Source organism: Hirundo rustica, chromosome 22, assembly GCF_015227805.2.
Source record: "Hirundo rustica isolate bHirRus1 chromosome 22, bHirRus1.pri.v3, whole genome shotgun sequence".
NCBI lineage: Eukaryota > Metazoa > Chordata > Aves > Passeriformes > Hirundinidae > Hirundo > Hirundo rustica.
This window is the reverse complement of record NC_053471.1, coordinates 6,082,351-6,220,553: the sequence shown is the minus strand read 5'-3', so window position 1 is coordinate 6,220,553 and position 138,203 is coordinate 6,082,351. Positions and strand designations below refer to the sequence as shown.

General features: G+C 58.2%; 2 protein-coding genes across 2 annotated transcripts; one reads left to right on the top strand and one right to left on the bottom strand.

Moving 5' to 3' along the window:
- The first annotated feature begins 24,640 nt into the window (after positions 1-24,640).
- Positions 24,641-129,047, top strand: AGRN (agrin). Its single transcript, XM_040084464.2, has 41 exons — positions 24,641-24,910; positions 32,383-32,644; positions 54,615-54,635; positions 64,887-64,934; positions 73,618-73,833; positions 76,442-76,666; positions 78,121-78,345; positions 79,597-79,803; positions 85,330-85,551; positions 88,683-88,877; positions 90,897-91,097; positions 95,133-95,278; positions 95,368-95,473; positions 96,519-96,632; positions 99,548-99,712; positions 100,897-101,040; positions 102,155-102,279; positions 102,502-102,607; positions 103,320-103,688; positions 103,773-103,907; positions 104,889-105,016; positions 107,558-107,672; positions 108,261-108,380; positions 109,314-109,498; positions 109,586-109,790; positions 111,110-111,302; positions 112,183-112,398; positions 113,242-113,471; positions 114,642-114,776; positions 115,060-115,156; positions 115,862-116,026; positions 116,136-116,247; positions 117,441-117,452; positions 118,254-118,370; positions 119,575-119,764; positions 120,724-120,811; positions 121,882-121,905; positions 122,547-122,579; positions 123,814-124,038; positions 124,741-124,844; positions 126,441-129,047. The coding sequence occupies exons 1-41, from the start codon at positions 24,707-24,709 to the stop codon at positions 126,596-126,598; spliced, it is 6,288 nt and encodes a 2,095-aa protein (XP_039940398.1). The 5' UTR covers positions 24,641-24,706; the 3' UTR covers positions 126,599-129,047.
- Positions 129,048-130,765: 1,718 nt separating this feature from the next.
- RNF223 (ring finger protein 223) lies at positions 130,766-133,325 on the bottom strand. The gene is made up of 2 exons (XM_040084790.1): positions 133,274-133,325; positions 130,766-131,589 (listed from the first exon to the last, which is right to left on the bottom strand). The coding sequence occupies exons 1-2, from the start codon at positions 133,323-133,325 to the stop codon at positions 130,766-130,768; spliced, it is 876 nt and encodes a 291-aa protein (XP_039940724.1).
- Between the last annotated feature and the right edge of the window lie 4,878 nt (positions 133,326-138,203).

Below are 138,203 nucleotides of genomic sequence, written 5' to 3'. Positions count from 1 at the left end.
GGAATGCTCTGGGGATGCTCTGGGAATGCTCTGGGAATGCTCTGGGAATGCTCTGGGGATGCTCTGGGGATTCTCTGGGATTGCTCTGGGGATGCTCTGGGGATTCTCTGGGAATGCTCTGGGGATGTTCTGGGAATGCTCTGGGAATGCTCTGGGAATGCTCTCGGGATGCTCTGGGAATGTTCTGGGGATGTTCTCGGGATGTTCTGGGAATGCTCTGGGAATGCTCTGGGGATGCTCTGGGAATGCTCTGGGGATTCTCTGGGAATGCTCTGGGGATGCTCTGGGAATGCTCTGGGGATGCTCTGGGAATGCTCTCGGGATGCTCTGGGAATGTTCTGGGGATGTTCTCGGGATGTTCTGGGAATGCTCTGGGAATGCTCTGGGGATGCTCTGGGAATGCTCTGGGAATGCTCTGGGGATGCTCCTGCCGCTCCAGGACCTGGCAGGAGCTGGCAGCTGAATTAAGCGCCTCCTTAGCAATCCGTGGCTCTGCCCTTCCCCTCGGGGCCGGGCGGCAGCAGCTCCCGCCGGCCGACGGGCCCGGAGCCCCGGCGGGATCAGCCCAGGAGCTCTCGCTGCCCCGCTGCCATCTGCAGCCGCCCGCTCCGCACCGCGGGATGCGCTCGGAATATGGAAATGCCGGCGGCTCATGGCCCGGGGAGAGCCGGGGCTCGGCAGGGACACGCTGGGAGCCGGGCTTTTCCCGGGGCAAGGAACGGCTCGTTCCCGGGGGGACAGCCGGGGTGGGGCTGGACTGGGCTCTGCGGGGCTCCCTTCCCGGAGATATCCCGGAGTTATCCCGGAGATATCCCGGAGCTGTCCCGGGGTTACCCCGGGATTATCCCGGAGATATCCCGGAGCCGCTCCGGCGGCGCGACCGGGCTGAGAGTGCCCCCGCGCGGTGCCGGGCTCGGGATGGAGCCGGGAAAGGGGCGGGGAGGGATGGAGATGGGATCAGGGATGGAGCCGGGGATGGGGATGGAGCCGGGAAAGGGGTGGGGATGGATGGAGATGGGATTAGGGATGGAGCTGGGGATGGGGATGGATGGAGATGGGATCAGGGATGGAGCCAGGGATGGGGATGGATGGAGATGGGATCAGGGATGGAGCCAGGGATGGGGATGGATGGAGATGGGATCAGGGATGGAGCCAGGGATGGGGATGGATGGAGATGGGATTAGGGATGGAGCCGAGAAAGGGGTGGGGATGGATGGAGGTGGGATTAGGGATGGAGCTGGGGATGGGGATGGAGCCGGGAAAGGGGCGGGGCTGGATGGAGATGGGATATGGGATGGAGCCGGGGATGGGGATGGAGCCAGAGTTAGGGATGGATGGAGCTGGGATGGGGATGGAGATGGAGATGGATGGAACCAGGGATGGAGCCCAGGGTGGGCATTGGGATGGATGGAGCTAGGGTTCAGGCTGGAGCTGAGAGTGGAGCTGGGTAAGGATGGAGTCAGGAACTGGGGATGGATCCAGGAATGTGGATGCAGCCAGATTTGGTGCTGCAGTGATGGGAACAAGACCACGAGGAGAAACCCTCTGGGAGGTGACGTGGGGGCGGGAGAGCGAGGCCTCAGGGGAGGTTTCGTTTGGATATTAGAGGGGGAAAAAATCTCCTCCCTGCAGGGGTGTCCAGGCCTTGGAACTGCTCAGGGCAGTGGAATCAGCACCCCTGGAAGTGTTAAAAACCTTCTGAACGTGGCACCTGGGGTCGTGTTCCGTGGTGACCAGCACAGGGGAACGCCTGGATTCCATGATTTTGGAGGTGTTTCCCAACCTTTCCTCCCTCAGGTCATCTCCGGCCCCCGGAGTGAAAACCAAAACTTCCCGGTGGAGATCCCAGAAGCTCCCGTGGGAGAGGAGGAGCTGGGGGGAGCTGGGGGGAGCAGGAGGAGCTGGGGGGAGCAGGAGGAGCTGGGAGCTGCCAGAGCTGCTCCCTTCCCTGCCGAGCACAGCGCCGGCAGGGGCAGATCCGGGAGTTCCACCCGCAAACAGCAGGAAAAGGGGGAATTCCGCAGGCCTGGGGCTGGACCTGCGCTGCCTCCACCCTCCCGGCCTGGGAGTGGATCGAACCTCAGCCTCATTAGCCTGAAACCCATTTCAATTAAGCCAGGCTGGGCTCCTCCTTTGTCCTTTCCTTTAACTGGAGCGTTCCCACTGCTAAACGGCACCGCTGAGACCCTGAGAAAAATCTCCGGATGGGGTTGGGAAGTGCAGGAATAACAGAATAATCTCACTCTTCCTCTTTGTGGACACCCCCAACTCCCAGGGCTCACCCCCAGCCCCTTCCCAGAACAGGGACCCCTCCTCCCGGGGGTTCTCCAGGGTTTTCATGGGCCCTGTCCCCATTCCCTGTCCCCGTTCCCTGTCCCCATTCCCTGTCCCCACTCCCTGTTCCTTCTCCTTCCCCATTCCCTGTCCCCATTCCCTGTTCCCATTCCCTGTCCCCACTCCCTGTCCCCACTCCCTGTTCCCATTCTCTGCTCCTTCTCCTTCCCCATTCCCTGTCCCCACTCCCTGCTCCTTCCCCATTCCCTGTCCCCATTCCCTGTCCCCACTCCCTGTCCTCACTCCCTGTCCCCATTCCCTGTCCCCATTCCCTGTCCCCACTCCCTGTCCTCACTCCCTGTCCCCATTCCCTGTCCCCATTCCCTGTCCCCATTCCCTGTTCCCATTCCCTGCTCCTTCTCCTTCCCCATTCCCTGTCCCCATTCCCTGTCCCCATTCCCTATCCCCATTCCCTATCCCCATTCCCTGCCCTTTCTCCTTCCTCTCCTCGCACCCTTTGTGCCAAGCCCGGCCTGGAAATCCCTCCCTTAAAGGAGAAAACTGGGAATTCTTGGCTCTTCGCCTCCTCCTCTGCTCGCCTGAATTTCCCTCCTCCACCCCCTCGCCTTCTTTATTTTTCAATTTAGGATTCACCCACCCAATTTTCCTACTCATCTCCATTTTTCCCCTGTGCCTTTTTTTTCTTTTCCCCCCCCTCCCAAAAAATTCCTTTCCCGTCACCTCCCGTTCCCCTTCGGTGGCCGGGTCTTGGCTCGGCGAAACTTCTCAGTCCCAGGGCAGATGCACGAAGCAATTGTGCGCCCGTGCATCAATTAATTGGGCTCTCACCCACAAATTAATTGGCCGAGGCGAGTAAATCCAGATTCCGAATCGAATAAATTAATACCGCGCCCACGCGCCGATTCATCGGGCGCCCATGCACGAAATCGCCCCGCGCTCGGGCGTGAATTAATTGGGCGCGTGACGTCATCGCGTTAATTGGGCGATCGTGCATAAATTAATCGGGGCGGGGGGGGGGGGACGACAACACCCCGTGCATAAATTAATTGTGCTCCGGGGGGGCGGTGCCAAGGTGGCCGGGGGCAAGGAGCTGGCGGGTGAACTCATGGAGCAATCAATCAAACCGGAATTAATTGCACGGGGCTCGTCAGCTGCCGCGTTCGCTAATTGGGGCCTCGTGCATGGATTAGCGGGGCGGAGCTGTGCGGGCTCACCCAGGTACGGAGGGGTGGGACCGGGGGAAGGGGCTGGAGCTCGCTGGGAATGTTCCAGTGGGGAGGACTGGATGGATTCGGGATCCCCCCAGTTCGGGGCTCGGAGGGGTTTTGGCAGCTGGACTCAAGCCCAAGCAGGAATTCCCAAGCGTTCCCTTCTCCAGGGTGCATTCCCGAGCCGTGGGTGTGATGGAGGAAGCTTGGGAATCTCTGCTCCGTTGATGAATCCGTAATCCTCATTTCAGGTGGGAATTGGATCCATCCATAACCTCCGGAGACTCCGGTGTTTTCCGGAACGTGAACGAACCCCCTCGCCCAGGCCCTTCAAACCGACCCAGCGGCACTGGGGGGATCCAGAGGGGGAAAGGAGCTCGGTAAATTACACTTAATTAACATTTCATTAATGCGCTTGACGGCTTTCTCTGTTTCCCCGCAGTGCCCTGGGCCTGCCTGTACTTGTGGAGGTGGAAATCTGGGAAACTTCCCGTGTTTTCCAGAGGGGATGGAGCCCCTTTTTCCCCTTCCCCATGGGATGTGAAACGCCTGGGCCAGGGGGTGGGAACACGAGCAGCTTTAAGGTCCTTCCCAACCCAAATCCATGATTTTATAATCCTGGGACTCCTGGGATTTTCCTGCACATCCAGAGGCCTGGAGAGAGGGAATTTGCAGGAGAGGAGTGAGGTGGGAGAGCTTCAGGAAATCCCGGGACGCTCCTGGTGCTGGCTGTGACGATTCCGGCTGGAATTCTGGCCGTGCTTCCCAAGAAAATCATGGATCACAGCACGTGATCCGACCTGTGGGCATTTTAACGACTCTGGGAATATTCTTATGGAATTCATAGGAAAAAATTCCCAAAGCTCCGTTCCTCCCTGGAAGTGCATCCCCGTCCCTCCAGGCTCAACCTCCCTCTCTCTCTCCAAACATCTCACGAGCCCCGCTTTTATTTTTATTTTTATTTTATTTTTTTTTTCCCTGTTTCCATATGGCGCCCAGCCCACCTTGGGCCGGATTCCCGCCTGGCAGACAGCTGGGAACAGAGGGAAAACAGCAGCGGCCGCTGGCCGAGCTTCCAAAGGGCCACAGCAGGACGGGAGAGGGATGCAGCGCCGGGAGCCGTCTCCCTGGAAACCGCAGCGTGGGAGACAAAATGAGCAGCGTCCCTCCCTCCCTCCTTCCCTCCTTCCCTCCGCCTGCTCCGGAATTCCTTCCTCATCTCCCTCTGGATGAGCCCGAGGATCGCCCCCCGCGCCCCAAAGCCCGGCCTTTTGTGGGTTTATGGCCTTAGAAAAGCTCGGGTTTAACTCGGCCGCCGCCGTGACTTATGGCGAGGGGGAGGGAGAGGGAAGGAGGTCATGGAAAGGGTGCTGCGGATCCTCGGGAAAAGCAGAGCGGGAAAAACTCCTTGGATCCCGTTTCCTCCTCCTTTGGTTCTTCCCCACCCCCCCAAAAAAACCCCCAAACCCCGGTGTTTAAATGTTGTGTTTGAGATGGGGCCCTCCAGGAAAACGCCCAGGGGAATTCATTCCCTTCGTGCTGCCGGGAAAAACCTGGATGTTCCCGACCCTCCAAAGGGAGATTCCAACTGGGACAATCAGAGAAAACCGGGATGTTCCCGACCCTCCAAAGGGAGATTGCAGCCGGGACAATCAGGGAAAACCTGGATGTTCCCGACCCTCCAAAGGGAGATTCCAACTGGGACAATCAGGGAAAACCTGGATGTTCCCGACCCTCCAAAGGCAGATTCCAACTGGGACAATCAGGGAAAACCTGGATGTTCCCGACCCTCCAAAGGCAGATTCCAACTGGGACAATCAGGGAAAACCTGGATGTTCCCGACCCTCCAAAGGCAGATTCCAGCTGGGACAATCAGGGAAAACCTGGATGTTCCCGACCCTCCAAAGGCAGATTCCAGTCGGGACAATCAGGGAAAACCTGGATGTTCCCGACCCTCCAAAGGCAGATTCCAGTCGGGACAATCAGGGAAAACCTGGATGTTCCTGACCCTCCAAAGGCAGATTCCAGCCGGGACAATCAGGGAAAACCTGGATGTTCCTGACCCTCCAAAGGCAGATTCCAATCAGGACAATCAGGGAAAACCTGGATGTTCCCGACCCCCCAAAGGCAGATTCCAATCGGGACAATCAGGGAAAACCTGGATGTTCCCGACCCCCCAAAGGCAGATTCCAATCGGGACAATCAGGGAAAACCTGGATGTTCCTGACCCTCCAAAGGGAGATTCCAACTGGGACAATCGGGGAAAACCTGGCTGTTCCCGACCCTCCAAAGGCAGATTCCAACCGGGACAATCGGGGAAAACCTGGATGTTCCCGACCCCCCAAAGGGAGATTCCAGCCGGGACAATCAGGGAAAACCTGGATGTTCCTGACCCTCCAAAGGCAGATTCCAGCCGGGACAATCAGGGAAAACCTGGATGTTCCCGACCCTCCAAAGGCAGATTCCAGCCGGGACAATCAGGGAAAACCTGGATGTTCCCGACCCTCCAAAGGGAGATTCCAGCCGGGACAATCAGGGAGCGCAGGGACAGCACCCCAGGGTCCCCACGGAGAGGTGACACCGCGGAGGGCGAGCTCCTTGCTGCTCCTCAACGCCCCGGGAGAAGCCGGAACCAGGCGGGAATTCCCGGGGAGCTGAGGAATTCCAGCTCCATCCCCGGTGGATCCTCGGGAGCATTTTCCGAGGGCCGTGGTGCTCGCTGCTGGGACGCAGAGCGTGGGTGGGCGTCACCTCCCCTCCCCGGGACATCCCGAACCCCCGGCTCTGGGAGCTGCCTTTGGAATCCCATCCCAAATCCCTCCGGAGGGGAAGGAGAAGCTCCGGCTGCACCCTGGTGTCCCCAGCAGTGAGGACGGGCTCGGGGTGTCCCCAGTGCACCTTTGGGTGCCCCAAAAAGGGGAGGGGGCCGCTGGCATCTCCCACCCCTCAAAAAATAGGGAAGGAAAATATTCCCGGCCAAGGGGCTGGAGGGGGGGACGGGGTGGTGTGACCCCGACAGGGGCTCGGCAGAGTTTTGGGGTCTCGGGGGGATTTGGGATCTTCCCGCACAGCCCGTGGACCCCTGCAGAGCCCAGGGCCGGGGAATGATCCCCCCCTAATCCCAGCCGTGCTATTTTCCTGTCGGAGGAAGCCTGGGGAGCCCCCTCCAAGCGGGAATTGTGCCCAGGGAGGAGCACCCAGCCTTTCCCAGCGATGGAACCAGCCCTGGAGCTCAACCCAGCCCCATCCTTTGCCTGCTCCCTTTTTATCCTCCCCCATCTTCTTTTTTCCTTTTTTTTTTTTTTTTCTCTCGATTTTTTTTTTTTTAAAAAAATCCCTTCCCCCTTTGTTCTTTTTTTCCATTTTTCCCATTTTTTCCTTTATTTTTTCCTTTATTTTCTTCTCTTTTTTTTCTCCTTTTTTCTTATCTTTTTTCTTTTTTTCCCTTTTTTTCTTATATTTTTCTTCCTATTATTTTCTTCCTTTCCCCCCCCCCCTCCTTTCTGTTCTTTTTTCCTTCCCTCACCCCTTTTTAAAATCATCATTTGAGAAATTAATTTTAAAAAAAAAAACCCAAACCAAACGAACAAAACCCAAACCCTGGAACCACTTTGCTTTTTCCTTCTGCTGGGATTAAACCCTTCCACCATCCAAGCTCCCGGAGCGGGAAACAAGAAGAGGTTTATTTTATTTCATTTCTTTTTTTTTTTTTTTTTTTTTTTTTTTTCCGTTTCCCCCCTCCGATTTCAGCTCGGAAAAGCCCCCGGCTCTGAACGAGGAGCCTCTCAATTAAAAGTTTCCCATTGACGCCGCCTGAATGAGGAATTCTCCTCGCCTCAATGGCCCGGGCCCTCATCAGATACCGAGGGGCCGATGGATTTCCCACAATATTTGTGCACCCTCCTTTGTGGGGATTTTTCCCTCCGCTGAACCAGAAACCTTTAACGCCTCCGCTCCCGGCGCGCTGCTCGTTCCGGGCACGAACCGCCCGGATTCACCCGAGCCCGGCTGGAATTCCATGGAAAAACGCGAGGTGGGAGCCAGCAGAGCCAATCCCGGGCTCGGGGAAGGGTTCTGGTGGCATTCTGGTGGCATTCTGGTGGCATTCTGGTGACGTTTCGGTGGCATTTTGGTGGCCCCAGGGAAAGCAGAGCGTCCCCTTCCTTCCATTTGCCGCCCGCCACAAAAGGGGACCCGAGCTGGGGACAAAAAGCCCCGGGGACACTTTTGAGCAGCCCCGAGGGCCCCGGCTGACAGCTCTGATTGTCACCGCCTCATTAACGATGCTAATTAGCGCCCTTGCCGCGCGGTCAGGCGGCGGTGGGCGCGGGCTGCCAGGGGCTGGGTGGGCTCCGCGTAGTTTATTCGGGTTTGATCCCAGGAAAGGCGGATGGAAAAGGGAAAAAGGGAATGTGGGAATGAGGGGAGGAGCTGGAGCTGCTGCGGCCGCTCCCGCTTCCACGGGGCTCATCCCGGGGCACATCCCGGGACACATCCCGGGGCTCATCCCGGGGCTCATCCTGGGGCTCATCCCGGGGCACATCCCGGGGCTCATCCCGGGGCTCATCCCAGAGCACATCCCGGGGCTCATCCTGGGGCTCATCCCAGAGCACATCCCGGGGCTCATCCCGGGGCACATCCTGGGGCTCATCCCGGGGCTCATCCCGGGGTTATCCCAGAGCTCATCCCGGGGCACATCCCGGGGCTCATCCCGGGGCTCATCCCGGGGTTATCCCAGAGCTCATCCCGGGGCACATCCCGGGGCTCATCCCGGGGCTCATCCCGGGGCTCATCCTGGGGCTCATCCCAGAGCACATCCCGGGGCTCATCCCGGGGCTCATCCCGGGGCAGATCCCGGGGCTCGTCCCGGGGCACATCCCAGGGCTCCCGGTGGGATGGGAGGGATGGACCTGAGCCCGGGGTGTCCCCACATCCTTCACACCTTCTCCCCAAGCCCTTCTCCCTGCCCGCGTTGCTCCAGAGTGGGACTGGAGAGGCTCCACGGACTTTTCCTGGTGCCTGCGGAAAGTTTTCCTTGCCCTGCCTTGGTGGCCAGCTGGTTTGCAGCCTCGGAATGGGCTGGGTGGGAATAACTCCAGGATTTCCCTCTAGGATGGGAATAACCCCTGAATTTCTGCTCCAGGATGGGAATAACTGGGATTTCCACCCCCAGATAACCCCAGGATTTCTCCTCCAGGGTGGGAATAACCCCCGGATTTTCCCCCAGACTGTGGCCAGACAAGCCCCTGTCCCCCATGGGCTGAGTGAGGGGTGCAGGGGGCGCGAGCTGGATGAAATTCGGCCTTTAAACTGTTCCCAGACCTCAGGAATCCCAGGAAATCTGAGCACAAATCAGGGTGAGAGCGAAGCAGAGCGAGGAGTGCTGTTTATTTTTTGCTTTCATTTTTTTGTTTTATTTTCTCCTTTCTCCAGGAGCCTTCCCCTCCCTCCCACAGGGGCCTCATTCCACGAGCTCGGCACCGGCCTCGGCAGCCGGAGCGTGAAGCGGAAAGGAAAGAGCTTCTCCCGAGGGCTCTGTGGCGGCGTGAGGAAAAATTCCTGGAGAAGTCCCCAGAGAGGGACGTGATGGAGAGGGCCAGCAGCTGGTGCCCGACACCCCCGGGGTGTCACTGGGCTGCGCGGGAGCCCCTGAACTGGAGGATCTTTAAGACCTCTCCCAACCTGGATTTTTCCATGATTTTAGGGTTTTCTCTCTTTTATTTTTTTGGTTTGGTTGTTGTTGTTGTTGTTGTTTTGTTTTGGTGGGTTTTTTTGTGGTTGGTGTGGTGTTGAGGTTTTTTTGGTTTTTTTTTTTGTTTTGTTTTTTTGGGGTTTTTTTTTTGTGTGTGTGTGTGTGTGTGTGTGTGGTTTTTTTGTTTTTGTTTTTGCACCACTTTTCACCTGCCCTCCTCTAGGGCAGGGGAATGCAGGGACTGCTCCCACCTGGAATTTGTGCTCCCACCTGGAATTTGTGCTCCCACCCGGAATTTGTGCCCCCGCCGGGAGATGAGGGAGGTCGCCACCAGTGCTCCCTGAATCCCCCCGGGCCGTGCTGGGGGCTGGTTCAGCCGCACCCATTTTCCCATTCCCTGGGGGCAGGGAGAGCTCCATCCCTCTCTCCCTTGGAGCAGGAGGAATCTCCGTTCCTGCCGGGAAATCGGGAACACGCTCCTGCAGCAGCGCTGGGGTCACCAGGGTGGTTTTTTTGGGGAGGGAATCGGCCATCTCTTCCCAGCCCTGACCCCGCGCTGATCCTGCTGCCGGGTGTGGGAAAATCCCCTGGTTTGGAGTTTGGGAAGGGGATTCAGCTCGGATGAGGACAGCAGAGCCAGACCAGGTCAGCGGCTCTGTTCCCACCCAGAACCGGGCTGGGACAGCTGGCGGGGCTCATCCTGGAGAGGGAAGGCTCCAGGGAGACTTTGGAGCCTCTCCCGGTTGCTAAAGGGGGTTTAAACCCAGAGGGAACCCCTTTATTCCAGGGGCAGACGGAGACAGGAGGTGGGGAAGGGGTTTAAACTAAAAGAGGAGAGATTTCGATGGATTTCAGGAAGGAATTCTTCCCTGGGAGGGGTGGGGAGGCCCTGGCACTGGTTATTCCATGGCTGCCCCATCCCTGGAAGTGTCCCAGGCCAGGCTCGGAGCAGCCTGGGATGGAGGCAGCGTCTCCGGAATTCCCTGCTCCATGTGCCCCACAGATGTCCGGAGCACGCCGAGGGGATGATTCCAAAGCCAAGGGAGGCAAATCCATCAATTAATTCATTAAATTAATGCCGGCGTTGAAAGAGCTTTGATCAGCCCTCCCTCGCCCAGGCTTTGATGTTTTCCTTTTCCCTCTGGAGCTGTGAGGGGTCGGGCCTGGAGCATCTGGGGAAGGCCCAAGGTTTTGTGGATTCGGATATCCCGGCTCCCGCTGTGCGGGGAAGTCGGGAACGATGAGGAAATCCTGGCGTCGCCATCCCTCAGGTGATCCACAGGGATCAATCCCACCCTGATTCCTGCACAGACATCCCAAAATCCCACCCTGTGCCTTCCTGGGAGCGTTGTTCTCCTGGAGCTCTGGCAGCGTTGGGATTGTTCCCGTTCCTTGGGGAGCCTGCTCAGTGCCCCAGCACCCCCGGGAGCGGGGGGAAAAATTCCCTAAAATCCATCCCAACCTCCCTGGCACAGCTGCAGCCATTCCCTGGATCCTGTGGCTGTCCCGGGGGTCTGGGATCGGAGCCGCTCCAGGGGCGCACGAGCCAACATCTGCGAGCCAGGAGCTGCTCCAGCTCCCGGGAAAGCGCCCATGGCTCCGTGGATAGGGAACAGTCCCGGATTTTATGGGAACACACACGGCTGACAGCTGGGGGAACAGGAAACGGCCTTGTCCCAGCATTCCCAGAGCTTGGAATTCAAATCCCAAGGGCGCCTGATGGATGGGCCGGGCTCCGTGGGGAGGATATTCCAGAGGGATGGGGATATTCCAGGGGGATGGGGATATTCCAGAGGGGTGGGGATATTCCAGAGGGGTGGGGATATTCCAGAGGGGTGAGGATATTCCAGAGGATTGGGGATATTCCAGAGGGGTGAGGATATTCCAGAGGGGTGGGGATATTCCAGAGGGATGGGGATATTCCAGAGGGGTGGGGATATTCCAGAGGGGTGGGGATATTCCAGAGGGATGGGGATATTCCAGAGGGATGGGGATATTCCAGAGGGGTGAGGATATTCCAGAGGATTGGGGATATTCTAGAGGGGTGAGGATATTCCAGAGGGGTGGGGATATTCCAGAGGGATGGGGATATTCCAGAGGGGTGAGGATATTCCAGAGGATTGGGGATATTCCAGAGGGATGGGGATATTCCAGAGGGATGGGGATATTCCAGAGGGGTGGGGATATTCCAGAGGGATGGGGATATTCCAGAGGGATGGGGATATTCCAGAGGGGTGGGGATATTCCAAAGGTTTGTGGTCTGGTCTCACCCTCCTGATGTGGAATTCTGGAAAGCTTTGGAACTGACCTTGGGATCCATCCCTGCCGCCTCTTCCACACCTTCCACCACCCCAGGCTGCTCCAACCCGGCCTCGAACGCTCCCAAGGGATGGGGCAGCCACAGCTTCCCTAGGAAATCCATTCCAGGGGCTCCCCACCCTGGCGGGGAAGGATTTATTCCCAACAAATCTCCCACCCAAACCCCTCTCTCTCAGTCTGACCTGGCGGTGCCCTGGGAGCTGTAAGGGGCTGGAAACGGGGACCTGCCCTGAGCCCTGGAATTTGGGATTCCCGAGGGCTCTTTGGGAATGGGGATGGGGATGGGGATGGGGATGCTGCCAGTGGATCCCATCCCTCGCTGCTGGCCGCTCCAGCTCCTGGAATTCCTGCCCAGAGCTCTCCCCGCTGTCTGGGCCAGAACAATTCCCGAATTCCCGAACGCTCAGCCGTGTCCTGCTGGTGTCCCAGCTGTTCCCCCCGGGATCTCCGGGAATGCTCCGGGACACAGGGACGCTCCGTCCTGTCCCAACCACGCCGCTGCCAGGGATGAGCTAATCCTGCAACTCCAAGCGCTCCCAGGCACTAAAAATCCGCTTTGATCCCGGCCGAGGACCGGGAAGCATCCCGGGCACGTGGCGCGGATCCGCGGCTCCCGGAGGGGGACTGGGGACGATCCTGCGGTGCCACCGCGCGCCGCTCGTGCCCTCTGCCGGCCCCTTCCCGGGACGGAGCCGGGATCCTCACGGAGCGGCGGCTCCCGCCTTTATGGGATCCCGCCTCGGCTGCGGAGAGCACCGGGAGGCGAGGGATGGTCCGGAGCGGGATCGGGGCCGGATTGGGGCGCAGGTGCGGCCAAGCCGTGGGGAAGATGAGTGACAGAATCCTGGAAGGGTTTGGATGGAAGGGGTGAGGAAAAATCCCCAGGAAATCCCATTCCAGCCTTGCCATGGGCAGGGACACTTCCACCATCCCATCCCATCCCATGGATCCCATCCCATCCCATCCCATCCCATCCATCCCATCCCATCCCATCCCATCCCATCCCATCCCATCCCATCCCATGGATCCCATCCCATCCCATCCCATCCCATCCCATCCCATCCCATCCCATCCCATCCCATCCCATGGATCCCATCCCATCCCATCCCATCCCATCCCATGGATCCCATCCCATCCCATCCCATCCCATCCCATCCCATCCCATGGATCCCATCCCATCCCATCCCATCCCATCCCATGGATCCCATCCCATCCCATCCCATCCCATCCCATCCCATCCCATGGATCCCATCCCATCCCGTCCCATCCCATCCCATGGATCCCATCCCATCCCATGGATCCCATCCCATCCCATCCCATCCCATCCCATCCCATGGATCCCATCCCATCCCATGGATCCCATCCCATCCCATCCCATCCCATCCCATCCCATCCCATCCCATCCCATCCCATCCCATCCCATCCCTGTCCTTGGACACCTCCAGGGATTCCATTTCCGGGCGATCTCTCCCTGTGTCTCAGAGGGGAAAAGATTTCCTTCCTCTAGTTTATCCCAAACCTCCCGATCCTGGGATTATCCCGTGGATCTGCTGGAGCAGCGCTGCTCCCTCTCCACGCTCCCGCAGCTGCCGGGATGGGATCGGGAGGGAGATTCCCAAATTTCCCCGCTCCCATCCCTCCCCGTGTGCCGCTGTTCCCGGGGTCCCCGTGCCATCCCCACCCGCATTCCTGGCGCTCCCTCTGCTGCTCCACGCATTTTAAATTTGTTTTTTCCTCCCAATTTTCTTAGCCCGTGTTATTCCCAAAATTCCCGACTCACGCGGCTCCCGAGAGCAGCGCGTGCCTGGGTCACTTTGGAGCAGCAGAGGCGTCCCCTGGACGAGAATTATTCTCTCACAGCACTGAAAATCTTCTCAAAAATTTATTATATCACACACTGAAGACCAGAATAAATTGAAAAAAAAGAGTAAATTTTAGGTCCCCTCATTGCAGAACAGCAGCGGTGTCCCCCGAAGGAGAATTACTCTCTCACAGCACTGAAAATATTCTCAAAATTTTATTATATTACGCACTGAAAGCCACAAAACCATAATCTAACTTGGGAAAAAAAGTGATTTTCAGGTGCCCTCCAAAGTCTTTTGGACGGTAGGTGAAAGGAAGCGCATTTTAAGCAGTGGTTTATATAATTTCTGCTCTGGCGTTATCAATTTGGGTGGAAGGTTCGGGTTTGGGTTTTTTTGGGGTGGCTTTTTTTTGTTGGTTTTTTGTTGTTGTTTTTTGGGGGTTTTTTGTGGTTTTTTTTTTATTTTTGGGGGGTGTTTTGTGGGTTTTGGGGGGTTGTTTTTGTTTGGGTTTTTTTGGTTGGTTGGTTGGTTGGTTTTGGGGGGTTTTTTGCTTGTTTGTTTGCTCATTTTGGGTTTTTTGTTTTGTTTTGTGCTGGGTTTTTTTTTTTTTTTTGTTTGTTTGTTTTTGTTCTTCTAGCCAAATAATTATTCGAAGACCTTGGTTCTTCTTCAGAATATTTTTTTTTAAACCCTTCTGGCCCTTTATCCGGGTTTCCGACGGCTCGGGCGGAGCTGCAGCGCAGTTTCCATCCACGAGAGGACACTTTCCTCTCGCGTTTGCGGGCTCGTTGCGCTTCCCCAGCTCCTTTCCCGACTTTTCCTCGCCGCTTCCCGCCAGGAAGAGAGGACTCGGCGAGAAACTCCTCCGGAGTTTTTATTAGGATCCGATCTCCCGCCCGGCTTCCCGAAATAATTCCTTTGGCGCTGCGGGGAGCCGGGGGGGAGCGGAGAACCCTGGGGGTGACGGCAGATCCAGCGGCTCCGGCCGTGGGAAAACCCCAGCCGGGAATTCCGGGGTGGTTTGGGCTGGAAGGGAGCTTCGATCCCATTCCAACCCCCGCCGCAGTCCGCACTTCCAGAAGGATCCGGGCACCACGTCCTGCAGGATGGAGAGCTTGGGGCCGATCCCGGAGCCGCTGCGCTCCTTCCCGAGATTTCCCGTGCCGTGAATCCAGGGAATGGGGGGCAGGAACCCCTCCGAGTGCCCCGGGGAAAGGAGGGGACCAGGAACCCCGGGGGGAAAACTTCCAAGCCAGGAATTTCCCCCTGGAAAGGAGGCAGAACTTCCCTGGGCAGTGCCCGAGCCCTGAGCAGAGACCAGAGAGGGATGGGGATATTCCAGAGGGGTGAGGATATTCCAGAGGGGTGAGGAGATATTCCAGAGGGATGGGGATATTCCAGAGGGGTGAGGATATTCCAGAGGGGTGGGGATATTCCAGAGGGGTGAGGATATTCCAGAGGGATGGGGATATTCCAGAGGAGTGAGGAGATATTCCAGAGGGGTGAGTATATTCCAGAGGGGTGAGGAGATATTCCAGAGGGGTGAGGAGATATTCCAGAGGGATGGGGATATTCCAGAGGAGTGAGGAGATATTCCAGAGGGATGGGGATATTCCAGAGGGGTGAGGATATTCCAAAGGAGGGGAGAGGATATTCCAGAGGAAGGGTGAGGGTATTCCAGAGGAGTGAGGATATTCCAAAGGAGGGGTGGGGATATTCCAGAGGGATGTGGCTATTCCAAAGGATTATGTCCTGTTCTCACCCTCCCCATTCCCTCCCCTCTCCCGAGTGTCCCCGTGTGCCAGCGCCTCCATCACGTATCCCAAACGCCCGATTTCCCGCTGCCCTGCAGGATCCATGGATCTCCCAGTCCCCGGGAGCCATACCCGCCCCATGCCGGCTGCTCCCCGCGCTTATCCCCAGGATCCCGGGCTCCCATTCCCGCGCCGGGGGCTCGGGCCAGCCCTTCGCTTCACCTCCATTAACTCTCCCATCTTTAACGGAACGCTCCCGGCCCCGCTCCCTGGTGCTCATCCAGCCTCTGGGCCGCTTCCAGCGCTGCGGGGAAGGGAGAGGACGGCGGCGGCACCGCCGGAGGCAGGGACAGCGCCGGGGACCGCGGCCCGCCCTCGGCGCGGTGAGGAATTAGCTGGGAACGCTTCCCCGTGCCGCTGCCTGAGGCGGGGACGATGGATGGAGATGCTTTTCTCCTGGAAGTGGAAATCCGCTTAAATGAACGGGATTTCTGGCAGGGAAAATGGCTCGCTGGAGGAGGGGAAGGTGCTGGGGAAATGGGGTCAGGTGGCAGCTCCTGATGGCACTGAACAGGTTTCCCAAAATTGCTGCTCCGTCCCTGGGAGTGCGGCGGGCCGGGCTGGAGCGCCCCGGGGCAGTGGGAGGTGTCCCTGGAGGGCAGGGGTGGGTCGGGACCGTCCCGAAGGCCCAAACCATTCCCGATGCCGTGAAAACGAGCCAGGGGCTTTCGCTGCTCCCTCAGCTCCCTCCGGCACATCAGGCTTGATCCGATCCCAAATCCAGGCCCGGCTCCGGGATTGGGTCCATCCTGAAGCATCTCCTCGGCTTTGGCAGAATTCTGGGAGAAGGGGAAGGGGCAGAGATGCTGCTGTCACTCCCCCTCCCAGCTCCTGGCCTGGACCGGCCAAACTGGGAGAAAACCAGTACGGGAGGGATCAACCCAGCTCGGAACTGGTTCTGGGCCGGGGTGGAGCAGGACGGAGGAGGGAGCTGAGGGCTCCTGCGCAGGGCCGGCACCAGCCAGCCTGGTTTGGCCGCGTTTGCTGCAAAAAAAAAGCAGAAATATAATGAATATTTGTGCCCTGCCAGCCTTTCCCAGGCTGGGCTCAGCCCCGGGAGCAGCGTCCCCGCAGGAGCCGTCCCGCTCCCGGTTTCCAGCGGGGTTGGATCGCGTTGGCTCCGCTGGGAAGAGAGAGGAGCAGCTTGCAGCAGATCCTGCCTGACTGGACTGGGAGCGAGCCCTGGGCAAGGCTCTGGTCTCAGGCTGAGCTTTGATTTGGGCTCGGCCGGGGAAGATTTCCTTCCCTTGCCTCCTCCCCATCAGAGCCTCTGGATTCAAACTCCTGCCTCTTCCACTTTGGAATATTTTCCTTCGGTTTTTTTCCCCCCTCTGACCATGCCGTGGATGGGATGGGATCGCTCCCAGACCCCAGCCCCGCAGGACAGGATCCTGCTCCCGACCGCAGCGTGGTTTGGGGTGGAAGGGGCTTTGTGAACCGTCCCATTCCCAGGGGCAGCGACACCTCCCACCATCCCAGGGCGCTCCACCCCGGCCTTGGACACTCGCAGGGATGAGGCATCCACAACTCATCAAGGAAATCTCTTCCAGCGCCTCCCCACCCTCACCTAAAGCTCTTTTAACCCTGGAAAAGGGGAAAAACCGAGCCGGGATCGCTCCTTGGAGTGGGAGCAGAGCTGCAATCAGCTCCTCCGCGCCCAGCCCTGCCTCCAGAGCCTCCCTCCTGCCCAAATCCTCTCCTTTCCCCGGCTGCCCGCGGCGGCGGGGCTCGGGCAGGGCCGGGGGTGCCCCCGGCCGCGGGTGTCAATGGTGCCACTGTCGCTGCCCGGGCAGGGGACGCGGCCGAGGCCCAGGAGCTGCCCCGCTCCCAGCCCGGCTCTCCAGCCGGGATTATGTGTCTGGACAAGCCCTCGGCAGCTGTTTTCCAGCTCTTGCCTAACAAAGAGCACTTTCACGGCTCCAGGGAAAGAGCAGGACCGGGCTTTGCCGCGGGGCCGGGGGCGGAGGGGCTCGGGAAGCGCCCGCGCTGCCCCTCGGGGGGGCTGCGGGCGCTCGGGGTGGCACCCACGGGCAGGGACAGGCTCTGTCCCCCGGCATTCCCCTCCCTGCCTGCCCCAAGCTCTCCCGGACGCTGCACCGGCCCCGCTTTTGCTGCGAAAACCCAGCAAATTGGGAAATTCGGGTTTTCCCGGCGGGCTCCGCTGTTCCCCGCTCACCCTCTCCTCTCCCCTCTGGCTGTTCCCCCTTTTCCCAGCTGGAACACGCCGGGAGAAGAGGAGGAGAGCCGCTCTGGAGCGCCTGAGTCAGAGCAGCCCTAATGGATGCGGCTGCAGCTCGCTGAGAGCACTTTGGATAATTGAAAGGCTCTGCCAGGATGCGCTGTCCTGGCAGCTCCGGAGCGGCTGAGGAGGAATCCGGAGGCTCCTTGGCTCCTCTCCCGCTCCCTGCAGCAAACTCGGTGGCCTCGGTGGCTCTGGGGGTGCCTGGCCGGGTGGTTTTAGCTCAGCTGGGGACTCAGGGCAGCTTCGGGGTGAGGTGAGGGGGCTGCAGCAGCCAGAGGGAAATTCTCTTCCACGCCCCAACGAGGGAGATTTGGAGGGGAAAGGATCAGAGGATCGTGGAACGGTTTGGGTTGGAAGGGACCTTTGAAGGTCATCCAGTCCCACTGCCCTGCACTGGGATTTCCCCTGGATTTTTCCTTTCCTCTGCGGCTGCTTTTTGTCGGGTTTTTTAAAATTTGGATCCAAGAGGCAGATCCAGGGAAAGGAGCAGGCTGCTCATTTATCCCTGCATCCATCCCTGCATCCATCCCTGCATCCATCCATCCATCCCTGCATCCATCCATCCATCCATCATCCATCCATCCATCCCTCCATCCATCATCCATCCATCCATCCATCCCTCCATCCATCCCTGCATCCATCCATCCATCCATCCCTCCGTCCCTCCATCCTCTCCAAGCTCCAGCTGACAATCAATTCCTCGGCTTTCCCTGCGGCTGTTCCGTCCCTGGGATGGGAATTGCTCCCCAGATCCCGCTCACTCCCCGGCCAGCAGGTGCAGAACGCCCTCAGCTCCCGTTATCCCGGTTTTCCTGCTCCCTCTCTCCCCGCACGGCCCGAGCCGAGCCAGGAGCGAAGCTGGGGATGATTCCCGTGGTTTTTGGTGCTCCGGCCTCTCCGGGACAGCATCCTCGGGGTTATCCCCGCTTTAAAGAGGAAACGGATCAGAGCCACGGCCAGGGGCAGAGCCCCGGGAGGGGCGGGCAGGAGGAGGTTAAAGCCCGCTGCCCGCTCCCTGTGTGCGGAATGACGAGCGCAGAGCCGCGCTCGGGGCAGGTTCACATCCCGGCGCTGCCTGCTCCCGGCAGGATGAGATATTCCCTGGTCATTCCCTGTGTCTGACTCACAAACTGATTCCAGGCAGGAGAAATCTTTTCAAAGCCCTCACTTTCAATGTCTTTTTATTCTTTCCCTCCACTCCCTCCCCTTCTTTCTTTTTTTTTTTTTTTTTGCCCACGCAGCAGCTGCAGGAAGGGTTTGGGATAAAATTCCGCACAAAAGCCTTCATCTCCTGGAGAGCCCGGGCCAATAAATCCCGCTCGGAGGACGGAATGGGGTTGGGGGAAGTGTGAAACCACGATTTGGGAGGGCTGGGTCCCTCTGTGCCCACCCCTGGGCATTCCAGTCCTGCTGGCAGAGGCTCCAGCAGCTTCCCGAGGGTTGCCAAGGGCCCTCGGAGGGACTGGGAAAACCTTGGCTCCTTCAATCCTCCAAAAAAAAACCAAAAAAAAGAAAAAGGAGGGAGAAAAGGAAAAGCTGGATCCCCGCATGCTCTGAATTCTAATATTTTCTCTTTCAGGTCGTAGCTCTGCTTCGCGCTTTCCGTCAGGGAGCTCCTGGAAGGTTTTTGGGAGCTCCTGGAAGGTTTTTGGGAGCCTTTGTGGTGGCTGTGGCCACCCTTCCCACAGCCCTGGGCACCCAGGGACCCCCTGGGACCCCCCCAGAGCGCAGGGAACGTCGCTGCTGGGAGCTGGGAATGCCCTGGCCCTGGGATTTCCCAAATCCCTGGGATTTCAAAGAGTCCATGGCAGAAGGGAATGAACGGGGTTTGCCAGGAGGAGCTGTGGATTCATCCCTGGAGTTGTCCGAGGCTGGGATGGAGCAGAAGGTGTCCCTGGGATGCAGGGCGTGGGGTGGGATCAGCTTTCAGGTCCCTTCCCACCCAAACCGTTCCAGGATTCCTCATTTCCCTCAGGCAGGATTCTGTGGAAGAACAGGGCCGGGTTCTCAGCTCCTTGTGATAAATTTGAGCCGAATTTGACGTCCCAGAGATGGTGACATCCCCCAAATGTCCCGGGCAAGGCGTGGCCAGCCAGGAAATCCAAACCCAAACAGCTGGGAACAGGCTGGGACAAGCCAGGGAATTCTGGGATTTAAAGCAGGAAAGGTTTTTGGAGTGTTTGACTCCAAATATTCTTCACCTCTGCACCCACGGTTCCCACACTGAATCCAGGGAATTCTGTGGTGGGATGAGAGCAGGCACCGGGGATGTGCAGTTCCCCCTGGACAAAATCCCCAACACCTCTCACACACAAAACAGGCTCAGAAATTCTCTGGAATTTAAAGCAGGAAAGGTTTTTGGAGTGTTTGACTCCAAATATTCTTCACCTCTGCACCCATGGTTCCCACATCGAATCCAGGGAATTCTGTGGCGGGACGAGAGCAGGCACCGGGGATGTGCAGTTCCACCTGGACAAAACCCCCAGCACCCTTTACACGGAACACAGGAATTCCTCTGGAATTTAAACCAGGAAAGGCTCCACCTGTTTCCTCCCAAATATTCCTCAGCCCCACGGACGCACCCAGGGCTCGCGGCCCGAATCCCGCCCCACATCCCCGCCCCAGGGCTCTCCCTCACCCCCTGAGCCTGGGAGAGCCGAGCTCCCCCCTCGCTGGCAACGCAGAAACGCTGCGGCTGCACTTTCCCTGCCCAGCTAATCCCATTTGTCTCCCAGAACGCCTTTTAAGGATTCCCAGCAATGCAGCAGAGAAATCCATTTGCCGGCACGAGGAGGCAGCCAGGAGGGGAATTTTGATTTCCCAGTTATTAGCGGCTGACAAGGTGAGGGAGCCGCGGCGAGATTGATGGCCCAGAGAAGCGTTTTTACTTCCCCCAATTAATCCTGGCGCGGCCGCCGTCGATCCAGGAGCGGGAGGAATGAGGTGGGAACGCTTCCCTCCGCTGCTGCCGCCCGTCAGGGTCGGGGGGATGGATGGAGACATTTTCTCCTGGAAGTCCCACCGGGAAAATCCACTTAGGATGGGAATTCTGAGAGGAAAAACGGATCTCAGGGGCCAGGGCTCCCTGTTCCCTGCGGGGAGAGCAGATTGAGGCCATCAATCCGCGTTAGGGAGGCGCCTGTGGCCACAGAGAATTCCGGCAGGAGGAATTCCAGCGGCGTTTTTTGAGGGTGGGATTTGATCCTGGGGGGATCCTTTGCCCTCAAGTTCACGCTGGGTTTTCCTCCTGCTTCTTTTTCCCTTTTGGTTGTGGTCCAAAGGGTCCTTGTGGTTCTCTGGGCGCTTTGGGCCCTGAGCTGGGGTTGAGTTAAACCCCGCTGGAGGTTCAGGGCCGCTAAACCCGGCCCTAAAACACCTCTAGGGCTGTGGGAGGGACTCTGCTCCTCAGGATTTGGGGACAAAAATCCCAAAAGTCCCTGGGTGACCCCAGCCCTTCATCCCATTCCAGGCTGAATTCCTCCCACCCTGTCATCAGCACTCAGAACCCGCCGTGGTTTGGGGTTTTCTCCTGGAGCCCCGGGAATTTGGGCACATTCAGCACAATTCCCTGCTTTTCCTGCCGGTGGAGCAAAGCCTGGCTCCCGGCAGCTCCAGCTCTGCCATTCCAGGGGATCAGCTGGGAATTTTTAACCCTGTTTTAACCCAGATTTTAACCCAATTCAAGGCTGGCAGCCCGATTTGGGGAGGAAAACGCCGAATTCTCGATTTTTTTTTTTTTTTTTTTTCCTCCAGGATGTGACAGATCCCTCTGAGTTCCTTGATTTTTTCGGGGGGGGGGGGGGAAAGGCCCAAGCAGAGGGACAGAGGTGGAGCTGCTGCGGGGTGACACCCCTGAACGTGGGGCTGCTCCCGGCCCCCAGCCCCGCTCTAATTAACAGATTTCCTAATTCGGGACTCATTATCCCGGCAGACACGGAGCATCCCAGAGGCAGCTTGTTCCAGCTGCTCCGGAGTGACATCCAGAGGGTTTCCAGCAGCACAAAAATAAAAAAATAAAAATAAAATTAAAAAAAAAAGGGAATTTGGCAGTGGCAGGAAGCACCAGGAGGGATTAAACTTGAAAGAGAAATAGGGGAAGGGTGAGGGGAAAAAATCACATTAAAACAGTTTGGAGCTCATAGAGGCGGAGCAGGGAAGGAAGCAGGGATGTGGCCGCTGGAAATCAGGGACGGGACGCTGCTGTCACCCCCGGGGCTGGGTTTTTCTCACCTTTTATTTGCTTTCAAGGCAAATATTTGGCTGGGAGCCCCGGGGGTTTCCTGCCCTGACATGTGGGCAGTGCCAGGCCCTCCCTTCCCTTCTCCCTCTCCATCCAGCCCCCACTCCCTCCAAAGAAACCCTTGGAATTCCCACCCCAAATCACGCACAAGCGCCAGGAAGCGAACCCTGCCTGAATTCCTTGCGGTTTTCCCGAGGTATTTTCATTTTCCAGAGGCAAGGTGTGACTGAGCCACCTCCAAGACGCGCTCCCGGGAAGTTTTCCCGAGCTCCAGGCTCACGAGGAAGAGCCGGCACAAACCCCGGTGTTCTGTGTATTTTTGGGAGCTGCTGTTTATTTGTTTTGGGCGCTGATCCGCCAAGGAATTTGCCTCGTTTTTTGTTTTTTGTTTTTTTTTTTTTCCCACAGAAACATCCCAGATTTATTTTATTTTATTTTATTTTTGCCTGTTTCTCCTTTTATCAGCTCGAGGTTCAGCGATTCCCTGTGGGAACGTGCTGCTCCCTGCACGTTTGGCCCTAAAAAGGTGATTTTTCTTCTTCTCCTGCCTTTTGGATGATCCTCGCCCTTCTGAATCCCGTGAAAATTCCACAAGCGGAGCGAGCCCCTCACAGAAAACACCTCGAGGCCAAGTAATTCCGCTCAAACCACACCAGATTGGGGTAAAAAACATCAAAAAAAACCCAAAAAAGAAGCTGTGAAATCCATTTTTCCCCTCACATCCCAGCTCTGAGAGCAGATGGAGGGGTGGGGCTAAAAGGAGACAACTCAAACCCAGAAAATTGTCGAAATCCAGCAGAAATAATTCCTCCCCTGCGAGGCTCTGGAGCAGGGATTCCCGGCTGCTTCCTTCCACCTCAAGCTGAGCTCCTTCCTGGGATTTCCACTCCAGCAGCGCTCGAGGAATACAATAAAAATTAATTATTAAAACAGCAGGATTAAAAAAAAAAAAAAAAAAAAATCGGGGCACTGAAATATTTTTAGCCGATGGCTGGAGTTTCTAACAACAGAAACGGAGAGATGGAGCTCCCGTGCGAGGATTTGTGAGGCCTGGGCTTGGATTTAAGGGATGGAGGCTTCCAAGTGCCCCTCACCCAAAAATCTGGGCTTTTTGGGGAAGTTTATTTCAATAAAAAAATTAGGTTATGTGGATTTTCTTCAGGTCACTTCATCCCGACAAAACTTCTTGGGGGTTTTGCAGCGTAGGGAAATCTGGTTTGGAAATTGCTCGCCACCGGGTTTCCTGCAGATCTGAGCGGGCTCTGGGACACTTTTTTAAAATGAAAATCATCTCCCCGAAGCCCTTCTTGGTAAGGATTTTATCCCTGAGGGGATAACACCCTGCTTGCTCTGGATCAGGCGGCCTTCCCTCGGTGCTGAGCCGGGAAATTCAGATTTCCAAGGGGGAAATGGAAGTTTTGAGTGGAAAGAGAGCAGTGCCCGGGTTAAGACAGAAAATGCCCAGGGTGCAAACCCCACAGGATCCGGGAAATTTCCAGGCAGATTTATGGGATCTCTGGCGCTCCACCCTCTTCAGGGACGAACTTTGCAACACCCAGCTAGATTCATTTATTTCTAGATATTAAATAAACCGGAGGAGGAGAGGAAAAGGGGTGAGACGCCCACAGGGGGCAAAGAGCACGGAGCGCCCGGGATTCAGGGAACGGATGGATTGGGAATTTAGGGAAGGGCAGGAGGACACGGGGACACCTCCTGTGTCACATCCTCTGCTGGCAGGCGGTTAAACTTCACCCCGGGATCAGCACCTCGGCCTGGCTCACGCACGGGGATTCTTTGAGGGCCCTTTTAGGCGAAACGGCCTCGTAAAGGGGCCGGCTGATTTACGGAGGGCAGGAAGGACATCCCTCCCCCGGCGCCACTTAACTTTTCATTTTATATCTGCACTAATTGCTGCGGACACCTGGGGGAATCACCCTGCAGCCCCCGAGGGGAGCCACGGGGTCACGGCGCCGCGGGGACAGACCCGGATTTCCCGGGAGTGTCCCGGGGAGCTCCTGGGCTGGGGAAAAAGAGCTTTTTAAACTCCTTCTCCAACCCGAACCATGCCGTGATGTCCCCGGAAGGGTCTGGGATGGACCCGTGGGGTCCCTGCGGAGCAGGGCCGGCCCTGCCTCAGCTTCCCTGAAGGGAAAATCTGGGATCATCCTCGGTGCCACCAGCCCCGGGGGGGGACAGGGGGTGACAGGGTGGGAAACACCGGGGTGCCACCAGCCCCGGGGGGTGGGACAGGGGGTGACAGGGAGGGAAATGCCGGGGTGCCACCAGCCCCGGGGGTGGGACAGGGGGTGACAGGGAGGGAAATGCCGGGGTGTCACCAGCCCCGGGGGTGGGACAGGGGGTGACAGGGAGGGAAATGCCGGGGTGTCACCCCTCTCTGGGTGCGGGATGCGGCGGGGACAGCCCAGAACAGGGGCTGGGGACAGCCGCCGCTCGGAGTAGGGGGTGACAGCGAGGGGCAGACGCCGCCTTAGCGCATCTCGGGGTGCGGTTTGGAGCGGCGCACGCCCCGGGACGGGGCTGGGGACAGCCGCCACTCCCGGCTCGGCGGCGGCGGGGCCGGCTGCGGTCCCTACACCTTTAAAAGTCTCCTCACGTTGCGGCGCCGATTATCCATTAACCGAGGCGAGCTCCCTTTTCCTGGGGGCGGCGTTCGCACCGAGCGCTGCCAGCAGGGCGGGCGGGCGGCCGCGCTGCCTTCCTCCCTTCCTTTTTCTCCCTCCCTCCCTCCTCTCCCCCCTAACCCCCGCTCCCTCCTTATCAGCAATTCAGATTGCATGCAAATCTGCGCGCTTTTCTTCCAGGGCCGCGGCAGCCAGCGCCGAGCGCTCCTCGGCGGCTTCGCAGGGCCAGATCTCCTCCTCCTCCTCCTCCTCCTCCTCCTGGGATTTTCCTCCTTCTCCCCTCCCCTGCTCTCCCCTCCCCTCGCTGCCTCCCTCCCTCCCTCCCTCCTCTCTTTCTTTCCTCCTTTTCACCTCCTGGAACAAAAGTGGCCCTTTCGGCTGCGCCGGCGCTGCCTTGCGAGCGGGGCCGCTTTGTCTGCGCTCGGCTGCGGGACCCCGGCGCCGCCACCATGGGGACACGGCGGGCCGCCGGCGGCCGGGAGGTGCTGGCGCTGCTGCTGGCGCTGGCGCTGGGATCGGGATCGGGATCGGGATCGGCGAGCTGCCCCGAGCGGGAGCTGGAGCGCAGGGAGGAGGAGGCCAACGTGGTGCTCACGGGCACGGTGGAGGAGATCATGAACGTGGACCCGGTGCACCACACCTACTCGTGCAAGGTGAAACCGCGGCGGGGTGTGCGCGGGGAGCGGCTGAGGGGGAACTTTTCGCCCCGTGCGCTTTTTTTTGGGGGGTGGGATCGGGGGGGGTTTTAGGCTGCGGGGAGGCTCCCGCAGCTGTGGCCGAGGAGAGGAAGGCGGGGGGGGGGATCTCCAGAGGTTGCTTTTTATGGGCATTTCCCTCTTCGGCTTTGGCGTGATGCGGAGCTGCCGTCCCAACTTTCCGTGCCTGGCTGCCGGGAAGGTGCTGGGAGCCTCTCTCCTGCCTCCAGCCGCCGCTCGCTGTTTACTTTCGCAGCATCTCCAGCTCCCGCAGCCAACCCGAGCTATTGTTTAACCACCGACCTGGCCTCGGGCTGTGGGTTTTTGTTGCCTTTTTTTTTTTTTATCTCCCCCCCCGAAGCGGAGAGACGCTGAAGTCCCGAGCAACCTGAAATCCCATCCGCCCGCTTTGACAGAAAACGTGCCGGCTGCCTTAACCCTTGCCGGGGCAGGAGTCTCTCTTGCAAGGACACGCTCTTCCCTTGCCTCTTCCTCTTCTCCCCGTTCCCCTTTTCCTGCCCCCTGAAAAAAAAATCCGGCTTTTCCTGCCTGCGGCTGGTGCCGAGCAGGGCCCGGGGGGGCGATGCTTTGGTGGCGGAGGGCAAGGTGAACTTTTCCCCGCGGTGTTCCGGGGCATCCCCCGAGCATCCCCCGAGCATCCCCCGGGCCCTGCCCGCCCAGCCGCTGCCCGCTGCCCGCTCCCAGCGCCCCCCGACCCATCTGCGCCCCGCCCGGGAGCTCGCAGCCCCTCCGGGCGAGGGCAGGCGCCGTCTGTTCGCGGAGCGTCTGGCACATCCTGGGTGCTCCGCGCAGAATTAATGAGCCGCCGCCGGCCCGCGGGGCGCAGATGGACGCGGCCACCTGAGGCCCGAGCGAGGTTGCCCCGCAAGGAGGTGGCCCAGCCGCGCTGGAGGCCGGGCAGGAACGAGTCGAGGAATCGAATCCTTCTCGGGCTCGCAGCGAGGCGTCTGCCCGGCAGAAAATCGCCTTGCAGCAGCAGGGCAGGACCCCGCGATGGGGAGAGCGGGGATGCGGAAATCCGCCAGCTCAGCAGCTCTCTGCCTTCCCAAGGTGCGATCCGGGCCCGGCTGGAGCGGCCGGGATCGCCGTGGGGCTGCCCGTGGCGGCACAATCGGAATTCCTCCAGCTGGGAAGGGAATCTCTTCCCTGCCTTTCCCTGAGCAGCGCCCGGGAGGGGTTTGTGCTGCTGGCTCCGGAGTTTGGGGTTTTGCTCCTGCTCGTCCCCGGTCTCGAAAGAGCACGGAAGGGGCGGGATGTGCTCCTGGGAGATCATTCCAGCCTTGGAATGTCGTGTAAAAGTGAAAGTCGTGTAAAAGTGAAAGCAGGAAAGCTTTCATCCCATCCCATCCCATCCCAGTGCTGTGACATTCAGGAATTCTCACAGGGCAGCGGTTCCCTGTCCCTTTCCCTGTCCCTTTTCCCTGTCCCTTTCCCTGTCCCTTTCCCTGTCCCTTTCCCTGTCCCTTTCCCTGTCCCTTTCCCTGTCCCTTTCCCTGTCCCTTTCCCTGTCCCTTTTCCCTGTCCCTTTCCCTGTCCCTTTCCCTGTCCCTTTCCCTGCCCATCAACCCATCCTGTGTCATCTTCAGTGGCATTTCCTGGTGTCCTTGCAGGGGGAAAAAAAAAAAAGCTTTGGGATGGGATTTGGGGTGTCCCAAGGACCTGGGAGCCGATAAACCTCCTGTCACTGCAGTGACTCGGGGATGTGCAGCTCTGCAGCAGCTCTTGGCTTCCTGCCCTCCTCAGATCTCCCAAAGTCTTGGAATTGTGTGGATTTTGCTGGGTGGGCCATCCCTGCAGTTTATTTTGTGGGATTTTTTTTTTTTTTTACAACCAAGCGCCTCAACTCCAGCAGCAGTTCGGGATTAAACCTGACCCCTGGCTCCTGCCGTGCTTGCGCTGCCCCTGGGGGAGCCGGGCTAAATCCAGGATCTCGTGCTGAGGAAATTCCTGCCCCAATTCCTGCCCCAATTCCTGCCGGACCCCGCGGTTATCTCCTGCCAGGCTCCTCCTTATCTGCGGCGGGCCCAGCGGGGAGTTCCCTGGAGCCCACACCCAAAAAATCCCGAGTACTCCCGGCGCTGGGTGGTCCGGGAGGCGCGGGGCACGTGGGGATCTGTGAATTCCTCGCTGGGGCATTGTTCTCCCCAGCTCGGCTGCAAAACCCTGCCAGGCTGAGAGCTCTCGGTAGGCGCAGATAAGCGCCGCGAGAAATGTGAAGTTAATGTTAGATAAACACCCCGAAATAGCTGCCGGCCGTTCCTGCGCCGCCGGGGGAGCTGGGGAAAGGAGGAACAGAATTCCCCCCAAAAAAAAAAAAAAAATTAAAAAAGAAAAGCGGCTGCCGTGCTCTTTTCCCCAGGGATTTGACATTCCTGGCTGCAGTTTCTGACTCCTTCCCAAAGCCGCTGCTGCTCCTGGGTGCCGGCCCCTGACCCCCCTGAGGTGCCGTTTTCGGGGCTCTCCCGATGTTTAGGAATTCGGCTGCTGTTTGTAGGATAAATCCAGGTTCTGCGCGTGCCGTAGGAAGTGTGCAAAAGGATGTGGATCCTGTTCCGGACAATGGAGCGCGGATTTTCATTTTTTTGGGGGGGGTGGTTTGTGGGAATTGCTGGCTCCTGGGGAAGGGGCAGGGAAAAGGCACAGAGAGAGCTGAAAAAGGGGAGAGCGAAGGGTTGGGAGCAGGGCTGGTTCTGGCTTTTATATCCCAAAATTCCCAACATTTCCTGGTGGCTGCGGCGCTTCCCATCCCGCGTGACAGCTCCTCCAAGAGGGGACTTTGCTCCAACTTCTCACCTGGCTTTACAAAACCAAACCCGGCGGCGATTCCCGGCAGGAATGTTCCTGTACAGGCGATCGCCTTCCTCATTATGGGATGCACATCGGAAAATCCTTGGATTTCTGAGCTTTTGAATTTTATTTTTTTTTTCCCCCCCTTGCCTTTAAAACACACCCGTGCGAGGATCTGCCTGGATAAACTTGTGGCTGCTCTTCCTTCTGCCTCCGAGGAGCTTTGAAAACCCGCTCCAAATCCAGCGTTTTCTGATCTCCTTGGAGAAACAGAGCGCTCCAGGGCAGGGTCCTCCTCCTCCGAGCGGGTCCCAGCCCCATTTTTTATTTTTATTTTTATTCATTTTTACTTTTATTTTTACTTTTATGTTTATTTTTATTTTTATTTTTATTTTTATTTTTAATTTTTATTTTTTTATTTTTATTTTCTTTCTCTCCTTCCCTTTCCTTTTCTCCCCGGGTCCTCGCTGCCGCCGGTGAGTCAGCGGTGACAAAGCCTTAATTGCGGCGCTGATGACGGGATGCCCCGCAGGTAACCGCCGGGCCCTCGGTGCCTGCGCATCCCCTCCTCGGGGCGGGGAGCGGCCGCTGGACTCTGCTGTTCTCCCGGGGAGTGCTGCGGCCTGGCTCCGAGCTGCCTGAGCCACGCCAATTAACGCCAATTCCCATCTGCCGCCGAGCTGGGGGAGAATTCAAATTCAGATTTTTTTTCTTTCTTTCTTTCTTTCTTTTTTTTTTTTTTTTTTTTCCTTTTCCTCCCCAAAAACCCCCGAGCTGTGAAAACGCCCCGCACGCGTCTTTCAGCGCCGGCCTCGGGCTGTGTTTTCTGCTGCTGGAGGAGGTTATATATATATACTTTTTTTTTTTTTTTCCTTTTTTTCCTTCCCCTCCTTTGTCTGGCTGAGGTTTTGCCCTGGTTTGCCGCTCCGGAGCCTGCCCTGGGGCTGGAGCAGCAGCAGCAGCAGCGGGAGAGGTGTGGCTGCGGGAAGGTGTCTGGACTTGACTGCGGGCAGGGAGAGCGCAGCTCCAGCGCGGGGAGGAGCGGCTGCGGGGGCGGGAGGGCTCCGTCAGCGCCGGGCCGAGCCCCTCTCCCCTTCCCGGGGCTCACCCGGGCCGCCCGCAGGCTCCCCAAGGCTCCTCCGGGGAGTGCCGCCGTGCTTCGGGCGGGCGAGGAGCGGAGCCCGGCTCTTATCCCAAAAATCCCGCCCGGGCGTCGCCGGGGGAATTCCGGTGCGCCACCGATCCTCCGGAGGGGCGAAGGAAATTTCCTGATCTCCAGCCCAAAACTTCCCGTCCCCGTCCCGAATGATGTCCGTCAGGGGATCCTAAGTGACCGTTTCCTGATCTCCATCCTAAAATTTTCCGTCTCCATCCGGAAATTCTGAAGGATCGCTGCCCGATCTCCGTTTCTGGGAGCAGGGGCAGCACCCAGGTGTTCCTGCAGGTCCTGTCCCTGCTCCCACAGGTCGGAGCTGCCCCTCCCGAGGAATCTGGAGCTGTCAGGACCCTCTCATTCCCTGATACCCTCGGGAAGTGCCCGTCCCGCTCCTTCCTCGCTCCGAGGCAGGGAGGAGGAGGAGGAGTGTCAGTGGGGGGGTTTCTTTTTGTTGGTTTTTTTTTTTTGAGTGAAACCTGAGCAAATTTCGTGGAGGTTTCTGCCCTCCCTGGTGGGATTTGGGGTTTCACCACTCCTTTCCCGCGCCATGCCGGGAGCCGGGTTTGTGCTGAAGGACGAAGGAGGAGAGAAAATCCCGTGGAGAGCTGGGAGCAGCCCCTCAGGAGGTGCAAAACTGTCCCTGTCCCCATCCCTGTCCCCGTCCCTGTCCCTGTCCCTGTCCCGAGCTCGGATTCGGGCTGTGCACAGAGGGACCCGTCCCATTACGTACAACAATAAAATATTATTAACCCCATATAATAAACGGGACGCCTGCCCTATTTACCGCCCCCCAAATAAATAGGATTTATTCCACCTTTTGGAGCTCTGGGGTGGCTCAGCCCTGCCCGGGGGATCCCCGCCTTTCCTGCTGGAGGACAATCGAGCCTGGGGAGGCGCGGGGCCGAGCTCTCCACGCGCGGGAGCAGCCGAGGAGGAGCTGTCACAGCCCCATCGCACCCGGGCTGCTCCCGCGGCTCAGGTGTGCGGCGCAGCAGGGCACGGGGCGCTCCCCTGCCTGATAATTGGGGGGATTTATTGCTTTTTCTCGGATGGCTGAGCTGCCTGGGAGCTCGGATCCCTCCCGGAGCCTGAGGTCCTGCCCCCAGTATTTCACCAGGAGGAGAAAGCGCGAGGGGAACAGGAGGGTGTGAGGGAGAGATAAACTCCTAAACTCGGCTCTTGGCCTTGATTCGTGCCTGCAGGGCACAGGCAGCGCTGAATTTATTCCCTTTTCCTGCTCGCTGGATTGAATTTATTCCCTTTTCCTGCTCACTGGATTGAATTCATTCCCTTTTCCTGCTCGCTGGATTGAATTTATTCCCTTTTCCTGCTCGCTGGATTGAATTTATTCCCTTTTCCTTCTCGCTGGATTGAATTTATTCCCTTTTCCTGCTCGCTGGATTGAATTTATTCCCTTTTCCTGCTCGGCAGGTGAGGCTGGCGCTGAGCAGAGGCTCCGGCCCGTGGCTCCTGTGGCCACAGGGAATGTGGGAATGACCCCATTCCCGTCCTCCCAGTCCTGCCAGGGACGCTGCGGAGGAGTTTGGCTCCGGCTCAGCGTGAACTTTGAAGCCCTTTTTCCGTCAGGGGTTGGAACTCTGGAGCTCAGAGCTGCGAAAGAGCCCGAGATTCCCGAGACTGACGGCGGATCAGAGGATCCGCGTTCCCCGGAGCCCCCAGCGGGGTTTCACCCCCTGCTCTGAGCTCTGCAGCCTCAGATCTCGGCTGGGGACGCTGAGGCAGGAATCTGGCGCGGGGGGAACGTCTCTGTGTCCGAGCAGCTCTGAACTCGCAGGGGGGACACCTGAGGGGCCGCCGGGGCGGGGGCAGAAAAACGGGAATGAAAAACTCATTTTCCACGGGGATAAAACATCCAGGGCCACCAAACCTTGCCAGGGCCACCAAACCTTGCCAGGGCCACCAAACCTTGCCAGGGCCACCAGTCCTGGTCTGCCAGAGCCACCAAACCTTGCCAGGGCCACCAATCCTTGCCAGAGCCACCAGTCCTTGTCTGCCAGAGCCACCAAACCTTGCCAGGGCCACCAATCCTGGTTTGCCAGAGCCACCAAACCTTGCCAGGGCCACCAAACCTTGTCTGCCAGAGCCACCAAACCTTGCCAGAGCCACCAAACCTTGCCAGGGCCACCAATCCTGGTTTGCCAGAGCCACCAAACCTTGCCAGGGCCACCAAACCTTGTCTGCCAGAGCCACCAAACCTTGCCAGGGCCACCAAACCTTGTCTGCCAGAGCCACCAAACCTTGCCAGGGCCACCAAACCTTGCCAGGGCCACCAAACCTTGCCAGGGCCACCAGTCCTTGTCCCCCGCCCCGTCCTGCCTCCCCGTGTCCCATTTCGAGCCTCCTGTGCCGCTTCCAGAGCCTGCCCCTGGTCCCGAGCTCTTTCCCGGTTGGGATTTCCAGCCCTTTCCTGCCCCTTTCCCTCCTCCAGCAGCGCTTTCCTCACCCTTGGCACCGGGATTTCCTCTCCAGGCTGGGTTCCTCTCGAGGAGGGAGCTCTGTGTGCTTCGCTCTGGGTTTTTTGGGGGATTTTTGTGCTTTTAGGGCTTTTTTTTGTTGTTGTTGTTGCTTTTTGGGGCTTTTTTTTGTGATTTTGGGGCTCCTGGGATGGGCTGCGCTGGAAGGTTCTGCCAGCCCCGGGGCGCTTGGGACAACAGCATCAAAAACGGGGGAGCTCGGAGGGAAAATGGGATTCCAGGGATGGAAAATGGGATTCCAGGGAGGGAAAATGGGATTCCAGGGATGGAAAATGGGAGTCCAGGGAGGGAAAATGGGAGTCCAGGGATGGAAAATGGGAGTCCAGGGATGGAAAATGGGATTCCAGGGATGGAAAATGGGAGTCCAGGGATAGAAAATGGGAGTCCAGGGAGGGAAAATGGGAGTCCAGGGAGGGAAAATGGGAGTCCAGGGAGGGAAAATGGGAGTCCAGGGAGGGAAAATGGGAGTCCAGGGATGGAAAATGGGAGTCCAGGGAGGGAAAATGGGAACTCAGAGAGGAAAACAGGAGTCCAGGGAGGGAAAATGGGAGTCCAGAGAGGGAAAAGAGCAGCCCAGGAATGGAAAGAGGAGCCCAGGGAGGGAAAACTGGAGCAGAGAGGGAAAATGGGAGCCCAGGGAGGGAAATAGGAGCCCAGAGCAGGGACTGGGGAGCTCAGGGTGGGAAAAGAGGAGCTCAGGGAGGCAAAAATGGGAGTCCAGAGGGGGAAAAGAGGAACGCAGGGAGGGAAAAGAGGAACCCAGGGAGGGAAAAGAGGAGCTCAGGGAGGGAAACAGGAGCTCAGGGAGGGAAAAGAGGAACCCAGGGAGGGAAACAGGAGCTCAGGGAGGGAAAGTGGGAGTCCAGAGGGGGAAAAAGAGGAACGCAGGGAGGGAAAAGAGGAGTCCAGAGAGCGAAACCGGGAGCCCAGAGAGCTCGAGCCGGCCGTGACCTGTCCCCTCCCGCTGCCAGGTGCGGGTGTGGCGCTACCTGAAGGGCAGAGACGTCGTCACGCACGAGATCCTGCTGGATGGGGGCAACAAGGTGGTGATCGGGGGCTTCGGGGACCCGCTGATCTGCGACAACCAGGTGGCCACGGGCGACACGCGCATCTTCTTCGTCAACCCCGCGCCGCGGGCGCTGTGGCCGGCGCACCGCAACGAGCTGATGCTCAACTCCAGCCTGATGCGCATCACGCTGCGCAACCTGGAGGAGGTGGAGCACTGCGTGGAAGGTGAGGGCGCGTGGGGGGCCTTCGGCGGGGCTTTTAACGGGATTTTTCTGGGGGTTTTGGGGGGTTTTGATGGGGGTTTTACAGGGATTTTTAACAGGATTTTTCTGAGATTTTAACAGGATTTTTCTGGGATTTTACAGGGATTTTAATGGGATTTTCCTGGGAGGTTTTTTTTTTTTTCTCCTGGGATTTTTCAGGGATTTTAACATGATTTTTCTGGGATTTTTTTGGGTTTTAGTGGGGGTTTTACAGGGATTTTAACAGGATTTTTCTGGGATTTTTTTGGGTTTTGATGGGGGTTTTTCCAAGGATTTTAACATGATTTTTCTGGGATTTTTTATTTATTTATTTATTTTGATGGGGATTTTAACAGGATTTTCCTGGGATTTTCCTGGGATTTTCACAGGATTTTCCAGGGATTTTAACAGGATTTTTCTGGGATTTTACAGGGATTTTAACAGGCTTTTCCTGGGATTTTTTTTTTCCTGGGATTTTCACAAGATTTTCCTGGGATTTTAACAGGGATTTTAAGAGGATTTTAACAGGACTTTAATGAGACCTTCCTGGGATTTTTCCTGGGATTTATTTTTCGGGTGGCACTGATTTTGGGGTCAGTGGGTGCTGGGCAGGAGATGATTTAGGATCATCCTTCCCTTCTCTGAGTGTTTGGGGTGGGTCACACAGGACTGTGAGCTCATGGGGTCAGTGATTGATGGACAGGTGATTTGGGATCATCCTGCAGCTCTGAGTGTTTGGGGTGGGTCACACAGGACTGTGGATGTCACAGAATCTGGGGTCAGTGGGTGCTGGACAGGTGATTTAGGATCATCTTTCCAAGCTCTGAGTGTTTGGGGTCGGTCACACAGGACTGTGAGCTCATGGGGTCAGTGATTGATGGACAGGTGATTTAGGATCGTCCTGCAACTCTGAGTGTTTGGGATCAGTCACACAGGACTGTGGATGTCACAGAATTTGGGGTCAGTGGTTGATGGACAGGTGATTTAGGATCATCTTTCCAAGCTCTGGGTGTTTGGGATCAGTCACACAGGACCGTGAGCTCATGGGGTCAGTGGTTGATGGACAGGTGATTTAGGATCATCCTTCCCTTCTCTGTGTGTTTGGGGTGGGTCACACAGGACTGTGAACTCCTGGACAGGTGATTTAGGATCGTCCTGCAACTCTGAGTGTTTGGGATCAGTCACACAGGACTGTGGATGTCACAGAATTTGGGGTCAGTGGTTGATGGACAGGTGATTTAGGATCATCTTTCCAAGCTCAGTGTGTTTGGGATCAGTCACACAGGACCGTGAGCTCATGGGGTCAGTGACTGATGGACAGGTGATTTGGGATCATTCATGTTTGGGGTGGGTCACACTGGGCTGTGAACTCCTGGACAGGTGATTTAGGATCATTCATGTTTGGGGTGGGTCACACAGGACTTTGAACTCCTGGACAGGTGATTTAGGATCATCTTTCCCTTCCCTGCGTGTTTGGGGTGGGTCACACAGGACCGTGAGCTCATGGGGTCGCACACTGACGGGCACGTGCTGATTTAGGATCACCCTTTACTTTCCTGGAGCCCCGAAGGGAACGTGGAGGCTCCAAAGGGAACGTGGAGGCTCCAAAGGGAACACGGAGGCTCCAAAGGGAATGTGGAGGCTCCAAAGGGAACGTGGAGGCTCCAAAGGGAACACGGAGGCTCCAAAGGGAACGTGGAGGCTCCAAAGGGAACGTGGAGGCTCCAAAGGGATCACGGAGGCTCCAAAGGGAACGTGGAGGCTCCAAAGGGAACGCGGAGGCTCCAAAGGGAACGTGGAGGCTCCAAAGGGAACGTGGAGGCTCCAAAGGGAACGTGGAGGCTCCAAAGGGAACACGGAGGCTCCAAAGGGATCACGGAGGCTCCAAAGGGAACACGGAGCCGCCTCGGCTGAGCCCGGCCCAGGAGCAGAGGAGCAAACGGGGGCAGGAATTCAGGAATTCTGCTTGGACAACAAAAACCCCAGGATGGGCTCCTTGGATCCGCAGCAGGGGCGGCCACGGCCCTTTTCCAGCTGGGAATGCGGGCAGGGAGAATGACCCATGACCCCTTGTTCCAGGGAGAATGACCCCATAACTCATTTTTGCACCTGGGAATTCTGATGGGGGAATGACCCCAAACCCCTTTTTCCAGCTGGGAATGCTGAGAGAATGACCCCATAACTCCTTTTACCGGGGAGAATGACCCCAAACGCTTTTTCCAGCTGGGAATGCTGGGGGAACGACCCCATAACTCATTTTTCCAGCTGGGAATGATGACTGGGGAATGATCCCAAACCCCTTTTACCATCTGGAAATGCTGAGGGAATGATCCCAAACCCCTTTTTCCAGGGAGAATGACCCCAAACGCCTTTTCCAGCAGGAAATGCTGGGGGAATGACCCCCAAACTCATTTTTCCAGCTGGGAATTCTCTCTTTTTCCAGGGAGAACGACCCCAAAGCCCTGTTTCCAGGGAAAATGAGCCCATAACCCCTTTTTCCGGGGAGAACGACCCCAAAGCCCTGTTTCCAGGGGACTGAGCCCCCTGCAGCCTCCTCCAGCCCACCTGGCTCCTGGAAAAGCGAGCAAATCCCGGCCTGAGGAGCTGCTCCTGCCCCCTGGGATCATTCCCGAGCTCCCAGGGTGGGATTTCACCTCCAGGACTCTTTTTCCCACCCTCTCCTCGCAGGAGGCTCCGGAGCAGAGCTGCTCTTTGCCGCACTCCGGAGTTTTCCAAACAAACCTTGGAGGGTTGGGGGGTGGGTTTTTTCCTTTATTTTTTTCTTTTTTTTTCTTTTTTTTTTTTTTTTTTTCCCGCAGAAGGAATTGGAGGAATGGGGGCAGCTGAGCAGAAAAAAAAAAAAAACCGCAAATGTTTGGGAGTTTATCCTCGCCTCTCGTCGCTTTCCGGCTCGGAAAAATCCGAGACATCCGAATCTTGTCGGGGAGGGGAGGGGAGGTCAGGCCGGGGCTGCGGAGGGAGCAGAGCGCTTGGAGGAGGTTTGGCTGCGGGGAAAAGATTCCAGCGGGGCTCTGCGAACCGGGACCGGCCTGGAGCGGGAATTTGGGGGGGGTCAGGGGCAGAGGAGCAGCTCTGGGGGTGATTGGGGACACCAGGAGCAGCTCTGGGGGTGATTGGGGACACCGGGAGCAGCTCTGGGACCTTTTGGGGACACCAGGAGCAGCTCTGGGACCTTTTGGGGACACCAGGAGCAGCTCTGGAGTGACTGGAGACACCAGGAGCAGCGTTGGGACTGGTTTGGGACACCAGGGGCAGCTCTGGGACCTTTTGGGGACACCAGGAGAAGCTCTGGGACCTTTTGGAGACACCAGGAGCAGCTCTGGAGTGACTGGAGACATCAGGAGCAGCTCTGGGAATGATTTGGGACACCAGGAGAAGCTCTGGGACCTTTTGGGGACACCAGGAGCAGCTCTGGAGTGACTGGAGACACCAGGAGCAGCTCTGGGAGTGATTGGAGACACCAGAAGCAGCTCTGGGACACCAGGAGCAGGTCTAGGAGTTACTTGGGACACCAGGAGCAGCTCTGGAGTGATCTGGGACACCAGGAGCCCCTCTGGGAATGATTTGGGACACCAGGAGCAGCTCTGAGGTCTTTTGGGGACACCAGGAGCAGCTCTGGGACCTTCTGGGGACACCAGGAGCAGCTCTGGGAATGATTTGGGACACCAGGAGCAGCTCTGGGACACCAGGAGCAGCTCTGGGACCTTCTGGGGACACTCTGGGGTTTTGGGGCGCTGCCGTGACCACAGCTGAGGAGCCTTTGGAATTCTGCTCCATGAAAAACCCTCGGGATGTGCTGCAGGCGCTCCCGAGGTGGAAAAAAGTCACTTTTGATTGGAACCGCAGCCAGCGCAGAGCCCTGCCCTCATTCCCGTCTCTGTGGAAGGGCTGCACATTCCCAAAGTCCCTTTTCCCGGTTTTCTCCCGGTTTTGTCCCTGCAAAGCCAGCCCAGGCAGCGTTTCCTTTCCAGGCTCCTTCCCTGGAGGAGGAATTCCTTGGAGGAATTCAGCTCGGGAATCTCAGCGCAGATTCTCGGGGGGTTTTTGGTGCCTCAGGTTCCTGGAGTTTGTGCCCCAGTTCCAGGGAATTTGGGCCGTGCTTCGGGAGAGGCGGCTCAGGCTCTGCTCTCCCTCCCCAGCCCCGCAATTCCTTTAAATCCATCCCTGGCTTCTCCCCGTGCTCCGGAGCGGGCAGGGGTGGGCTTGATGTGTGGGTTTTCCCTCAAAAAAAATGTGATTTTTGGGTTTTTTTCCCCTTTCCTTCCTCCTCTTCTGGGCTCTGTTCTGCATCAGAGATAACGAGAGCGGCATCAACACCTCGGTCCCAGGAGGGGGACGGAGTTTTCCAGCAGCTGGGAAACGTGGGAAAGGGGGAAGGAAGGAGAGGAGAGGGGAAAAGGCAGCTCGGGGGGCCCTTCCTGCTGCCCCAGCCGTGGGGAGGGGATGGAATCCTCCCGGGAATTCCACGGGAAACGCTCCTGGGAGAGCAGGGAGTGGCAGGGCTGTAGAGGACACTCAGGATTGTCCCTGTCCCTGTTCCCATCCCTGTCCCTGTCCCTGTCCCTGTCCCTGTCCCTGTCCCTGTCCCCGTCCCCATCCCTGTCCCCATCCCTGTCCCTGTCCCCATCCCTGTCCCTGTCCCTGTCCCCATCCCTGTCCCTGTCCCTGTCCCTGTCCCTGTCCCCATCCCTGTCCCTGTCCCCGTCCCTGTCCCTGTCCCTGTCCCTGTCCCTGTCCCCGTCCCCGTCCCTGTCCCTGTCCCCATCCCTGTCCCTGTCCCTGTCCCTGTCCCTGTCCCCTGTCCCTGTCCCCGTCCCTGTCCCTGTCCCCACCCCTGTCCCCATCCCCGTCCCTGTCCCTGTCCCTGTCCCTGTCCCTGTCCCCATCCCTGTCCCCATCCCTGTCCCCGTCCCTGTCCCCCCCAAGTCCCCTCCCTCCCTCCCTGTGACAGAACCTCCCAGAACCTCCCAGAACCTCCCAGAACATTCCAGAACCTCCCCGTGCCGGTGGCAGGAGCTGAGCGGCTCCATTTGTTCGTTTGCTCAGCAAACTCCTGCGGAATTTTAATCCGGAGCAGGAGCCTGCGGCTCTGGGAAGGCTCCGCCGGCACTTCCTGTGGGATCAGCTCGGGGGGCTGCACGGCCAGATCCCCCTGCCCGGGATCCGTGGATTGCACAGATCCCCCTGCCCGGGATCCATGGATTGCACAGATTCCCCCTGCCCGGGATCCATGGAATCCCAGATCCCCCTGCCCAGGATCCCTGGATTGCACAGATTCCCCCTGCCCAGGATCCATGGATTCCCAGATTCCCCTGCCCAGGATCCCTGAATTTCCCATTTTCCCCTTTCCCAGTATCCCTGTCTTTCCCAGTTTCCCCTTTCCCATTATCCCTGTCTTTCCCATTTCCCCATTCCCAGTATCCCTGTCTTTCCCATTTCCCATTCCCAGTATCCCTGTCTTTCCCATTTCCCATTCCCAGTATCCCAGTCTTTCCCAGTTTCCCCATTCCCAGTATCCCTGAATTTCCCATTTTCCCTTTTCCCAGTATCCCTGTCTTTCCCAGTTTCCCCATTCCCAGTACCCCTGAATTTCCCATTTTCCCCATTCCCATTATCCCTGTCTTTCCCAGTTTCCCTTTTCCCAGTATCCCTGTCTTTCCCAGTTTCCCCATTCCCAGTATCCCAGTCTTTCCCAGTTTCCCCTCCCCTCTCTCCCCGCCCGTGCTGTTTGCCTGACCTGTCCTGGCACGAATCCTGCCCTGCCAGCCTGGAATTCCAGCAATGGAATTCCACCCTGGAGCTCCCCGGGATCCAGAGCAGCCTCCCCGTGGGATCCTGCCAGCAGCTCCCGGGCGCTTCCCGGCCTCTTCCAGGGAATTTGGGCAATGCCCGAGCCCGTCTGTCCCAGGAATTTGGGCAATTTCCAGGGTGTGAGGAGATCAGCAGGAATTCCAGGGAATTCAGGCAATGCCAGAGCTCCCCGAGGGCTGTGAGGGGAAAATTCCCCTTCCATGGAATTTGGGCAATTTCCAGGGATGTGGGGGGATATTGGGGGGCACCACTGCTGCCTTTTCCAGGGAATTTGGGCAATTTCCAGGGATGTGAGGGGGATATTGGGGGACACCACTGCTGCCTTTTCCAGGGAATTTCAGCAGTTTCCAGGGATGTGAGGAGGATATTGGGGGGCACCACCGGTGCCTTTTCCAGGGAATTTCAGCAGTTTCCAGGGATGTGAGGGGATATTGAGGGGCACCACCGGTGCCTTTTCCATGGAATTTCAGCAGTTCCAGGGATGTGAGGGGGATATTGGGGGGCACCACCGGTGCCTTTTCCAGGGAATTTGGGCAATTTCCAGGGATGTGAGGGGATATTGGGGGGCACCACCGGTGCCTTTTCCAGGGAATTTGGGCAGTTTCCAGGGATGTGAAGGGAATGTCAGGAAAGCACCATGAGTGCCCGGATTCCAGGGAATTCGGGCAATGCTCCCCAAGGGATGCGAGGGGAATACTGGGGAATATCGCACCTGCCTTGCCCGGGGCAGCTTTTTTCAGGATGATTTTTCTCCCCCGGAATCCTGGATTTTGCGGCTCCGCCGCCGCGCTGGGAGCGGGAAGCAGCTGCCCTGCGCTTTTTCCACGGCGGCCGTGCCCTCCGCGGGGATGGAATTTTTCCCACTCCACCTCCCGGATGTGCCCCGTGGCGAGGTTTGTTTGGTGTTTTTATCTCCCGTGGCCCAGCTTTGTTTTGGAGCCGCTGGGTGGAACATCAAAGGCGGGATTTTCCCACCCACCGACTGGGGAAACCGCAGGAGGCTGGGCTGGATTTGGGTCCAGGATTTGGGTCCAGCTGGATTTGGGTCCAGGGCTGGATTTGGGTCTAGGGCTGGATTTGGGTCCAGCTGGATTTTGGGTCCAGGGCTGGATTTTGGGTCTAGGGCTGGATTTGGGTCCAGCTGGATTTTGGGTCCAGGGCTGGATTTTGGGTCTAGGGCTGGATTTGGGTCCAGAGCTGGATTTTGGATCCAGCTGGATTTGGGTCCAGCTGGATTTGGGTCCAGGGCTGGATTTGGGTCCAGCTGGATTTTGGGTCTAGGGCTGGATTTTGGATCCAGGGCTGGATTTTGGGGTCCAGGGCTGGATTTTGGGGTCCAGCTTGGCTTTGGATCCAGGGCTGGATTTGGGTCTAGGGCTGGATTTGGGTCCAGCTGGATTTTGGATCCAGGGCTGGATTTTGGGGTCCAGCTTGGCTTTGGATCCAGGGCTGGATTTGGGTCCAGGGCTGGATTTGGGTCTAGGGCTGGATTTTGGATCCAGCTGGATTTTGGGTCCACGGCTGGATTTTGGGGTCCAGAGATTTTTTTTTGGCTCAGGGCTATTTTTCAATCCAAAGCTGCTTTTAGTCCAGGGTTTTTTTTTTGTGGGTCCAGGGCTGTTTTTTTGGGTCCCGGGTGGGTTTTGGGGTCCAGAGCTGGGTTTTTGGGGTCCAGAGCTGGGTTTTGGGGTCCAGGCTGCTTTTTTACTCCAGCTGTTTTTTTGGTCCAGAGCTGCTATAGGTCCAGAGCTACATTTTAGGTCCAGATTTGGGGTTTTTGATCCAGATTTTCTTCTCGGCCCAGGGCTGGTTTATGATCCAAGCTGGTTCTGGGTCCGGTCTGTCCAGCCGTGCTGGCCTGGCCGGTGTGGGCCAGGATCCCATTTCCATGGCTTTGGATGTTTTCCCTGGATTGTGAGGGATGGATTTCACACCTGAGAGGACACCAGGGCCCTGGGGCTGCTCCCTCACCACCGTCTGTGTCCCAGGATGGGATGGGATCCATGGGATGGGATCCCTGGGATGGGATCCATGGGATCCCTGGGATCCATGGGATGGGATCCATGGGATGGGATGGGATCCATGGGATCCCTGGGATCCATGGGCTAGGATCCATGGGATGGGATGTGCTCCCTGCGGCAGCCCGGTGCTCCGAGCTGGGCAGGTTTTCCATGAGTTTTTCCAGCTGGAGCTGCTGCTGTGGTGAGGCTGGGATTCTCCAGGACACCCCGCTGGCCGCAGCTTCCTCGGGAAGCCTGGCAGGATGCTCCGCCTCTGATGTGGCTCAGGGAAAGCTTCCCCCGTCGATCCATGCGGTTTTTCCTTTCCGATGAGCCCGGGTTTGCTCTCCCTGGGTGCTCAGAATTCCCGTCCCTTGGGAATGGAGCTGTTTTTCCTCCGGAGCTCTGCTCGGCAGGATGTCCCTCCCCTCTCCGGGGCAGCTCCAGCCCAGCTCCCAGCCCAGGATTTATTTCCCAACAAACCTCGGCAGGGATTTCTGGAGGGTACAGGGACACATCCCGAGCCAGCTGCTTTCCTTTTCCTGGGAATGCTGCCTCGGACAGACAGAGCCAGGTCCCTGCTCTGCTTCCCCAGGACTGGCTCAGGGGAGGGAGCTGGAGCTCCCCTGGCTCCGGGCTGGAGCCTCTTTGGGATGCAGCACCAGGAATCTGCCAGGGCTGCATGGGCAGATTGCTTTGGACACAACAGCGTTCTTCCACGTGGAAGCGATGGATCAAAACCCCTGGGAGCTTTGGGAGGGGATGCCCGGGAGCAGCTCCGCTCCGGATGGAGCGTTCCTGCCGAATTCCCTCCGAGCTCTGCGTCCCAAAGCTCCTCCTGCTCCAGCTGATCCACTCCGTGCTGCTGTGGCTCATGAGAACCCTGGGGCTCCGTGCTGCTGGCCAGGCCCCAGTTCCCAGGCACTGGACAGAAATCCCAGCTGGAATTGTTTTTCCAGCCGGGTCATTTCTCCCAGACAGCTCCGGCCCTGCTCAGACCCTGCACTTGCGCTTTCTTTGTCCCAGGGAGCCTTTTCCAGCCTCTGGAAATGCCTGGAGGCTGCCAGGGATGCCTCAGGAATGTCCCTGCCCCGCTCTGGATTTGGGATTTCAGGGCAGGGCTGTGGATGCGGGGGCTCCCTCTGGATTCCCTCCACCCCTCATTCTCCTTTTCCACGGAGTTTTTGTCCTTCGGGCTGGGCTTGAACCGGGGAAAAGGAGGAGAGGAGGAACCCAGAAGGGAAGAGGGGCTTTGAGAGGGGGCGGTGGGACAATCCCGCTGTGGATTATCCCTCCTCCTCCTCCTCCTCCTCCTCCTCCTCCTCCTCCTCCTCCTCCTCCTCCTCCTCCTCCTCCTCTCCAGGAGCCTCCCGCTGGCAGGGGCACCGGGAGCACTGGGAGCACTGGGGGCACTGGAATCACCGGGATCACCGGGAGCACTGGGAGTCCTGAGAGCACCGGGAACACTGGGAACACTGGGAACACTGGAACCACTGGGAGCACTGGGATTACTGGGGGCACTGGGAGCCCTGGAATCACCAGGAGCACTGGGAGCACCGGGAGCACCGGGAGCACTGGGAGCACTGGGATCACCAGGAGCACTGGGATTACTGGGGGCACTGGGAGCCCTGGAATCACCGGGAGCACTGGGATCACCGGGAGCACTGGGAGCACTGGGAGCATTGGAATCACCAGGAGCACTGGGAGCACTGGGAGCACTGGGAGCACTGGGATCACCGGGGGCACTGGGCTCTGGTGTTTCCATGGCCTCTGCAGCAGGAGCAGAGTGTGACAGCGTTGCTCCATCCCCAGGGGGAGGATGTTGGACGTTCCAGGCGTGGGAACCCTTTGGAGGAGCTCTGGAATCCATCCCGGAGCAGGCACCGGGCGAAGGGGGAGCAGCAGAGGGGGCTGGAGCTGCTGCCTGGGGACCCTGGGGACCTTCTGGCCACCAAATCTGTCGTGATAAGAGTCAAACCCTCCAGCTCCAAACCCCCTTTCCTCGGGCAGGATCCCGCTCTTCACACGCAGTCCGTGCCTTTCGCTCCCTTTTCCAGCGGGGATTTTTCCTGAGAGCTCTGAACCCTGACCCCACGCCCTGGGCCCTGCAGGACGGACACTTCCCAGCTGTCTGTCCGTCTGTCTGTCTGTCTGTCCAGAGGGCTCCTAGGGGGTGGCCCTGTCAGGGAAAGGCTGGAATGCGGCCGCTGGAGCTGCGACCCGTGGGAGGTCATTGTTCCCCTGTCCGTGGGACTGGTGAGGCCACGAGTGCAGTGTCCGGTTTGGGATGGACACGGAGTGCTGTGTCCGGTTTGGGATGGACACTGAGTGCTGTGTCCGGTTTGGGATGGACACGGAGTGCTGTGTCCAGTGTAGGATGGACACTGAGTGCTGTGTCCGGTTTGGGATGGACACTGAGTGCTGTGTCCAGTTCAGGATGGACACTGAGTGCTGTGTCCAGTGTAGGATGGACACTGAGTGCTGTGTCCAGTGTAGGATGGACACTGAGTGCAGTGTCCGGTTTGGGATGGACACGGAGTGCAGTGTCCGGTTTGGGATGGACACTGAGTGCAGTGTCCAGTTTGGGATGGACACTGAGTGCTGTGTCCAGTTTGGGATGGACACTGAGTGCAGTGTCCAGTTCAGGATGGACACTGGGCGCTGTGTCCGGTTTGGGATGGACACTGAGTGCTGTGTCCAGTTCAGGGTGGACACTGAGTGCTGTGTCCAGCCCTGCCCAGGCTGCTGGGGGACAGCCTCCAGCTCCCAGGAACTTCTGGTTTTCCTCTGGAAAACAAAGGGAGTGTCGGATTTTTGCCTTTTTCTGACCCAGAGGGGCTCCTGAGGGGCGTTTAGAAGATTTTTATTCTGTTTTCAGCCTCATGTGAAGGGTGAGATGCTGCAGATGTTACACGTCACGCCACCAAAATTGGAAGCCAAACTATTTCCTAATTAAAATATGCTAAAAGTGGGGGGGTTTTAACATATTTTTTACCTATTAGGCTGCCAGGGATGCCTCAGGAATGTCCCTGCCCCGCTCTGGATTTGGGATTTCAGGGCAGGGCTGTGGATGCGGGGGCTCTCTCTGGATTCCCTCCACCCCACATTCTCCTTTTCCATGGAGTTTTTTGTTCTTCGGGCTGGGCTTGAACCGGGGAAAAGGAGGAGAGGAGGAACCCAGAAGGGAAGAGGGGCTTTGAGACATTAACAGCGCTGCTGGATGCTTTTAATCCAATCATCTAAAAACTCCCCTCGTGTGTCCTGCTGTATCTTTCATAGCTCTGTTTCTCAAAAAATCTGATCTTTTTGCGAGGCCATCGTTTGAAATTTGTTTTTAGTCAGGTTTCTCTCCCAACAACGCCTGTCCTGTCCCAAAGCCATCGTTTGAAACTGGTTTTTAGTCAAGTTTCCCTCCCAGCAATGCCTGTCCTGTCCCTCAGCCTTTCCAATTCAGGTTTCACCTCAGAGTTTGCTCACAGAGCTTTCTGCCAGGCTTCGGGAATTCTGTCAGATTTGGGAACTGGGGAAATCCATTCCCTACCAATCCATTCCCTACAAATCCCTTCCCTACCAATCCATTCCCTACCAATCCATTCCCTACAAATCCATTCCCTACCAATCCCTTCCCTACAAATCCATCCCCTACAAATCCATTCCCTACCAATCCCTTCCCTACCAATCCATTCCCTACCAATCCATTCCCTACAAATCCCTTCCCTACCAATCCCTTCCCTACCAATCCCTTCCCTACCAATCCCTTCCCTACAAATCCATTCCCTACAAATCCCTTCCCTACCAATCCATCCCCTACCAATCCATCCCCTACAAATCCCTTCCCTACCAATCCCTTCCCCACCAATCCCTTCCCCACCAATCCCTTCCCTACCAATCCATTCCCTACCAATCCATTCCCTACCAATCCATTTCCTACAGAATCACAGGGTTCTTTCCGCTGGGTTTGGGATGCACCCCGGGGATGCTCCTGGGGAGCAGGGGGTGGCCCCGGGGGTGGCTCCGGGGGCTCCGGGGGCTCCGGGATCCCGCTCCCTCCTTCCCCGGCGGGCACATTCCTGCTCCCTGACTTCAAAGGCTGTTGGTGGATAACAGAGCCCGGCAGCCTTGGCAACGCTGGCAGCAGCTGCTCGCTGCCCTTGCGGCGCCCCTGCCCCTGTGGCCCCGCAGGGTTTCGGGGCAGGAGCCTGGCCCGCGTTCGGTCGCTGCCCCTTCGGCATCAGCGTTTTGTCTGGGGGGGGTGAATCTTCGGGGGCTGCAGCTTTTTGGGATCTCTGCTCTGGGGGAATTGCAGGGTTTTGGGGTGAATCTTTGTTCTGGGGGGAATTGCAGGGTTTTGGGGTGAATCTTTGTTCTGGGGGGAATTGCAAGGTTTTGGGGTGAATCTCTGGGGGGAATTGCAGGGTTTTGGGGTGAATCTTTGTTCTGGGGGAATTGCAGGGTTTTGGGGTGAATCTTTGTTCTGGGGGATGCAGAGTTTTGGGATGAACCTCTGGGGGAATTGCAGGGTTTTGGGGTGAATCTTTGTTCTGGGGGGAATTGCAGGGTTTTGGGGTGAATCTCTGGAGGGAATTGCAGGGTTTTGGGGTGAATCTCTGGGGGGAATTGCAGGGTTTTGGGGTGAATCTCTCGGGGGAATTGCAGGGTTTTGGGGTGAATCTTTGTTCTGGGGGGATTGCAGTTTTTTGGGGTGAATCTGCTCTGAGGAGCTGCAGCTTTTTGGGGGTGAATCTCTGCTCTGGGGGATGCAGAGTTTTGGGGTGAATCTCTGGGGGAATTGCAGGGTTTTGGGGTGAATCTCTGCTCTGAGGAGCTGCAGCTTTTTAGGGTGAATCTCTGGGGGAATTGCAGGGTTTTGGGATGAATCTCTGCTCTGAGGAGCTGCAGCTTTTTGGGGAGAATCTCTGGGAGCTGCAGCTTTTTGGGGGTGACCCCCTGCTCTGTGGGACGCAGCTTTCGAGGATGAACCTCTGGAAGGAATTGCAGGTTTTTTGGGGCTGAATCTCTGGGAGGAATTGCAGATTTTGGGGGTGAATCTCTGGGAGTTGCAGCTTTTTGGGGGTGATCCCCTGCTCTGTGGGACGCAGCTTTCGGGGATGAATTTCAGGGGGGGGAATTTCAGGTTTTTTTGGAGTGAATTTCTGGGGGAATTGCAGCTTTTTGGGGTGAATCTCTGTGGGGAATGAATTGCAGCTTTCTGGGGGGAATCTCTTCCCTGAGGGGCTGCAGCTTTTTTGGGGTGAGGCTCCAGCTCCTGTCCACGCCCGTGTTCCAGGGAGGAGCAGGGCTGGGCCCTTTCCCTCAGCAGGATTTTCCCTGCTCTGATCCAACCGTTTTCCCTGTGTTTTTTGTTTTTTTTTCCCATGTGCTGCCCCGTGTCCCGCTCCCCGTGGATTCCGGATTATTCATTAGGTAAGGACTTCATTCCTCTCTTTTCTTTTTTGGGGATGGAAAGCGGGGCAGGGGAGGCTGCTGCGTGTGATTCCCGAGGTTGTGTGGCAGGAGGATTCCTTGGATCTGCCTCTTCCCTGGGTCTGCCCCGGGCGGGTGGCACGGAGGGGACGGCAAGAGCTCGTCCCTTTTGTCCCCTGCCACGACAAAACCCCTCTGCCCTCGCCGGAGCGCGGATGAAAATCCCCTGAATCTCAGGGATGGTGAGGACGGAGTCGCCCGGCGCTGGAAGAGGGAGCTGCCAACTTCCCAGCCCGGCATTCCCTGCTAATTCCCGCCCGGAAAACAAACCCCCACGTGGCTTTGGGATTTATGGAGCCCGCTCCAAATCCTCAGGGTCACCTGGTCAAGTGGGGTGAATTGGGAGGGCTTTGCCCGGGGTTGTGACACGTAATTAACTCCAGGCTCCCTGCGAAACCCGAGCCTGGCGCGGCGGCCGCCGGAGAGAGCCGAGGGCGCGGGAGCGGCTCCCGGGAAAGGCTCTGGTGGTGTTCCGGGGGCTCTAAAAGCAGCTCCAGGAGTTGGGATTTTACTGTTCTCTTTGTGCTTTATGATGGTTTCCTTAGGCCAGTCCTTAGGTCATTCCTCAGGTTATTCCTTGAGTTATTCCTCGGTTATTCCTCGGTTTTTCCTTAGGTTATTCCTTGGTTAATCTTTGGGTTATTCCTCAGTTATTCCTCATTTATTCCTTCAGTTATTCTTTAGGTTATTCCTCAGTTACTCTTCAGTTTTTCCTCAGTTATTCCTTTGGTTATTCCTCATTTATTTCTTAGGTTGTTCTTCAGTTTTTCCTCAGGTTGTTCCTTAGGTTATTCCTCAGTTATTCTTTAGGTTATTCTTCAGTTTTTCCTTAGTTTTTTTCTTAGGTTTTTCCTCAGTTTACCCTCAGTGTTTTTCCTTTGGTTATTCCTTAGGTTATTCCTCATTTATTTCTTAGGTTGTTCTTCAGTTATTCCTTAGGTTATTCCTCAGGTTATTCCTTAGGCTATTCCTTGGTTATTCCTTGGTTGTTCCTCGGTTATTCCTCAGGTTGTTCCTTGGTTATTCCTTGGTTACTCCTTTGTTATTCCTTGGTTATTCCTCGGTTATTCCTCGGTTATTCTTTGGTTGTTCCTCGGTTATTCCTTAGGTTATTCCTTGGTTATTCCTTAGGTTATTCCTTAGGTTATTCCTTAGGTTATTCCTTGGTTACTCCTTGGTTATTCCTTGGTTATTCCTCGGTTATTCCTTAGGTTATTCCTCAGTTTTCCCTCCTCCTCACAGATGCTCCAGGGAAGCACAGTTTTTGCCTTTCAATGACAATTTGGAGCCTTGCCATACAAAAAGAGATGACAAATTCCTGAATCCATGGCCGTCTGTCTTAGATTTCCTGGGCCAGGGTCGCTCCTTTCCTGGGAATTTTGATGGGGTGCGGTGGGTCAGCGTTAGGAAGGGAACGGGCCCAGCCCTTTGTAAAATCATGGAATTCCTAAGGCTGGAAAAGGCCTCTAAGCTCACAGAACCTGTTCAGGTCGGAAAAAGACCTTTCAGATCCCAGGATCGTGGAATTACTGAGGCTGGAAAAGCGCCCCCAGGCCGAGGAATCCAAACCCCCAGTGCCACCTCCGGAGGGTTTTGGGACATTTCCAGGGATGGAGATTCCCTGGGCAGCATCCCCTGAGAATCCCACATTTCTCCAAAGCCATTCCGTGCTGCTCTCCCAGCGCTTCCCAGTATTCCCAGTGTGCCGAGGAGCGGGCATCCTGGAAGGGACCAGGTTTATTAGGATTTATTGGGATTATTAGGATTTATCAGGATTTCTCCTGCTGGCAGATCCCAGCCTTCATTCCCGGGGCTCAGGGAAGATGGGATGAGAAACAGGAGTAGCTGGGGATGAGGGATTTTGGAGATCCCATCCCAAAATCCCTGTGAGGAAGGGGATGAGGGGCTGCAGTCCTGGATCCCGTTATCCCGCTCTGGGAATTCAGGGATGGAGGAGGCAGAACTGCGGGATTGCTGCTGGGATGGGATGGGATGGGATGGGATGGGATGGGATGGGATGGGATGGGATGGGATGGGATGGGATGGGACGAGCAGGTGACCGAGAGGGGTGCAGGAAATTATTTCGGGGTCTCCATGAAACAATTCCGAGGGAATCTTGTCTGGAGTTGAACCCCGGGAAGGGAGGCAGCTGCCCTACATGGGCAACGGCAATCCTCCAGAGGGAGAGGGAATGAATTTTAATGGAATCTTGAAAGGCTTTAAATTTTCATGTTCCCGTCAATTATTCAGGACAGCGGAAAAGAGACTTTAAAGCGGCGAAAAGAGCAAAGGAAAAGGGGATTCCTGCGGGGATTTGCGTCTCCCTCCAGCGCAGGGAAAAGGGGACGTTTGGAAAGGCTCTGGTGCTGGGGACGAGGGATTTGGGGAAGTTTGGGATGCGCTGCCTGGAGCAGGGCGAAGGGGCGGGGTCAGTGCTGGGAATGCGGGCTCTGAGAATTCCCGGTGGGAGCTTGATCCCGTTCCAGCATCACCAGATCTGTGCCAGCAGCGGGGGGGGTTTGGGGGGTCTCCATAATGCTGGAATGGTGGAGCAGGGATCCATCCTGGCCTGGACATCATTCCCGGTTCCTGATCTGGGAAGGGAAGGGGTTTTGGGGATCCTGGAGCCCACCCATGGCTCTGTCCTTGGGGATAAACCCCGGACTGCCTCCCTCCAGCCTCCAGCCGGTGGGATCGGAGCCGGGAATGTGGGCTCACAGAATTCCCTGATCCTAGGAGGGATTTGGGTTCTCCGTGCTGGAATGGTGGAGCAGGGATCCATCCTGGCCTGGGAAATCATTCCCAATTCCTGACCTGCCAAGGTTTATCGGGATCCTGGAGCCCATCCATGGCTCTATCCCTGTGGAATAACCTCAGCCCCAGACCGGCTCCCCCCTGTGGGATGGGGGCTGGGAATGTGAGCTCACAGAATTCCCCGTGGGAGCGGATCCCAGGAGCGATTTGGGGCTCTCCACGCAGGGATCCATCCCGGCTCCATTCCCACCTCCCGACCCGGCCAGGGAAGGGTTTTTTGGGGGATCCTGGAGCCCCTCCCGTGCCGCTGGCACAGCTTTTCCCGGGACACGGCTGGCTCCCGTCCCGCCGTCCCCATCTGTGCGCGGCGCTGCCGCCGAGCCCAGCAGAGGCTGCTCCGGCCTCGCCTCCCTCCGCGGGTGCCCCGGCGCTGCTCGGGGGCTCGGCAGCACAAACGGGGCTTTGATTCCCGCTGCCGGGAGCTGCCGGCCCTGGCTCCCTTCCCAGAAAACACAAGCGGCCTTTTGTGCGAGCGCCGGGGGCTGCGCCGGGGACGAGGGGACCCCGCCCGAGGAGGAGCCCGAGGAGCTCCGCGGGCTGCGGCTGTGCCGCTCCCCCCGAAAAACCGCCCGGGAGCGGCTCCTCCTTTGGGCTGTGTCCCCTCCCGGGGAGGAGGGGGTGACACCGGCCACCAAAGGCGCCTTTGTCCCCAGGGCTGCGGGGACGGAGCGGCCCCGGGGCCGGGCTCTGCTCCTGGCACCGGGGTCGGGGTCCCCGGGGCCGTCCCCGCTGTCGGGGGTGGCACCGGGGTCAGGGCTGTCGCGCTCGGTGAGGTGACAAAGTGACAGAAGGCTGGGTCGGTTCCTGAGGGGGCCTGGAGCGGGGTCCTGGCGGGGTTTGGGATGCGGGGAGCCGCTCCCCGGGGTTTTCTGGCTGTAATCGCCTCCCAGCCCCGTCCCCTCAGCGGGGTCCTGGCGGGGTTTGGGATGTGGGGAGCCGCTCCCCGGGGTTTTCTGGCTGTGATCGCCTCCCAGCCCCGTGCCCTCAGCGGGGCCGGGCGCAGCTCGGTCCCCGGAGGGGCTGCGGGGCAGCAGGACGGCTCCGCGCCCCGAGGAGGGCTCAGCCCGGCGGCGGGATCCGAGCCGCGCTTTGGGAATCCTCCGACGGTTTTCTGCGGAGGAGCGGGAACCCGGCCCGGGAACAAAGAGCTGATTTTAGGGACAGGTGGGAAATCGCACCTGGTGCCGGGAACTGGCGCGGAGCAGGGGGAGAAGGGCTCCGGATGCCACGGAAAGGCCTTGGATCCCATCCAGCCCCCGGGAAATGCTGGGACCCGCCTGGGTCCGGGTGTCCCTGCTCCGAGCCTGCTCCCTGCCCGCTCTGATTCCTTGGCTCGGTCCGGTCCAGCCCTGGAGCCGCCGCCGCATCCCGGAGCTGCGGGGAAGGAATTCCTGCGGCGTCCCGCGCCTCTTCTCCCCCTCTGGAAGCCGGGAGGGTGCCAGGGGCTCAACCGTGAACCCATTTCACGACTCGTTGGGCCGCGGTGAGGCAGGAAAGTGGGATTTAGGCGGGGTTTTTCCAGCTTAATCCTCCGGGACGCTTTGAGATCCCTCAGCCTGCTGCCTGCCCCGCCTGAACAAACTTCCCCTGCCCGAAATCCCAAACGTTTGTGCAGCACAAACTCTGCCTCGAGGGGGTTTTTTGGGGTTTTTTTTTGGTTTTTTTTTTCCCCTCGTCCCGGGCCCACGGCGGCTCCTTCCGAGTGTTCTCGGTGGCGCTGGTGGCAGAGAGGGGAAAACCTCAAATCCTGGCGAAGCAATTACCGCTAATGAGACGCTTCCTACACATCTGGTTTCAATCCTGGCGGCGTTTCGGGGACTCGCAGAGCTTGGGAAGGGAGGGAGGAAGGTGCGGGGGAATCCCGGTCCCTCCCTCTCCCTCATCCCTCTGGGGATGCTCCCGAGCTCCCAGCCCGACTCCCAATCCCGAAATCTGGGCGCTGCGGCGAGGCGGGGTGGCGTGTTTGGTGCTGATGCTGATTGATCTGCTTTTGAGAGTGGCTGTAATTAGCGTGTAATTAACAAAAGCGCGCCCCAGACTTCAGGGAAAAAAAAATAAAATAAAATAAAAAATCCTGAAGTCATCGGCAGGCGCGAGGCAAAGGGAGAAACTCCGCTCGGGGATTTCGAGGTGAAATTCCCCGGAGCCCTTTGCGGCTCTCCTGACTTTTTCCAGCCCCTCGTCCTGGTTCTGGGCGCTCCCGGGGGCCCGATATCCGCCCCCATCCCATTCCCCGACAGCGGCCGTGAGCCAAGGGCACGGCTGCCTCGGGACGAGAGGGAGAGGAAATGCGAGGAAGGGAAAAGCAGGGAGGGAAAATCAAGGAAAGGGAGGAGGAGGGAAAAGGGAAAAACGGGAGGGAAAAGAAGGGAAGGGGAAAGCAGGGGAGGGAAAAGCAGGGAAAGGGAGGAGGAGGGAAAAGGGAAAAGAAGGGAAGGGGAAAGCAGAAGAAGGGGAAAGCAGGGGAAGGGAAAAGGGAAGATCAGGGGAGGGTAAAGGAGGGGAGGGAAAAGCAAGGAAAGGGAAAATCAAGGGAGGGAAAAGTGGGGAAGGGAAAGGGAGGGAAGGAAAAAACAGAGGAGGGAAAATCAGGGAAGTAAAAGAAGGGGAGGGAAAAGCAGGGAAGGGGAAAGCAGGGAAGTGAAAAGAAGGGAAAGTAAAAGAAAGGAAGGGAAAAGCAGGGAAGGGGAAAGCAGGGAAGAGCAGCTTTGCTCCCACACGGAATCCCCCAGCAGTGCCCTCCTGCCCTGCCTCACTTCCCAGGAATTATTCCCTGCTCCGAGTGTGCTTCTGCCACGGCCGAGTGCCTGACCTTGGAGCGGAGCCTCCCGCTCTCCTCTCGGGTTTTTGTTTTATTGAATCCGGGCTAGAACATTACAACACACTCCTTTTCCGCGCTCCCTGGAGTTCCCAGCCGCCCCACGGAGCCGCAGCTCCGTGAAGGGGAGGATCAAAGCCGGGGGAATTCTGCGGGAGCTGAAAGGAGGCTCAGGCTCGGGGCTGGCTCGGCTCGGTCGCACTTTTGTTCTGGGAATCGGAGGGGAGCGAGTGAGCCCTGCTGGGCCTGGGGCTGTGGAACAGCGGGATGGACGGGAATTGTGTGGGAAGGGGCTGGAGCGTCCGTCCAGAGCCGTGGGTGGGTCTGGAGTCATCCTTGGCCCGTGGCTCTGTGGGGTCAAGTGTCCAGTCTGGCTGTGGGGGTCTCCAAGGAACAGGGATCTATGGGATGGACGGGAATTGTGTGGGAAGGGGCTGGAGCGTCCATCCGGAGCCGCGGGTGGGTGTGACCGAGCACAGGAGCAGTCTGGACTCTCCAGGAGTCACCCCTGGGTTGTGGCTCCGTGGGGTCAAGTGTCCAGTCTGGCTGTGGGGTCTCCAAGGAACAGGGATCTATGGGATGGATGGGAATTGTGTGGGAAGGGGCTGCAGTGTCCATCCCGAGCCGCGGGTGGGTGTGGCCGGTCTGGTGTCCCCGTGAGTGACCCTCGGCCCGTGGTCAAGTGTCCAGTGTGGCCATCCCAAGGCCCTTTAACCCTTCTGGATCCCGTTCCCTGCCCCTAAAGCAGCACCAGCAGCGCTCCCAGAGCATCCCAATCCCGTTCCCTGCGCTCTCCCGCATTTGGGATTTGGCCCATCCCGGCGCCACAGAGCTGCAGTTCCCATTCCCTGAATTTGGGAATCCCGTGGGGTCCTGGCCAGGCAGCTCCGTCTCCTCCTTGTCCTGCTTCTCCCTGGATCCCAGGAAACACCGGGGTTTGGATCGTGCCGGGAGGCGGCACCGATGCCGAAGGAATTTGGGAATGCCGGAGAAGTTTGGGAATGCCGGGGGAGTTTGGGAATGACAGAGAAGTTCTGGAATGCCGGGGGAAGTTTGGGAATGCTGGAGAAGTTCTGGAATGCTGGGGGAAGTTCGGAAATGCTGGAGAAGTTCTGGAATGCCAGGGGAAGTTCAGAAATGCTGGAGAAGTTCTGGAATGCCGGGGGAGTTTGGGAATGACAGAGAAGTTCGGGAATGCCGGGGAAGTTCAGAAATGCTGGGGAAGTTCTGGAATGCCGGGGGAAGTTCGGAAATGCTGGGGAAGTTCTGGAATGCCGGGGAAGTTCGGAAATGCTGGAGAAGTTCTGGAATGCGGGGGGAAGTTCAGAAATGCTGGAGAAGTTCTGGAATGCCGGGGGAGGTTCGGAAATGCTGGAGAAGTTCGGGAATGCCAGGGGAGGTTCGGAAATGCTGGAGAAGTTCTGGAATGATGGGGGAAGTTTGGAAATGCTGGGGAAGTTCTGGAATGCCGGGGGAAGTTTGGAAATGCCGGGGAAGTTCTGGAATGCCGGGGAAGTTCGGGAATTCCGCGGGATCTGAGCTCTGCCCCCGGCTGTCCCGTGGTGTCCCCGCTGTCCCAGCTCCTCCCCGCTGGCCTTGGGCCGGTGTCGCCTTGTCCGGGCCGCCCCGGGGCGGTGCCGTGCCGATCCCAGGGGATCCCAGGGCTCCTCCAGGGGTCCCAGGGGATAGGAATGTGAGGCAGGGCTGTGGCATTCCTGGATTTATTTCTGAGCCTGCTGGCGTGGCCGGGACCCCTCTGTCTCTGCTCGCTGTGCTCCGCGCGGCGCAGCGGCAAAGCGCTGGAAAGCAATAATCCATGTTTTTTTAACTCCCCCTCTTCGTCCGTTTGAGTTCTGAGCTCTTGGCTGTCACCGAGACACACAAAGAAATCACACGCAGACAAGAGATTTTCGCAGAGGTTCTTCTGATCCAGCTCCCAGCTGAAAGAGCAAAGAGACCCCTTTGTTTATTTTTTCACTTTTTATACATTTGTGGGTCCAGCAGAAGATTGGCTTTTTGGGGTTTCCACCCCTCAGCCTCAGTGGCCAGATGAATTGTCAGTTACAATTGTTTTCAGGTTAGAAACATGCAAACAAAGGACAGAGAATGAAAAACAAAGGATTTGTTTATGCTACATCTGTGGGAAAAGGTAGAAAACTGCTCTTAATATTGTACAGTAACTAAAAGATGTGACTCCATTTATGAAAATCAAAAGGCTAATAAAGAAACTCAGAAAAACCACTCAGGGTAACGCTTGGCCCTGCCTGGGACGCTCCCCCATCTCCTCGCAGCGCCGGCCCCGGGGTGCTCGGGGCGCTCAGGGGTCACCGCTGGGACGTTCCTGCTGGGATTTGAGCAGTGCCTGGCACGCCTTTGGTGTCCCGGGGGCGTTCCCGCCCCTGGTTTTTGCCGGGATTTGCTGTTGCCGCCTGTGGGATCAGCGGGATCAGCGGGATCCGGCCGGTTCCCGGCTGCCCGCGGGTTTGGGAGCTCCCCGTGCCGCTGCAGCGCGTTGGGATCCGTGTGCTGGGAGGTGGGGATGGCAGCGAGCTCCTGAGGTGAGGGCTAGCAGGGGAAGGGTTGGGATTTTTGGGATGAGTTCAGCCTGTTCCCGTGCTGGAAGCGATGGCGGCAGTGCCGTTCCTGCTGTCCCTCTGTCCCCGGCCCTTCCCGGCTGGATCTGGGCGCCGTGGGTGTCCCCAGGGACATCCTTGGCCCTGCATTCCCTTCCAGGACCTGCTGCAGGTGGGAAAAGCGCCCGGAGCTCTGCTCCCTCAGACTTCCTCCTGCTTCTTACCCGTGAGATCCGGATCGCTGGGAACGGGCACCAAGAATTCCAAAGGGTTTCCAGGCTGGAAAAAGGGCTGGGAGAGACATCTGGAAGTGCCCCAGGCGGCGGAGGGGGCTCGGGGAGGAGGAAAGCTTTTGGGGCTGCTCCTGGGGTTTTTTTTCCTGCTTCTAACTCTATTTCTTCTCTCCTTTTTCTCCTCCCCTGCTTTCTAAAGAACATAGGAAGCTTCTCGCCGGTAAGTGGTGGGGTCGTCACGCCAAAAAAAAAAAAAAAACAAACACCACAAAAAAAAAACCACCAAAATTCCCATTTTTCTCCATCCGCCATCCAGCCTGGCTGGTTTAGCCCCCGCCACCCTCATCCCATCCCTCGGGGTGTGCCGGAGCAGCGGGAGCCTCCCCGGGGGCCCAACTGTTGGATCCCCGTTTTGGGGGGCTCCCGGCTGTCCCCTCCTCCCCCTCGGGGTTTGTCCCCACCCTCGGGGCGCTGTGACTGTGATCTGGGGGCTCCCGTGGCGCTCGCCTCATCCTCCTCATCCTCATCCTCATCCTCCTCCTCATCCTCATCCTCCTCCTCCTCCTCCTCCTCATCCTCATCCTCCTCCTCCTCATCCTCATCCTCATCCTCATCCTCATCCTCCTCTCCTCTCCACCGGCGGCATGGGGAGGGCGGGCGGCGCTCTGGGAGCTCAAACTGGGAGGACTGGGCTGCTCCGGGGGCGGATCTGGGGGCTGTTTTCCCAGCCAGGGAATTCCCGTCGTGGTCCTGGCTGAGCTGGGGAGCTCCAGGTGCGGGGCAGAGCGATTCCTCGGGAATTTCCGGGGAAAAGCCGGAGAGGTGGGGCAGGGGATGGGTTTAGGCTGGAGGAGGGCGGGTTTAGACCCGATGGAATAATGGAAATTTCACGGTGAGGGTGGAAAAGCGCTGGCACAGCGTGCCCAGAGACGCTGCCCCATCCCTGGAAGTGTCCAGGGCTGGAGGACAGCTACAGGAGCCGAGGAGAAGGGATTGAACTGGCTGCACCCCAGATTTGGGGCTGGAGCTGGTGCTCTTCCCGCTTTTCTGCTCACCCCGGAGCTTTTAGGGTCACAGCTGACCCCAGAGCAGCTTTTTGGGGTGGTGTGGGGTGGGACGAAGCTGTGCCAGCTCAGCTGCCAGAGGAGCCGAGGAGAAGGGGTTGAACTGGCTGCACCCCAGATTTGGGGCTGGAGCTCTTTTTCTCCCCACTCTGGAGCTCCTGTGCTCACCCCAAGGCTTTTAGGGTCACAGCCGACCCCAGAGCAGCTTTTTGGGGTGGTGTGGGGTTGGGACAAAGCTGTGCCAGCGCTGCCCTGGGGTGCCAAGGGGCCGAGGAGACGGGATTGAACCGGGAGCCGCGGTGGCAGCTGGATCAACCCGCCGCTCCCGGGTTTCCTCCCTCCCGCGCCCCTGGCTGTGCCAATCCCTGGGCTGCGCCGGGAATGATCCCGCGGGTTCAGCTGGAAGCGTGTCCCGCTGCCAGGGCGCTGCCCAGGGGACACGGGGACACGAAATTCCCTGGGAAACCGCGCTGGCCGCTGCGGGAGCAGCGCAGGGAAGTTTGTTTCGTTGGTTTTTTTTCCCGAGCCGACAGCATCCTCTGCTGGCTGCTGCTTCCCGAGCTCCTCACGGATCCCGGGAATCCTGCGCGGCTCCCGGGGGACAGGGGGCTCCGCCCTGCCCGGCTGCCAGGCGGTGCCACCCCGGTGGTGGCAGCGCAGGAGCTGCGGGCTGGCTGCCCTTGGCTCCCCCAGCTGGAAAAAAGGGTTTGGATTCCTGGGAATGTCCCCCTCCAGCCCTAAAGCCCCTCTGGGTGCGATCTGGAAGCGTTGGAAAGGTCCCGTTTGTCCCCCTTTTTTTGTCCCCTTTTTTTGTCGCCATTTTTTGTCCCCATTTTTTTGTCCCTTCCTCCCCGCAGCTGCTCCGGGCAGCCCATCCCTGTCCGGGGAGCTGCTCCGGGCTCTGCTGCGCTCCCTCCGCAGCTCGGCCGGAGTTCCTGGCGGCGGCAGGGGCCCGGGAGGGGCGGCAGGTGGCGGTGGAGCCCGCGGAGGAGCGGGGACGCCTCGGCTGCCGCTGCCCCGCCGGCGCGGCCCCGCTCCCGGAGCGCCGGGACTGGGGACACCGGGGCTCTGTCACCTGTCCCCGGCCCTGCTGTGCCTCTCCCGGCTCCGGACAGGGGACACCCTCAGGGATTTGTCACCTGTCCCCTGCTGTGCCTCTCCCGGCTCCTGTTCAGGACAGGGGACACCCTCAGGGATTTGTCCCCATCGCTGTGCCTCTCTCCTGGCCGCTGTTGAGGACAGGGGACACTGGGAATTTGTCACCATCCCTGCCCTGCTGTGCCTCTCCTGGCTCCTGTTCAGGACAGGGGACACCCTCAGGGATTTGTCACCTGTCCCCTGCTGTGCCTCTCCTGGCTCCGGGCAGGGGACACTCTGGGTTTTGTCCCCATCCCTGCCCTGCTGTGCCTGTCTCTCCTGGCTGCTGTGGCCAGGGGACACTGTTGTTTGTCACCTGTCCCCTGCCGTGCCTCTCTGGACTCCTGTTGAGGACAGGGGACACTCTGTTGTTTGTCACCTGTCCCCTGCCATGCCTCTCTGGACTCCTGTTGAGGACAGGGGACACTCTGTTGTTTGTCACCTGTCCCCTGCCGTGCCTTTCTCTCTCTCCTGGCCGCTGTTGAGGACACTCTGGGCTTTGTCCCCGTCCCTGCCCCGCTGTTCCAGCGTCGATCCCGAGCGCGGCCGGGGCTGGGCAAGGCGCCGCCGGCTCGGGCTGCGAAATCCCGGATTCGCTTCCCCGCTCTGGAAAATCCTCTGGAGCGGCGGGTTCCGGGCGGGAGCGCGCTGCCAGCGCTGCGTGCCAGCCGTGCCCGGGGCAGCAGCTCGGCTCCGGGATGCTCCGAGTCCCGCGGCTCCGGGAATTGCGGGGAGACGCCTCCCGTCCCTGGGGGGCTCTGGCTTTGCTGCGTCCTCCCTTTGGGACAGCGCTGGCTCCTTGCAGACCCTCCAAGCTCTGCCTGTGGGAATCGGTGGGTTTTCTGGATTTAGGGACGAGGCAGATCCTCCAAGCTCTGCCTGCGGAGCTCGGGTGGGTTTTTCTGGATTTTGGGGCGAGGCAGATCCTCCAAGCTCTGCCTGCAGAGATCGGTGGGTTTTTTCTGGATTTCGGGACAAGGCAGACCCTCCAAGCTCTGCTGCAGAGCTCAGCTGGGGTTTTCTGGATTTAGGGACAAGGCAGATCCTCCAAGCTCTGCCTGCGGATCTCCGGTGGTTTTTCTGGATTTAGGGACAAGGCAGACCCTCCAAGCTCTGCCTGCGGAGCTCGGGTGGGTTTTCTGGATTTCGGGGCGAGGCAGATCCTCCAAGCTCTGCCTGTGGGAATCGGTGGGTTTTTCTGGATTTAGGGACAAGGCAGATCCTCCAAGCTCTGCCTGCGGAGCTCGGGTGGGTTTTCTGGATTTCGGGTCGAGGCAGAGGCAGCAGAACCTCCCCCCGCTGCCGGCTGGGATTTGTGGGGTCTCGCTGGGGAAGGGTCTGCTGGGCTGGGAGAGGGGATCTGGAGTCCCCCATCCTGGAGTTTTCCCATCCCTTTTCCAGGGATTTTTTTTTTCCCGTCCCTGAGCACATCTGGAAAGCCGCTGCGTGGATCCAGCGTTGGATCTGCTTGCGTTTTAAAGCAGGGGTAAAAACCCAGAAATGCGGGAGAGGCAGCCAGCGCTCCCCGCAGCGGCGGTGTTTATTGGGAATGTTTATTGGGGCTGCTCATCGGGAATGTTTATGGGAATGGTGTGAATTACCCCGCCCGCTCCTCTCCCGCGGAGAAGCTGTAAAAGCTCTTCATCTCCGAGCGCCGCTCCGCGGGGAGCCGCGCCGGGCCCTGCCGAGTGTTAAACGAAATAATTAAAATTAAAAATCCCCGCTTTCCTCCCGCGCCCGCTCCCCTCTCCTTGAGCGCCGGCAATTAGCCGGGAAAACTGCGGGGAGGGGATGGGGAGAGGGAGAGGGAGAGGGAGAGGGAGAGGGAGAGGGAGAGGGAGCGAGCGCCTTTCGCAGGCTCCCAACTCCTCCTCCTCCTCCTCCTCCCGGGGGGAAGCAGAAAATGGCTCTGCAGGCAGCGGGGGCCGTGGGATAAATCCCGGTTTTCTCCCTGCCGAGCAGGATCAGCGGGAGCCGAGGCAGGCGGGGAATCAGCCGGAGCAGGGGGTGACTGACAGCTGTCAATCATCTCCCGAAGCAGCTCGCCTTTTTGGGGGTGTGGATCTGGAAACCCGGGATGCACGGAACGCTTCCAGGGGGGAAATTAAATAAATCCGGGCAGGGGGATGTGGATTAGCCGGGAGATGATTTTATTTTTATTTGCATGGAGGGATGGCTCAGGTGGGGACAGGGATGTGTCAGGAGGGGACAGGGATGGGACAGGAGGGGTCAGGGATGGCTCAGGAGGGGACAGGGATGGGACAGGAGGGGACAGGGATGGGACAGGAGGGGACAGGGATGGCTCAGGCGGGGACAGGGATGGCTCAGGCGGGGACAGGGATGTGTCAGGAGGGGACAGGGATGTGTCAGGAGGGGACAGGGATGGGACAGGAGGGGTCAGGGATGGCTCAGGCGGGGACAGGAGGGGACAGGGATGGCTCAGGCGGGGACAGGGATGGCTCAGGAGGGGACAGGGATGGCTCAGGAGGGGACAGGGATGTGTCAGGAGGTGTCACAGGGCAGAGCCCGGTGGGAGGACAGGCCGAGGTGGGGCTGGGGGCACTCTCGCCCCTGTTGCCCTGCAGCTGTGTTAATTACCCGAGGGTGGGAGCGGCGCTGCCCTCCGAGCTGTGCGTGATAAAAGAGCGATGGGGGAGCTGCTGGAGAGGTCAGCTGGGGTTTGCTGGCCGTGCTGTGAGGAGGAGGAAGGGACAGGAGGCCGTGTGAGGGACAGGGAAGGCAAGACACGGTACAAGGGACAGGAAACAGCGAGCTGGAGCTGCCGGAGAAGGAGCTGGAGCTGTGCGGGGCTGCTGGGGGACCGCGATGTACAAAGGGCACGAAAGGCGTTTGGGTAACGAGGCGCTGGCGCTTGAGATCTCCCGAAGTTTTTAAAGGAGCCTCTCGAGGGCTGTGGCCGTCTCGACCACGACAGGGCCCGGGTGGGGCCATCGGGCAGGAATTTGGGACCCGTGTGCTGGGAAGGGAGGAGGAGCTGGGATGGGGAGGATGGAAGGCACCGGAAGGAGGCAGGAGCAGGAGCAGGTTGCAGGGACTGAGGCAGGTTTAAAGAGCAGCAATCTCCAGGACATTACTTTGAGGTTTTTTTCCCTCTCTTTTCTCTGTTTCCCTTGGAATTGCGCCTCGGGGTGCTCCCAGCCCTCGGAGAGGAGCAGGGGGACGACTCGTGCCCATCCCACAGGGACCCGCGGGCTCCCGCGGCGCCCTGAGGCCGCGGGACCACCCAGCGCCCCCCAGGTGTCCCCGTGGGAGGCGAGGCTGGGCGCATTCCTGAATCCCCGCGTCCCGGGGGCTGCAGGTGCGCTGCCAAGCCGAGGGGAGGATTCCTGGGAGGGGAACCCGCCCCGGGCAAAGGCTGCTCTCCCAAGGTGTTCCTTTTGGAGGGGTGGGGAGCAGGAATCCAGGGGAGGAGCAGGAATCCAGGTGGAGAACAGGAACCCGGAGCAGCTCCCCTCGATGGAGCCCGGGCACCCCAGAGGGAGAGGGGGAAGCTCCCGGATCCGGGGAGAGCCGGGAGCTCCCCGCACGGTGTCCGTGTGTCCCGGGAGGGGCTGGAGGGTCCCTCGCGGTCCTGCTGGGCGCTGCCAGCCCCTCTGCAGCTTTTCTGGCATCCTCCGGAGCTGCCCCTGGCCAGAGCTCGGCTGTGGTGGCTGAGGAGCGATCCAGCAGCTCCCGGTGCCCCAGGAGCGCCGTTCCAGCCAGGAATGCCGTTCCAGCCGCGGGGAAGGACGCGCTGAGCCCCGTGTGCCGGTGCTCGGCCAGGAACGCCGGTCCCGGCGGAGCCTCCAGCTCAGGGACAGCTCCTGGCTTTGTCCTTTGTGCCCCGGGGGCGGTGGCGGGGCTCTCACCCCATTGTTGGCCCTGACCTCGCTGTGGCTTCCCCATCCCTGCGCGCAGCCCCGAGGAAGGCGGGAGGAGGGCAGGAGCTCTCCAGGGAGGGAGCGCTTCAATCCCTGCTCCTTCCCCCCACACCGATTTTGGGGCCGCTGCTCTCAGCCCCTGCCCCTCCCTCGCCAAAAACGTCCCAAAAAACAATACCCGGGGATTTTTGTTTGTTTGTTTGTTTTTTCTTTTTTTTTTTTTTTCTTTCCCTGCTCTTCCCGGGGGTCTCTCGGGGGGCGTGGGCGATACCGGCGGAGGTGCGAGCGCTTTCTCCGCCTCCCGGCATCTCGGGTGGGCGGAAGGGCTGGGCCGGCGAGCTGAGCCCTCCCACCCCTCCCTGCACGTCCTGGGGGGGTTCTGGGGGGTCCCCTCGCCGCGCCCCGCGCTGCCCACGCCTCGTCCGGGGGGAGGGAGCGGCTCCTGCGCGACCCCCGCCGCCCCCGCTCTTTGTGCGCGCCGCGCCCCTGCGCCCCCGCTCCCCTTTGTTGGCCGCCCGGCGCTCGGGGGGCTTCGCCGCGCTGCCCCCTCCCCTCGCCGGGGTCGGGCCGAGGGGCGGGCGGAGGGGAGGGAGGAAGCTCCGGGCTCGCTCCGCGCCGCCGCTCCCTTGTCTGGTGCTGCGCGGCTCCTTCCGCGCTCGGGGGGCGCACGGAGATCTCCGGGACTGAGGATCCATCCCTCCATCCCTCCATCCCTCCATCCCTCCATCCATCCATCCCTCCCTCCTCCGCTCCATGCCGGGCTCCGGGCGGAGCCGCCGCCCTGCCGGGAAGGGCTGGCATGTCCGAGCGGCGTGAGGCGAGCGGCCGCTGCCCTGGGCGGGGGGTGCCCGTGCCCCGCGGGCACAGCCGGGCCCCTGCCCGCGGGCCCGAGCCTCGGAAGGCGCTGCGGAGCCGGGGCTGGGCTCGGCTGGGCACGGCCGGCCCGGGGATGGAGCGGCCGCGGAGCTGAGCGAGGGCGAGAGGGAGCGGCTGCCGCCGGCTGGAGCGTGGCACCGCTGAGCTGCTCCCGGAATTTTGGGCTTCTCCCGGAGTCCTTGGACCGCTCCCGGAATCTTGGGTTTCTCCCAAGATTTCGTGTTGTTCCCGGAGTCCTTGGGCTTCTCTCGGAATTTTGGGCTGCTCCCGGAATCCTAGGGCTGCTTCCAGAATTTTGGGCTGCTCCCGGAGTCCTTGGGCTGCTCCCGGAATATTTTGGCCTCTCCTGGAATATTTTGGCCGCTCCCGGCTGCGAGGAGCGGCGGAGGATCGGCGGCTGCCGGACGCGTCCCGGAGGAGCCGCTGGACAGCGGAGGGAGCTCCGCGATCCCGCAGCGAGGCCGGCGTGGATGAGAGAGAGAGGAGATCCCGGAGGATCTGAGAGGAGATCCCGGAGGATCTGAAAGGGAGAGAGAAAATCCCAGAGGATTTGAGAGAGAGAGGACATCCTGGAGGATCTGAGAGAGAGAATATCCCCGAGGATTTAAGAGAGGACATTACCCGGAGGATCTGTGTGAGGACATTACCTGGAGGATCTGAAAGAGGGAGAGAATATCCTGTAGGATTTAAAAGAGAGCACATCCCGGAGGATCTGTGAGCACATCCCGGAGGATCTGTGAGGATACCTGAAGGATCTGTGAGGACATCCCGGAGGACCCGAGAGCCCATCCCGGAGCACAGGGACGTTCCCAGCCCTGGAGCGCTCCCGTGCTGGTGCTGTCCCCGTCCCAGCGCTGCCCCCGCTGCGGTCACCGTGCCATTCCCACCTCGGCGGCGCCTCGTCCTCGTCCTGCCGCGCTCGGGTTGGGAGCGCTCGGATCCTCGCCGGGGTTTTTTCGTTCCATTTCTGCGCCTTGACACCCCGGGGCCGGCCCCGCCATGGCACCGCCGGGCACGAACTCCTGAAGGCGCCCCGAGCCAGGCGGGATGGGAACCTCCGGGAAAACCTGAGCTTCCCAAAAAAACCGCCCCCATCCGGGCGCAGGGCCGGGGGGTCCCCGCCAGCCTCGCGGCCGCTCTGGCAGGCGGTGCCGCCCAGCATGACGGCGTGCCAGCACCCCGCGGCGCCGGCAGCGCTGGAGCGGGACCGGCTGTACCAGCACAAGGTGTCCCTGGTGGTGCGCTACTTCATGATCCCCTGCAACATCTGCCTCATCCTGCTGGCCACCTCCACGCTGGGGTTCGCCGTGCTGCTCTTCCTCAATAACTGTACGTGTCCCCGCCGGCTCGGTTCCTCCCGGAGCTCCTGCCTCCTCCCGGGATTGGCGGCTCCCGGCGCGGCTCTGCCTCGGTTGTTTTTCCCTGGCAGGGAACAGGGAGCGGAGCGGGGTGAGGGCGGCGGTGCGTGGGACAGCACGGCTCCCACCTGCTGCTGCTCCTCCTGGAGGGCAAATCCCAAATCCTGCTGGGGATCCGGGGGGTGTGAGGGTTTGGGAAGGGCTGGTGGGTGGATATGATCCAGGGGGATGTGAGGGTTTGGGAAGGGCTGGTGGGTGGAGATGATCCAGGGGGATGTGAGGGTTTGGGAAGGGCTGGTGGGTGGATATGATCCAGGGAGATGTGAGGGTTTGGGAAGGGCTGGTGGATGGATATGATCCAGGGAGATGTGAGGGTTTGGGAAGGGCTGGTGGTGATCCTGAGGATTTGAAGCTTTGGGAAGGGCTGGTGGTGATCCTGAGGATGTGAGGGTTTGGGAAGGGCTGGTGGTGATCCTGAGGATGTGAGGGTTTGGGAAGGGCTGGTGGCAGGTGAAGGGCTGGTTGGCTGGCCTTTCCCTCAGGAGAAAATAGGGAATGGCCTTTCCCTCAGGAACAAAAAAGGTCTCCTGACCCACGGATCCATTGATGCATTCAGGGGAATGTGAGGGTTTGGGAAGAGCTGCTGGATGGAGATGATCCACAGGGATGTGAGGGTTTGGGAAGAGCTGCTGGATGGAGATGATCCACAGGGATGTGAGGGTTTGGGAAGAGCTGCTGGATGGAGATGATCCACAGGGATGTGAGGATTTGGGAAGAGCTGCTGGATGGAGATGATCCACAGGGATGTGAGGATTTGGGAAGAGCTGCTGGATGGAAATGATCCACGGGGATGTGAGGGTTTGGGAAGAGCTGCTGGATGGAGATGATCCACAGGGATGTGAGGGTTTGGGAAGAGCTGCTGGATGGACACAATCCATGGGGATGTGAGGGTTTGGGAATGGTGCAGAGCTGGGTCCCCGTGCCCAGAGGGGCTGGGGGACAGGAGGAGCCTCTCCTGGGCTGGCCTTTCCCTCAGGAAAAAAGGGAATGGCCTTTCCCTCATGGAAAAAGTTCTCCTGACCCATGGATCTGTTTGTGGAGCTGCCTGGCTGCTCCCTGTTCCCTCCAGGATCATCCCTGTGGATGAGGGGGATGCAGGGTCATCCCTGGGGGTGAGAGGGATGCAGGTGTCCCTCAGTGCTCCCTTTCTCCAGGGGTTTTCCCGGCTGGAGAACGAGCTCCTGGGAGGAATTCTGCTGCTCCCCCACTCCCAGCAAACTGGGAATTGGAGCCCCGTAAACGAGAGGGAAGCGTGGCTCCCGGGCTGCTCCAGGACCCTGCTTTGAGGAATCAGCAAAACAGGGTTCTCTGGGTTTGTTCGGGTGGTTTTTGTTTTTGTTTTGTGTTTTTCCCCTGAGGGTTTGGTGTTAACCTGATCCCCGGTGCAGCCGGGGTGGGTCCCACCCTTGGGTGTGGATGCACCCAGGTTCCCATCATCCAGGGCCGCCCTGAGGCTGGAAAAGCCCAGGAATCCTCCAGCCCGGCTTTGGGGAGGTGCAGCTTCTCCCGGGGCGGTTGTGCTTGGGAATAAGCCCTAGAAAAGCAGAGGGATGCCCTGGAGGAGCGGGGCAGGAGCCCGCTGGGGCCGGGCTGTCCCTGCCACAGCCTGGCTCTGCTGCCCTGGCCGCATCCCAGATCCCGCGTTTTTGGGTGATCCCCGTTCAGCGTGGGGTTTGGAGCCTGAGGGGAGCTCAGCTCTGTCCCTGCTGAATCAGGGTCCCCAAGCAGGGGTCAGCTGTCACCTCTCTGTGCTTGGGGACGCGTGCTGGCACCCAGGGCAGCTCTCAGCTCCCACTTTTCAGAGCGTTCCTGCCGTGTCCTGCTCCGGGGTAACCTGGTGACTCCCTCTTTGGGGTGATCCACAGCAGGATTGGCCTCACCACCCCCAGGACAGGCTGAGGCCAATCCCAGCCCTGCCAGGCTGCTCCCAAATCCCACCTGGGAGACGCTCCACCCATGCCCAAACCCCCCAAAAAAACAACAAACAAACAAACCAGATGTTTGGATGATCCTGGCTCCTGCCTCTCCCTGCCGGCTGCAGCTCCTCCGGGCGCGGGCAGAGCTCTGACAGCTCCCGGTTTTCGTTCCCTTGCAGACAAACCCAACAGTTACTTCACGCAGACGCCGCCGACGCCGCGAGATGGTGAGTGCACGGCTGGGACCCCCGGGGGGGCTGGGGGACAGGGGAGACCCTGCCGGGGTGGAATTTCCTGCAGGGAGAAACGGGAATGGTCTTTATCTCAGGGGAAAGAAGGGGAATGGTCTTTATCTCTGGGGAAAAAATGGGAATGGTCTTTCCTTCAAGGGGAAAAAATGGGAATGGTCTTTATCTTAGGGGAAAAAAATGGGAATGGTCTTTATCTCAGGGGAAAAATGGGGATGGTCTTTATCTTGGGGGAAAAAATGGGAATGGTCTTTTCCTTCAAGGGGAAAAATGGGAATGGTCTTTATCTTAGGGGAAAAAAGGGGAATGGTCTTTATCTTAGGGGAAAAAATGGGGATGGTCTTTATTTTAGGGGAAAAAAATGGGAATGGTCTTTCCTTCAAGGGAAAGAAGGGGAATGGTCTTTCCTTCAAGGGAAAAATGGGAATGGTCTTTCCTTCAAGGGAAAAAAAAAAAAGGAATGGACTTTTCCTCAGGAAAAAGGGAATGGTCTTTCCTTCAAGGGGGAAAAAAAAAGGGGAATGGCCTTTCCCTCAGGAAAAAAAAAAAAAAAGGGAATGGCTTTTCCCTCAGGTAAAAAAGGGAATGGTTTTCCCTCAGGTGTGAAAAAGGAAAAAAGTCTCCTGACCCGCTGGTGTGTTGGGGATTTGAGGTCCCAGGCCGGCCTGGCAGCGCTCAGGGATGCAGGGTTTGGGTGAGGAGCGAGGGCAGGTGTCCCTCAGTGCTCCTCTTCTCCAGGGATTTTCCTGGCTGGAAAAGTCCTTCCCTGGCAGCACCTGGATTTCCTGTGGTCTTGCATTTTCCCTGGGCCATCCTTGCCTCTGGATTGCCTCTCCCACCTTTATCCCTTGCCTCTGGATTGCCTCTCCCACCTTTATCCCTTGCCTCTGGATTGCCTCTCCCACCTTTATCCCTTGCCTCTGGATTGCCTCTCCCACCTTTATCCCACCTTTATCCCTTGCCTCTGGATTGCCTCTCCCGCCTTTTCTCCGGTTTCGCCGAGGAGGAACTTTAGGTTTTGTTGTTTGCTTTTTTTTTTTTTTTTCTTTTAATTTTTTGGGGAATTTTTTTTTGTGAGCTTCTTATCAGCCAGCTGCTTCAGGAGCTGCTGGATTTCAGGGCAAGGCAAGCCCGGGCTGAGATAAAACCGTCACAGGAGCTTTGTTCCCGTTAAAAACCAGGCTCCAGCCCCCTGCCTTTGCTGGCAGGCTCTTCCCCGGCTTCACTGGGCAGATAAGAGCCCAGCAGAAAACAGCAGCCAGTTCATAACCTGGGTTGTTATAACCTGGATTGTTGCTGCTTTTTTTTTTTTCTTTTTTTTTTTCCTTTCTATTTTTTCTTTTTTTCTCTTTTTTTTTTTGTTTTTGCCTCCCCTGCTGGGGGTGGAGAGGAGAGGACGCGAGATGATGAGGTGTGATTAATCTATAATTGGCCCCGCGTGGGTGGAACTCCTGGCTCAGGGCTCCGGGATGTTAGCAGCCCTGCCCAGGCAGATGCCAGCCTTCCAAAAGATCCCTCCACCGAAGGGAGGTGGAAAACCGCCGGTTCTGGGGGGCTCCTGGGGAGGGAACTCCTGCTGCGGGGTTTGGGAGCTGGTTTTGGGGGGAAAGGGGTTTGCTGGTCGTGTTCTGCCCGTCCCTGGGGTGGGTTTGAGGTGGTTCTGGGCGTCCCGGGCAGGAGTGGACAGGGCTGAGCTTGGGGAGCGCTCAGGAGCTGGCATCTCCTGTCCGGGGTTGGCTCTGAGGGCGGGATAAGGGGTTGGATAAGCTTGGAAGTTTGGGGAGATCCCTTCCCAGAGCTGGGCACGGGCAGGGTCCGGCCTGGCAAAGCCAGAGCTCGGGTTTGGGGTGAGCACTGTGAGATATCCAGGAGCATTTGGACAATGCTCCCAGGTGTGTCTCTGTGGGATTTTGGGGAGTCTCTGTGGGATTTTGGAGCATCAGTGCAGAGCCTGGCTCAGATCCTTGTCAGTCCCTTGGTCTATTCCACAATTCCCTGTTTGCTTTTTCACCTCTTTGTCTCCTCCCAGTTCCAGCCCCAGAAAACCCCTGATGGATTTATGGAACAGTTGGGAACAATGGTCCCAAATCCCCCTGGGCAGGGATGAGGAGGCTCCAGAGGCTGCAGGGCGGCTCCTTGTGCCCGGCCCGGGGCTTCCAGGCTGGAGAAATCCTCTCCTTTCTCCTCTCCCTTCCCTCCTGCAGCTGGGAGGATCCAGGCAGGGGAGGGGTCTCAGCTCAGCTGCCTCCCCGCTTTGGGGAAAAAAAAAATAATAAATCATTAATTCTAATTTAATCTAAGCTCTGGGAGGGTGGGCTGGGTGCCCTGAGGGGGACAGGGATGGTGAGGGAGGATGGGGAATGATCCTCCTCCTCCTGGCCGTGTTTGTTTGCAGGAGTTGCGGCTCCTGGCTCGGAGGGCAGGAGAACAAAGAGAGGGGATTTCGGTGGGATATCGGCAGAATTCCTTCCCCGGCAGGGTGGGGAGGGGCTGGGATGGATTTCCCTGGAAGTGTCCCTGGGGCAGGGGGAGGTGTCCCTGCCCATGGGTGGGATTTAAGAATTCCACCGGGAGAGGACTGGCCCTCACCCGTGGGTGCTGTCCAAAACCTCCTCCAGCTGCCAGAAATCCGGGGAAAAAAAAAAATCCAGAGAGACCCAGATTCCTTGGGCACCCCTGTGCCTGCTCACGGGAAAAATGGAACTTCAAACACACCCCAGGCTCCTCCTTTCCATCCCCTTTGTGCCAGGTTTCGGGGCTCTCTGTGGGTCCAAACCTCCCAGGTCCACACTTCCCTCCCAGGTGGATTTCTCCCAGTTTTTTCCTCCCTCCCTGCCCTTGGTTCTGGCTCTGTGAGGAGTTTTGGGGCTCTCTGTGGGATCAAACCTCCCTCCCAGGTGGATTTTCCTGGCTGCGTTTTAGCAGGGATAGGGCACGGAATGGGTGAAAATGAGCAAAATTGGAGCTTGGAGTGCTGGTCGGTGCCGGAGTTGTTCCGGTGCTGATTTTGGGTGTCGGTGATGCTGGAGTTGTTCCGGTGCTGATTTTGGGTGTCAGTTGGTGCTGGAGTTGTTCCCGATGCTGAATTTGGGTGTTGGTCAGTACCAGAGTTGTTCCCGGTGTTGTTTTTGGGTGCTGGTCAGTACCAGAGTTGTTCCTGATGCTGAATTTGGGTGTCGGTGATGCCGGAGTTGTTCCCGGTGTTGTTTTTGGGTGTCAGTCAGTACCGGAGTTGTTCCCGGTGTTGTTTTTGGGTGTCAGTCAGTACCGGAGTTGTTCCCGGTGTTGTTTTTGGGTGTCGGTGATGCCGGAGTTGTTCCCGGTGTTGTTTTTGGGTGTCAGTCAGTACCGGAGTTGTTCCCGGTGTTGTTTTTGGGTGCTGGTCAGTACCAGAGTTGTTCCCGGTGTTGTTTTTGGGTGTCGGTGATGCCGGAGTTGTTCCGGTGCTGATTTTGGGTGTCGGTCAGTACCAGAGTTGTTCCCGGTGTTGTTTTTGGGTGTCAGTCAGTACCAGAGTTGTTCCGGTGCTGATTTTGGGTGTCGGTGATGCCGGAGTTGTTCCCGGTGTTGTTTTTGGGTGCTGGTCAGTACCAGAGTTGTTCCCGGTGTTGTTTTTGGGTGTCGGTGATGCCGGAGTTGTTCCGGTGCTGATTTTGGGTGTTGGTCAGTACCAGAGTTGTTCCTGTGCTGATTTTGGGTGTCGGTCAGTACCAGAGTTGTTCCGGTGCTGATTTTGGGTGTTGGTCAGTACCAGAGTTGTTCCCGGTGTTGATTTTGGGTGTCGGTCGGTACCAGAGTTGTTCCTGTGCTGATTTTGGGTGTCGGTGATGCCGGAGTTGTTCCCGGTGTTGTTTTTGGGTGTCGGTGATGCCGGAGTTGTTCCCGGTGTTGTTTTTGGGTGTCGGTCGGTGCCATACATGCTCCCAAAGACGCGGGCTGAACTCCCAGCCCTGCCCCTGGCTTTTCCCGGTGCTCGGAGCGGGGTGTGGCGGCTCCTCCCGGCTCTCCCCCGCGGCTGATGCGCTCGGTGTCGGTGGCAGCGGGGCTGGGCCAGGAGACGGCGGCTCTCCATGGCAACGGGCCCCTGGATCGGGTGGAATTAACGCCCGGCCCTTTCCCGCGGCGCCTTTGGCGCTGGGAAAGCCCCAGGAGTGCCCTCATCACCCCAGCTCTTCCCTCCCTGCTCCCTGTTTGTATTCCCGGCTTTCCGTGGAATTTTCCCGACTGGTTTTTAATCCGTGGAATGTCGCAGGGGCGGAATTCCTCAGTCCAGGCTCTTCCTGGGAATCCCCGGTGCCAGCAGGGAGTGCTGGGGGTGCTCCAGCGGGTCCCTGCCCTGCCCTTCCCGGGGGGTTCCCTCTCCATCCCCTCCCCGTGCAGGGATTTGTGGCTGTGCCCGGCAGTGTCATTCCCTGGGATCCTTTCCCTTCCTCTTCCCTCTCCCGGTGGTGCTCGGAGCCGTGGATTGGCTCCATGAGCTGGAATTGGCTCCCAGCTGTGCTTTTCCCACTGTTTTCCTCCGAGGGCTGGGTTCCCCCTCAACAGCTGGAGCTGGGCTGGCGAATGCAGGAATTCCCTTCCCGTGTTCCCAACTTCCCAGCAACTTCCCCCTCGTCCTGAGCGCTCCGGGCCCTCCTCAGCCCTCGGGGAGATTCCTGCTGCGGAGGAAGCTCCATCCAGGCCGGGAGGATCCCAGGGCCCCTCTCCTGTGCCGTCCCCAGGAGCTGCTGGGGTGCTGGGAATACAGGATACATCCCCAGACTGCTCCAGGAGCCTTTTTCCCCCCGTTTTCCGTGAGAGCAGCGTTGCCATTCGTGTCCGTTCCACTTGTGACCGTTGTTCCTAAGCTGGAGAAGCGTTTGAGTGCGAGAGCTCGGGGCGTCACTGACTCGAGGAGCTCAGAGCGCTCGAAGGCGGCTCGCTGTTGATCCCTGCTCAGACCCAGCTCCTTCCCTGGGACCTGGCCGTTGTCTCCCGCGGGATTTGTGGGGGACTGAGGCGCTCTCCGTGCTCCCTGCGCTGGCAGGGTGTTGGGATGGGCAGGGATTGGGGAGCTGGTCCTGGGGGGCACAGGGCAGGGAGCCTCCTGCCTGGGTTCCCACAGCAATTCCTGGATTCCTGTTCCAAATTCAGCATCCCCAAACCCGTTCCCGTGTCTCCAAACCAACTCCAGCATCCCCACAGTGATTCCAGCATCCCCAAACCCATTCCCGTGTCTCCAGACCAACTCCAGCATCCCCACAGCGATTCCAGCATCCCCAGCCCACTTCCAGCATCCCTAAACCCATTCCCGTGTCTCCAAACCCAATTCCAGCCTCCCCAGGCCAATTCCAGCCTCCCCCCAGTGATTCCAGCATCCCCAAACCCATTCCCGTGTCTCCAAACCCAATTCCAGCCTCCCCTGACCCGCTCCTGCGTCCCTGCCCTGACACAACTCCAGCCTCAGTGTTTCCCTGAGCCTCCATCTCTTCCCAAAGCTTTTTATTTTTGGTTTTTGGGGCTGGGGCAGAGCAGAGGAGCCGCTTTTCCCTGCCCGTGGGTGGATGCAAACACTGCCGGGAATCATTTGCAGCGACACCTTTGGCTCTCCCCCATCCTCTGCGGGAGATGTTTTTATCGTCATTTATTTTCCTTTTTTTTTTTTTTTTATTTTTTTTATTTTTATTGTTGTTATTTATTATCCTGCTCCTTCTCCAGCGCTGCTGAGAGCCGCCGAGAGGCTCGGCTGGAATTCCAGGGTGGGAACAATGATCCCTCTTTTCATTCCCCTCATCCCTGGCGGCTCAGGAGCTCTGGGAAAGGGCAGCTCCGAGGGTTCGGGGTTTTTTTTTGGCTGCGGACGAGCGCAGATCTCGGTGTTTGCCAAATTCCACGCTGTGCCCCGAGCCCGCGGCGCGGGGCTGGCGGAACCGGAGCTGGGATTTGGATCTGGATCCCGGCCCTGCCCTGGCCTCGCCAGGCAGCGCCGGAATTAACGGGGGTGAGGCAGAGGGGAGGGGTTTGAAGGGAAAAAGGAGGTTTAGGTGGGATCTGGGGAAGGAATTCCTTCCTGGGAGGATGGTGAGGGCTTGGCAGTGGTTATTCCACGGATGTTCCCCCCTTTTTTTTTCCCCCCCTCCCTTTTTTATCCTCTTTTTTTCCTGGTTTCTCCCCCTTTTCTCCTCACTTTTCTCCCTGCTTTTCCCATTTTTTTTCCTGCCTTTCCCCCTCTTCTCCCTGCCCTTTTTTTCCACTTTTTTCCCCACTTTTTTTTCCTGCCTTTTTCCTCCCGGCCAGCATCCTTTCTCCCCACCTCCTCCCCTCCCTTTTCTTTCCTTCCCCATTTTTCCTCCCCTTTTTTCCCCCTTTTCCCTTCCCTTCCCCTCCGCGTCAGCTCCGTCTCCCCCGGCGATGCTCCAGCTCCATTCCCGCTCCCCAGCCCCTTTCCTCGGGATGAATCCCGCAATTCCCATTCCCCTGGACGCCTCCCCTCGGATTTTTGCACCTCATCTGCATTAAAAAAAGAACACCAAAACACAGAAAACCCAAAGAGAGGGGAAAAAGCAGCGCTGGGAGCCGTGGGAGCGGCTCCGACTCCATCCATAAGAACGATGAATCCCTTCCGAAACGGGGCGGGAGAGGAGGAGAATCCTTTTCCTTTTTGATTTCCCGGGATTTATCCGGTGCTGGCTCCGCTGTCGCAGCTCTCCAGGCGCTCCAGAGCCCAACGCCTGGGGATTGAAGTGTAAATGAGGCGTTTGATTTTCGCCTTTCAGGATTCCTCTTCTCCCTCCTTTTGTAGGTCAGGCTCTGCTCCTGAGGTGTGGGGGGCACTGGGGCAGGGAACACCTCAAGGATCGGACGGAGCTCTCCCAGGGAAGGAGGAAATCCGATTTTTGGGAAAGATTTTTTTCCCTCCCAGAAGGTGTCGAGCACTGGAAAAGGCTCCCGGGAACGTCCCAGAGCTCCAGGAGCGTTTGGACAGCGCTCGCAGGGGTGCAGGGTGGGAGTTTGGGATATCTCTGATCCTCCAGCTCAGGATATTCCATCATTTCCCTGATAATTCCCTGCCCGGCAGCGAGTGCCAGGCTGTGCCCCGGGGCACAAACCTCGGTGTCACCTGTCTGGAGTCACCTGTTCCAGCTGGGCGATTCCCACCTCCTGCCGCCATCAGCAATTCAGCTCGGTGCTGAATAAAGGGATTTATTTATCCTGCTGCTCTGATGAAGAAATTCCCGCATCCCTGATTTCCTCGGGAGGCTCTGTGCGGCTGCTTTGCACAAGCAGCGATAAATAAGCGCGGGGGAAGGTCTGGCGCAATCCCGGGCAGGTCAGGACGAGTTCCCCTTGCCTCCACGTCCCTCTCCCTCGCTGGGGATGGAAAACGCCTTTGGGCGTGTGGAGAATTCCCAAAAAAAAAAAAGCTTTGGATGGAGCGTTCTGGAGGGCTGGGGGTGCTGCTCTGGGGTCACCTGTGTGGGCACTGAGGTCACCTGGGGCAGGGCAGTCCCAGGTGTGGGCATGGGGGTCACTGTGGTCACCCGGGGCCCAGTGCCCCCCGCGTGTCCCTGTTCCTCTGCGTGTCCCAGTGTCCTGTGTCCCCATGTCCCCGTGCCTCCTGTGCGTCCCCTTTACTCACGGCTGTCCCCGTGCTCCTGTGCGTGTCCCCATGTCCACCTTCCCCCCTCGTGTCCCCCAATGTCCCTGTGTCCCCTGTACCCATGGCTGTCCCTGTGCCCCTGTGTGTGTCCCTGTACCCACGGCTGTCCCTGTGCCCCTGTGTGTGTCCCTGTACCCACGGCTGTCCCTGTGCCCCTATGTCCCCTGTACCCGTGTATGTCCCTGTGTCGCTGTGTCCCCTTTACTCACAGCTGCCCCTGCGCCCCGCTGTGTCCCCGTGCCCCTGTGCATGTCCCCACGTCCACCTTCCCCCCCTTGTGTCCCCCAATGTCCCTGTGTCCCCTGTACCCACAGCTGTCCCTGTGCGTGTCCCCGTACCCACGGCTGTCCCTGTGTCCCTATGTCCCCTGTACCTGTATATGTCCCTGTGTCCCCATACCCACAGTTGTCCCTGTGCCCCTGTGCATGTCCCCATGTCCCTGTGCGTGTCCCCGTGCGTGTCCCCATGTCCCACACTCACGGCTGTCCCTGTGTCCCCGTGTCCCCGTGTCCCACACTCACAGCTGTCCCCATGTCCCCGTGTCCCACACTCACGGCTGTCCCCATGTCCCCGTGTCCCACACTCACGGCTGTCCCTGTGTCCCCGTGTCCCCGTGTCCCACACTCACGGCTGTCCCCATGTCCCCGTGTCCCACACTCACGGCTGTCCCCATGTCCCACACTCACGGCTGTCCCCATGTCCCACACTCACGGCTGTCCCCGTGTCCCCGTGTCCCACACTCACGGCTGTCCCCGTGTCCCCGTGTCCCACACTCACGGCTGTCCCCGTGTCCCACACTCACGGCTGTCCCCGTGTCCCACACTCACAGCTGTCCCCATGTCCCCGTGTCCCACACTCACGGCTGTCCCCGTGTCCCCGTGTCCCACACTCACGGCTGTCCCCGTGTCCCCGTGTCCCACACTCACGGCTGTCCCTGTGTCCCTGTGCGTGTCCCCGTGTCCCACACTCACGGCTGTCCCCGTGTCCCCGTGTCCCACACTCACGGCTGTCCCGTGCCCGCAGGCTGCCGGGGGATGCTGTGCGGTTTCGGGGCCGTGTGCGAGCGCAGCCCCTCGGAGCCGGGCCAGGCCTCGTGCGTGTGCAGGAAGGGTCCCTGCGCGCCCGTGGTGGCCCCGGTGTGCGGCTCCGACCACTCCACCTACAGCAACGAGTGCGAGCTGGACAGGGCCCAGTGCAACCAGCAGAGGAGGATCAAGGTGGTCAGCAAGGGCCCCTGCGGTGAGTGACCCCGGCACGGACACCTCGGGCTGGGGACAGGGTGGGGACACTGCCCCCAGGACGTGGGGGCTGCCTTGGGGGTCAGCGGAGCGGGGTGAGGAGGGGGAGTGGTGGGGAAAGGGAAGGATGGTGGGGAGATGGTGGGGAGATGGTGGAGAAATTATGGGGAAATGGTGGAGAAATAAGAGAACGATGGTGAAGTGGTGGAGGAATGATGGTGAAATGGTGAAGTTATGGAAGACGGAGAAGTGATTGGAAAATGGTGGAGAAATGATGGAGAAGTGATTGGAAAATGATGGAGAAGTGATTGGAAAATGGTGGAGAAATGACAGAGAAGTGATTGGAAAATGATGGAGAAGTGATTGGAAAATTATGGAGAAATGATGGAGAAGTGATTGGAAAATGATGGAGAAGTGATTGGAAAATGATGGAGAAGTGATTGGGAAATGATGGAGAAATGATGGAGAAGTGATTGGAAAATTATGGAGAAATTACGGAGAAGTGATTGGAAAATGGTAGAGAAATGATGAGGAAATGGTGGAAAAATGATGGAGAAATTATGGGAAAATGGAGAAATGATGGGATAATGGTGGAGAAGTGATGGGAAAATGATAGGAAAATGATGGAGGAACGATGGCCACAGCCTGAGCCGGGGGCACCAAAGGCTGGGAAGGAACACTGAGGATTCCCCAGCTCTGCTTTGGGGGTCAGTGGAGAGCGATCAGGAGGAAAAACGATGGAGAAACGATGGGAACATGATGGACACCTGAGATGTGTGACAACCTGACGGGGACCAGCCCCTCTGGGACATCCCCGCTGTCCCCAGCCCCTCTGCAGGGCGGGAAGGATCTGCCACAGCTGGACTGGGGCTGGCTGAGCTGATCCCAGCCGATCCCTTTCCCCTTTTCCCGGGCTGCCATTCCAGCCGGGAGCCCGCAGCTGTGGGAATGAGCCCCTCCAGTCTCCTCAGCTCCCGGGAAATGAACCTGACCTTTCTGTCGGGCTCTGCAGGGAATCCACACCCAGCTCTCCTGCTGCGGCTCCTGCACGGGGAGAGTGCAAATAGCAACCATCAGGAAGCGACCAATTAAGGGGAAAAAAAAAACGGTGGCAAATGAATTTGTCTTTGAGGAGATTGCTGCTTGAGCTGCTGCTCTAATCAGGGTTTGCAGGAGGGGCCTTGAGGAGCCCGGGTTGGGATTCCGGAGCTCTCAGGGAGCGTTTGCAGGGAAAAGAGGCTGCAGGAGAGGAGGGGAGGGTGGGGAAGGAGAGGAGAGAGGAGGGGAGGGAGCTCCTTCCTCGTGTGGAATGATCCTGGAACGGGCACCAAGCAGGAGAGACAGAGACTGGCTCTGCCTCTGGCATGGGCTGGAGCTGCTGGAAAATCATCCGCTGCCGCAGGACTGGGGCATTTGGAGGGGTGGATTTGGGGAATATAGGGATATATTTGGGTGATTCCACAAGAGGAATGGAGGAAGCACGTCCTGTGCCGTGCTTTTACCTGGGCTTTTACCCTTCCCTGTCCCTCAGGCTCCAAGGACCCACTAAAGCTGGTGGAAAATCATCCACTGCTGCAGGACTGGGGGATTTGGAGGGGTGGATTTGGGGAATATCAGGATATTTTGGGGTTATTCCATCCCGTGCCACCTGTGCCATGCTCTCACCCGTGTCCCCTCTCCTGTCCCTCGAGCTCTGAGAATTTACTGGAGCTGATGGAAAATCATCCACTGCTGCAGGACTGGGGCACTTGGAGGGATGGATTTAGGGAATATCAGGATATATTTGGGTTATTCCACAAGAGGAATGGGAGCACGACTTGTGCCGTGCTTTTACCTGGGCTTTTACCCTTCCCTGTCCCTCAGGCTGAAGCTGATGGAAAATCATCCACTGCCACAGGATTGGGGCATTTGGAGGGGTGGATTTGGGGAATATCAGGATATTTTGGGGTTATCCCACAAAAGGAACGAGGAATCCCATGCCACACTCTCACCTGTGCTGTGTCCCCTGTCCTGTCCCTCAGGCTCTGAGGATTTACTGATGGAAAACCATCCACTGCTGCAGGACTGGGGCATTTGGAGGGATGGATTTGGGGAATATCCGGCTATTTTGGGGTTATCCCATCCCATGCCGTGCTCTCACCCGTGTCCCCTCCCCGGTCCCTCAGGCTCTGAGGATTTACAGAAGCTGGTGGAAAATCATCCAGTGCTGCAGGACTGGGGCATTTGGAGGGATGGATTTGGGGAATATCTGGCTATTTTGGGGTTATCCCATCCCATGCCGTGCCCTCATCCGTGTCCCCTCGCTTGTCCCTCAGGCTCTGAGGACCCACTAAAGCTGGTGGAAAATCATCCACTGCTGCAGGACTGGGACATTTGAAGGGATGGATTTGGGGAATATCTGGCTACTTTGGGGTTATTCCACCCCGTGCCATGCCCTCATCCGTGTCCCCTCCCCTGTCCCTCAGGCTCCAAAGACCCACTAAAGCTGGTGAAAAACCATCCTGTGCTGCAGGATTGGGACATTCGGAGGGATGGATTTGGGGAATATTTTGGGGTCATTCCGCCCCGCGCCGTGCCCTCACCCGTGTCCCCTCCCGTGTGCCCCCCAGGCTCCAAGGACCCCTGCGCGGAGGTGACCTGCAGCTTCGGCAGCACCTGCGTCCCCTCTGCCGACGGCCAGGCCGCCAAGTGCGTGTGCCCCTCGTCGTGCGCCGGCGTCGCCGAGAGCGCCGTGTGCGGCAGCGACGGCCGCGACTACCGCAGCCTGTGCCACCTCAACAAGCACGCCTGCGACAAGCAGGAGAACGTCTTCAAGAAGTTCGACGGCCCCTGCGGTGAGCGAGGCGTGGAAAGGTCCCCGGGGGTGAAGGGGTTAAAAGTGTGCCCGCCCCGGGGGTGGGAGAGGGGCAGGGAAAGGGTCGGGTTTGGGGTAGGAAAAAGTCAATTTTGGGCAGGACAAGGGTCGGGTTTGGGAAGTAAAGGGATGGTTTGAGGTAGGAAAAGGTCAGTTTTGGGCAGGAAAATGTGGGATTTGGGCAGCAGGAAGGTGTGGGTGGGGAAAAGCAGGGCACGCTGGGCAGGAAAAGGTCATTTTGGGCAGGAAAAGGTCATTTTGGGCAGGAAAAGGTCATTTTGGGCAGCCAAAGGTCACTTTGGGTGAGAGCTGCTGAAACTGGGAGCGAGGCAGCGCTTCCCTCCCTCGAGTGTTTGTGCTCAAGCCCCACTGAGCCAGAGAGTGATCCCGGCATCTGTGCCAGAGATCCCAGTATCCATGCCAGTGATCCCGGCATCTGTGCCAGAGATCCCAGTGTCCATGCCAGTGATCCCAACATCTGTGCCAGAGATCCTGGTGTCCATGCCAGAGATCCCAGCATCTGTGCCAGAGATCCCAGCATCTGTACCAGAGATCCCGGTGATGGTGCCGGCGATCCCAATGTCCCTGCCAGCTCCTCTGCCCCCTGCTGCAACCCCCGGCCCAGCTTCCCAAATATTCCCAGATCCTGGAATCAGAGCATCCCAAACAGATCCTGGAATTAAAATATCCTGGAATCAGAGCATCCCAAACAGCTCCTGGAATCAGAGCATCCCAAAGAGCTCCTGCAATTAAAATATCCTGGAATTGAAGCATACCAAACGGCTCCTGGAATTAAAACATCGTGGATTCAGAGCCTCCCAAGCGGCTCCTGGAATTAAAATATCCTGGAACTGAAGCATGCCAAACGGCTCCTGGAATTAAAACATTCTGGAATTAAAACATCCCGAACAGCTCCTGGAATCAGAGCATCCCAAACAGCTCCTGGAATTAAAATATCCTGGGATTGGAGCATCCCAAAGAGCTCCTGGAATGAAAATATCCTGGGACTGGAGCATCCCAAACGGCTCCTGGAATGAAAATATCCTGGGATCGGAGCATCCCAAAGAGCTCCTGGGATCGGAGCATCCCAAAGAGCTCCTGGGATCGGAGCATCCCAAAGAGCTCCTGGGACTGGAGCATCCCAAAGAGCTCCTGGGACTGGAGCATCCCAAACAGCTCCTGGAATTAGATCATCCCAAACAGCTCCTGGAATCAGAGCATCCTGCCAGGCAGCGATCCCGGAGTTCAAGGGGGGATTCTCCCTCCTCCTCTCCTCCCAGCTCCTGGATGCCGGCGCTCTCCTTGGCGAGGCAGGGAGAGGCTCGGTGCCCCCGAAGGAGGGCTCGGAGCGGCCGGGGAAGGAGCGGAGCCCCGGGAAGCAGCGACCCGGGGGGGCGCAGGGAATGACTCCCCGCTCCCGTTTCCCTCCCGCAGACCCCTGCGGCGGCGTCCCGCCGGAGCCGGGCCGCGTGTGCCGCGTGAACCCGCGGACGCGGCGCGCCGAGCTGCTGCCGCGGCCCGAGGGCTGTCCCCCGGGCGGGGACCCCGTGTGCGGCGACGACGGCGTCACCTACGACAGCGAGTGCGCGATGGGGCGCTCGGGGGCCCTCCGGGGCATGGACATCCAGAAGGTGCGCTCGGGGCAGTGCCAGCAGCAGGGTGAGTGCTTCCCCGGCCCCCTTGGTGGCGTTTCAATAATAATTATTATTATTGTTATTATTGTTATTTTTAATTTTAAAATGGGCCTCCTGAGAGGCGTTTTAAAGGCTTTTGTTCCATCTTCAGGCTCGTTCTTTGGGTTTGGAGCTGCTCTAGCCGGTTTGGGGTGGGATTTTGGGAAGGAGCTCCTCGCTGGGAGGGTGGGGAGGTTGCCCAGGGAAGCTGCGGCTGCCTCATCCCTGGAAGTGTCCTGGTTGGAGAGCGGGAGGTTGTCGGAAAAATCCTTTTTCTGACCCAGAGGAGCTCCTGAGGGGCGTTTTAAAGACTTTTATTCCATTTTCAGTCCCATGTGAAGGGTGAGGCGGTGCGGATGTTGCAATTCACGCCATCACCATCAGAAGCCAAACCATTTCCTAATTACAATCCATTAAAAGTGATTCTTGGCTTATCAGCTTTTGCCACACAATGCTGCTAAAGCCTTTTAAGTTAATGATCTAAAAGTACCCCTGTGGGTCCTGCTGCATCTTTCATAGCTCTGCTTCTCTAAAATATCTGATCTGTTTGCAAGGCCATCGCTTGGAACCTGTTTTTAGTTCAGTTTCTCTCCCGACAACGCCGGTCCTGTCCCACAGCCTTTGTAATTCAGCGTATTTTGTCTCAGAGTTTGCTCCCAGACGTGAGCATTCTGCCAGGCTTTGGGAATTCCCCACAAATCCATTTCCTGCCGCTGCAGGGATGGTCAGGACGCACAGAATGACCCGGTGTCGAGTTTTCAGAAAGTTCTTTGTCACGCGCTGCCTTTTATAGCACTTTTACAAACCTCGAGGGCAGCTTCTGATGGGTTAACAGCTCTCTCCCTAATTATTCTGTTGGCCAGCGAAAGGCATTTTACTTGTCCATCAAATCTCTCCATTCTCGGATTGTTCACGTGTTTTCTTTACTGATTCTCGTGGGGCAAACCCCTCCTTATGACAGGCGTGAAGGTTTTTCACCCTCGGAACAGATCTTCGCGCTAAAGGGACTTCCCAAAACGGCTTCGGGTGGGAGTTTACAAATTACTCCTCAGCTGTTTCTTCTCCACTTAGAAGAAACGCCAGGCCGGCTTTTTTTTTTTTTCACCCTGCAACCTCCCGCTCTCCTCCTCCTCCTGCCCGGGAGCTCTCCGGGCGCCCGGAGCGCCCATCCCCTCTCCGCCCTCCCCGCGGTGGCCGGGGCGGGCGCGAGCGCTGCCGGCCTGTCCCCTTGTTGCAGACAAGTGCAAGGACGAGTGCAAGTTCAACGCCGTGTGCCTGAACCGCCGCGGCGCCGCTCGCTGCTCCTGCGACCGCGCCGCCTGCGACGGAGCCTTCCGGCCCCTGTGCGGGCGCGACGGCCGCACCTACGGCAGCGACTGCGAGCGCCGCAGCGCCGAGTGCCGGCAGCAGCAGCACATCCCCGTCAAGCACAGCGGGCCCTGCGGTGAGAAACAGATTTGTCCCCGGGGTGGGGATGGCCAAGTTGTCCCACGGGGATGATGTCCCGTGGGGATGGAGGTGCTCAGATTGTCCCTGGAGATGGTGGTCCCCAAATTGTCCCACGGGGATGCTGTCCCATGGGGATGGTGGTGATCAAATTGTCCCCTGAGGATGGTGGTCCCCAAATTGTCCCATGGAGATGCTGTCCCATGGGGATGGAGGTGATCAAATTGTCCCCTGAGGATGGTGGTCCCCAAATTGTCCCCTGGGGATAGAGGTCTCTAGATTGTCCCATGGGGATGGAGGTGCTCAGATTGTCCCTGGGGATGGTGGTCCCCAAATTGTCCCACAGGGATGGTGATCCCCAGGTTGTCCCACAGGGATGGTGATCCCCGAATTGTCCCACAGGGATGGTGATCCCGAATTGCCCTGCAGGGATGGTGATCCCCAGGTTGTCCCACAGGGATGGTGATGCCCAGATTGTCCCACAGGGATGGTGATCCCCGAATTGTCCCGCAGGGATGGTGATCCCTGAATTGTCCCACAGGGATGGTGATCCCCAGATTGTCCCGCAGGGATGGTGATCCCTGAATTGTCCCACAGGGATGGTGATCCCCGAATTGCCCTGCAGGGATGGTGATCCCCAGATTGTCCCACGGGGATGGTGATCCCCGAATTGTCCCACGGGGATGGTGATCCCCGAATTGTCCCACGGGGATGGTGATCCCCGAATTGTCCCACAGGGATGGTGATCCCCGAATTGTCCCACGGGGATGGTGATCCCCGAATTGCCCTGCAGGGATGGTGATCCCCGAATTGTCCCACAGGGATGGTGATCCCCGAATTGCCCTGCAGGGATGGTGATCCCCGAATTGCCCTGCAGGGATGGTGATCCCCGAATTGCCCTGCAGGGATGGTGATCCCCAGATTGTCCCACAGGGATGGTGATCCCCGAATTGTCCCACAGGGATGGTGATCCCCAGATTGTCCCTGCAGGGATGGTGATCCCCAGATTGTCCCGCAGGGATGGTGATCCCCGAATTGCCCTGCAGGGATGGTGATCCCCAAATTGCCCTGCAGGGCTGCTGGTGCCCCTCCATCCCACAGAGATTCTGGTCCCTGCTGTCCCTCAGGGATGCTGTCCCACGGGGATCCTGGTCCCCAAATCATCCCACAGGGATGTGGTCACTCTCATCCCACAGAGATTCTGGTCCCCAAATTGTCCCGTGGGAATGCTGTCCCGTGGGAATGCTGTCCCCTGGGGATTCTGGTCCTCCCATCCCCTGGGGACGCCGATCCCCCACCACCCACCCTCGGCACTCCCCAGCCCGCTCCTGTCGGGGTGGGACGCTGGAAGCTGCAGACGGATGTCCCCTGGATGTCCCCTGGATGTCCCCGGACCGTCCCTCGCCGCGTGCTCCCGTCCCTCCGGCAGCCCCGCTGTGTGTCCTGCTCCTGTCTGTGTCTGCCGTGTCACTCGGGGGGACGCTCGCTGCCGCTCTGCCCCGCTGTCTGTGACCCCCCCGACCCCCCGGTTTCTCCCTCCGCGTTCCCTCCAGCCCATGCCGCATCCATCGCTCCTCCCAGGGTAGTGCCAGTCTCCACAACCCCTTCCACGCTCTCCCTTCCATGCCTGCCTGCTTCTCTCCGCCGGGAACTCTTCCCTCTGTGCTCTCTCTGGAGCTCTCACCGTGTCTTTGTCTCATCTCTAGGAGAAGCTCCCCAATGGACCTTTCTCAGGAGGATGGGATAGGATGGGGCTTTGGAGCCTTAGGAATGTCCGCTTTTAAATCCTCCCCCCCCAGGAGGTGAAGGAGGTTTAAAGCAGCCGCTGATTCGGATGAGTTACAAGCTGCTGGTTTCAGCTCAGTTCGGGTTTTTCCTGCCCCTGGAGCTGCGCTCCTGCTCTTTTAGGCTGGTCTTTGATCGGGTGTCAGCTGGGTTGAGCCACCCGGAGTGCTCGGGGATCAGAATCCCACCCCGGGATGGGTTTTGTTGGCTTTGGTCTCCTCCTGTTCCAGGCTGCCCGACCCAGCTGCTGGAAGAGAATTTGTCAGGCTCCCCAAATCCCACTCGGAATAATTGCAGCTGTTATTTTTTTTTTAAGCATCCATTTCTCCATGTTTCTGGCGGGGGGGGAATGGCTGGGAGTCAATTCCCCAAGATTTCCCTGTGGGAATGGCTGTGATCCCGGGGGGGGGAATTCTTTGCACCTCTCTTCAAACCCTCCCCTCGAGAGGATAAAAGTTCCCAAATTCCCGGGATGGGCAGGGAATTCCCGCTGCTCCTCAGCGTTCCCACCGTGCCAGGAGCAGCAGGACGCGGCTCTGCCGTTCCTCTCTCCATCTCCCTCTCCTTTATTTATCTCCCTCCCAACTCCCCTCTGCTTCCAGGAGCCGCATCCCGGTGGGGATGGGAGCAAAAACAGCCGGGGGAGTGAATCAAATCCAGGGCTCTGCCTGCCAAAACCTGGCACTGCGGGGCACCTGGGGCGGCTCCAGGCGCTCCTGGAGCCCGTCCCCGGGAGGGGCGAGAGGATTTCTTTATTTTTTATTTTTTTTTTCATCCCCATCAGCTCTGGGAAGGGAAAGGAGAAGGAAAAGCTGTGAGCTCGGTGCCGGGGGAGTTGATCCGGTGCCGGGGGAGCTGATCCATGCAGAGAGGATGCAGGGAGCTGATCCGTGCAGAGAGGATGCAGGGGGCTGGGGAAGAGAGGGGCTTGGCAGCGTTTTAACCCCTCCGGCGCCTGTCTGACGGAGCCTGAGCTCTCTGCCGCCTCTTGCAGCGGCCGGGCAGGCAAAGCCCAACAAACCCATCCGAGCCGGGTTTTGGATCCTTGGGGCTGAGGAAGGAAGGGATGGGGCGAGGCTGCCGCGGCCAGGAGGGGAGGAAGCAAGGAAGGTGTCTGTAGTTGCATCTGTCTTTTCCTCGCTGCCTCTCTCTGCTCTCCTCTCCTCTTTCTCCCTCTCTCTCTCTCTCCTGTTTCGTCTGTGTCTTGTGTTTTACAGTGTTGCCTGTGTGGAGGAAGGAATTCTGTCCTGGCCACCACCCTCCTGCTCCCTGCCCGGACATCTCTGCCGGCAGCTGGGCTCTGCCGCTCCTCTCCGCGGCCTCTCCTGGCCTCCTCTCACTGCTCCCACCTCTCTCTAGTTTGGCCTGAGAGCCCCCCAGGATGGAGAGCTTGTCCCGGGCTTTGTCCCGCCCCTGGCCCCCAACCCTGCCTGCCGGAACGGGAATTGCTGGGCTCTTGTCCGATGCTGGCTGTGCCTCGGAGGCAGAGGAGAGTGGGAGCAGAGGTGGGTGCTGGGAGCGCCCCCGCTCCTCAGCCAGCCCCCAGCCCGGGCTGCTGCGTCGCTCCGGACGGCTCCTGATCCATCTTCCCTCTCCTTCTGCTCCCGACTAACCCGCCCCGGCCTCCCCGCCTCGTCCTTCCCGCGGTCCCTGCCCTGCCTGCCCGGGGCCGTGCCGCTTGTCCCAGCTGTGTGTCCTGCTTGTCCCGGGGCTGGCAGCTCCTCGGGGGTCCCAGCTGCTCTCCCAGGCTCGGAGGAGCTGGCTGCACTCGGGAGCGGCTCTTCCCGGGGAATGTTCCCCTGTGGAGCGGTGCCGGGGCTCGCTGGGGGCGTGCGTTGGTGGGTTTCGTGCCTCTTCTCTCGGGGCTGGGCTGGCAGGAGAAGCTCGGGGTTCCCTGGGTGTTCTCGGGATCTGGGATTCCCACATCCCTGGCCTTGGTTCGGTGTGCGTTCAGAACCGTGGAACGCTTTGGGCCGGAGGGATCTTAAATTATCCCGCTCCAACCGCTCCTTCCCGCTATCCAACGCCTCCCACCGCCCCTGGTCGCTCCAAGCCCGGGCTGGAGCGCTTCCAGGCTCAGCAGCAGGTGAAGGATCACGCCCTGGAATCCCCCAGGGTGCAGAAAGAGAGTTTGGCTTTCCCCGTGCCTCAGTTTCGCTCCCTCCAGCATGGAGCGGGTCCGGATTAAAGCCCGGCTCTGCGGGTCCTCGTTGCTCCCACCCACAGCAACGTCGGTGCCAAACCCCCCAGAGATGTCTGCAGGTGCCCAAGGCTGCACCTGAGATATTCCAGGCTGGGATTTGGGAATTTCACGCGCTGCATCTCCGGCCTTTCCCTGCTGGAGCGGGACAGGGAGCGGCAGGGCCGGGTTCTCCACCAGGGCTGGCCCCACTCCCGTTCCCGCTCTTCCCGAGGCAGGAGCCTGAGCCCGGATCTCAAACCAGGGATTATCTTCGCTTCACTCCCAGGGAAATTCTGTCCGGAGGGAATTTCCCCATGGAAGCGGTGTCTGTGTGTTATGGGACAAAAACGGGGTTGGCACTCCCGGGAGCAGTTCCCGGTCCTTGGGAAGCGCTCGGAGCTGCAGGGACGTTGGGGACGGAGCTGGCGCCGCGTCCTTGTGCCTGACCTGTCCCTGTCCCCGTTCCTTTGCAGACCCTTGGCTCTGGGCTGTGACGTGCTGGGCGCTTCCCAGAGAGGCGCATCCCGCTCCGGGCATTCCCGGGCCCTTCCCGGCTGCCCGGCACAGGGCTCCAGCCTGGCCGCTGCTCTGCGCAGGTGTCACCGAGGTGCCACCGAGGTGCCACCGCCGTGCTGCTGGCGGGGAGGTGGCGCCGGCCCCGCTCAGGGACCGTTCCCAGCTCTGTGCTCCGCGCCTGCCCCGCTGCCGGGGCCGTGCCGTGTCCGCTGTCGCTGCTGTCGCATTGTCCTGTCCCCCCGCCTCGTGTCCTTGTCCTGTGTCTGTGTCACCGTCCGGCACTCGCGGAGCCCCTGGTGTCCTGTCCTTGTCCCCGCCGTGTCACCGGGCGGGGCTGGCCCCGTCCCCCAGCAGCACGGCCGCTCCTTCCTCGGCTCCTGGCTGGTGGGGAGGGATGATTCCTGCAGGGAATTCTCGGCGGGGAGATGGGGTGTCCCCCTGGGATGTCCCTGCCTGCAGGGAGTGGGGCACGGCCCGTGCTGGCACTTTGTCACCTGCCCCGGGTGAGGTGTCACTGCGGATCCGGGGGGAACGCTGCTTCCCAGCAGGAATCGCCGATCCCGGGGAGGCTCCGGGCTCTGCTGGAGTCATTCCCGAGGGCTGGGCTGAGGGAAGGACACGGGATGTCCCCGTCCTGCCCCACAGCCGCTCCCTGGGAGGAGGAGGGAGGAGGGTGGGATGGGGATGAGCGGTGTGCTGGGACCGGCTGTGTCCCCTCCAGCTGGCTCCTCCTGGGGAAATCCATGGGTTTTCCCGGGAGCAGCGCGATCCCCGTGGATCCCAGGGAGGGGAACTCCCCCCGTGGGGGCTTTCTGGAATGTTCTGCCAGCGCTGCCGCTGCCATTTCGGGCCGGGGAGGGGCGAGGTGGGAATCCTGCTCCGGGAGAAGATCCCGCTCCTGCTGCCCATCCCCAGCCCTGCCACGCGTGGGGACCGGGCTGGCACGGAGGGGACGGGCGCTGGGGACGGGCAGGATCCCCGGCGGGACGCTGGCACGTCACCCGCCCGAGCCAGCCGCGCCCCTCGCTGTCCCCTCCGCAGACCTGGGCGCTCCCAGCCCCTGCCGGAGCGTGGAGTGCTCCTTCGGCGCCAGCTGCGTGGTGAAGAACCAGGAGGCTGTGTGCGAGTGCCAGCAGCAGTGCCAGGGCCGCTACGACCCCGTGTGCGGCACCGACCAGCGCACCTACGGCAACCCCTGCGAGCTGCACGCCATGGCCTGCCTGCTGCAGAGGGACATCGGCGTCCGGCACAAGGGGCCCTGCGGTAAGAGAGGGCTGGGGACGGGCTGGTGACCTCAAAAGTGACACCAGGGTAAAGCACAAGGGGCCCTGCGGTAAGAGAGGGCTGGGGACGGGCTGGTGTCCTCAAAAAGTGACACCAGGGTAAAACACAAGGGGCCCTGCGGTAAGAGAGGGGCTGGGGACGTGCTGGTGACCTCAAAAAGGACACTGGCACCAAGGACATGGGGCTTGGAGGTAAGAGAGGGGCTGGGGACGTGCTGGTGACCTCAAAAGGGACACTGGCATCAAGGACAAGGGGCTCTGCGGTAAGAGACGGGCTGGGGACGTGCTGGTGTCCTCAAAAGGGACATTGGCACCGAGGACAAGGAGCTCTGAGGAAAGAGAGGGGCTGGGATTCTGCTGGTGTCCTCAAAAAGGACACTGGCATCAAGGACAAGGGACTCGGAGGTAAAAGAGGGGCTGGGATTGTGCTGGTGACCTCAGAAGGGACACTGGCACCCAGGACATGGGGCTCTGAGGTAAGAGACGGGCTGGGGACGTGCTGGTGTCCTCAGAAGGGACACTGGCACCCAGGACATGGGGCTCTGTGGTAAGAGAGGGGCTGGGGACGTGCTGGTGACCTCAAAAGGGACACTGGCATCAAGGACAAGGGGCTCTATGGTAAGAGAGGGGCTGGGGACGTGCTGGTGTTCTCAAAAAGGGACATTGGCATCAAGGACATGGGGCTCTATGGTAAGAGAGGTCTGGGTTTGTGCTGGTGTCCTCAAAAAGGACACTGGCATCAAGGACAAGGGGCTCTGTGGTAAGAGAGGAGCTGGGTTTGTGCTGGTGGTGTTGGCGGTGGTGGCTGTGTCCTCAGAAAGGGACACTGGCATCAAGGACGAGGAGCTCTGTGATGTGTTAGGAGACAGCTGGGGTTGTGCTGGTGTCCTCAAAAGTGACACCAGGGTAAAACACAAGGAGCTCTGTGGTAAGAGAGGGGCTGGGGATGTGCTGGTGGTGCTGGTGTCCTCAAAATGGGACATCAGGGTAAAGCACTAGGGGCTCTGTGGTAAGAGATGGGCTGGGGACGTGCTGATGTCCTCAAAAAGGGACACTGGCACAAGGACGAGGGGCCCTGTGATAGGAGACAGCTGGGGCTGTGCTGGTGGTGGCTGTGTCCCCTCAAAGGACATCAGTGTCAAGCACAAGGGGCCCTCCAGGGCAGGATAAAAACCTCCATGCCAGGATAAAAGTCTCCAGGCTAGGATAAAAACCTCCCTTCCGGCTAAGATAAAATCTTCCAGACCAGAATAAAATCTTCCAGACCAGGATAAAACCCTCCAGGCTAGGATAAAGACTTCCAGACCAGGATAAAAATCTCCATGCTAGGATAAAAACCTCCCTCCCGGCTAAGATAAAATCTTCCAGCCCAGAATAAAATCTTGCAGGGCCGGATAAAACCCCCCCAGGCCAACAGCAGGAACCTGCGCAGGGGGTCGGTGCCTCCTCCTCCCCCATGCCAAGGCGGCAGCTGCTGCGTGAAAGAGAAGAAGCAGGAAAAGCACCTTGGAGCCAAATTCCTGCTGAAATGAGTGGCAGGGAGCGGAGGGAGGTGTTGGGAGGATGGGATGAATCCCTGAATACCCAGGAGCCGGGGGATGTGCTGGCTGCTGAGTGCTGCCGGCAGAGAGGATTTTTCACCGACCCGAGCAGTTCTGTGCCCCCAGCCCGGCTGGGGAGCGCCTCGGGAGCGACGTTCCACCTGCACCTGGCGAAATATCCGAGCTGGAGGTGGAATCCCCCTTCCCACCGCTGCCCCCGGAGCCGATTTACTGTGCTCTCTCCCCGCTCTTTGTCTCGAGCAGCCGCGGTGACAGTGACAGTGACACCTCAGCCCCCTTCTCCTGGCCCTGGTGGCTTTCAGGAGGCGCTCGTGCCGTTCTCCATCGCAGCCTCTCCCTGCCCCTGCATCCCTCCCTGGCACCCTGCAGCCAGCTTGTGTTCCTGCGTGGTTTGGGTTTAGAGCTTTTGTTCCTGCGTGGTTTGGGTTTAGAGCTTTTGTTCCTGCGTGGTTTGGGTTTAGAGCTTCTGTTTCATTGTTTGGGTTTAGAGCTTTTATTTCTGCATTGTTTGGGTTTAGAGCTTTTATTTCTGCATTGTTTGGGTTTGGAGCTTTTGTTTCATTATTTGGGTTTAGAGCTTTTATTTCTGCATTGTTTGGGTTTAGAGCTTTTGTTTCGTTGTTTGGGTTTGGAGCTTTTGTTTCATTATTTGGGTTTGGGGCTTTTGTTTCATTATTTGGGTTTGGAGCTGCTCTAGCCGGTTTTGGGTGGGATTTTGGGAAGGAGCTCCTCGCTGGGAGGGTGGGGAGGTTGCCCAGGGAAGCTGCGGCTGCCTCATCCCTGGAAGTGTCCGGGTTGGAGAGCGGAAGGTTGTCGGAAAAACCCCTTTTCTGACCCAGAGGAGCTCCTGAGGGGCGTTTTAAAGACTTTTATTCCATTTTCAGTCCCACGAGAAGGGTGAGGCGGTGCGGATGTTGCAATTCACGCCATCACCATCAGAAGCCAAACCATTTCCTAATTACATTAAATGCTTTTTTTTTTTACTTATACTATAATAAGCAAAATATTATAAGCATTACAATAATGCTTTACTGGGCTTTTTTCTTAAAATATTAATTTTTGTACTAAAATATTATAAGTGTTACAATAACACTTTTTTTTTTAAATTAACGCCCAATAACACAATGTATTCTATCATATACATTATGAGCGGTTTTTGGCCTATCAGCCAAAAGAATTATAAGCTATCAGCCAATAAAACAACAATTAAATTTTTAAATTTAAATTATAATTTTAAATTATAGTTTAAATTATAATGAAGATATCATTTAAATTATAATTATATATATATTTTGGGGGGGTATATAAAATATATAAATAATTAATTATAAATTTTGTGGTGTTTTTTTGGCCCAGCGGCTTTTTCTGTACAGCTCTTCCAGGGGTTTTCACGCTGATCCCTTCTCTCCGAACCTTTCTCCAGGATTTGGAAATCCCCCCCAAATCCGCTTGCCCCTTATAAAAGCGACCTTTCACTCGGACCCATCCCGACCCCGGGACCCCTCCCGGCGCCGTTCTGACCCGTTTTTCCCTCCTTGTCCCCGCGCAGACCGCTGCGGCAAGTGCCAGTTCGGCGCCATCTGCGAGGCGGAGAGCGGGCGCTGCGTGTGCCCCACCGAGTGCGTGCCCTCGGCGCGGCCCGTCTGCGGCACCGACGGCAACACCTACGGCAGCGAGTGCGAGCTGCACGTCCGCGCCTGCACCCGGCAGCAGGACATCCGCGTGGCCTCGCAGGGCCGCTGCCGTGAGTGTCCCCGCGCCCTCTCGGGCTTCTCCCGCCCCTCGCTCTTCCCTCTTGGCGCTGGGTGGAAGAATTCGGGGTGTTTCGAGGCTCTCTCTCTCTGTCTCTGGGTGGGGTTTTTTGTGTTTTAGCCCCAGCTGGTTTGGGTTTTCCCCCTCTCGCTGGAAGAGCCTCTGCTCTGTGTTATTTGTCTGAGCCGAGCGAAGAAATCGGATTTAATGCGCGTGGGGCTGGAATCGGGGTGAAAGCAGCCGGCAGCAGGGCTGGGGGCACCAGGCTCTGTTTGATCCCTTCCCTCCCCTCCGTCCCCTGGGGTCAGTTCCTCTTTGTTCCCTCCTTCCCTCCCCACTGCCCAGCCCCGGGAGCTGTCCCGGCTAATTCCTTAATGAATTAAAAGCCCTGCTCGGCTTCTTCATTAGCGCAAAAGCGGAGAGGAGGATGATTGGAGCCTCGTCAAAACCCAGCTGGGGCTGGGTGCTCCGGGGGTGATCCTCCGTGAATTCGGGGAAGGATGATGGGTGAGGGTGAGGGCGACTCCCAGCATAAATCACCCCAGGGATTTGTTCTTCCCTCCAGAAAGAGCTGCTGGGGAAACCCCAACACACTCAGGGGCGCATTTTACCCGGGGTTAAATAAGGAACAGCTTTACCCAGGTCAAAATAAGGAGTAATTTTAACCCGTGTTAAAATAAGGGATAGTTTTACACGGGGTTAAAATAAGGAATCATTTTACCCAGGGTTAAAATACGGAATCATTTTATGTGGGTTAAAATAAGGAATCATTTTACCTGGGGTTAAATAAGGAGTTATTTTACCCCTGTTAAAATAAGGAATCATTTTATCCAGGGTTAAAATAAGGAATCATTTTATGTGGGTTAAAATAAGGAATCATTTTACCCGGGTTAAATAAGGAATAATTTTACCCCCGATAAAATAATTTTACCCACATTAAAATAAGGAATAATTTTACCCAGGTTAAATAAGGAATAATTTACCCGCATTAAAATAAGGAATAATTTTACCCCCGTTAAAATAATTTTACCAGAGTTAAAATAAGGAATAATTTTACCTGCATTAGATTAAGGAATAATTTTACCCAGGTTAAATAAGGAATAATTTTGCCCCCATTAAAATAATTTTACCCACATTAAATTATGGGATAATTTTACCTACGTTAAATTAAGGAACAATTTTACCCGGATTAAATAAGGAATAATTTTGCCCCCGATAAAATAATTTTACCCCCGTTAAATTATGGGATAATTTTACCCGGGTTAAATAAGGAATAATTTTGCCCCCGATAAAATACTTTTACCCGCATTAAAATAAGGAATAACTTTACCCGGGTTAAATAAGGAATAATTTTACCCCTGATAAAATACTTTTACCCGCATTAAAATAAGGAATAATTTTACCCGCATTAAAATAAGGAATAATTTTACCCGGGTTAAATAAGGAATAATTTACCCCCGATAAAATACTTTTACCCGCATTAAAATAAGGAATAGCTTTACCCGGGTTAAATGAAGGAACAATTTTACCCAGGTTAAATCAGGAATAATTTTACCCCCGATAAAATACTTTTACCCGCATTAAAATAAGGAATAACTTTACCCGGGTTAAATGAAGAAATAATTTTACCCGGGTTAAATAAGGAATAATTTTGCCCCCGATAAAATACTTTTACCCGCATTAAAATAAGGAATAATTTTACCTGGGTTAAATCAGGAATAATTTACCCCCGATAAAATACTTTTACCCGCGTTAAAATAAGGAATAACTTTACCCGGGTTAAATGAAGGAACAATTTTACCCAGATTAAATCAGGAATAATTTACCCCCGATAAAATACTTTTACCCGCATTAAAATAAGGAATAATTTTACCCGGGTTAAATGAAGGAACAATTTTACCCGGGTTAAATCAGGGCTCATTTTCCCCGGGTTCCCCGAGGGGTCCCACCCCAGCCGCGTCGCCTCGCCCTTGCGGCGGGGTCCCTGAGCGCGTCCCCTCCCGTGCCCCAGGGTCGTGCGGCGGCTCCGTGTGCTCCTTCGGCGGGCGCTGCGTGGGCGGGCGCTGCCTGTGCCCGCGCTGCGAGCGCCCGCGCCCGGCCCCGGTCTGCGGCACCGACGGCGTCACCTACGGCAGCCCCTGCCAGCTGCGGGCCGCCGCGTGCCAGCTGCAGAGGAGCATCGAGGTGGCCAGGACGGGACCCTGCGAGGACGGTGCGTTCGGGTCCTCCGCGGTTTGTTTGGCGGGGTGGGGGGAAAGGAGGGGGAGGAGAGAAGGGTTTGGTGTTTGGGAGGGCGGGTGGCTGTCCTGCTGCGCCCCCCCCCCAAAAAAAAAAAAACCTCAAAGCAGCAGGTTCTGTGTCCAAAAAACCCTCAAAGCAGCAGGTTCTGTGTCCAAAAAAACCTCAAAACAGCAGGTTCTGTGTCCAAAAAAAACTCAAAACAGCAGGTTCTCTGTCCTGGTAGACCCCAAAGCAGCAGGTTCTGTGTCCTGGGAGACCCCAAAACAGCAGGTTCTGTGCCCAAAAAAACCTCAAAACATCAGGTCCTGTGCCCTGGGAGGACCCCTCTGTGCCCAAAAAACCCCAAAACAGCAGGTCCTGTGCCCTGGGAGACCCTCAAAAAAGCCAAACAGCAGGTTCTGTGCCCTGGGAGACCCCAAAGCAGCAGGTCCTGTGCCCTGGGAGATCCCAAAAACCTCAAAACAGCAGGTTCTGTGTCCTGGGAGACCCCAAAAACCTCAAAACAGCAGGTTCTGTGCCCAAAAAAACCCTCAAAAGAGCAGGTCCTGTGCCCTGGGAGACCCCGAAACAGCAGGTTCTGTGTCCTGGGAGACCCCAATAACCTCAAAACAGCAGGTCCTGTGCCCTGGGAGACCCCAAAAACCCCAAACCAGCAGGTCCTGTGCCAGCCCTGCTGCCCCCCCGTCTGTGCCCCAGTCCTGTGCCACCCCCTTTCTAATCCCAGCTCCCATTCCTCTACCCCAGTTTTTCCTAATTCTACCCAAACTCCCCTTGGACACTTCCAGGGATGGAGCACTCCGTGCCAGGGCCTCCCCGCCCTCACAGGGAGGAATTTTTTCCCCATATCCCACCGAAATTTCCCGGTTTTCAGTTTGAAGCCATTCCCCCTTGTCCTGTCTCTGCACCCTGCGTAGATTTTCCCTCTCCAATGCCATCCCAGGTAAATTTTCCCTCTCCAATGCCATCCCAGGTAAACTTTCCCTCTCCAATGCCATCCCTGGCATCCTGGCAGGGCTTTGGGACTGGGGTGATCTTTAAGGTCCCTTCCAGCCCAACCCATCCCGGGGCTCTGTTGACTCCCCAGAGCTCCGGGAATGTTTTGGGGTCGGCTCTGCCTTGCTTGGTGCGGTTAAAAAAGGAAGGAACCCGCTGAGTTTTTCCCGCTCCGGGGGAAGCTGTGGGTTCCTGCTGGCGCGGGGAGGGAGCTGAGCTTCCCTGGGAAGGACGTCAGAGGGGAAAAGACGGAGCAGGGTGTTTGATCACAGCCCTGCTCGGGGCAGTTCAGGCTGAATAATTCTCTGTGTAACGCCAAAGCCCGGCCTTTGATCGCGCCAGAAAAGAGCCGGGTTCCCCTTCTCCCCCCCCCCCTCCTCCCCTTCCAGCAGCCTTTGAAATCAGCCACGTCCCTGCCGCTGCTGGAGCTCGGAGCATCCTGCGCAGCCCCAGGGGGTTCAAAACCTCTCCCGACCCCAAACCCCAGCCCCAAACCCCAGCCCCAAACCCCAGCCCCAAACCCCGCCTCGCCCGCCCTCTCCCTGTGCGCGGTGGGGCCGGGATGGGGGAAAGGAGCTGGATCAAAGCGTGGGGCTGTCACAGGAGTGGGGCTGTCACGGGATCGGGGCTGTCACGGGAGCTGGGGGCTGTCACGGGAGCGGGGCTGTCACGGGAGCGGGGCTGTCACAGGAGCAGAGCTGTCACAGGAGCGGGGCTGTCACGGGAGTGGGGCTGTCGAGGGAGCTGAGCTGGGGGCTGTCACGGGAGCGGGGCTGTCACGATAGTGGGGCTGTCACGGGAGCAGGGCTGTCACAGGAGCAGGGCTGTCATGGGAGCGGGGCTGTCACAATAGTGGGGCTGTCGTGGGAGCGGGGCTGTCACGGGAGCAGGGCTGTCACAGGAGCAGAGCTGTCACGATAGCGGGGCTGTCACAGGAGCGGGGCTGTCACAGGAGCGGGGCTGTCACAGGAGCAGAGCTGTCACGATAGTGGGGCTGTCACGGGAGCGGAGCTGTCACGATAGTGGGGCTGTCACGGGAGCGGGGCTGTCACAGGAGCAGAGCTGTCACGATAGTGGGGCTGTCACGGGAGTGGGACTGTCACGGGAGCAGAGCTGTCACAGGAGCAGAGCTGTCACGATAGTGGGGCTGTCACGGGAGCGGGGCTGTCACGGGAGCGGGGCTGTCACAGGAGCAGAGCTGTCACGATAGTGGGGTTGTCGCAGGAGCGGGGCTGTCACGGGAGCAGAGCTGTCACGATAGCGGGGCTGTCACAGGAGCGGGTGGCAGCTGGGTGACACCGGGCTCCGGGTTTGGCTGCTGCTGGGGTAGGAGGAGCAGGAGGAAGGCGCTGGCATTGTCACCCCCCTGCCAGCCGAGGGGACGTCTGCCTTGCCCCGGGCACAGCGATCCCCCCAGCCCTGCGCGTGGGGCAGGAATCTGGGGCTGGAAGGTGGAATATTCTGGGATTTGGATGGGTCCGGGTGTCTCCTCAAGCCAGGACGGGGCTTTGTCCCCGTCCCCTGTGTGCCACCCTTGGCTGGGGAGTTTCTGCCCGGGGCCAGAGCGTTTGGAGCCCCACCAAGGTTCCTCGCGCTCCGAGAGATGCCAGCAGCCCTCGGAAATGGCTTAAAGGGATAAAAAGTGGCTTAGGGAGGATAAAAAAGTGGCTTAAGTGGATAAAAAAGTGGCTTAAGTGGATAAAAAAGTGGCTTAAGTGGATAAAAAAATGGCTTAAGTGGATAAAAATCAGCGAGGCGGCACGATGGGAGGCATTTTGAAAAACCAAAAAGGTTTTAATTAGTGCCAAAATAACGAACCGCACAGAACAAAAGAGTAAAAGCCGTGCACGGGGCAGGGAGCTCTCTGGGACACCCTGAAAATGCCCCGAGCGTCTCCGTGCTCGCTCTCTCGAGCACTCAGTGATCCAGGAGGGGTTTTTGGCTGCGGCCCCATAGGAAACAGCGACGTTCCTTGAGGAACAGCTCCAGGGTCCAGCTGGTGCCTTTGTCCTGGCGCTGGGGCAATTCCGGGGAGGAGAGCTGAGACGTTTCTGGGTTCGTTTTCCTCCCAAGTTCAGGGGTGAAACCGAAAATCTTCAGTTTCCTAACGTGGGAAAACACCTAAGGTGGGAAAACACCTAATATAGAAATTCTTACTTGTGGAAGAACACCTAACATGGCAATTCCTAACTATGGAAAACACCTAAGATGGAAATTCCTAGTTATGGGAAAACACCTAATATGGGAAAACGCCTAAGATGGAAAAATACCTAACATAGAAATTCTTATTTGTGGAAAACACCTAATATGGCAATTCCTAATTATGGAAAACACCTAACATGGAAAAACACCTAATATGGCAATTCCTAATTATGGAAAACACCTAACATGGAAAAACACCTAATATGGGAAAATGCCTAAGATGGAAATTCCTAATTACAGGGAAACACCTAACATGGACATTCCTAATTATGGAAAACCACCTAATATGGGAAAACACCTAATATGGAAATTCCTAATTATGGAAAACACCTAACATGGACATTCCTAATTATGGAAAACACCTAACATGGAAAAACACCTAATATGGAAATTCCTAATTATGGAAAACACCTAACATGGACATTCCTAATTATGGAAAACCACCTAATATGGGAAAACACCTAAGATGGAGATTCCTAATAATGGGAAAACACCTAACATGGACATTCCTAATAATGGGAAAACACCTAACATGGAAAAACACCTAATATGGAAATTCCTAATTATGGGAAAACACCTAACATGGGAAAACACCTAATATGGGAAAACACCTAACATGGGAAAACACCTAACACGGACATTCCTAATTATGGGAAAACACCTAACATGGGAAAACACCTAACACGGACATTCCTAATTATGGGAAAGCACCTAACACGTTTAGGTGTTGGTAAGGAAATCGGGAAATATTCCTAATCCGGAGATGGCGGGCCGGGGAGCGCCGTGTGACGGCGGCCGTGCTCATCCCCAGAGTGCGGCTCGGGGGGCTCCGGCTCGGGGGACGGCAGCGAGTGCGAGCAGGAGCGGTGCCGGCAGTTCGGCGGCTGGTGGGACGAGGACGCCGAGGACGAGCGCTGCGTGTGCGACTTCACGTGCCTGGCGGTGCCGCGCGGCCCGGTGAGCGCCGCCCTCCTCCCGGCCCCTCCCGGGGCGGCGCACGCTGCCGGGGCCCGTCCTGAGCCGCGCCCCCCGCCCTGTGCCGGCAGGTGTGCGGCTCCGACGGCGTCACCTACGCCAACGAGTGCCAGCTGAAGAAGGCGCGGTGCGAGAAACGCCAGGAGCTCTTTGTCACCGGCCAGGGAGCGTGTCGGGGTGAGTGTCCTGAGGGCAGCCGCTGCTCCGTGCTGGGTGTGTCCCTGGGTGTGTCCCTGGGTGTGTCCTGGGTGTGTCCCCTGAGGGAAGCTGCTCCTCCCTGCTGTGTGTGTCCCCGGGTGTGTACCCAGGTATCCCTGGATTTGTCCCCAGGTGTGTCCCCTGAGGGCAGCCACTCCTCCATGCTGGGTGTGTCCCTGGGTGTGTCCCCAGGTGTGTCCCCTGAGGGCAGCCACTCCTCCATGCTGGGTGTGTCTCTGGGTGTGTCCCCAGGTGTGTCCTGGGTGTGTCCCCAGGTGTGTCCTGGGTGTGTCCCCAGGTGTGTCCCCTGAGGGCAGCCACTCCTCCATGCTGGGTGTGTCTCTGGGTGTGTCCCCTGAGGGAAGCCACTCCTCCCTGCTGGGTGTGTCCCCAGGTATCCTCAGGTGTGTCCCCAGGTGTGTCCTGGGTGTGTCCTCAGGTGTGTCCCCTGAAGGAAGCCACTCCTCCCTGCTGGGTGTGTCTCTGGGTGTGTCCCCTGAGGGAAGCCACTCCTCCCTGCTGGGTGTGACCCCAGGTGTCCCTGGTTATGTCCCCAGCAGCTGCTCCTCCCTGCTGGGTGTGTCTTTGGGTGTGTCCCCAGGTGTGTCCCCTGAGGGCAGCTGCTCCTCCCTGCTGGCTGTGTCCCCAGGTGTGTCCCCAGGTATCTCTTTGGCTGTGTCCCCAGGTGTGTCCCCAGGTATCTCTTTGGCTGTGTCCCCAGCTGTGTCCCCAGGTATCTCTTTGGCTGTGTCCCCAGGTGTGTCCCCAGGTGTCCCTGGGTGTGTCCCCAGCTGTGTCCCCAGGTATCTCTTTGGCTGTGTCCCCAAGTGTCCCCAGCTGTGTCCCCTGCCCTTTCCCTGGGTAGAAGCAGGAATCCCTCCCCGGGGTCACCCCCACCGTCCCCACTCCCCTCTTCCCCGGCACCTCCCCTCCGCTTCCCAGCGCCTCCGCCAGGATTTTCCGGAGCGCTGCCGGGTCCCGGGTGCCCAGGTGACCCGTGCGTGTCCCTGTCCCCTCCCTGCAGCCCTGGCCACCGCGCCGCCGCCGCCGCTGGTCGTGCACTGCAGCCAGACCGTCTACGGCTGCTGCCCGGACAACGTCACGCTGGCGCTGGGCGTGGGAGCGGCCGGATGTCCCAGTGAGTGCCACCTCGGGGGACACCCAGGCGCCGGCGGGGGAGCCCGGAGGGGCAGCTGGAGCGGGAATTGGGGGTGGTGGGATCGTGGGATGCCCGGGCTGGGAAAGCCGTCCCGAGCTGCAGCAAAACCGTGTCCCCCAAGCGTCACATCCGGGGGGTTTCTGAGCGTTTCCAGGGGTGGTGATTCCAGCGCTGCCCTGGAGAGCGCGTTCCAAAACCTGACCGCTCCTTGAGGGAGCGAATCATCCCAAATATCCAGCCTGAGCCTCTCCAGGTGCAGCTTTTCCTCTGGCCGTGTCCCTTGGGAGAAGGGACTGAGCCCACCTGCCCACAGCCTCCCGGTGCTGCTGATCCTCCCGTCCTTCCAAAAACCCCCCAGCCAACTCCCAGGCCCAAAAATCCCTTTGGAATTCTGGAGAGCGGGGTGCTGGAGTCCCCAGAAACCCCCCAGCCAACTCCCAGGCCCAAAAATCCCTTTGGAATTCTGGAGAGCAGGGTGCTGGAGTCCCCAAAAACCCCCCCAGCCAACTCCAGGCCCAAAAATCCCTTTGGAATTCTGGAGAGCAGGGTGCTGGAGTCCCCAAAAACCCCCCCAGCCAACTCCAAGCCCAAAAATCCCTTTGGAATTCTGGAGAGCGGGGTGCTGGAGTCCCCAAAAACTCCCCAGCCAACTCCCAGGCCCAAAAATCCCTTTGGAATTCTGGAGAGCGGGGTGCTGGAGTCCCCAAAAACCCCCCAGCCAACTCCAGGCCCAAAAATCCCTTTGGAATTCTGGAGAGCGGGGTGCTGGAGTCCCCAAAACCCCCCAGCCAACTCCAGGCCCACAAATCCCTTTGGAATTCTGGAGAGCGGGGTGCTGGAGTCCCCAAAAACCCCCCAGCCAATTCCCAGGCCCAAAAATCCCTTTGGAATTCTGGAGAGCGGGGTGCTGGAGTCCTGGAGTCCCCTCTGGATGAGCCCAGAGGTGCCTCCAACCCACTGCCGGGCGCGGGGGTTTCCGCCCGCCCGGGTGACGGGAATATTCGCGCTGGGAATCGCGTCACCGCGGTGACAGGTGCGTGACCCCCTGTGCAGGAAGCTGAGCTGGCCGGGGGCTCGTTAATATTAATTCGCTAATTGCCGCAGCCAGCGGGAGCACTTTGAAAGGCTCTCGGCAGCTGAGGCTGCGGCTGCCTGGGGCGGGAAACGTCAGCCCTGGAGACACGGGTTGGGAAAATGGCTGGCTGCCGAGCAGGGAGCGCTGGATAATGGGGAAAACAGCTGGATAATTGGGGAAAAACCCCAGCTGGATAATGGGGGAAACACCCCAGCTGGATAATGGGGGAAAACAGCTGGATAATGGGGGGAAAAAAACCCGGGTTGATAATGGGGGAAATACCCCAGCTGGATAATGGGGGAAACAGCTGGATAATGGGGGAAAAAAAACCCAGCTGGATAATGGGGCAAATACCACAGCTGGATAATGGGGCAAATACCACAGCTGGATAATGGGGGAAAACAGCTGGATAATGGGGGAACAAAACCCAGCTGGATAATGGGGGAAATACCACAGCTGGATAATGGGGAAAACAGCTGGATAATGGGGGAAACAGCTGGATAATGGGGGAAACAGCTGGATAATGGGGGAAAAACCCCAGCTGGATAATGGGGGAAACAGCTGGATAATGGGGGAACAAAACCCAGCTGGATAATGGGGAAAAACCCCGAGATGGATAATGGGAAGAGCTCCAGGACACAGGAGCTTTTCCATTGCTCTGGCAGGGATGATCTTTGGGATCATCCGATGGAAATCCGGCTCCCAGTGCATGGACACGGCTTCCCAGTGCTGGTGTTTCCAATGGAAATCCTGCCCAGTGTTGGTGTTTTCCATGGAAATCCTGCTCCAATCCACGGACACGGCTTCCCAGTGCTGGTGTTAGCAATGGAAATCCTTCCCCTAAATCCATGGACACAGCTTCCCAAGATTGGTGTTTCCCATGGAAATGCTTCCCCTAAATCCATGGACATCGCTCGCTGGCTGGGACCCGGATCCCCCCAGCTTCCTGTGTCCCTCCTGTGTCCCTCCGGGGGCTGTCCCCACTTAGGGAGCAGCGTGAATCCCTGGGGACGTGAATCCCTTTATCCACGGCCGTTCCCTTTTCCCTGCCCCTTGGATGCACTCACTCCCTGTCCCTTTCTGTCCCTTTCTGTCCCTTTCTGTCCCTTTCTGTCCCTTTCTGTCCCTTTCCGTCCCTTTCCGTCCCTCTCCCGCTGGGACAAGGACAGCGCCTGGCGTCTATCTTTGGCTGCCTCCCCTCCATCAAGCCGCTCGTTAATGAATTAATAATCAGCCTCTAATGGCTTCCTTCCCCTTTGACGCTAATGAGAGAGGAGCTCTGGATGACGGCGGGCTCGGGGGCGCTGAGAGCAGCGCGGTGACAGGGGGTGACACAGGGTGACACAGGGTGACACGGGTGGAACAGGTGACACAATGACACGGGGTGACATGGGGTGACACACGGTGACTCGGGTGACACACAGTGACACAGGGTGACATGGGGTGACACACGGTGACGCGGGTGACACACAATGACACAGGGTGACGCAGGTGACACACAGTGACAGAGGGTGACACGGGTGCCACATGGTGGCATGGGGTGACACACGGGTTACAAAGTGTGACACACGGTGACACGGGTGACACAATGACACAGGGTGATGTGGGTGACACAGTGACAGAGGGTGACACATGGTGGCACGGGGTGACACACAGGTTACACGGGTGACACACGGTGATGCGGGTGGCACAGGTGACACAGGATGACACACAGGTTACACGGGGTGACACACGGTGACGCGGGTGGCACAGGTGACACACGGTGACACACAGGTGCCACACGGTGACACGGGGCTGTCCCCGCCGTCCCCGCCCTCAGGCACGTGCCAGTGCAACCCCTACGGCTCCTACGGCGGCTCCTGCGACCCGGGCTCGGGGCAGTGCTCCTGCAAGCCCGGCGTGGGCGGCCTCAAGTGCGACCGCTGCGAGCCCGGCTTCTGGAACTTCCGCGGCATCGTCACCGACGGCAAGAGCGGCTGCACCCGTGAGTGACGGCGAGGGGACACTGCCGGGGGGACAGGGATGGGGACACTGCTGAGTGACGGCGAGGGGACACTGCCGGGGCGGGGACAGGGATGGGGACACTGCCGGGGGGGGACAGGGATGGGGACACTGCCGGGGAGGGACAGGGATGGGGACGCTGCTCGAGGGGGGGACAGGGATGGGGACACTGCTCGAGGGGGGGACAGTGAGGGGACACTGCCCGGGGGGGGACAGGGATGGGACACTGCCGGGGGGGGGACAGGGATGGGACACTGCTGAGTGACAGCGAGGGGACACTGCCGGGGGGGGACAGGGATGGGGACACTGCCGGGGGGGGACAGGGATGGGGACACTGCTGAGTGACGGCGAGGGGACACTGCCCATGGCAGGGGGGACAGGGATGGGACACTGCTGAATGATGGCGAGGGGACACTGCCGGGGGGGGACAGGGATGGGGACACTGCTCGAGGGGGGGACAGGGATGGGGACACTCCCCACAGGTGGGATTTTTCCCCCATTCCCACTCTGTAACAGTGGGATTTCTCCCCTCCCCACCCTATAATAGCGCCATTCCCCCGTTTCCCACCCTGTAACTATTTCCCCCATTCCCACCCTATAACGGTGGGGGGTTTTTCTCCCTCTTTCAGACCTGTAACTGTAGGTTTTTTCCCCTTTCTCACCCTATAATTGTATTTTTTCCTCTTTCCCAGCCTGTCCTTGTGGGTTTTTTCCCCCATCCCCACCCTATAATGGTGTTTTTCCCCCCATTCCCACCCTATAACTGTGGGATTTTCCCCCTTTCCCACCCTATAGCAGTGGGATTTCCCCCCCATTCCCACCCTATAACTGTGGGATTTCCCCCCCATTCCCACCCTATAACTGGGTTTTCCCCCATTCCCACCCTATTACTGTGGGATTTCCCCCCTTTCCCACCCCATAACAGTGGGTTTTTTCCCCCTTTCCCACCCTATAGCAGTGGGTTTTTCCCCCTTTCCCACCCTATAGCAGTGGGTTTTTCCCCCTTTCCCACCCTATAACTGTGGGATTTTCCCCCCATTCCCACCCTATAACTGTGGGGTTTTCCCCCTTTCCCACCCTATAACTGTGGGATTTTCCCCCTTTCCCACCCTATAACTGTGGGGTTTTCCCCCTTTCCCACCCTATAACTGTTTCCCCCTTCCCCAGCCTGCCACTGCGACCCCGTGGGCTCGGTGCGGGACGACTGCGAGCAGATGACGGGGCTGTGCTCCTGCAGGACGGGCATCACGGGCATGAAGTGCAACCAGTGCCCCAACGGCAGCAAGCTGGGCACCACGGGCTGCGAGAAGGGTGAGGGCTTCCCGCCGCGCGGGGCTCTGGGGTCCTGTTTATTTGGGGTTTGTGGTTCTGCATAACTGGGATTTGGGGTCCTGTTTATTTGGGGTTTTGAGTCCTCCATAACTGGGATTTGGGGTCCTGTTTATTTGGGGTTTGTGGTCCTGCATAACTGGGATTTGGGGTCCTGTTTATTTGGGGTTTGTGGTTCTCCATAACTGGGATTTGGGGTCCTGTTTATTTGGGATTTGTGGTTCTCCATAACTGGGATTTGGGGTCCTGTTTATTTGGGATTTTGGGTCCTGTTTATTTGGGGTTTGTGGTCCTGCATAACTGGGATTTGGGGTCCTGTTTATTTGGGATTTTGAGTCCTCCATAACTGGGATTTTGGGTCCTGTTTATTTGGGATTTGTGGTTCTCCATAACTGGGATTTGGGGTCCTGTTTATTTGAGATTTTGAGTCCTCCATAAATGGGATTTTGGGTCCTGTTTATTTGGGATTTTGAGTCCTCCCTAACTGGGATTTTGTGTCCTGTTTATTTGGGATTTTGGGTCCTGTTTATTTGGGATTTTAGTTCCTCTTTATCTGGGATTTTGGTTTATGAATAACCTGGGTTTTGGGTCCTGCATAATTGGGAATTTGTTTTCTCAACAGCTGGGGTTTTGGCTCCAATAACTGGGGTTTTGGCTGCTGTACATTTGGCATTTTGGCTGCTGCCTGAGTGGGATTTTGACTCCTGTATATTTGGGATTTTGGCTGCCATATATTTGGGATTTTGGCCCCTGTCTAACTGGGATTTTGGCTGCCGTTTATTTGGCATTTTGGTTTCCGGATATTTGGGATTTTGACAGCCACTAATTTGGCATTTTGGCTGCTGTAAATTTGGCATTTTGGCTCCTGTAAATTTGGGGTTTGGGCTCCTGTAAATTTCACATTTTGGCTGCTAACTGGGATATTGGCTGCCGTTTATTTGGGACTTTGGCTCCTGTAAATTCGGGATTTTGGCTGCCGTTGATTGGGGATTTTGGCTGCCGTTTATTCGGGACTTTGGCTCCTGTAAATTCGGGATTTTGGCTGCCGTTTATTGGGGATTTTGGCGGCCATCCGGGATGTTTCTCCCTTTCCCAGACCCCTCCGCCCCGCGGTCCTGCCGGGAGCTGAGCTGTGACTTCGGGGCCTCGTGCGTGGAGGTGAACGGCTTTGCGCACTGCGAGTGCCCGTCCCCGCTCTGCTCCGAGGCCAACATGACCAAGGTTTGGGGACATTCGGGGCGCTTCGCGTGTCTGTCCCCCACAAAACCGGGCAGGGATTCATCCCTGGGTGGGCAAAGGGGGACACGCAGGTCACAGGTGTCACCTCTGAGCCGCCCTGGTGCCCCAGAGGAGCCCCCCAAAGGCGCTGCCAGCTCTGAGGGCCCCCTTGGTGTCACCGGGAGGGGCCCCGGGGTGCAGCTGCAGTGTCCCCTGTGCCCCCAGGTGTGCGGCTCCGACGGTGTCACCTACGGGGACCAGTGCCAGCTGCAGACCATCGCCTGCAGGCAGGGCCAGCGCATCACGGTCAAGCACGTGGGGCAGTGCCACGGTGAGTGTCCCCAGGGCAGTGCCACTGAGCGTCCCCAGGGCAGTGCCAGAGTGACTGAGTGTCCCCAGGGCAGTGACACTGAGTGTCCCCAGGGCAGTGACAGAGTGACTGAGTGACCCCAGGGCAGTGACACTGAGTGACCCCAGGGCAGTGCCACTGAGGGACTGAGTGTCCCCAGGGCAGTGCCACACTGAGTGTCCCCAGGGCAGTGACAGAGTGACTGAGTGTCCCCAGGGCAGTCACTGAGTGTCCCCAGGGCAGTGCCACAGTGAGTGTCACTAGCACACTGCCACACTGAGTGTCCCCAGGGCAGGGACACTGAGTGTCCCAAAGACAGTGTCATTGAGTGTCCCCAGAGCAGTGACACTGAGGGACTGAGTGTTCCCTGGGCAGTGCCACGGTGAGTGTCCCCATGGCAGTCACTGAGTGTCGCCTGGTCAGTGTCACACTGAGTGTCACTAGGACACTGCCACACTGAGTGTCCCCATGGCAGTCACTGAGTGTCCCCTGGGCAGTATCACTAGGATAGTGCCACACTGAGTGTCCCCTAGGCAGTGACACTGAGCATCACTAGCACACTGCCACACTGAGTGTCCCCAGGGCAGTGCCAGCCCTGTGTCCTGCAGCTGGCCCTGGCTGCCACCCCTGTGTTTGTCACCGGTGCCACCCCTCCTTTCCCTGTCCTCACGCCCGTCTCCGCTGCTCCCCGCAGAGCCCCTGACCCACAGCAGCCCCCCGCTGCCCCCCACGCCGCCGCCCACGCCGCCGCCGGACCGGCTCCTGCTGCCCGCGCCGCCTCGTGCCGCCGCGCCGTCCCCGGAGCCACCCACCGCGGCCACCGGCCCGCCGCCGGCCGGGCCCACGGAGCGCGGGCACGGCGTGACACCGGCCGGGCCGGCCACCGCCACACCCCGGCTCGCCCAGGCCACGCCCGAGGCCACCGTCCGCCCGCTGGCCACCGTGCCCGTGGTGGCGGCCACCGGCCGGCCGGGCTACGGCGAGTCCGGCAGCGCCGAGGGCAGCGGGGACCAGGACGCGGGCACCAGCGGCGACCAGGAGTCCAGCGGGGCGGGATCGGCCGGTGAGCGCCAGCCCCGGGGCCCCGCGGGCGCTGCGGCGTCAGCGCCGGGGTGGCACTGCCCGGCGTCCCCTCGGTGTCCCCCAGGTGAGGAGGAGCCGGACGAGGGAGCGGTGACGGCCACGGCCGCCGTCGAGAGGGCCACGTGCTACAACACCGCCCTGGGCTGCTGCTCCGACGGGAAAACCGCCGCCGCCGACGCCGAGGGGAGCAACTGCCCAGGTGAACTCGGGGCTGGGGGGTTTGGGGTCGTTTTGGGGTCTGGAGCCGGGGGTTTCTTCAGGTGGGGTGGCACAGAACTGCCCAGCTGGATTTGGGGCTGGGAGAAGGTGTGGGGTCACTCTGGGGTCAGGAATCAAGGATCTCTCCAGGTGGGATGAGACAGAACTGCCCAGGTGGATTTGGGGCTGGGAGAAGGTTTGGGGTCACTCTGGGGTCAGGAATCGGGGGCCGTGTGCCAGATTTTTCCTCACTGAAGCCCTTCCTTGTTCCTTGGGGTTTCCAGTGGGACATCCTCTTTTTCTGTGGGAAAACTTTTCCCTTTTATTCCGTAAAGGACAGCGCCAGTGTGAAGGGAAAGGGAAAAGAGAAGGAAAAAAGGGAAAAAGGAGAAAGAAAAGGGAGAAGGGAAAGAGGAAAGGGAAAAGAAAAAGGGAGAGAGAAAGGGATAAGGGAAAAGGGAGAGAGGAAAGGGAAAGGGAGAGGAAAGGGAAAGGGAGAGGAAAAGAGAAAAGGGAAAAGGAAAGGACCAGCACTGTCCCGTGTGGTTCCCACAGCGGGATCTCTCCGTCCTCTGCCTCCCCAGGTCAGGCCCCGTCCCTGGCGCTCCCGGTGCCGTTCCGGGCTGGTTCGGCGGGGCTGGCCGGCCCCGGTGTCCCTGTGCCAGGCTGTCCCCTTGCCCCCGGCCCCGCCGCGTCCTCTAACGTGTCTCTCTTGTCACCCAGCGGTGCAGCGGGGCTGCTCTCCGCGCCGGCGCTCGCAGGAACCCGTCCGGTAAAAGCCGCCGTCTCCAGCCCGGTCCTTGCCATCCGCTCCCGCACTAATCCTCCATGGCCGTGCCCGTCCCATCCCGACTAACCCGGCACTGGCACTACCCCCACGCCGCCATCCATCCCCCTTTTCCGGCAGGGAATCCGGCGCTCCCTCGCCGCCCCCCGCCCGCCTAAAGCGCTTTGTCTTGTGTCCCCCCCTCCCTTCCCGCAGCCACCAAAGTGTTCCAAGGAGTGCTGATCCTGGAGGAGGTGGAGGGCCAGGAGCTGTTCTACACCCCGGAGATGGCCGACCCCAAATCCGAGCTCTTCGGGGAGACGGCGCGGAGCATCGAGAGCGCGGTGCGTTCCGGCGGGGGGCGGATCCGGTGGAAAAGGTGTGACCGGGATACGCAGAGCAATCGCACGGAGATGAGAAATTTCGCAGGGCAGAGTTGTTCCTCCGAGAGAGCTCAAGGCTGAGCCAAGCCCAGAGCCCTCCGCCTGTTTATTTCTTACTTTTTATACATTTGTGGGTCTGGCTGTGGATTGGCTTCTGGAGTTTTCACCTCTCAGCCAACTGGCCAGATCAGCCGTCAGTTACAATTGTTTTCAGGTTAGAAATATGCAAACAAAGGACAGAGAATGAAAAACAAAGGATTTGTTTATGTTACATGTGTGGGAAAAAGGTAGAAACTGCTCCTAATATTGTACAGTAGCTAAAAGGTCTGACTCCATTTTTATGGACAATCAAAAAGGCTTTAAAAAACTCAGAAAAACCAGGGTGACAAAAAGGGAATCCTGCTGCAGCCTGGAGCGCCAGAATCTCGGCGTCCGGGCTGGGAGAGCTCCCCGGGATCGCCAAATCCGGCCCCGTGTTCGCCCCCAAACCACGCCCCCGAGTGCCGCAGCCTCACATTCCTCTTGCAGCGCTGGGGATTCCGCCTGTGCCACCTTTTCAGTCAGGAAATTTTTCCTTAATTTCCAGCCTAAAGCTCTTCTGGTGCAGCCTGAGGCGCTTTGCTGTCCTCCTGTCACCTGTTCCCTGGGACAGGAGCCTGACCCCACCCGGCCACAGCTTCCCTGGGGTTTGTGCTGGCCTGGAAATCCCTTTTCCAGCTTGACCTGGGTGTTGGGACTGTTCTGACGCCTCTGGGAATCCCCGGGTGTTTTATCTCCAGGAAAAGCCCTGGGACAAAGATAGATCCAAACATCCTCTTACCCTCCGGCTCAGCAGCACAGCTTTGGGGTGTTCCCCGTGTCAGTCCACTCTCCCTCCTGGGTGAATTTTGGGTGAATTTTGGGTGGGAATTGGTCCGTTTTGGGGACGCTGAGGCGGTGCTGGGTGGCAGAGCAACCACCAACCACCTTGGCAAGGGCGGGGAAATCTTCGGAGCCGATCCCAAGCCCCGGGAGCAGATGGACAGGGCCCAGATGGCTCCTGCAGCCCCGGTGACAGTGACAACGTCACCAGGCCGGCGCTGCCAACATCTCCGTTCACCGGATCCCCCCTGAGGGGACTCCACAGGTTTCCGGGTTTCCATGGAAACCGTGGCACAAAAGCCACCTGTGACTGCAGACGCTCGTCCCCCTCGTCACCCGCTTCCCGGTGCCACACCTGGCTTCTCCCTGTCCCCGCGTCTGTCCCCGCGTCTGTCCCCGCGTCTGTCCCCGTGTCTGTCCCCGCGTCTGTCCCCGCCTGCCCCTGTGTCTGTCCCTGTGTCTGTCCCTGTGTCTGTCCCCATGTCTGTCCCCATGTCTCTCCCCTCGTCTCTCCCCTCGTCTCTCCCCTCGTCTCTCCCCGCGTCTCTCCCCGCGTCTGTCCCCGCGTCTGTCCCCGCGTCTGTCCCCGCGTCTGTCCCCGCGTCTGTCCCCATGTCTGTCCCCATATCTCTCCCCTCGTCTGTCCCCTCGTCTGTCCCCTCGTCTCTCCCCATGTCTGTCCCCGCATCTGTCCCTGCGTCTGTCCCCGCGTCTGTCCCCATATCTCTCCCCGCATCTCTCCCCTCGTCTGTCCCCATGTCTGTCCCCGCGTCTGTCCCCATGTCTGTCCCCGTGTCCGTCCCCGCTGCCACCTCCCTGCCGGTGCCGGGGTGCTCCCGGTCCTCTCCTGCCGGTCGCTGTTCCCAGTTTAAAGGGAAGACCTGACCTCGTTAATTAGTTAATTCCTGCCCTTGCCTTGGCGCGGGGCAGGCTCTGGTGGCCCTGGCAGTGACAGCGCTGTCACGGCTCCGCGCTGCCACCGCGTCCTGCCGCGGCTCCAGACAAATCCCGCAGCGCCCCGGAGCCAGGTTTTGGGAAGGCAGGAGGGCGTTTGAGGATGCGCAGAGAGGCTTTGTGGGATTTTCCCGAGTTCCTGGGCAGCTTTGCGGGGCTTTGGGAGGGATGGGGAGGGCTCGGATGGCACAGGGAGGAAAATCCCAGGATGAGCTGCGAGGTGGCTCCGCCCTGCTCCTCCTCAGCACGGGGATGCTTCCCTGTCCCCCTTGATCTATGGATCCTGTTCTTCCCTGTGCCACAGAGAGCAGGGACCGGCTGGAATTGTCACAGCACATCCCTGCTCCCTCCCTGAAGCAAATCCCAGCCTGCCTGAGAGTCAGGATTTTTCCCTGGCAGGATCCCCATCCCAGGATTTTCCCATTATCTGGAGTGTTCCCTTTCCTCCTTCTGATCCATTCTGCTCCTCCTCAGCACGGGGATGCTTCCCTGTCCCCCTTGATCTATGGATCCTGTTCTTCCCCGTGCCACAGAGAGCAGGAATTGTCACAGCACGTCCCCGGCTGTCACCGCAAAGGCTTGGAAGCAAATCCAGGAGATCCAGAGAGTCAGGATGTTTCCCTGGCAGGATCCCCCTCCCAGGTTCTCCCGTTAACCCGGCTGCTCCCTTTCCTCCTCCCAATCCAGCTGGATGAGCTTTTCCGGGGTTCCGACGTCAGGAAGGATTTCAAGAGCATCCGAGTGCGGGACCTGGGCCAGAGCAGCGCCGTCAGGGTCATCGTGGAGGCTCACTTTGACCCAGGTAGGGCCCTTCCCGGCGGCATTCCCAGCGGGAATTCTGCCTGCGGGAGCCCCAGGGGCGCGGAGGAGGAGCCGTCCTAAAACCCAGTCTGGGCTTGGGACTTGTATCCGGCAAAATTCCGGTGGGAGCAGAGCTGGGAGGAGCTGCACCCCGAGGAGCTGGAAGGGGTTTCCTTGGGGAAGGAGGATTGTTTTCCTTGGAAAATGGGGATTGTTTTCCTTGGGGAAGAAGATTATTTTCCTTGGAAAAGGAGGGTTATTTTCCTTGGAAAGGAAGGTTGTTTTCCTTAAGAAAGAAGATTATTTTCCTTGGGGAAGGAGGGTTATTTTCCTTGGGGAAAGCAGGATTATTTTCCTTGGAAAAGGAAGATTATTTTCCTTGGAAAAGGAGAGATTATTTTCCTTGGAAAAAGAAGATTATTTTCCTTATGAAAGAAGATTATTTTCCTTGGGAAAGGAGAATTATTTTCCTTGGAGAAGGAGGATTATTTTCCTTGGAAAAGGAGAGATTTGGGGAGGTCACAGGTGGGAGATTCCTGTTGGAATCTTCACTGCTGCTTCCCTCGTTTCCCCTCCTGGCTGGGATCAGCCACGTCCTACACGGCCGCCGATATCCAGGGAGCTCTGCTGAAGCAGATCCGAGCTTCCAAGAAGAAAACCATCCTGGTGAAGAAGCCGCAGCAGGAGCACATCAAATTCATGGATTTTGGTGAGCGCTGCTCCGGGAATCCCATCCCAGGCCCTCCCCACGCCCGGAGTGAAATCTCTGTGCCTGGAATGGTTTTGTCCTCAGGAAAACCAGAAAAGGGTTCAAATTCCTCCATTTTCCATGGAGTGTGGCCTGGGAAGGGAGCCCGTCCTGGAATTCCAGGGGTGGTGGGCAGTGGGGGATTCCTCCTGCTCCAACCACGGCAGATTTCCCAGGAAAAGTGGGAACACAGAGCCTGGAAGAGGCACAGCCCCACTGCCAGTATCCCCAAAAAAACCCCAAATTTGTGCATTTTGAGGCTTTGTAGGTTACAAATTCCTCCTCCAGGACCAGCCTGGGTGCTCCTCTCAAAACCCACAGCTGAGCCTAAAACTAACCCTGGCCCACACCTGAGCCTAAAACAAACCCTGGCCCACACCTGAGCCAAAAACAAACCCTGACCCACACCTGAGCCTAAAACAAACCCTGGCCCACACCTGAGCCTAAAACAAACCCTGACCCACACCTGAGCCGAAAACAAACCCTGACCCACACCTGAGCCTAAAACAAACCCTGACCAACACCTCAGCCTAAACCCTGACCCTGACCCTAATGCTAATCCTAACACTGACCTGAAACTAACACTAACCCAAACCCATACCTGACCCTAACCTTAACCCCAACCCTAAAACTGACCTAAAACTGAGCCTAACCTTCACCCTACCCTGACCCACCTGACCCTGACCCTAAACCTAGCCCATACCTGCCCCTGACCCACACCTGACCCTAAAACTGACCCACACCTGACCCTGACCCTAAACCTAGCCCATAACTAACCCTAAAACTGACCCATACCTAACCCTGCCCCTGCCCCACAGCTGACCCTAAAAGTGACCCCCACCTGACCCTAACCCAATCCCACACCTGCCTCCCCAACCCTGTGCTGTGTTCCAGACTGGATCCCGCAGCTCTTCGCCACCACCATCACCACCACCACGGCCACCACCGCGTCCCCGGCCACCACCCACCGTGTCCCCGCGTCCCCGGCCGCCACCCACCGTGTCCCCGCGGCCACCACCCGCCGTGTCCCTGCAGCCACCACCCACCGTGTCCCCGCGGCCCCGGCCACCACCCGCCATGTCCCCGTGGCCACCACCCGCCATGTCCCCGCGGCCACCACCCGCCATGTCCCCGTGGCCACCGCGGCCCCGGGGCACCACGCGGAGCCCGCGGGCGGCTCCGGGGCGCCCGGCCCCGGCGGCAGCGGCAGGAGGAAGCCCCCCGGCAGCACCCGGCAGCCCCCCGGCGGCAGCCGAGCCCCCCGGCCCTGCCAGTCCCAGCCCTGCCTGCACGGTGGCACCTGCGAGGACGACGGCCGCGACTTCACCTGCAGCTGCCCCGCGGGGAGAGGAGGGGCCGTCTGTGAGAAAGGCAGGTGGTGCTCCCCAAAATCCCGAATCCTGCCTCTTCGGGTCAGCTCCAGCCCCTTTGGGTGGGCAGGGATGCCATCTTCTGTGCCAGGGTTGCTAAAAATCATCTCCAGCCCCTTTGGGTGGGCAGGGATTGTGTCACCCTCTGTGCCAGGGTTGCTAAAAATCAGCTCCAGCCCCTTTGGGTGGGCAGGGATGTCAGCCTCAGGTTTGCTCCAGCCTGGATTTGGGTGCTTCCAGAGATGGGAAAGAGCTAAAAACAAACCTCTGAGTAGTGACAGAGGGACGGGGGGACGTGCAAAGCAACCCCCAAATTCGGGCTTGGTGCCACCAGCTGTGCCAGCCCCGCCAGGGCAGCTACCAGAGGAGCAATTCCTCCTTCCCGGCCTCCGTCCTGATCCCAAAAAGGCTGGGAGCTGCTGCTTTGCTGTCCCAGCTCGTGGCAGTGTCGCCCAGTGTCACCCAGTGTCACCCAGGCAGGGCCTGCCCACCCTCCCCACCCCAGGCCGGCGCTGCAGCTGCTCCAGCCTCATTCCCAGCCCTTGGAGCAGCTCGGGAAGCAGCTGCAGACTGGGAACGCTGCTGGTGTTTACTGGGAGCTGCCCCTGGCACTTTGGGGTCACACCGGGGGCTCTGGGCGGGCTCATTCCCAAAAATCTTTGTCCCTAAAGCCGTCACCTGGAGCGCTCCAAGCTGTGGCTGTCCTGCCCTGTTGGTTTAGTGGGATTTGGACTCCCAAACCCATTGGAAAACATCCAACCCTGTTGGTTTTAATGGGATTTGGACTCCCAAATCCTTTGGAAAACATCCAACCCTGTTGGTTTTAATGGGATTTGGACTCCCAAATCCTTTGGAAAACCTTGGTAGCTGTCCAGCCCTGCTGGTTTAACAGGATTTGGACTCCCAAATCCCTTGGAAAATGTCAGTGGGTTTCCAGCCCTGTTGGTTTAACGGGATTTGGACTCCCAAATCCCTTGGAAAAGGTCCCGAAAGCCGGCAGTGGTGGCTGGGAATGTCAGGTGTGGTTTGGGGAGCAGAGAGGAGAAGGAAGGAGCAGGAGCTGCGGGAGCCGGGCGTGGAAGGGACCGGGAGGAGCCGCTCGGGAAAGCTCCGGAGGGAGCGATCCCGACTCCCAAAGCGTTTTTGTGGGGAGCAGCATCACCGGAGGGGTCTGGGGGCACCACTCCGAGTGCCTGGAGGGATGAATTCCCGGGAACGTCATCTCCGAGGGGAACACGGGCAGGAAAACATTCCCAGCTCCGTGCCGGGCGCTCACTGCCGTGTCCTGTGTCCCCTCGTGTCCCCTCCCCGACCCCGCAGCCGTCAGGTACTTCATCCCCAGCTTCGGGGGCAGGTCCTACCTGGCCTTCAAGACCATGAAGGCCTACCACACGGTGAGGATTTCCATGGAATTCCGGGCCCTGGAGCCCAGCGGGCTGCTCCTCTACAACGCCCAGAAGCACGGCAAGGATTTCATCTCGCTGGCGCTGGTGGGCGGCTTCGTGGAGCTCAGGTGAGCGAGGGAGCGGCCAGGACGGGGGATTTGCATCCCAGGACGGGGAATTTGCATCCCAAAAGGGGGGAATTTGCATCCTAAAACGGGAGAATTTGCATCCCAAAAGGCCTCAAAGAGGACAGAAAAATCGGGATTATTTTGGCGGGGCTGTAGCTGGAACGCTCAGGGAGCTCGGGTTCCCTCTTTTCAGCAAAGAACTCTCCGGTGTCGATTTGAATTTCAAAAAGCTCCGAGGTGTGGGAGGTTGGTTGATTTGAGAGAGCTTTTTTTGGCGGGGTGGTTTGAGGTGGTTTTTTTTAAACTGTGAGAAGAAATGCGGAGAGGGGGGAGAGAAAAAAAAGGGAAGGGAGGAAAGCGCCGGGGCGGCTTTTTTTTGTACTCCAAAATCCAGCGGGACGGGTTTGGAATGGGAGGGCAGAGCAGAGAGAAGGGAGAGGAGGAGGGAAACAGGGATAGAGAGGGAGGGAGAGGAGGAGAGAAGGGGAGAGGAGGAGAGGAGGAGGGAGGGAGTGGGAGAAGAGAGAGAGAGAAGGATGGAGAGAAAGAGAGAAGTCGGGAGGGAGAGAAGGAAGGCGAGGAGGAAGGAGGGATGAAGAGAGAGGAGGAGGGAAGGAGAAAAAGGGGAGGGAAAGAGAGAAAGAGGGAAGGAGAAGGAGAGAAGGAGGGAGGAAGGGAAGGAAAGGAGGAGGGAGGGAGAGAAGAATGGAAAGGGAAGGAAGGAGAGGAAAGGAGGGAGGGAGAGAAGAATGGAAAGAGAAGGAAGGAGGGAGGGAGGGAGGGAGGGACAGAGAGGGTCCCCAGGCGCTGGCAGTGCCACCTCAGCCCCGGCCCGGCGCAGCTGGCACCTCCGGGCACAGCCCCCGTGTTTTCGCGGCAGGTTTAACACGGGCTCGGGCACGGGCACGGTGAGCAGCAGGGTCCGGGTGGAGCCGGGCCGCTGGCACCAGCTGGAGGTGACCCGGAACCGGCGCAGCGGCGCCCTGGCCGTGGACGGGGAGCCCCAGGTCAGCGGGCACAGCCCCCCGGGCACCGACGGGCTCAACCTGGACACCGACCTCTTCATCGGCGGGGCGCCCGACGAGCACATGGCGCTGTGAGCGGGGCGCTGGGCACGGGAGGGGGGCACGGGAGGGTGCCGCTGGGTCTGGAGGTGACACTGCCCTTGAGGGTGGCACTGCCCAAAAAGTGTGACACTGCCCTGTGAGGGTGACACTGCCCCGTGAGGGTCACCCTGCCCTGTGAGAGGGTGACACTGCCCTTGAGGGTGACACTGCCCATGATGGTGACACTGCCCATAATGGTCACCCTGCCCTGTGAGGGTGATGCTGCCCTGTGAGGGTGACGCCACCCACGATGGTGGCACTGCCCCATGAGGGTGACACTGCCCTGTGACAATGATACTGCCCATGATAGTGACACTGCCCTGTGAGGGTGACACTGCCCTGTGAGGGTGATGCTGCCCTGTGAGGGTGACGCCACCCACGATGGTGGCACTGCCCCATGAGGGTGACACTGCCCTGTGAGGGTGACACTGCCCATGATGGTGACCCTGTCCCACAAAAGTGACACTGCCCCATGAGGCTGACACTGCCCATGACGGTGACAGTATCCATGATGGTGACACTGCCCTGTGATGGTGACACTGCCCATGATGGTGACACCGCCCTGTGACAGTGACACTACCCATAATGGTAACCCTGCCCTGTGAGGGTGACACTGCCCATGACGGTGACACTGCCCATGATGGTGACACTGCCCTGTGACAGTGACACTGCCCTGTGACAATGACCCTGCCCATGACGGTGCCCCTGCCCCACGACGGCGCCGAGCCAGGCGCAGCCCCCACCCCCGACGTCCCTCCCCTCTGCCCTCCCTGGCTCCCCGTGAGCCGCCACGGCCCCCCTTGGGGACACCCACTGCCGCCGTGTCCCCTCAGGGTGACGGAGCGCACCGAGGCCGCCGCCGGCCTGCGGGGCTGCGTCCGCCTCCTGGGCATCAACAACCGCCACTACGAGCTGCGCCAGGGCGCCGGCGACGTCCTCTACGGCAGCGCCGTGGGCGAGTGCGGCGACGACCCCTGCCAGCCCAACCCCTGCCGCCACGGCGGCGCGTGCCACGCCAAGGAGGCCGAGATGTTCCGCTGCCAGTGCCCCGACGGCTACACGGGTGCGGGACGGGATTTCGGGGGCGTCGCGGGGGGTGAAGGGACGCCCGGTGTTGGCGACGGGCTCGGGGTGGCTGTGGCTGTGCCAGTGCCCCCGGTAAATGTCGCTTTTAGGGCAGGGGAATAACGTCCCCTCGAGGCGTTTTCGGGGTGTGGTGCCGCTCGGTTTGTGGGGGTTTGGTGTGGGGGAGCTCTTCACTGGAAGAGGGGTTGGGCGCCGGAATTATCTTTGGGCACGGGAATGGTCTTGGGGTGCTGGAAAAATCTTTGGGCACCGGAATCTTCTTGGGGGGACACGGGGGACATTGAGTACGTGGGGACACTGGGGATGTGAAGAGGACAGGAGGGACACTGGAGACATGAGGAACACCAGGGATGTGGGGGGCATGGGGACACTGGGGACATGGTGACATTGGGGACATGTCTCTGGGGTTGGTGACATTGGGGATGTGTCTCTGGTTTTGGTGGCATTGGGGATGTGTTTCTGGTTTTGGTGACATTGGGGATGTGTCTCTGAGGTTGGCGACACTGGGGACGTGTTGACACTGGGGATGTGTCTCTGAGGTGGGTGACATTGGGGTTGGTGACGCTGGGGACATGGTGACATTGGGGACATGTCTCTGGGGTTGGTGACATTGGGGATGTGTCTCTGGTTTTGGTGGCATTGGGGACGTGTCTCTGGTTTTGGTGACATTGGGGACGTGTCTCTGGGGTTGGTGACACTGGGGACGTGTCTCTGGTTTTGGTGACATTGGGGACGTGTCTGTGGGGTTGGTGACACTGGGGACATGGTGACATTGGGGACGTGTCTGTGGGGTTGGTGACACTGGGGATATGGCTCTGGGGCTGGTGACATTGGGGATGTGTTTCTGGTTTTGGTGACATTGGGGATGTGTCTCTGAGGTTGGCGACACTGGGGACGTGTCGACACTGGGGATGTGTCTCTGAGGTTGGTGACATTGGGGTTGGTGACGCTGGGGACATGGTGACATTGGGGACGTGTCTCTGGGGTTGGTGACACTGGGGACATGGTGACATTGGGGACGTGTCTCTGGGGTTGGTGACACTGGGGACATGTCTCTGGGGTTGGTGACACTGGGGACGTGTCTCTGGTTTTGGTGACACTGGGGGACGTGTCTCTGGGGTTGGTGACACGCTGCCCGTCCCCCCAGGCCCCACGTGCGCCTTCGAGAGGAACCCGTGCGAGCCGTCGCCGTGCCACGCCTCTGCCACCTGCCTGGTGCTGCCCGAGCGGGGCGCGCTGTGCGCCTGCCCCATGGGGCGCCAGGGGGAATTCTGCGAGCGAGGTGGGACGGCGGGCACGGCCCCACGCCCTTCTCCCCGGCCCCCTGCCCCTGTCCCCGGCCCCACGCCCCTGTCCCTGGCCCCACACCCTTCTCCCCGGCCCCACGCCCCTGTCCCCAGCCCCGCGCCCCTGTCCCCGGCCCTGTGCCCCTGTCCCTGGCCCCACACCCCTGTCCCCAGTCCCGTGCCCCTGTCCCCAGCCCTGTGCCCTTCTCCCCGGCCCCAGGCAGCCTCTGGGACCCGGGCCGTGCCCGCCGTCCCTCACGCCGCCCGCTTTGTGCCCAGTGACGGAGCAGGACCAGTCCATGCCCTTCCTGCCCGAGTTCAACGGATTCTCCTTCCTGGAGCTGAACGGGCTGCAGAGCTTCGTGCCCGACCTGCAGTGAGTGCCGGGGACGGGGCACCGGGGACACCCCTCACCTGGCGGGGATGGTATTTCTGCCAGATTCCCACCCCTCACCTGGCAGAGGTGGCATTTCTGATAAATCCCCACCCAGAACATCTGGGACACCGCTCACCTGGCGGGGATGGCACCTCAGGGCACCCTTCACCTGGCGGGAATGGCACCTCAGGGACACCCCTCACCTGGCGGGGATGGTATTTCTGCCAGATTCCCACCCCTCACCTGGCAGGGATGGTATTTCTGATAAATCCCTACCCTGAACATCTGGGACGCTCCTCACCTGACGGGGCTGGTATTTCTGCCAAATCTCCACCCTGAACATCAGGGGAACCCCTCACCTGGCAGAGGTGGCATTTCTGACAAATCCCCACCCCTGCAGCATCAGGGACATCCCTCACCCGGCAGGGCTGGCACTTGTGTCACATCCTCATCTGCCAGGGTTGGCATTTCTGTCACATCCATCATTCCCCTCACCTGGCGGGGCTGGCACCTCAGGGACACCCCTCACCTGGCGGGGCTGGCACCTCAGGGACACCCCTCACCTGGCGGGGCTGGCACCTCAGGGACACCCCTCACCTGGCGGGGCTGGCACCTGTGCCACATCCCCGGGCTCAGGGTGCCCCCGAGGGAGGCGGGCAGGGGGCATTGGGCAGGGCAGGGCGTCCCTCAGCGCGCTCTCCTCAGGGAGAAGATGTCCATGGAGCTGGTGCTGCTGGCCAAGAAGCCCAGCGGGATGATCTTCTACAACGGCCAGAAGAGCGACGGCAAAGGGGACTTTGTGTCCCTGGCGCTGCACGAGGGGCACCTGGAGTACAGATACGACCTGGGCAAGGGGCCAGCCGTGCTCAGGTGAGCCCTGCCCGCCCGGGCACCTCCCCGGCGCGGCGTCGGCGGGTCCCGAGGGCAGAGCTCTCACCTGGCGCCTCTCTCCTCCCCGTTTTTATTTCCTCCCGTCCAGGAGCAAGGAGCGGGTGCCCCTCAACACCTGGATCAGCGTGCTGCTGGAGAGGAGCGGCCGCAAGGGCGTCCTGAGGGTGGACGACGGCGACAGGGTGACGGGAGAGTCCCCGGTGAGCCGGGGAGGGACCCCCAGGCCTGCTCTGCTCACCCGGGGCGGGATTCCTCGGGCTCCGGGGCCTCAGATCCCGGCTTGGAGGGGGGAGGAGTGGAGCTCCTCGGGGTTCTGGGCTTTAAATCGTGGGTTTGAGGGTGGGAAAGTGGAATTTTTCGGGTTCCTGAGCTCTAAATTGTGGCTGTGAGGGTGGAGGAGAGGAATTTCTCAGGGTCCTGGGTTTTAAGTCATGGATTTGTGGGTGCAGCAGTGGAATTTCTTGGGTTCCTGAGTTTTAAATCACGGATTTGAGGGTGCAGCAGTGGAATTTCTCAGGGTCCTGGGCTTTAAATCGTGGATTTGAGAGTGGAAAAGTGGAATTTCTCGGGTTCCTGGGCTCTAAATCCTGGTTTGAGGGTGGAGAAGCGGGCAGAGCCGGGGTGGGAAGCATCCCCGCATCCCTTCCTGGGGGATTCCAGCAGCTCCCAGCCCCTCTCCCTCCCTCTCCCTGCCCCGGAGCTCGGCCAGGTTTCAGGAACGCCCTGGGTGAGCTCCCCACGCTCTCACGGACAGCCCCGTCCCTTATCTCACCCGTTCCCGCGCTGGGACACTAATTACACGGTTAATTAAGGGCTTTGATGGGTGCCAGGAGCCCGGGGCAGGGAGAGGGGGGAGCAGGGAGAGCCCCTTGGCCCCGCTGCTCCCTCTCCTCCTCTCGCCCCGGCGCTCCCCGCGTTCCCTGGATCCCGTCCTTCCCGCCGCCTTTCCGGGGGGCTGCGGAGGCAGGAGAAGCCGGGGGGCTGCGGAGGCAGGAGAAGCCGGGGGGCTGCGGAGGCAGGAGAAGCCGGGGGGCTGCGGAGGCAGGAGAAGCCGGGGGGCTGCGGAGGCAGGAGAAGCCGGGGGGCTGCGGAGGCAGGAGAAGCCGGGGGCTGCGGAGGCAGGAGAAGCCGGGCTGCCGGCTGGGCTCACCCCGGCACCGCCGCCAAGGGCAATTCTCCTGCTCTCCTCTCCGGCAGCTCCCCCGCAAGCGGGGCAGAGCCCAGGTGGCAGCGCCCCTCCTGTCACCCGTGCCACCCCCAGCGCCGCCTGTCGCCGTGTCACCCTGCTCATGTCCCCTCTTTTTTTTTTTTTTTTTTTTATTTTGTTTTTTTCTCTTTCTCTCCCTTTGATTTTCCTTTGTCTTTTTTCCCTCCCCTGCTGTCTGGATCCCAGAAATCCCGTAAGGTAGGGATAAGTGTCACCCTCCCCACGCCTCCATCTCATCCGCCATTGGCACCTCCTTCTTTTTTCTTTGTCTTTTCCATCCCCTGGTTTAGGATCCCTGTAGTTTAGAGCCGCTCGTTCCCCTCCCTCCTTCCCAGCCACTCGTCACCTTTTGTTTCGGGAGCATTTCAATTAATCCGCTCATTTTTATTTCGTCGTTGTTTTTATTCGTTAATCCCACCGAACATTCCGTAGCTGTTATCACCCCGTCCTTGCTGTGGCTCCATCCCAGAGAATTCCCAGGAATCCTGGGGCTGGAGCCCCGCCCGGGATTTTCCAGCGGGGGCGACAGCAAGGAGGGAATTTTCTCCTCCAAAAACACCGCTGTGGGGTGCGGGAGAACCTCCTCAAACCTGGAGCAGCCGGGTTGGATCCCTCTGGAACGTGCTGGGATTTCGAGCACCCGGAGCTCGGGTACCCGAATTTCGGGGGTGACCCGAAAGCAGAGCCCCCCCCCCCTCTCTCCAGGCCTGGGGGCGTGGGAACAGCCTCTCCCCAAAAATTCCATCCAAACCCTTCCCAGGTGCCTGCTGGGGGCGGGACCCGGCGGTTCCCTCGGCACGAGGAGGCTCCCTGGAGGCTCCATCCGTAGAATCATCGACAAAAAAAATCTCATCCAGTAAATTCTCATCCGCCAAAATCTCACCCAGTAAACCCTGGTGGAGCGTCCCGGAGCGATGGCGCGGCGAGGATCGGCGAGCCCGGCTCCCGGCCCCGCGGCGGGGCCGTGCTGACGGCTCCTCGCCGTTCCCCCGTGCACAGGTGCCCCACATGGTGCTGAACCTGAAGGAGCCGCTCTACGTGGGGGGAGCCCCCGATTTCTCCAGGCTGGCCCGGGCGGCTGCCATCTCCAGCGGCTTCGAGGGGGCTCTGCAGAAGGTGAGGCGCTGCTGGGACAGCTCGGTGTCACCTGGGGACAGCTCGGTGTCACCTGGGACAGCCCAGAGTCACTGGGGACAGCCCAGAGTCACTGGGGACAGCTCGGTGTCACCTGGGGACAGCTCGGTGTCCTGCTGGGACAGCTTGGTGTCACCTGGGGACAGCTCGGTGTCACCTGGGACAGCTCGGTGTCCTGCTGGGACAGCTTGGTGTCACCTGGGGACAGCTCGGTGTCACCTGGGACAGCTCGGTGTCACCCGGGGACAGCCCAGAGTCACTGGGGACAGTTCAGTGTCACCCAGGGACAGCTCAGTGTCCTGCTGGGACAGCCTGGTGTCACCCAGGGACAGCCTGGTGTCACCCAGGGACAGCCTGGTGTCACCTGGGACAGTTCAGTGTCACCCAGGGACAGCTCAGTGTCCTGCTGGGACAGCCTGGTGTCACCCAGGGACAGCCTGGTGTCACCTGGGACAGCTCGGTGTCACCTGGGACAGCTCGGTGTCACCTGGGGACAGCCTGGTGTCACCTGGGGACAGCCTGGTGTCACCTGGGGACAGCTCGGTGTCCTGCTGGGACAGCCTGGTGTCACCCAGGGACAGCCTGGTGTCACCTGGGACAACTCAGTGTCACCTGGGGACAGCTCGGTGTCACCTGGGGACAGCTCAGTGTCCTGCTGGTTGTCCCCTCCTTGAGTGGATTTTCCCCTCCCTCAGCGGGTTTTTTCTTCCCTGAGCCAGTTTTTCCTTCCCTGAGTGAATTTTCCCCTCCATGAACGGGTTTTTCCCCTCCCTGAGTGGGTTTCTCCCTCCCTGAACACATTTTCCCCTCCCTGGTCGCATTTTTCCCCTCCCTGATCACATTTTTCCCATCCCTGGTCACATTTTTCCCCTCCTGTGCCATTTCTCCCCTCCCTGATCGGGTTTTTCCCCTCCCTGGTCACATTTTTCCCCCTCCCTGTGCCATTTCTCCCCTCCCTGATCGGGTTTTTCCCCTCCCTGGTCACATTTCCCCCTCCCTGATCGGGTTTTCCCCCTCCCTGATCGGGTTTTCCCCCTCCCTGATGACATTTTCCCCCTCCCTGATCACATTTCCCCCTCCCTGATCACATTTCCCCCTCCCTGATGACATTTCCCCCTCCCTGATGACATTTCCCCCTCCCTGATGACATTTCCCCCTCCCTGGTCACATTTCCCCCTCCCTGCAGATCTCTCTGGGGGGCGTGCCCCTGCTGAAGGAGCAGAACATCCGCAGCGCGCGGGAGATCTCCCCGTTCCGCGGGCACCCCTGCACGCAGCGCCCCGCGCCCTGCCGGCACGGCGGCTCCTGCAGCCCCAGCATGGGCGGCTACCGCTGCTCCTGCCCGCGCGGCTTCTCGGGGACGCACTGCGACAGAGGTGCGGGGCGCGGGGGCGCGCAGGGGGCACGGGGGGGCGTGGGGAAGGTGGGGGTGGCACGGGGGACTCCAGCGTGGGGGGCTGGAGGTGGCACAGGGGGCTGGGGGTGACACAGGGGAGCTGGAGGTGACACAGGGGACTGGAGGTGGCACAGGGAAGGTGCAGGTGACACAGGGGACTGGAGGTGGCACAGGGGGCTGGAGGTGACACAGGGGACTGGAGGTGACACAGGGGACTGGAGGTGGCACAGGGGGCTGGAGGTGGCACGAGGAGCCTGAGGTGGTCCAGAGGACTGGAGGTGACACAGGGAAGGTGCAGGTGACACAGGCCACTGGGGGTGGCACAGGGAAGGTCAAAGTGGCCCAGGGGGTTGGAGATGGCTAAGGGAAGGTGGAGGTGGTACAGGGGACTCCAGCATGGAGGGCTGGAGGTGGCACAGGGGACTGGGGGTGACACAGGGGAGTGGAGGTGGCCATGGGGAGCTGAGGATGGCCCAGGGAAGGTGGAGGTGACACAAAGAAGCTGGGGGTGGCACAGGGACCTGGGGGTGACACAGGGAGCTGGGGGTGGCCCGTGGAGGCCGGGTGGAAAACCTGGACAATCTCCGGTGGGAGTCCAGCCCGTCCAGCGAGGGTTCCCGTGGGAATGAGCACAGCCCAGGACGTTCTTGGGGAGGAAATCCCTCGGAGAGCTGCGCTGGGGAATCACGGAATGGCTTGGCTTGGACGTGCCCTCAAATCCCATCCATCCCCACGCCGGGCTCTGAAAATTCCCGGGCTCCGGAGCCCCTCAGACCCCTCCAGGGCTGATGTTTCCATGGGGACACAGCGCCGGGGCTGTCACTGTCCTGTCAGGGAGGCTGCGTGGGGATTTTCCCCATCTCCCGGGAACGATCCGGCATTTCCTGGCAGCTCCTTTTCCCATCTCCTGGTTCTCCCATCTCCTGGTTCTCCCCTCAGTGATCATCGAGAAGGCAGCTGGGGATGCTGAGGCCGTCGCCTTCGATGGCCGGACGTACCTGGAGTACCACAACGCCGTCACCAAGAGGTACCCAGGCCCCAAAGCAGGAATTCGGGCTCATTTGGGGAGGAAAAATTTGGAATCAGGAGCTCCGAACTGGGGCTGGATGTTCCCAGTCCTTCTCTCCAAACTGGGGCTGGATGTTCCCAGATGTTCCCAGTCCTTCTCTCCAAACTGGGGCTGGATGTTCCCAGTCCTTCCCCATTGGTTTTCTCCCCAAATTCCCAACTCCAGGCCTGGCTGTGGTTCTGCTGCCTGAGGGAAATTCCTGCCTTAGCCCAGCCTGGTTTGGGAATGGGATGGAGCCGGATCCTGAATGTGCCAGGCTGGAAATTTCTCTTTTTTCTTGGGAATTCTCTGTGGGAATGAGCAGAGCTCCCCCTGAGCTCCTCCACGCTGGAAATTTCTCTTTTTCCTTGGGAATTCTCTGTGGGAATGAGCAGAGCTCCCCCTGAGCTCCTCCAGAATGGAAATCTCTCCTTCAGGAGGCTCCTGGCCCGCCGTGGGTCACCCCGTGCCCTCCCTCCCTTCCCCCTGGGGTTGATTCCCAGCTGTGGAGCGCTGGGAGCGGCTCTGGGATGAGATCCCGTGTCCTTGGGCCTCTCCCATTCCCGGTTTTCCAGCCCTGCCTCTCCCATTCCCGGTTTTCCAGCCCTGCCTCTCCCATCCCCAGTTTTCCAGCCCTGTCTCTCCCATCCCCAGTTTTCCAGCCCTGCCTCTCGCATTCCCGGTTTTCCAGCCCTGCCTCTCCCATCCCCAGTTTTCCAGCCCTGCCTCTCGCATTCCCGGTTTTCCAGCCCTGTCTCTCCCATCCCCAGTTTTCCAGCCCTGTCTCTCCCATCCCCAGTTTTCCAGCCCTGCCTCTCCCATTCCCGGTTTTCCAGCCCTGTCTCTCCCATTCCCGGTTTTCCAGCCCTGCCTCTCCCATTCCCGGTTTTCCAGCCCTGCCTCTCCCATTCCCGGTTTTCCAGCCCTGCCTCTCGCATTCCCGGTGTGTCTCCCGGCGCTGTGGGGTGGGCTGTGTCCGTGTGGAGCCGCTGTCTGTCCCTCTCTGTGTGTCTGTCCCTTCTCAGTGTCGCTGTTTCTCTGTTTCCAAGCCGCCTGAGCAATGAGATCCCAGCGTAAGTACGGGCGCAGCCCCCCACGGCCCCGCTGCCCCCCAAACCCCGGGGCGGGAGCTGGGGGGAGGAATTCGGGGATCTTCCCATGGAAGAATTTTCCCAATTATCCAATTTAAACCTGCCCCTGAGGCCATTCCCTCTCCTCCTATCCCTGTTCCCTGGAGCTGTCCCCATCCTGTCAGGGATTTTGTGGGGAGCAGAGAGTTCCTTCCTGAGCTCCTTTTCTCCGGGCTGAGCCCCTTCCCCAGCTCCCTCCTGGGAGGGTGTTCCCTGCTTGGCATGATCCTGCTCTCCCAGGCTTCCAGAGGTGTTTCCTTCATCCCAGGGAAAATTCCTGGCTCGTGGGATAGGAGAGGAAAGAGGAGAGGAAAGAGGAGAGGAAAGAGGAGAGGAAAGAGGAGAGGAAAGAGGAGAGGAAAGAGGAGAGGAAAGAGGAGAGGAGAGGAGAGGAGAGGAGAGGAGAGGAGAGGAAAGGAAAGGAAAGGAAAGGAAAGGAAAGGAAAGGAAAGGAAAGGAAAGGAAAGGAAAGGAAAGGAAAGGAAAGGAAAAAGGAAAAAGGAAAAAGGAAAAAGGAAAGGAAAAAGGAAAGGCTCCTTGCTGCCCCACGCTTACGGCACGCTCCCCTTTTTTCCCCACCCGAGTCCCGAGGCGCTGGATTTCCCCCGGGAGCCCAGGTGAGTGTGCCGGGCTGTGCCTGCCCCGCGCTCTGCCCGTGCCTCAGCGTGTCCCCGTGTCCCCGTGTCCGTGTCCTGCGTGTCCGTGTGTCCCTTTTGTCCGTGAGGGGGGACAGCACAGAGCTGCCGGGCTGAGCCGTGTCCCGCCTCGGGATGCGGAGTCCCTTGGGAATGAAAAGCTCCCTGTGTTGTCCCTGTTGTCCTGTCTGTGTGTCCCGCTCCACCAAGAGCCTCCTGCCCGTTCCAGAGGTAAAAACCAGGATTCCAACCCGGGGGAAAATCCCGCCTTTGCTTCATTCCTCCCTCGGGGAAAGGTTTTGTTGCCTCCGTGCCCTTCCTGTCACAGTGCCCGTGGTGGGACCGATCCCTGAGCTCCGTGAGGACAAAGGCAGGGGATCTCCAGCTGGATCTTGGGGAAGGTCCCAGGAGAGCTGTGCAGCCTCTCCCAGGACAGCAGGAGGGTGGGGGAACTCCAGCCCCGGCATTCCCAAGAGTGGGAGCTGGCTCGGAGACCTGCAGGAGACTCTGGCCTGGTTTGGAGCTTCCCATCCGCTCCCAGGAATTCTGATCCCACAGAATCTGCCCCCCTCGAGGGCAGCAGGTGGGACAGACCCTTCCTGTGTACCCCAGTCCCAGGAGTGGGGTGGAGGTTATCCCAAAATCTGCGACCCTCGAGGCCAGCAGGTGGGGACAGACTCCATGGGTGTATCCTGATGCCAGGAATGGGATGGAGGTTATCCCAAAATCTGTGACCCTCGAGGGCAGGAGGTGGGGACAGACCCCATGGGTGAATCCCAATCCCAGGAATGGGATAGAGATTATCCCAAAATCTGTGACCCTCGAGGGCAGCAGGTGGGGACCGACCCCGTGGGTGAATCCCAGGAATGGGATGGAAATTATCCCACAATCTGCAATCCTTGAGGGCAGCAGGTGGGGACAGACCCCATGGGATGGAGGTTATCCCACACCTTGTTTGTGGGATGGAGATTATCCCAAAATCTGCCCCTCATGAAGGTATCAGGTGGGGACAGACCCTTTGGGTGAATCCCAGGAATGGGATGGAGATTATCCCAGAATCTGCCCTGCTGGAGGCCAGCAGGGAGGGGTAGGGCCAGGTGTGGGCAGGCAGGGATAGGGCCAGGTGTGGGCTCCATCCCAGCGGCTCCCTGGGAGGAGGAGGAGGAGGCTGAAGGAGCTTCTCCAGCCCCGGGCTCAGCCCCGCTCCCCTCCGCAGCGAGAAGGCCCTGCAGTCCAACCACTTCGAGCTCAGCATCAAAACCGAGGCCACGCAGGGGCTGCTCCTGTGGAGCGGGAAGGGGCTGGAAAAGTCGGATTTCATCGCCCTGGCCATCGTGGATGGCTTCGTGCAGCTCAGCTACGACCTGGGCTCCAAAGCCGTCACCCTGCGCTCCACGGTGCCCGTCAACACCAACCAGTGGATCCACATCAAAGCCTCCAGGTCAGCGGCAGCGGGATCGGGATCGGGGTGGAAAAGCCGGGAATGAGGGCAGCTGAACCCGGTGATCCCCGAGGATCTCTCCTTGGAGAGGAACAGAGGGGAGGGCTCGTCCTGGAAATGTCAAAGGGGACAGAGCAGGAGGAGAGGAAAGGCTGTGCCTCGGATTTGGGGTGGTGGAGGGTTTCACGTTTTGGGATTTGGGGTGTTGGATTTGGGATTTGGATGTTGGATTTGGGGTGTTGGATTTGGGGTGGTGCAGGGTTTCACATCTGTTCTGTTCCCGGTGGGAGCGAGCCGGCCCCGTGTTATTTTTGTGGGAATTGGGAGTGGGGAGGGATCGCAGCCCTGGATTGCATCCAGAGGGGTGCTGAGCTGGAAAAGCACTGGTGGGGCCAGACCCCGGGGGTGAATCCCAGGAGTGGGATGGAGGTTATCCCAAAATCTGCCATCCTTGAGGGCAGCAGGTGGGACAGACCCCGGGGGTGAATCCCAGGAGCGGGATGGAGGTTACCCCAAAATCTGCCACGCTTTGGGGCAGCAGGTGGGACAGACCCCGGGGGTGAATCCCAGGAGCGGGATGGAGGTTATCCCAAAATCTGTGCCCCTGCTGGTTCCCAGCGCCAGGATTTGCCGGGACCAGCTCCGGGCTGTGTCTCGGAGGCCGTTGCTGAATTCCTGCCTCTCCTCCCTCCCCGGGAGCAGGGTGCAGCGGGAAGGGTCCCTCCAGGTTGGGAACGAGGCGCCCATCGCCGGCTCCTCTCCTCTCGGGGCCACCCAGCTGGACACGGACGGGGCGCTGTGGCTGGGTGAGTGCGGGGAAGGGACATTCCCGGTGTCCCACGGCGGCATTCCGGGCTGGGATGGGCTGGGGGTGTCCCTCCCGTCCTTCACCGCCGCGCCTTGGACTCCCAGGTGGCCTGAAAGTTCCTCCGGGTGCCTTTCCCTGGTGGTGACAGCGAGGGGCAGTGCCACCGCGGCCCCTGAGGGAGCGACAGGGAATTCTGATCCCAGTGGGTGTTGGGAGGGACCTTAAAGCCCCTCCAGTGTCACCTGCAGACGCGTCCCACTGTCCCAGGGGGCTCCAGCCTGGCCTGGGACACTCCCAGGGATCCAGGGGCAGCCACAGCTTCCCTGGGAATTCCATCCCAGGGGCTCTGCACCCTCCAGGGAGGAACAGAGCCCAGTGGTGGCAGTGTGACAGAGCTGTGTGACCTCGTGTGACAGAGCTGTGTGACCTCGTGTGACAGTGCTGTGTGACTGCGAGACCTCGTGTGACAGTGTGACAGTGCTGTGAGACCTCGTGTGGCAGTGTGACAGTGCTGTGTGACCTCATGTGGCAGTCTGGCAGTGCTGTGTGACCTCTTGTGACAGTGCTGTGTGACCTCGTGTGGCAGTGTGACAGTGCTGTGTGACCTCTTGTGGCAGTGCTGTGTGACCTCATGTGGCAGTGTGACATGCTGTGTGACCTCGTGTGACAGAGCTGTGAGACCTCGTGTGGCAGGGTGACAGTGCTGGGGCCAGTCTGTCTGTCCCCTGACCCCATGCCATTTCCAGGGGTGCTGTCCCTGTCCCGTGTCCATCTCACCCGTTCCCATGCAGGCAGGCTGTCCCTTGTCCCCTGTCCCCTATCCCTTGTCCCCTGTCCCCTATCCCCTGTCCCTGTCCCCGTCCCTGTCCCGTGTCCATCTCACCCGTTCCCTTGCAGGCAGGTTGTCCCCTGTCCCCTGTCCCTGTCCCTGTCCCGTGTCCATCTCACCCGTTCCCTTGCAGGCGGGCTGTCCCCTGTCCCCTGTCCCCTATCCCTTGTCCCCTGTCCCTGTCCTGTGTCCATCTCACCTGTTCCCTTGCAGGCAGGCTGTCCCCTATCTCCTGTCCCCTATCCCCTGTCCCCTGTCCCTGTCCCCTGTCCCCTGTCCCTGTCCCTGTCCCGTGTCCATCTCACCCGTTCCCTTGCAGGCAGGTTATCCCCTGTCCCCTGTCCCCTATCCCCTGTCCCCTGTCCCCTGTCCCTGTCCCGTGTCCATCTCACCCGTTCCCTTGCAGGCAGGCTGTCCCCTGTCCCCTATCCCCTGTCCCTGTCCCGTGTCCATCTCACCCGTTCCCTTGCAGGCAGGCTGTCCCCTGTCCCCTGTCCCCTGTCCCCTGTCCCCTATCCCCTGTCCCCTGTCCCCGTCCCTGTCCCGTGTCCATCTCACCCGTTCCCTTGCAGGCAGGCTGTCCCCTGTCCCCTGTCCCCTGTCCCCTGTCCCCTATCCCCTGTCCCCTGTCCCCGTCCCTGTCCCGTGTCCATCTCACCCGTTCCCTTGCAGGCAGGCTGTCCCTTGTCCCCTATCCCCTATCCCCTGTCCCCTATCCCCTGTCCCCGTCCCTGTCCCGTGTCCATCTCACCCGTTCCCTTGCAGGCGGGCTGGACAAGGCGAGCGCGCGCCCGCGGCTGCCCAAGGCGTTCAGCACGGCCTTCGTGGGCTGCATGCGGGACGTGCAGGTGGATCGGCGCGAGCTGCACCTGCTGGAGGACGCGCTCAACCGCCCGCGGATATTGCACTGCTCGGCCAAATAGAGCCCAGGGACCCCCCGCCTCCCTCCCCTCCCTCCTGCCTATTGCTGTAATTATTTTCTATTTTTGTAAACTTATTGCTTTTTATATTTTTTTTTTTGGAGGGGGGCAGGGAGGGCAGGAACCCCTTTTTGGTTTTTTTTTTTTTTTTTTTGGGGGGGGGTTTTTTTGGTTTTTTTTTTTGGCTTTCGGGCTCTTTGGGTTGCCGCCCGCGCAGGGCGCCGAGACCAGGCCCGAACGGCAGCGCCACGGAACAAAGGAGCGACACAAGAACTCTCCCACTGCAGCGTCCACCTTCTTCATACTTGAAGCTTCTTCTTTTTTTATTTTTCTTTTTTTTGGGGGGGGGGAGTTGTTCCTCCGTTTTTTTTCCTGCTGTTTTTGGGGGGGGTTGTTCCCCAAAACGACCCCGTTTCCCTGTGGGGGAGGCGCTGCTGGTGCTGGCGAGGCCCTCACGGATTCACCGCCGGGGAATTCCCGCTCCGGCTCTTCCGAACCTTCTCCGGGCCCTGTGTCCGCCCGATTCCCTGCTGCCCCCTCTCCCTCTCACTGTAATTTATGTGTTGTAAGGATCTCAAGTGCTTTTCTCCTTCGAGCTCTGCTCAAATCAGGGATGCCGCGCACTGGAAGGGAGAGAGCCGGGCCCGCTCCGCGCTGCGCTCGCCTCCTGGCTCTTTGCTGCACTGAGAGGCGCCGGGGAGGGGATAAAAAAACGCGCGGATTTTTCCCAGCGATCCTCCTCCTCTTCCTCTTGGACACGTGCAGGAGCAGCTGTGAAACCTCATTCCCAACGTTTCGTGCTCATCCGGATGCGTCCCCACCTCAGCCCCGGCTGCTCCGAGGCCGCCGAGCCTTGGCCTCCCTCGTGCTGGGGATCACTTGGAGCTCCTCTCCGAGAGCTGGGAATTCTCTCCCTCTTCCAAAAGGACCGGGAGATTCCCTTTTTTTCCCTTCTCAGAGGGACGCGTCCTTCCGTGCCCCACCGCGTTTTCCAGCCTGGGAGCGCAGAGCTGGCAATGGAGCCTCTCCCGCAAAGAGAATTTGGAAATTTTTTTTAATTTTTTTTTTTCCCATGGATTTGGAGTTTTTTGGGTCTTCCGCGCTCCTCCGGATGCTGCCAGCCCGGCAGGAATGGCTCCAATGGGAATGGGGAGTATTTGGAAGCATTTTCTTCCTGGAAAGGAACATTTTGGCCAGTTCTGAAGTCTCTGGGGTGTGACGGCTCCTCTGCCTGCAGCCTCTGGATCTCCTGGAATCTGGAGGGGAACAGACGGATCACAGCACAGCTCCGGAGGAAATCCCATCCCCGTTGGGATTCCTTCTCCACGGGAAGGATTTCCGGGTGGTTTGCAGCCTCTGTGTCCCTTTCCCACCCTCAGCTGCAATTGCTCCGTGGAAAAACAACTTTACGGAATTCACCTGCGGGATCCCGACGGGTTTTGGGTGGGAATTCCTGCCCAAGGTGCCGGAATTTGGCTTTTTTTTTTTCCCCCTAAATTTCTATCCCACCTCACAGGGCACCCTTTAAAGTGGGGGTTTTGGCACCAACCTTTGAGGCAGGAAAGGTAAAATTCCTTCTCTCAGGGTGAGCTCTGAACAAAGGTGGAACCAAGAGGGAAAACCAATGGAAAAACCACTTGGATCTGCTTTTATTTAGTTTATTTGATTAAAAAAAAAATAATAATAAATATTCCCAACCTGTGACATTTCCTGTGGAAAATCCAGGGTTGAACATTCCGTGGGGGGCTGTGCCCTGCGTGGGATGAGGGCTCTGCTGTGCCTGGGAGCGTTCCCTGGGTGCCAAAATTCCCATTTTTTAGCGGCTGCTGGGTCCAGATTGGGCTTCCTGGTGGGAAATGCTGGGCTGGGCTGGGAGGGGAGGGATCTGGGAGTCCCCCAGTCCGTATTTTGGGAATGGGATTTCCCAGCTGGGCTGCATGTTTCCAGCTCCAGAGGGACGGGGAAGCTGCCGGTTTTCAGGAACAAAGTCAAGAAACGGCAAAAAAAAAAACCAAACCCAAACCCCAAACAACTGAACAAAAAAATAAAAACTCCTCCCGCTTTTGCTGGGGCTTGGAAATGCCTTAAACCAGGATTCTGTGTCCTCGTGGGGGAACATTTGGAATTTTCAGCAGCGCCCTTAGGGCCGCACGCTTCACCCGCGTTTTATTTTGTACCACAAAAGGTGCGAGGGAAAAAAAATCCCACAAAAAAAGACAGCGAGGGTGGGGTTGGGTGTTTTTTTCCAGATTTGATTCTTTTCTGGCTTGCTTTTTTTGTTTTTAATTTAAAACCCCTGAGGTGTCCGTGTGGAGAGGGTGAATTCCCGGCTCTGGGACCTGCTGGCTGAATTCCGGAGGGCGATGCGCACTAGAGGAGCAGCATGATGTAACCATTACTAACTCGTGTCTTTTCGTCAAATCACCCAGAAATAAAGTTTGGAAACGATTAATGAGGTTTTTAAGGGACCTGGTGCTTCTTTTTTCTTTCTTTCTTTCTTTTTTTTTTCCCCTGGAATGAAGGAAAATCCCAATTTTTAATTTTATTTAATTTTGGTGCTGTTTGCTGGGCAGAGTGGGGTGAGGCAGAGGGGCTCCTGTGTCTCCTAAATTCAGTTTTTCCACCAATTTCAATCCCAATCCCAAGGTTTTGCAGGACTTTTGTGTCTTTCCTTCCCCTCCTCTGTGGCCAGGGAGTGGTTTCAGCTCTTGGGAGTCTCCACTTTTCCCTCTTTGTCTCTTTTATCCCCTCCAGCAGCGCTTTCCGAGGAATTTTTTGCATCCCACAGATCTCAGGGGACTGAGGTGATGCCCCTGGGGGTTGTTCCTCATGGATGGCAGCGTTTTCCCTGCTGGAAATCGGCCTGGAGCAGGATGGGGTTTGATAGAAACAATTCCAGGTTTGATAAAAAGGTTTCCAGGCGGGCTGAGGTCCCACGGGAAGGGACCAGTGTCACCAGTGCAAGGAGTGGGAAGGACAATTCCATCGGTTTCCTGTGGATTTGAAGGGGCAAATTCAGAGGTTTTGGACAAACCCAGGTCAAGTTTATGCTGCTTCCTATAAAAGCCAGAAATCCCAAGAAATTGATTCCCATCAAAGGCACAAACCCAGAAACTGGAATAAGAAGGAGCCAGGTGGGTGTTACACTTCACATAAATCCAGGATGTTTTGGATTTAAAGGCAGATTCAGAGGTTTTGGACAAAGCCAGGTCAAATTTATGCTGCTTCCCGTCAAAGCCAGCAATCCCAAGAGACGGGGACATTCCAGTGCAGGGAGGGGGTTTTGGGGTCTGCCAGCAATCCCAGGAATGCAGCGGGTCCTGCTGGGGTGGGGATGGAGCCCAGCAGATCCAGCAGAGGGGCTTTGTGTCCAGCCCCTTGTCCACATGCAGTTCAGTGGATCCAGAGGCTCTGGCACCACTGGAATGGGGGTTTTGTCCCAAATCCCGTCAGCACAGCAGGTCCTGTCCCTGTTCCCATCCCTGAGCAGATCCAGGAGCTCCTGGCACTGCTGGAATAGGAGTTTTGTCCCAAATCCCGTCAGCACAGCAGGTCCTGTCCCTGTTCCCATCCCTGAGCAGATCCAGGAGCTCCTGGCACTGCTGGAATAGGAGTTTTGTCCCAAATCCTGTCAGGACAGCAGGTCCTGTCCCTGTTCCCATGGAGCTGAGCAGATCCAGGAGCTCCTGGCACTACTGGAACGGGGGTTTTGTCCCAAATCCCGTCAGCACAGGAGTTCCCATCCCTGTTCCCATGGAGCTGAGCAGATCCAGAGGCTCTGGCACTGCTGGAACGGGGGTTTTGTCCCAGATCCTGTCAGGACAGCAGGTCCTGTCCCTGTTCCCATGGAGGTGAGCAGATCCAGGAGCTCCTGGCGCTACTGGAACGGGGGTTTTGTCCCAGATCCTGTCCAGGCCCAGCAGCTCCTGGCGCTACTGGAACAAGGGTTTTGTCCCAGGTCCTGTCCAGGCCCAGCAGCTCCTGGCGCTACTGGAACAAGGGTTTTGTCCCAGGTCCTGTCCAGGCCCAGCAGCTCCTGGCGCTACTGGAACGGGGGTTTTGTCCCAGGTCCTGTCAGGGCACCAGGTCCTGTCCAGGCCCAGAAGGTCCTGGCGCTACTGGAACGGGGGTTTTGTCCCAGGTCCTGTCCAGGCCCAGCAGCTCCTGGCGCTACTGGAACGGCGGCCGCGTGACGGAAGCGGCGGTGGCTTTGGGCGGCAGGAGCTCGGGCCTGCTGACGGCCGCAGTCCGCGTGAAGCAGCGCAGGTTTCCCGTCTTGAGCGCGCACTGCACGGGCCAGAGGATGATGCAGAAGAGGATGATGACGAGCGCCGAGAGCAGCACCACGCGCTTCCAGTCGTCGCAGAGCTCGCAGCGCGACAGCCTCCCCGCCAGCCCCTCCGCGCCCGCCTCGGCGCTCTCGGGCTTGCTCATGGCCACGTCGACGGACACGCACGACTCGGGGTTCTCGGCGTCGTCGGAGCCGCGCCGGCAGCACAGCTTGGTGCCCTCCATCCACAGCACCTTCTCGCGCTGCAGCTCGGGCGGCAGCGTGGCCAGCAGCTCCTTGCTGGTGCGCAGCGCCGGGGGCCCCTGGCGCGGGATGCTGGTGAGCTGGCGGCAGAAGGGGCACGGCAGCAGGTCCTCGGGCTGGTTGGGAGGCAGAGCCGCGCTCAGCCGCGCCACGCACTCCAGGCAGAAGACGTGCGAGCACTGCAGCAGCTTGGGCGTCTTGAAGGTGTTGTCGTAGGCGTTGAAGCAGATGGAGCACTCGACGGGCGAGGCGGGCTTGGGGGACGCGGGGCCGGGCGAGGCCGGGGAGCCGCAGGGGGAGCGCCCCTTCCTGCGGCCGTCGCCCGGGCTCAGCGGCGCGGCCGCGGCCCCCGGAGACGCCGGCGGCAGGGTGCGAGGGGATTCCGGGGTGCTGGAGTGCCAGAGCTGCGGGAAGCAGGACATGACGGAGCCCCCGGAGAGGAACGGAGCCCTGGGAGACTCTGCAAGAGAAGAGCGGCGCGGGGTTTATTTGATTGCTTTATTTTGCTATTTTGTTATTTTGTTATTTCGTTATTTCATTACTTTATTATTTTGTTTTGTTATTTTATTATTTTATTATTTCATTATTTCATTACTTAATGATTTTATTTTATTTTTTATTTTATTATCTTATTATTTTATTATTTCATTATTTCATTATTTTATTATTTTATTATTCCATTAGTTCATCATTTCATTATTTCATTATTTTATTATTTCATTTTTTCATTTTTTTATGATTTTATTTTATTATTTTCTTTTTATTAAATTTTTAATTGCTTAATTTTGTTATTTTGTTTTATTATTTTTTATCATTTAATTTAATTATTTTATTTTATTATTTTACTTTATTATCTTATTTCCTTTTCCTATTTCATTATTTTGTTTCATTGTTTTCCTCTTTCATTTTATTCTTTATTTTTATTAATTTATTCTTTTATTTTATTGTATTCTAATTTTTTTTTATTTTCTTTTACTATTTTATCCATTTATTTATTTTTTTAGCTCCTTTTATTATTTTCTTTTATTATATTTTATTCTTTTATTATTTTCTTTCACTGTACCATTTTCTTTTATTCTTTTCTTCTATTGTATTCTTTCCTTTTATTATATTTCATTATTTTCTTTCATTCTTTTATTGTATTATTTGCTTTTACTATATTTTATTCTTCTCTTTTATCGTATTTTATTGTGTTATTTTCTTTCCACTGCCACCGGCAGCTCTGTGTTCACCCCCTCCAAGGAGCAAAGAGCGGTTTGTGCCGTCCCCTGCGCCCTGAGCCGTGGGGTTTTTCCATTTTCCATCTCTTTCATGACGCAGCTGAAGGCTCTTCCCTGGACGCACAGCCCCGATCCCAGAAAACCGGGTTCCAAGTGACCCCTGTCCCTTCAACCCCCCCAGAATCGCCCCAAATTTGGGTTATTTCAGGCAACTCCTGCACCCAGAGCCAAAATTCAGCTCCTGTCCCTTCAACCCCCCCAGAATCACCCCAAATTTGGGTTATTTCAGGCAACTCCTGCATCCAGAGCCAAAATTCAGCTCCTGTCTGGGAGTTCAGGAGCCCCAGTCCAAAAAAACCTGGGTTACAAACAACTCCTGTCCCTTCATCCCGCTCAGAATCACCCGAAATTTGAGTTATTTCAGGCAAACCCTGCATCCAGACCTAAATTCCATCTCCTGCTCCTTCATCTTTCTTGGAATCACCCAAAATTTGGGTTTAGCCAACACCTGCATCCAGACCCAAATTCCAGCTCCTGCTCCTTCATCTTTCTTGGAATCACCCAAAATTTGAGTTATTTCAGGCAAACCCTGCATCCAGACCCAAATTCCATCTCCTGTTCCTTCATCTTCCTTGGAATCACCCAAAATTTGGTTTATTTCAGGCAAACCCTGCACCCAGACCCAAATTACGGCTCCTGTTCCTTCACCCCTCTCGGAATCCCCCGCTTTTTATTCTCTATTTTGCTTTTCCTCTGTTTTCAGACAACCCCAAAAAATCAGGGAGAGAAGCCAGGAACCCTCAGATTTCCCCACGGAGCTGGGAGCGACATTCCCACCGGAATTCCTCCCTTTTGGGCAGGGAAAAAAAAAAAAACAAAACCCAAAAACCCAAAAAAAAACCCCCCCGCCGAGGTCGGACCTACCCCACGTGGTGCTCCCCGGCACCCGAGCCGGGAGGAGAGCGGAAGATTCCATAAAAAAATCTCTAATTCTGGGAGGCCCTCGGGGATTATGGAGCATGAGCCAGGCCTGAGGGCAAAAAAACACTTTTTTCAGTGGGGTGATAACGAGGGGGAAAAAAGCTTTTTTTTGGGTTTTTTTTTTTTTTTGAGGGGGAGGTTTTGTGATCCCGGCTCCTGGGAGATGCCCAGGGTCACCCCTGGGTGCTGGGATTCCAGGAAAAGCTGAGGGAAGTGAGGAAATGGAGGTTTGGGGTCGTTTTTTTGGGGTTTAGTTCTTTTTTTTTCCCCCTGGCAAAACTGTGGAATTCTCGGCCCGGAGCGGCAGCTGGTCTGCATCCAGAGCCAAATTTCAGCTCCTCCGCTTTCATCCCCCTCAGAATCCTGAAATTTGGATTATTTCAGGCAGCACCTGCAGCTCTGCCTGCATCCAGAGCCAAGTTCCACCTCCTTTGCCTTCATCCCTCCCGGAATCACCCAAAATTTGAGTTATTTCAGGCAACACCCGCATCCAGAGCCAAATTTCAGCTCCTGTCCGGGAGTGCAGGAGCCCCAATCCCCAAAAAAATTGGGTTACAAACAAATCCTGTCCCTTCATCCCTCTCAGAATCCTGAAATATGGATTATTTCAGGCAGCACCCACAGCTCTGCCTGCATCCAGAGCCAAAATTCATCTCCTGCCCCTTCATCCCCCTCAAAATCACACAAAATTTGGGATTTTTTAGGCAACACCCGCATCCAGAGCCAAATTTCATCTCCTTTCCCTTCATCCCTCCCAGAATCACCCAAAATTTGGGATTTTTTAGGCAACACCTGCCTCCAGAGCCAAATTTCATCTCCTTTCCCTTCATCCCTCTCAGAATCACCCAAAATTTGGGTTATTTCAGGCAACACCCGCATCCAGAGCCAAATTTCACCTCCTGCCCCTTCATCCCCCTCAAAATCACCCCAAATTTGGGATTTTTTAGGCAACACTCGCATCCAGAGGTAAATTTCATCTCTTTTCCCTTCATCCCTCTCAGAATCACCCCAAATTTGGGATTTTTTTAGGCAACACCTGCATCCAGAGGTAAATTTCATCTCCTTTCCCTTCATCCCCCTCAAAATCACCCAAAATTTGGGATTTTTTAGGCAACACCCACATCCAGAGCCAAATCTCACATCCTTTCCCTTCATCCCTCTCGGAATCACCCCAAATTCGGATTATTTCAGACAACACCCACATCCAGAGGTAAATTTCATCTCCTTTCCCTTCATCCCTCTCGGAATCACCCCAAATTCGGATTATTTCAGCCAGCGCCCGCGGCTCCGCCGCGTCCAGGGGCGAATTCCGGCGGGTGTCCCCGAAAGCGGCGGCAGGAAATTCCTGGTGACAGCTCTGCCCGCTGCATTTCCCGGGCGGATTTTTGGGGGATGCGTCAGGGATCCTCCCTGCGGATCCAGGCTCAGGTAATTGCAGCCCTGCGCCCACGCATTGAAATGGCATTTAAATGGCACTTCAGAGCTTCGTTTCAGCGCCCAGAAACACCAAATATTTCCCGAATTCTACAGGCAGGGGCAAGGAAAAATGATAATCCCCATTTTATGAGGATGAGGAGTTCACCCCTCTCCCCTCAGAGCTTCGGAATTAATTTTTTTTGTCCTTATTTTTGTTCAAACTGAATTAAATTGGGGTTTTTTTTTTGTGGGAGGTGCAGCTTCTCCTGAGGTTAGATTTTGTTTTTCAGCGAGTTTTCATGGGTTTTAATTTTATTTTTTGGGGTTTTTTTCCTGCTTTTACAGATGCTGACAAATCACAAATCCAAGCCCAAAGGTGAGGAAAACCTGAGAGAATTTTTTTCCTTTTCCTCTTTTTTTTTTTCTTTTTTTACTAAATCTTCCCTTTTGCAGAACTCCATCCCCAAAATCTGGGGGTGGTTTTTTGGGTTTGTGTTTTTTGGGTTTTTTTGCACTTCCTGGGTGTTTTTTTGGGAATTTTCAGGAATTCTGAGCAGCAAAGGGAAGCTGAGAAAGGGAGAAGCTTTGCCTTGCTCAAGCTCTTATTTCACAACCCGGAATTATGAAACTTCAGCTGCTCTCAGGAAGTTTTTATTGGTCTGGGCTACGTCAGCTCCAGCACAGCAAAATCCTGACAGCAAACTCAAAAGTTTACCCCCAAAATTTTGCTTTCAAATCAAAAAATTTGCTTTTGAAAAAAACTTGTAAAAATTTGCTTTTAAGAACAGAAATTCCAACTTCCTCCCCAACACCCCCCCACGTTTCCCATTTGCTAAATACGATCGGGATGTCGGAGGTTTTAATAAATTGAGATTCTGCTCATTTTTATCACCTTATTCTGCTTATTTTTGTTCGATATTTGGGGGTTTTGGGGATCAGCTGGAACGCTGGGATTTGGGATCAAACCGGGGAGAGCACGGCTGAGACATTTCCAATCCCCGTGGGATTGTCACCCTTCCCCCCCTGCGTCTTTTTAACGGAATTTTTGCAGTTTAGGGTTTATCTTGTTTGATTTTCTGATTGTTTTTTGTTGTTTTTGGTTTTAATTCAGAGCCTGAAGCTCTTCCTCTCCTTTTCCCAGCTTTTAACTGGGCTTTTCCAGAAGCTTCGGGGACACCTGGAAACAACGAAAGCGTTCAGGAATTCCATACTTTTTGTAAGTCCTAGGAATCCTTTTACACCATAGAACCAGACAGAGAGGGGTCATGGTTAGGACAGGATTTAGGATTAGGGCTTGTCCTGTCCCAGTGATCCCAGTTCCAGAGATTCCAGTTCCAACAGTCCCAGTTCCAGTGATCCCAGTTAGAACAATCCCTATTCCAACTATCTCAGCCCCAACAATCCCAGTTCCAGTGATCCCAGTTCCAATGATCCCTATTCCAGTGATCCCAGCTCCAGTGATCCCAGTTCCAGTGATCCCAGTTCCAGTGATCCCAGCTCCAGTGATCCCAGTTCCAACGATCCCTATTCCAACAACCCCAGTTCCAGAGATCCCAATTCCAGAGATCCCAGTTAGAACAATCCCAGTTGTTCCAACAATCCCAGTTCCAAGATCCCAGTTCCAGAGATCCCAGTTACAGTGATCCCAGCTCCAGTGATCCCAGTTCCAAGGATCCCAGTTCCAGAGATCCCAGTTAGAACAATCCCTATTCCAACGATCCCAGTTCCAGTGTTCCCAGTTCCAACAACCCCAGTTAGAACAATCCCAGTTCCAGTGATCCCAGTTCCAAGGATCCCAGTTCCAAGGATCCCAGTTAGAACAATCCCAGTTCCAGTGATCCCAGTTCCAGTGATCCCAGTTCCAGTGATCCCAGTTCCAGAGATCCCAGTTAGAACAATCCCAGTTCCAGTGATCCCAGTTCCAGTGATCCCTCCAGGGTTTTTTATCTCCCGTCCAGGGAAGAGCCAAGAAAATCCTTTCCGTACCTGCTCAGGCGCTGTTAGAAGGACACAAACATCTCCCGCTCCCTCGACTCCCGCCTCCTCTCCAGAAATCCCTCCAGAAATTCCGCCTCTGCGGTCGATACTCCTGGAATTCCAGCCGGGAGCTGTGCCGGGGTTTTTCCAGGAGGAGGAAAAGGAGGAGCTGCGGGTGCCCAGCAGCCCGGGTGTGTTTTATACCTTCCTGTGCACAGGTGACTTTTCCTGCTCCACCTGCCCTTCCCCATCCCGCTGAATCACTCCCGGCTCCGGCCGGTTCCTGGGACAAACAGCCTGGAATGCTCCTGATAAGGGACCGGGGCGCTGGGAAAACAGGGCACAAAGCCCTCTCTTCCAGCCCGGGAAACTCTGCTTTGGAGGGGTTTCCAAAATTTCCCGTCGTTTTCCATCGATTTCCATCACTGGTCCCTCTTTTCCAGCCTGGGAAATTCTGGTTTTGAGGGGTTTCCAAAATTTCCCATCAATTTCCGTCACTGATCCCTCTTTCCCAGCCTGGGAAATTCTATTCTGAGGTGGTTTTTTGTTTTAACTTTTTCCATCACTGATCCCTCTTTTCCAGCTGGGGAAATTCTATTTTTTTTTTTTTTTTTGTTTTGTTTTGTTTTGTTTTGTTTTGTTTTGTTTTTTTACATTTTCAATCACTGATCCCTCTTTCCCAGCCTGGGAAATTCTGGTTTTGAGGGGTTTCCAAAATTTTCCATCAATTTCCATCACCGATCCCTCTTTTCCAGCCCGTGAAATTCTATTTTGAGGGTTTTAATTTTTTTTTTTTCCATCACTGATCCCTCTTTTCCAGCCTGGGAAATTCTATCTTTGAGTTGTTTTTTTTTTTTAATTTTTCCATCATAGATTTCTCTTTTCCAGCCTGGGAAATTCTGGTTTTGGGGGGGGGGTTTCCAAAATTTCCTGTCGTTTTCCATCGATTTCCGTCATTGATCCCTCTGTGGAATGTGAGCCTGGAGCTATTCCCGATGGGAATGTTCACAGCCTGGAGCCATTCCCGATGGGAATGTTCACAGCCTGGAGCCATTCCCGATGGGAATGTTCACAGCCTGGAGCCATTCCCGATGGGAATGTTCACAGCCTGGAGCCATTCCCGATGGGAATGTTCACAGCCTGGAGCCATTCCCGATGGGAATGGTCACAGCCTGGAGCCATTCCCGATGGGAATGTTCACAGCCTGGAGCCATTCCCGATGGGACCATTCACAGCCTGGAGCCATTCCCGATGGGACCTTTCACAGCCTGGAGCCATTCCCGATGGGAATGGTCACAGCCTGGAGCCATTCCCGATGGGAATGGTCACAGCCTGGAGCCATTCCCGATGGGACCTTTCACAGCCTGGAGCCATTCCCGATGGGACCTTTCACAGCCTGGAGCCATTCCCGATGGGACCTTTCACAGCCTGGAGCCATTCCCGATGGGACCTTTCACAGCCTGGAGCCATTCCCGATGGG

Excerpts from the sequence above, each read along its gene's own strand:
- RNF223 (XM_040084790.1), bottom strand. The coding sequence starts at position 133,325 with ATGGAATCTTCCGCTCTCCTCCCGGCTCGGGTGCCGGGGAGCACCACG. Across the intron at positions 131,590-133,273 it reads GCCGGGGAGCACCACGTGGG|AGTCTCCCAGGGCTCCGTTC; the intron begins GTAGGTCCGACC and ends CTTCTCTTGCAG.
- AGRN (XM_040084464.2), top strand. The coding sequence starts at position 24,707 with ATGGGGACACGGCGGGCCGCCGGCGGCCGGGAGGTGCTGGCGCTGCTG. Across the intron at positions 73,834-76,441 it reads GGTCAGCAAGGGCCCCTGCG|GCTCCAAGGACCCCTGCGCG; the intron begins GTGAGTGACCCC and ends TGTGCCCCCCAG. Across the intron at positions 101,041-102,154 it reads CACCACGGGCTGCGAGAAGG|ACCCCTCCGCCCCGCGGTCC; the intron begins GTGAGGGCTTCC and ends TCCCTTTCCCAG.